The sequence below is a fragment of the Myxine glutinosa genome, chromosome 5 (assembly GCF_964187855.1).
Source record: "Myxine glutinosa chromosome 5, kmMyxGlut1.1, whole genome shotgun sequence".
Taxonomy (NCBI): domain Eukaryota; kingdom Metazoa; phylum Chordata; class Myxini; order Myxiniformes; family Myxinidae; genus Myxine; species Myxine glutinosa.
Window position 1 is genome coordinate 204,262,077 of NC_136265.1, and position 144,179 is coordinate 204,406,255.

Below are 144,179 nucleotides of genomic sequence, written 5' to 3' on the forward strand. Positions count from 1 at the left end.
TGCCTTGTCTGAAAATAGATAGTTCCATGGGGATGGGATCGCATATCGAGAGAATTCGTAAAATAAAAAATAGAAATATAATTTGATTATGAAAATTATCACTTTTGTCAAGGGAGATGGAGAATAAAGATTTGATTTGCTGAGTTATGAGCAGCTATTCATTAATAGTAAAAATTGGAAGTAATCTTGGGATTCCATTGTGATAGAATTTATATGAGAATCAAAGCTATTTATGGATATGAGCTTCATAAAAAATGTGGGAGTACAAAATTAGCCAAATTTTGGAGAGGTCTTACACTGACTTCCCAAAGTACTCTGCTCACGGATTTTATATATATATAAACTTGAATTTTATCAGAATATAAATTGGGCTGTATGTATGGATGTGTATAAGGCATAGATGATATGGGAAAATAGTAAAGGAAATTTTGCTGGTTTGAACTATTGTGAGTTTTGAGTTCTGGAGTTCAAGCAAAGTCACTGGTTAACAGATGAGAATGGATAGTAAATAAATTCTTCGATGCTGGGTAAATTAAGTACGATATTACTAAGACTTATGAGAGCTATTGTTCTTCCTTACAGCAGTGCGAAATTATTGGGAAAAAAAATAATATATATATTAGATCCAACATAATGAATCTATAAATGAATGTCAGAGGGATAATATCCTCAATTTGTACTAATTATTTGATTGTGGGTAAAGGAATTAATTTATCATAGTGGATTGTTAACAGCAGCCTGAAAATGTCCTGAGAGTGCATCCATGTAATCAGAAATCCCAGATTTGTTTTTACAAACAACATTTTGGTAGAGGTCTTGTGTGGACGAGCACTTCCTTGGTAGATAAAAAACGGTACTGCATGCTGGCAGCCACTTTTGCGGCCAGTTAGGCCAAACAAATTGAGAGGAAATTGTAGTTAAATACGTAAGTTACACATGGCTATTTGTAAAAAGGAAATTTGTTGAGATGGGAAACATTTTTCGAAGGTTTATTAAAGTGTTATAATATGACATGTGGCAAGGCAAACTATTGGATGGGAAAATTAGATCTGGTTATAGAATAAATTTATTGACCCCTTGAAGTTAATTCTTCGAATCATTGTTTCACTGGCATTTTTTGTTCACATTGGAAATAGTTTGGTAGAGCTTTGTTTAAAACCTTTGGTTGCGGTATCTTGGAACGAAATGATAAACCATAGGAGATTGATAAGGAAAAAAAAAAAAAAAAATGGACCCAAAATAGAAAGTTGGATTCATGCCTCTCATTGCAAGCAAGCACATGGGGCTAAGGTGGACGATCCCACAGAAAATGAGGCTGCACCTAGCAGCCCAGCAGAACATTCAGTGGCAGATAAATGATAGTCGTGATTTACAGTCATTTGAATTACATTTTAACACCCCTTGCATTGATAAACATTACATTTTCAACATGTGATATTCCTACTTGGGATAGTGACATTTATTTGCCTACATGACGTACAATTACCTGCTGATATTAATACAACATGAGTGAAAAAATGTATCACAACTACACTCATGATCAGGGGATTGAGTTCAACCCCGGGAGATAGGGGGATCAGGGTAAGACAAATAATCTGATTTATGTTACATATTAAGGGATTTTCTTTATTTACCTTTTAGGAAGCTTGTTAGTTTGGTATATAATGTTGAATGTCATCGACATATAATTATGTCATAGGTATGAATATATACAAGGAGTAGCAGACTTGTTTGTTGGTTTAGTAGTTATATTGGCAATTGTTTTAGTGGTGGCTTGCTTGAAAGCCTTAGTGACGGTGTGTTTGAATAAGGTAACCAACAACACGATGATAACGCATGAAGTGACAAATGAGGAAAGAAATGTGGAACCAGAAAAGGAAGACTTTTATGGCGACATAAATACTGAGATTAAAAGATTAAATCAAGTGATGTTGCAAATAAATACAGTAGAATTAAGATAATGGCATAACGACAATGTTATGAGTTGTGTCAATTACAATATCAGTGAACTCATATCACCACGAGTGACACACTGTTAGGAAAAAAAAAAAAAAAAGGGAAAAGAAAAGTGGAGAGGAATTATGGTAATAATACATTATGCTTAATTTGTTGGTTTGGGAAAATTGTTGTTGGGAATTAGATATTCCCGTTTGTGATTGTAATCATATACAATTTATTTTCTTAGAGTAGTGCTAAAATACCTGCATGAGTTAATTTTTGAACTATATTAACCTGAAAGCAATTGTGGATGCTATTCTTAGTTTAGTAGTCAAATACATACCTGATTGAATATTATTTGTGTGACGCATATAAATGAATATAACTTTTTGAATGTTGTAAGGGAAAACAACAAATTGTTGAATGTGAAACTGTCGGAAGATATACATGATTATGCTGATTTCATGGTAAGATGTACCCTATCTGATTCAGTGTGTGGAAAGCAGATTCAGATGTGACTGAGCATAAGGATAAGACGAGATCACATTTTGAAGGGAGTGCTAACGGAATTGGGAAGAAGTTCGAGAAAGAAAATTTGTGGCTAAAAAATGAAGTTAATCGTGGCATACACCCTCTTTCTCAAAGAATGATGAAGACATTCTCCCGTGTAACTTGGAGATGGATGCTTACCTTCACCAAGGAAATTTATGTGACCATTTGCCTGGATCACACTGCAACATATGAAAGAAAGGCGATCACTTACTCTTGTTCGAAGGCTTCGAACATTCACCACATCAGAAGTTGCAGGACAACGACATTTTACCTGCAACCTCTGTGAAATGCGGGGACATATGTTATTACTTCACCAACGTCCGGGGAACCAGCATGGAGCTGCAAAAAACGGCTGTGCCCTTGTCACAACAGCTGTGCACGATTCTGCTGGTTGCTCCTGGTATGGACCATGAATGACCTGAACACCATGGTCCCAACATCATTGTGGATGCATCCGGCATCCCTGTTCCACATCTTGCTGGCCAATCAACATTACACCAACACTTGCTGCCCACTCATAATGAGGGAGGAGGCAAGTCGACTACAACTGGGCGAAGGCCTTGTTCAAGGAATCATTATGGTTCACAGCAAGAGTGGCAAGAATGCTACATGGAGAGCAGGGTCAGTCTATGACTCCGCACCGTTACCACAACAGCGAAATCCTACACGAAGTAGTGCAGGTGTTTATAAAGACAGAAGAAAATGTTTCATACCCGAATTCAAACACAAGTGATCAGCCCTTCCTTTCAAACAAAGAATCAACATTTGTTTGGAGGGAAACGTTTTTGCCAGATGTTGCAGATGCTTTAAAAACTTGAAGATGGTGAAGCAAAATTGTTGTATCTTGGTGATGGTGAAGTGTTGTTTTACAAAGATATTTGTGATGCAAATGAAATAGATTGAATTAACAATATGGAAGGAGTCAATGACCAACGAAATGTTTTGTGATCAGATTCTTGCAGGATGACGGTGTATGCCTAAGGAAATTGTATTGATGTTTACTTGTAGTGATTGATTGTTTACTTATATTGATGTTTAGATTAATGGTTAATATAAACAAAAACAAAAAGATGAGGGAATTGTGGAAGTGTAACTCAGTGTAACTCATTGGTTGGAACTGGTAACGAACCAAGGTACGAGCAGGTGGTCGTAAGAATGTCAGGAATGCATCTCGCCCTGTCGAAGCTGGGAGTCCTGTTGTGTAGCTTTAGCACGACCCCGGGCTAACACACATTCCCAAGCCCATACTATTGTCTTTCATCGGGATGCAAAGAGGATGAAGCAAATTCCCAGCAGGGAGGAGCGAGTTGGTGCCAGGAAGGCGAGCAGGATGACTGAGTAACATTGCTGCGGAGAAGGGATTACGATTTCAGCGCACAGAGGATTAACTGAAGTTTGCCCATATAAACAGAAGAGACTTTGAGTCAAGGAGCACTCATCCTCAGAAGCCCTGCCCGACGGAATGAACGCGTACCACGAGTACGGCGCTGCAGCCACGAAAGAGGGACTATGCGGATAGAGTTACCTGGTCCATTGAGTTAAACGGTAGTTATTTGGTATTGGAATGAAGTGAACAACCAGTTAATAAAGTTGTGATCTTTTGTAAACCTGTGACATCATTGGAGTCTTGAGTCTCACAACACTTCCACGACACCACCCGACGAGGCTCGTAGTTAGTGGACAAATAGAAATAGTGATGGCGAATGGTAGTTTACCATTCAATTTGGGGCAAAGGAGCAGTAGATGTATGGGGTTTGGCAGTGTGAACTAGACAGGGCAGGCTAGGATATTGTTAGGGACTTAGAAATGACCATAGGAGACTGAGAGTTAAGTAGTGACATTGATACCGGTAGAGGGGACGTAGTCAGATTAGGTGAATGATAATGACGAGGGATGTGCTTAATGTAAAGGGAAGATGGGAAAAGCACAAGTATTAGAGGGAAGTAGTTAGCTAGATGATGCTGTGTGTGTAGTAGTGTGGAGAAATTGTGTGCGAGTATGAGGATGCACTTTTGGCGCAAATGAGGAATTGGGAATGAGAATCTTTGTGGTGAGAGTGAGCAAATGAGGCATTGGTCGAGAATGGTTGTGCGTGTGAGTATGGGAAGGAACTTGGTGAAATGAGGCAATGACCTTGGTGAAATGAGGCAATGGTCTGGGATGACCGGAGAAAGTGTATGAATGGAGTATTGTGGACATGTGTAATGCTGTTGAGTGAATGCTTTGCATGGGGTGCAAGTGAATAAATGGTGTGGAATAAATGGTGTGGAGTAAATGGTGTGTGGAATGAGTGGTGTGGAGCGCATGTTGCGAAGGAGTGGATGGGGGAAGATGGACCCATTCACGAATACCCGGGGAGGGTAGTTTAAAGTTAGGTAGAGGGAGTAGGTAAATTTGTTGGATATTGACATCTGTGGTGCAGGGAGTAGCAAGTTGTTGCTTTGAGGGGTGCATAAGTGAGAGGAATGGCTGGGCGTGTGGGCTTAATTGGTAAGTATAGTTATTGGGGCACTCTGCCACTGGTAGTCTGTTGGCCAGGTGAGGCCGCAGGTAGGCTCTGGGAGCCAAGTAGAGTCAGAGTTCAGTGTAGAGTTCAGTGGGGCCCGAGGATCCTAAGAGAGGACCCGGGTAGCCCAATTCCAGAGAGGGCATTAGTGGGGTGAGAGAGCCAGGAGGGCCTTCCCCAGGTTAGGGTAGTTGTGAGGAGCTAGGCAAGCTCGGGTGGTGACTTCAGTGGCGGAGGTGCGCAGGTAAGTAGGACCTGCTGGTGGAGCCACACGACCCAGCCCCGAAATTGTGCGAAGGCACAGTATTGAAAAAATGGGGGAGTGAGACGCCAAATTGGAAGAGCATCACCAGATGGTCAATGGGAATTGGTTTTTAGAACCACATAGTGTAAAGTGGCCAATTGGATTGGCAGGGCAAGACCCCGGTAGTGTAAGGTGAGTTAATGTCAATTAGAGGATAGCTAGGATGAAAATCTCTTCGCACGATCCACATCCACTCACCAAGGTGACAGGACTCCACACCAGGTTTTGTGAACTATCTGGAATGAAAGACGCATCATGACGTGGGTGAGACATTGTGTGATATTCCATCCCTTCCTTCTTGGGAGGGATTGGAAACGAATTTGGAATTAGGGGGAGATATGGGAGACAAGACAGTAGAGACGGAATTTGTATAGTGTAAATACGGGGAGGGGCAAGGGTAGAGTAGGTTGACATGGGGGGGTGACGAACGGCTAGGGACGAGCTTTCTCCGCTCGCTCTCCCACGTCCCCTTGTGATTACGTGTACCTTTGCGCCCTTGCCCCCGCTAACCTCTGCTTTGTCTTTCCTCCCCACCCATGGACCCATTATCTTTTGTTGAGGGGAGTGTGCAGGTACCCTGAGTGTGCGGCTGCACCTTTGTGCTACACCCTGCTGCCTGTTGTCTGCACCGGTGCACCATATGGACCACACGTTCTGTAGCCTGGCACCCTTGCTGGGGCAGACAATTGCAGCAAACGTTATTTTGCTCCTGCGGACCACTGTGTTTTAAGTGGCCTCGAATTCCATGCAGTCGGACCACCTAAGATGGCCCTGCTGGCCAAAATAAAAAGCCGACACGGTTTGTGCACTTTTTATTAAATTCCTTTGGTGTGTCAGGAAAAGAAGACTGTAAGCTTTGATGATGGCACACCGAAGATGAAGTAAGAAGACGTCGCAGCCCAGCAGCCAGCCAAGCACAAGACATCATTCATAGTTTTGAAATGTGATTGTGCATTTTTTGATGGTTATGGTGCATTTTGATGATTGTGCATTTAGGTGCTTTTTGTGCATTTTATCTTTATTTTTGTGCATATGGGTGTGTGGTGTATTGGTGCAGTGCATTCTGTGTTTCCTCTTTTCAAAATTTATATTCTCTTCCCACAAAAGAAAAGGTCCTGGGTTCTAGAATTGTAAATAATTAGTAGACTTGTAAATAACATGCTCCCCACCGGCTTTATGTATAGTTTGCAAATTCTCTCTGTAATTCGGTTAATTGTGGGCGTGAGTCTGATAGTTAGTACACAACGCAATAGGTGGGACATATCTAGTGTTTAAAACTGTCGCACAAAGGGTGTTAGGTTAATGTAGAGGGAAACTACACCTAAGTGTCACACTAATTAAAAAGTAGTCCTGACCCTTGCATCAGAACCGGTCGGGCTCACTGGTGTGTGGGTCCGGCTCAGGGACGAGCTTGGCGAAGGAGGGGTGCAGTGTTGCTGTTCTGAGAAATGTACATATTGATTAATAAAGGTTAAAGGTTTTGCCCCCATAGTTAGTCCACATGCAACACGTAGGCCACTTTAGAACATTAGTTATGTCATAGTCTATGTGAGATAAGGACATTTCCAATCGTGATACCTGCATTGTGTAAAGAAATAAATAAGAGTAGGTCCCGTTCATTTTGCAGCCCACCCTCCAATCGACCTCATTGTGCACCATCCAGTCTGTGCCCCATTCCTCATTGCGCACCATCCAGTCTGCGCCCTGTTGCCCCTCGCATTGGGATGCTCAAACCAGCCAAATGCCACGTTGTAGGCCTGAAAAGGGGGAGGAGCGCGAGGTCGGGGTGTAGCCACGTCAAGCAGACGTCAAGGGCAGAGCCGGTAAGAGCCAACGACCAATCAGGGCTTGGGTGGAATGGCGTGAGGGGCGTGGGTCAAAGCGCGGCTGGCAATTTCGAGAGGGTTCGCTGGGCGGCGATATGTAAACGCGCACCCAAAGCCCTTACACAGGACTGATGAGCGAGGGGCTTTGTAAGAGGACTGGCCAGAAGGAGTATATGCGCTTTACCAAGAGGACTTAAGGATATTCGCGCTTTCCAGAGGACTTGCACAATTTGCGCGTTGCATAAGGACTCGTGAGGGAAGCCAAGCCTTGGAATTGTTGTGTGGGGGACTTATGCGCTGGTATCAAGAGGTGAAGAGGACTCTCGTGCGAAATAATTGATAAGGACTTGAGAGTATATGCGCTTTACCAAGAGGACTGTCACGTTTGGCATTGGTGAAAGGACTCGCTGGGGGGACTTTGATTGTGCAAGGGCTCGAGTACTTCGTGTGGGAAAGCGCCATTGTTGAGGACTGGTTGGGAGAGGCGCTGTTATACTGACTGATTACAAAGACTCGTTGAGGATTTGGCTTTGGGCTTGGTGGGAGCGCATATAAAGCACCGGTATTTCTATTGCGCACGTGGCCGAGACCGCCAGTACAACCGCCCAGCCAGTTCGTTTATTATGTACGCGGCTAAGCCGTGAAATAACTGCCCAGCCAAGCTCACCTTTCCCTGATAATTGTCCGATCTGCGCCAACGACACGTGGGTAGCGCCTGCCGTGCGTCCTACCATCTTCTTCGCGGTACGAGTCGGGGACCCGGAGAATGAGCTGTGGACATCATCCCTGGACCTTCAACCCCAACCTTCTACATCCCCGTGTGAGTGTGTGTGTGCGGGCCCGTTTGTCCAGGGGATAAGTTAAGACGGTTTTTAAGGCTTCACTGTGTGTACTTCTCCTTCTTCCTGTGTAAATAATTAATAAACCAATCTGTTCTTCCTTTCTTCTTAATTCAACCGTATCAGTCTTTTCTTCCATTGGGTAAGCGTGGCACGTTACAACTGCTCAGATCGGGTTTAGTACCTGTTAATGGCCCGAATTGTGGCTCGCTATCGCTCAGCGTTTCCACTAAAACCGTGGTTCGGGCGGGGTTATTTCCTTGCTTCCTGGGAGGCACTGGTAATTAGGTAATAGGAATAATTCGGCCTACCACCCTATTCAGCGCTGACCGGAAGGAACGTCATAGCCCCGGATCGCATCAGCTAGATAAAAGACAAGGGGATTAATCACCCCTTGATAAGGGGGAAGGCCGACGTTAGGAGATCCGCAACAATTGGTGTCAGGAGTGGGATTTGGAACCTGGGACAAAAATTTTTAGACCAAATTTTGGACACCAATTTTGCATATTGGCCGCAACAATTGGTGTCAGGGAAGTGGGATTGGACCCGAAGTGCGCCTAACGCACTCGAAATTATGAGCAGCCCAAATTTTGTTGACATCCAAATTAACATCGTGCCATGGCTAGTCAAGACGGTCGGATACCAGTGGGGTTAGAAGATAAGGTTGAGTTAATAACCCAGGACCCCCGGTGAGGAATGGAAGCAGAAATGGGTGCGGGAGCTGGTAAAGACAATGGCGGCGCCTCGCACGTGGTGACGAGGGCCGCGCCTGCTGCGCAAATCAGTTCTAAAGACATGCAATTATTTATGGCTGAAATGATGGCCTTTATGGTCAGGTCGGGTGAAGCCACGAAATAACTAAGTAACCAAATGAAGGAAATGGGTGGCCAGATGAAAGACGGGTTAAAAGGGTTTGGAAACAGAATAGGTGGCCAAATAAAAGAGATGGGGAAGGACATTGAGCACGAGTTGGGCAAAGAGGGCACATTGGTACGCGACGGGGTAACGTGATTTGAGAAGCGCGGGGAAAGCAAGTTAGAGCAAAGCACAGCCAGGTGGACCTAGGTATAAATCGCGATTCGGGGTATAGAAAAGCCGACAGCCGCCAAATTAGAAAATTGTATTTTATTAGCACAAGCGGTCGTCGAGCTTAATAAGGAAAAAGAAATTATCATGGAAATTGGGGTTTAGGAGATGGCAGAGGTAGTACATTAATTGAAGAAAGAAATGGAATGTACTCAAAGTCTTCATTCGCATTGTGATGTCGTGCTTTCTAACCCCAATGAGAATTTGCAGGCGCTGCTGCGGAAAAAGGGTCCCGAAGGTAAGTATGGCTGTGTATGGCGTGAAAAGGTTTAGCGCGAAAGTGTTTGGCGCGAAAAGATTTTTCGCGCGCTTGGGATCCCGACGTCACCCGGGCGCTTGTGGAATGTCCGTGGTGCGCTGTGTGAAGGTGAATGGCACGCGTGTGCAGACGGCGCCGGAGCGCGAGTATGAAACAGAGAGTGAGAATGAATGCACAACAGAGTGTATGTGTGGAGAGTGCGACACAGAGTGTGAGTTGGCCGTGGAGAGTGTGCGGGAGTGCACACCGGAGCGGGTGATTGGGTGTGCAATAGAGTGCACACCCATGGGAGTTACGAAGTATGTAACGGAGGAGTGTGCGCAAGCATGTGCGCGAGGGTGTGTGGTGATGATTGGGTGTGTGCAGGAGTGCACACCTGTGGGTGTTACAGAGTGTGTAACGGAGTGCGTAAGTGGTATGAGAGTGCCAGGGTGTGCACGAGGATGTGTACTAATGGAGTGTGAGAGCGGCGTGAGTGCGCCTGAGTGGTGTGCACCTGACTGTGGAATGGAAGAGTGTGCGCGAGAGAGTGTGATAACGGGATGCATGGGATGTACGAGAGGCGCTGGAGCGCCTCGATGTGTGAGTGTAGAATGGGTCGCGTGTGGATGTGAGAATGCGACTCGGGCATCGATGCAGACCAGGGCAGCGTTTAGGCCGACGTATAGCCGACGCGAGCTCTCGGGGCGTGGTGCACTTTGTGTGCTGCGGGGATCGTTGCCGCAGCAGCGTGCATGATTCGGGCAGGGCCCCGCCCTGTATGGTCTGTGCCGTGCCGTGGCGCAAGGGGAAAACAGCACGATTCCAGGGTAGGAAGGCCAGGTCGGACCTTCGCCCCCTGGCGGGCGCGGTGCTCCGACCGGGGGAGGTTGGGTCATCGTGCCGGAGACCGGAAGGCTCCGCGCCGAGATGGCGCCTGGAACTTCGGCCCGATTATCCCTCCTCTCCAGAATCGAAAATGCCGGATGGACCCAATCTCATATGTTCCTCCATTGAAATGTAGTAATAATCTTCACCTTCTACTTCTCCTGGTCGCATTGCTCTGGTTGTAGTACCTACAAAACGAATCATAGGGTGTTTAAAAAAAAAAAACTTACAATCTTTTCATTTTTACTATTCAAGAGTTTAGATTTATGAAAGTTCTTTCCAGAAGCAGATTTACCCACAAGATTAATAATAATTAATTGTTGTCATTTATATATGTAATTATCTTTAAAAAAAAAATACATCCTTTAATATCTCATCTTGTTTCACAACAATATATTTATATTTTCCAATCGTGTGTTTCATATAATTTTCAAATTCCTTCTTACTACATAATGTAGAACAATTATCTCTCCAAAAATTATTTGTATCTATTGAATTTAACTTAAATATAATGAAAGTATTAGCATTGTTTCTTATTGAGCGCCGAGGGAGTTGAAAATATGACTGACTAAGATAAATACAATTACAAGAAGAATGTCTCCCTCTTGTATAGTAGCTGTCCATCACTGTTTGGTTTCTCTCATTAACACAATCATCAAAGATAACAAGATTCTTTTTTGATTTATCTAAATCTTGGGGTGAAGGTATATCATCCGTATTATCACTGAGAATACAAGTTATGGGTTTTGGTTTCGGTTTTGATTTCTGTGTATCACAAAATAATTGTATTATATCTTAAATATTATAATGATTTAGTTTGTTTTGAAGTTTAAATAAACCGATAATGTCTTCCTTTTTAAGACCCACATTAAAACCCTGTGAGAGTAGTTGATACTCAGGTTGAAAACTTGACTTCGTAAAAATTATTAAATTATCATAATCTAAAAAATTAGGATAAGGAGCATCTTTAAAAGCAAACAGGTTTTTCCGCATCCGCTTGAACCAACTATTTGACATCTCAATGAATTTGGAAGATTTTTATGGTTATTCCATTTTATCTTATTTTCCCAAACTGGTAAAAAATCATTCATTTATATATTTTGAAAAAAGGAGATCTAACTTTTTTGGAGCTTTTTTAGCAACTCTATATTTTTTCCTGAGTTCAGGTTTAATTTCAAAATAATCGATTATTTTATTTATATCGTATCTTGTATTAACATTTCCATTAAAATTATTTTGAATAATAAACATCATTAAACCCTTATACATTTCCTCAATACAAATAGTCTCTTCCCTTGTAAGAAATGGTATATTATCATCATAATGCTTAACATTCATCTCTCTTATTAATCTTGTAGAGTAATTCATTTTAGCTGTAATCTTAAAATTATTATGTTCTTTTTTATATTTCTTTTCATTAATAATTAAAATTAAATCACAGAAAATACATTGTTTATATGAACCCTCATTATTAAGCCCTATTCTTTCAGAACGGTGGCAGATTTCTAAATTATCATATGGAGAGTCTGGAAATTCTAAGTCTCCTTCAGAATTTATCATATTTAAACAGTAAATTTTTACTTAAACTAAACGCAAGTTTTTTTTAGCTAATAAATACAATGTTTCAAAACACAAAAGACAAATTTCAATCAATTTCTACTTTGGTGAAAGATATAGAAAAATATGTCAAAGATGTTAAATTGAACAAAGATAAATATGGAAATTATTGGATAAAACCTATAATGGAAAATAACATAAGCCCCTCTATTTCATTTAAAGGAAGAGCTCTAATTATGCCTGGAAAGACATCTATTAAAGTATATCTAACAAAGGTTTCTCCTCTACTCCCGGCAATTTATTCAAAGCTTGAAAAAGTGATCGGACGCGATATGAGTAGGGCTTTTAAAATAAATGATAAGACCATCAACAATACACGTGGAGAAATTTGTATTTTCGTTAATAATCCAAAGTGTGTAGATCTAAGTAAAATGAATGATGTTAATATTTCTGGTGAAATGTCATTTCGTTCTATGATAATTAGAGATTATTTTAAGATAACTTTCGATATTAAAAATGTAGAGATTGAATCCATTAATGAAAGAAAGCATATTGATATCGATGGTAAGGTTTTTTCTACTAATTAAATATGTGCAGTCGCGAAGATTTTAGTGATTCATTGAGTGATAGTATTTCAATGGACTCGGAAGATTTTACTATTACATTATACTTGGATGATAGTGATGATAGTGATTCATTGAGTGATAGTATTTCAATGAACCCGGAAGATTTTACTATTTCATTGGATTCAGAAGATTTTACTATTTCATTGGGTGATAGTGATTCATTGAGTGATAGTGATACTGTGTACTCGTATGAGAGTATCTTTATTGATGATGATTTTATTGTTGAATTTTGTGATGGTAGCTTTATTGATGATGATTTTATTGTTTAATTTTGTCATGGTAGCTTTTTTGATGATGATTTTATTGTTGAATTTTGTGATGGTATTGATGATGATTTTAGTGTTGAGTTTAGTGATTAAAAAGCACTTTACTTTCAGTATACCTGTAAAAAGGTGTTTTACTTTAAGTATAGTTTCATATATAAAAAGCCTGTAAAAAGGCACTTTCTTCTAAGCACAGTTTCTTCTATAAGTGTTTTACTTTAAGCACAGTTTCATCTTTAAAAAAGCCTCTATAAAGGTGTTTTACTTTAAGTATAATTTTGCTATATAAATATGGTTTATTGCGACGTTTGCGAACAAGAATATAAACAATACAAAAGACACCTTAAAACTAACAAACACACATTTAATCTACTTCACCTACTAGCTCCTTTTCAGAAAGAAACAAAACACTGTTCTGTCTGTAATTAAAATATCCTCAAGAAAAGCTTCGAAATACATCTTAAAACAAATCTACATTTATCAAATTTCATCACAACTAAAAACGCTGATGGCGCTTTCAAAGGACATATTAAAACAAGAGTCTTTAACTTCAAACCTCCCGAACCAAAGTCTATAGTTGATGCTGTAGAAATAGTTAAACCTGCTGTTCAAACGTTGATGGAAAAAACACTAAAAGAAATGAAATCATTTAAATTCTATGTGGGAGTAAAATTAGAAATGTCAAAAGATGGAGGAGTTATAGATACACCATACATGAGAACTGAGCCATACTTTATATCATCATATCAAGATTTTAAAACAACGGGAGTCTATGATGAACTTATTAAACAAGAGCAAGATGTGGATAATTCAATCGTAGGAAGTGGATTCAATATAGGAAAAATTATTTTCATTGACATTCATATTCTTAAATCAGATCCTCGAAAAGCTTCTTCTTACATTGATTTACCTAGTGTTATCAAAAATAGAAAAGCAGTTATCAATATCAAAAATAAAGACGATAAATGTTTTCTCTGGTCTATTCTAGCACATCTACATCCACAAGATAGTCATGTTGAAAGAGTATCTCATCATAAAAAATATGAGAATACATTGAATACAAAAGATTTAAATTTTCCAATGACTTTAAATGATATTCCTAAATTTGAAAAGACGAATAATTTATCAGTTAATGTTTATGGTCTAACAGAAACAAACAACGTTCTGGTTTTACAGATTTCTGAAAATTATAAAAAAGATCAAACTCATATTAATCTTCTACATTTTAATTCAGAGGAAAATTCACATTATACATACATCAAAGATATTACAAAATTAATAAAACCACAAGTATGTAAAATAACAAATAAAATATATATTTGTATGCGCTGTCTTAACTTCTTCCATACACAAGAAAGATTAGATAAACATTCAAATTATTGTGGTGATCATAAATCAACGGTAATCAATATGCCAAAAGAAGGCTCAAAGATCACATTCAAAGATGAAAAGAAAACGATCAAACATCCATTTGTAATATATGCTGATTTTGAAAGTATTCTAGAAAAAATAGATACTGCTTCTCCAGATCCAAAACAATCATACACAAATAAATATCAAAAACATACTCGTTGTGGTTTTTGTTATTATATCAAATCATCCGTTGGTGATGAATATAACAAGGTAGAGGAGTATAGAGGCTCAAATACCCCAGAGGAGTTTGTGAAACGACTAGAAAAAGACTGTGTTCGATTAACCAAGATAATGAGAGAAACCAATAAACCAATGTCCTTGATAAGTGAAGAGAAAAGGGAATTTAGAAAAAACAATCTGTCATATTTGTGAGGAGAAAATTGGTGAAGGCCTAAAGGTTAGAGATCATTGTCATCTCACTGGTAAATATAGAGGTCCGGCTCATCAAAGTTGTGATATTAATTATAAACTCCCCTCTTTCATTCCTGTCTTTCTTCATAACAACGCTCATTATGATACGCATCTATTTATTAATGAACTTTCAAAGACATCTGGAGACATTTCAGCAATTCCAAACACGGATCAGAAATACATTTCATTCACAAAAACAATTCATACATCTCCTATAACTCATATCAGATTTCTTGATACATTTAAATTCATGGCAAGTCCATTGGCTAACTTGGTTCAAAATCTAAAAGAGTTTCCATGTCTTTCTGAGTATTTCTCAGACAAAGATTTAGTAACACAAAAGGGAATTTACCCCTATGATTATATGGACTCATTTGAGAGATTCAATGAAACACAACTTCCTTCAAAAGAAAATTTCTATAACAAATTAAATAACAGTCATATATCTGATAAAGATTATGTACATGCACAAAATGTTTGGGAAAAATACAACATCAAGAATCTTGGTGAGTATCATGATTTGTATCTCAAAACTGATGTGCTTTTATTGACTGACGTGTTTGAGGTTTTTAGATCTGTTTGTCGTGCTGGATATGGATTGGATCCTGTTCAGTATTTCACAGCGCTTGGATTGGCTTGGAGTGCGATGTTGAAAATGACAAAACAAGCTTTGGATTTGATAACCGATGTCGATATGCTTTTGATGATTGAAAAGGCTAAAAGAGGAGCAATTTCACAAGTCTGCTCAAGCAGATACGCAAGAGCAAATAACAAATATCTTCCAAATTATGATTCAACGAAAGAGAGTTCTTACTTGATGTACTATGATGCGAACAACCTGTATGGCTGGGCAATGTCTCAGGCTCTTCCTTATGGAAAACTTAGATGGGTAAAGGAAAAAGACTACAAAAAGGTTTTACAAGATGTATGTATCTCTACACAAAAAGAATTGGATGATTCAAAGGTTGGTTATTATTTTGAGGTCGATTTTAAATATCCCGAAGAACTTCATAATAAACATAAAGATCTTCCATTTACTTGTGAGAAAGAAAGTCCAAAGAAAGAATGGTTGAGTGATTTATCAACGATCGTTTGATATAGGTGAATCAACAGAAAAATTACTTACTACATTTTATGACAAGAAAAATTATGTTCTACACCCAAGAAATTTGCGACAATATTTATCAAAAGGTCTAGGAGTAGAGAAGATCCATAGGGTCCTAAAGTTCAATCAAAGTCATTGGCTAAAGGGGTACATTCATTTTAATACACAAAGAAGAACAGAGTCAAAAACAGATTTTGAGAAAGACTTTAATAAATTGATGAATAATGCGGTCTTTGGTAAGACCATGGAGAATGTGAGGAAAAGACAAAATATCAGACTCGCAACATCTTGGGAACAAGCATCAAAATTAATTAACAGACCGAGTTTTTTAAGAGCTGAGATCTTTACTGAGAACTTTTTTGCGATCCATTTGGTCAAAGAGAGTATTGAAATGGACAAACCGATTTATATTGGAACATCAATTCTTGATTTATCAAAGTCATTAATGTATGATTAATTTCACAATAACTTGAGGAAGAAATATCAAAATGATGTTAATCTACTTTATATGGATACAGATAGTTTTATTTTGAAAATTACTACTGACGATGTTTATTCAGACATGAAAGAGGACATTAATATCTATGACACAAGTAATTACAGTCCAGAGAGTGAGTTGTTCTCTTCTAAAAATAAAAAGGTGATAGGAAAGTTCAAGGATGAATTGGGAGGAAGTGTTATGAGTGAATTTGTGGGATTGAGGTCAAAGGCCTATGCTTATAAATACATTGTGAATAATGTTGAAAAGACTGATAAGAAGTTAAAAGGTGTAAAGAAAAATGTCATTAAAGAAACAATAAACTTTGAAAATTATTATAGTTGTTTAACAACAAAGAAAGAAGAGTTTAGAAAGATTAATTCAATAAGAAGTTATAAACATCAATTATATTCAGAAGAGGTGAATAAGAAAGCATTGGGGGCTTTTGATGATAAGAGGTTTATTTTAGGAAATGGATTTGATAGTCTCCCTTATGGTTATAAGTGTTAAAATATATATAAGTGATAAGTTAAAAGGGGGGGGGGGGGGGGGGGGTTTAGGGATTTTAACAGGCTACCACCACCTTTTTTACTATTATATAAATGATAGAACCAAGTATAAACCAGACTAAAGAGTGGCGGTGTAATCCACCTTGGTAAATAAATGGAAAACATAACGAATGTGAAAAACATCAAGTAAGACTTATTTAAAAGGCAACAGGTAAAAAAGTTCACAAAACAAATAAGAGAATTAATTTAAATACCGGTGAATTGGGTGAAAAAGATGGAAATATTTTTGAGTGGACGGAAAACTTTGATGGTTGTCAGGATAATATAAACTTTAATTTTAAAATGGTGTGTAGCACTGGAGGCGCTCAAACAAGAACTTTGAGGGAGGTTCATCATTTTATCTTAGCTCAGTTAAAATATCTTGATAAAGAACCAAACTCAAACATCTTCTTTGTTAATTTATTAGATGGTGATGGAAGTTGTAGGAGAATTAAATTATTTCCTACACATAAACAAATATTTGTAGGATTGTTGTTCTGAGTGGTCTACTAGACAACATTGATCATTGATATTAAGAGTAAAAGGTTGGAGTAAAGAAGGTTATCTTTTATTTAAGATAAAAGATAAAGGGTTAAAAGGTCCTTAAAGACCAAGGGGGTAGGAATAGAGGTGTTAAGGGGAAATGAAGAAAAGTGGGGGGGAGAGGAAAATTTACATGTAAGTGAATGGGGAAATGAGGGTGGTCCAGGAACAACATTTTTCCTCTACTGGCATGGCCTCACGGCCTTTCTTGACCGCCCACTGACTCTCCGCCTCTACTGGGCGGGGCCTGACTTTGAGGTCCATTAAGGCGGAATTTAGTGTCCGGGAACGTGCCTGGCTTGCAGTAGACAGTTGTTGTGGTTGAATGGAGATTTTTATGGCCGGCCTTGTCAGCAAAACGTAAAGGGAAAATTACAGAGGTAAAATCACATACTAGGGAAAACTCACCTTACTTAGTCCCGAACTAATTATCACTGCTTCACCCCTCGTGTGAAGACACATAAACAATCTTAAACTAAAGTCTCCCTACTTAAGTACAATGAGATTTCTCCTATATTTCCTAATATATATATATTTTCCGACAAGGACAACGCTTAGTCCGATCAGTTTTAAATTTCTTGAGTGTGCACTACACAGCAATTATATTAGAGAATGTAAATTTATAATGTCATTGGTCATGGGGTCTGGCAGCCATGTTGGATAAAAAAAAAGCCTTAAAAAAACAGAAGAGTTGGCTCGCATCAAGTTGACTGCGTGGTTTAAGTGTTCTATGAATACTGTCTAGTTATGCCTCCATTGACAAAGTCGCTGGAGGCATTATGTTTTCAGGTTGTCTGTCCGTCCGTCCATCCATCCATGATAGGTTTTCGTTACCATGATAACTTGAGAATGGCTGAAGGGATCTTAGTCAAAGTTGGCGCAGGTATGTATATAATGAGGTAAAGATGAACTGGTTAGATTTTGGGCTCACGAGGTCAAAGGCCAAAGGTCGGACAAAAGGTCAGACACGGATGACCAAACGAGCTTTAAAGGCATGCAATCCAATGATGACGGTATTCTTTACACGCAAGGGAAAGGAGCATGACGAACTTACCTGGACGGCTTCCACCCGACTTGTGCGAACCTGTGAAAATTAACTCAACCTGACACGGAATTTAAATGTACAAAAATACCGGCTTTATTAAAGAAATTGCTGGTAACAGAATATAACACGGCAAAATAAGATTCCTAAACGGGTTGTCCCCATACAGACTCGAATTCACACAGAGGGAAAAATAAAGGTGAAATTAAATGCTTGTTATTTTTGTGGGCACTTAGCTCCGAGCTGCTCTTGAACCTCGTAGGAGTCGTCCATGCCCCAAGCGCGCAATCCGGACACGGCACCGGCCTTGGCGGGGAAAAGGGCCTCGGCATGCCCTCGATCACTCAGCCGCGCTCGTCCTCCCGATCGTCCAGACTTCCAATGTCGCCAGCGCAAGAGTGCTACAAAATGTTCACGTGCTCGTCAATGAATTCCCCTCGTGCAGGAGCGCTATGAACTCCGACCGCTTACCGTGAAATCCCAAAGCAGAGAGAGAGAGATAGGTAATCGTGAGCGTTCACCACCAAAGGCAGAGGATGAGTGGAAGTTAAGAAAGAGAAAATGTCCCGGGAGACAACCGCTCACCACCAAACCCAGAAAACGAGAGCACGCAAATATGTCCGCCTTTCACCAACACCTCCATGACCCGAGAGAGAGAGAGAAAAAGAGAGAGAGGGGGAAACGCACCTTACCCTCTTTTCGCTGACGTCACACACAAACCAATCCCCGCGCCCCACCACTCCAGTCCATGACCATGACCAATCTTTCCCTTTGGGACGGGCCCCTTTTGCCAATCGGCAAATGTGCTGGGTATCTGTCGGGCTTGTGCTGTAATGTGCCTGAGTTCGTTTCCTGACAACCCTCATCTTATCGCAGGCCGATTTATTATAACCACAAAAGTCAGATCACAAGAGGTAGGATGGATTGGGGGATTTATTCTTATTCCCTAAGCTGCATAGCACAAGAGCCACCCTCCGTATGGCCACACGTCACACTTAATCGGAACACACGGAGCTGAATTAAGTTACAGGTTTCTTCTTCTTCATGACATACGGAGCATGGTAATCTATACACTTCTACCTGGACTGAGGTATTCATTGTCTACCCCCCACAAACGTAACAATATCATGCATATTCTGATCCTATCAATGACCTGATCTATCATGTTATATTTTTATGCATGTCCTGTTCCTTTCAATGACCTGATCTAACATGTTTTATTGTCATGCGGTCTGATCGTTTCATTCACCTGATCTAACATGGTATAATATCATGCATGTTCTGATCCTTTCAATAACCTGATCTAACATGTTATATTGTCATGCATGGTCTGATCCTTTCAATGACCTGATCTAACATGTTATATTGTCATGCATGTTCTGATCCTTTCAATGACCTCATCTAACTTGTTATAATGTCATGCATGGTCTGATCCTTTCAATGACCTAATCTAACATAAGTAATCGTAATAATAATTGGCAATAATAATAATAAGGATAATAACATGACTTCCCCCCCTCCCCCCCCCCCCCCTGCCGCTCCCGTAATGAGCGTGTGTATTAGTTATGTAGAATGATGTAAAGATGAACCGATTAGATTTTGGGGTCAAGAGGTCAAAGGTCGAAGTCTGCAATGGGTCTATAACTTGAGAATGGCTGAAGTGATCTAATTCCAACTTGGTACAGGCATGTATAATGAAGTAATGATTAACTGATTAGATTTTGGGGTCCCGAGGTCAAATGTCAGAAGTCATGTCAGGTAAAAATGTGATAACTTGTGAACAGCTGAAGGGATTTAAATTAAAACTTGGTACGGGTATGTATAGTGATATAAACATAAACTGATTAAATTTTGGGGTTAAGAGGTCAAAGGTCGAAGTCTGCAATGGGTCTATAACTTGAGAATGGCTGAAGTGATCTAATTCCAACTTGGTACAGGCATGTATAATGAAGTAATGATTAACTGATTAGATTTTGGGTCCCGAGGTCAAATGTTACAGGTCATGTCAGGTAAAGATGTGATAACTTGAGAACAGCTGAATGGATTGAAATCAAACTTGGTACAAGTATTTTAATGATGTCATAATGTGGGCGGATGCATATCTGTTGACGTCGTGACGTCGAAGTGTCGTTTTAGTTTACAAATGTTATGGGTTGTATTTATATATCATTTATTATCCTTTAAAAGGATTTTTTTTGGTGATGTTGGTTTATATATGAGAAGAAGATGGAAATGCAGTGGGGAATATATGTTGAAAAAATGCATCTCCGGACTGGGATTTGACTCAAATCTTCTTCTTGTAACGCAAAAACAGGCAGAAACTCAAGTTATGACTTATTAGCCAACACAGATTATATGTGGTTGTTTCTCATATTTAACACAAGAACGTGAAGATATTGTCGCGCGGACCCTTCGGTTAATACCAGGGCTCGTGGATGGACCAAAACGGACTTACTTGAGGCGACGACCAAACACGGATTTTACTTATGCAGTGCGGGAAGAGAAAGGGAAGTGGAAAGCTGCGGCAAAAGCACTTACCTGGAGCGTGCCGACCACGGCTTCGATCCTGCAGGGAAATTAATGAACCGAACAACCACAAGATTTCATGTACAAAAATAGAGATTTATTCACGGACCCGATACAATGAAACGCGACGGCAATCAATTAAACTAAATCCTATATTGGGATCCCACACACCAGACTCAACAACAGGACACAGGAATGAATTACTAAAATAATTGTCTCGTCGTGTAATGCAAAATGTTCCGTGGGTGCGGCCTTATCTTGTCTGTCATCTTGTATTGTCTGCCGTCCAAACATGGCTCCGTTCGGCCCCGCTTGCGCGCCACCAGGCCTCGCTCCAAGCTCCAATCGATTGCACACCACTAGGTCCGTGCACCACTCTAAGCTCCAAAGCACCGAGCATCGCTCCGAGCACCACGCAGTTGTCGAGCCAATGACCACCAGGGACCTCCCAAGACCAAGCAGGGAAGCGCAGAGCTTCTAACACACCGAGACAACCAGAAAGCACAAGGGTTCGAGCTGGACATGCAAGAGGGCCAGAGGGACGTGCTGCGCAAGAGAGAACTGCTCGATGTGCAAGACAGACATGCTGCGCAAGCAAGAAGAGCCAGATGTGCAAGACCGCAAATGTCGTTCGGCGCGCCCTCATATAACCTTGCGGCGGTGATGTCAGCCTTGGCGCGCCACCAACCAGCGCCCTCCACCGAACCTTCCAGCTTTGCGCCTCCCGCACTCGTTGGCTGAAGGTTCACGCCCACCGCGCCGACCAATCACAGGCCTGTAGTGTGGTGATAGCTCGTGGCACTCTATTTTCCTAGGCCTGCCAGAGGTGTAGCTGGCTGCGGCCCATGCGGCCTGCGGTGATGCGGCCCATGCGGCCTGCGGTGATGCGGCCCATGCGGCGGTGCCCCGAACTGGCCTCTTGCCTGTTCTCTTCCGAAGTCCTTGTCAGGGAAGGGAATTCTTTAATGTTGCGCTAAGGGCCTGTCCAAGTGTCTATGTTGGTGTGCATTGCCATAAGGGACAAAGGTTTGATTACCAGTTGTGACACACAGGGGTTTATTCTTAATCCCTACACTATCTAACACTCGAACATCATGGTATGTTCACAGGTATACATCTTAACCCAACAAACCGGACTACACATGGCACTTATTACAGGTAGATTCCCTATCGCGACAGTCAAAGCATGTTACCTATTCAGATCTACCTGACTCTAGATATTGCTTTACCCTACCGACATAACAATATTCTGTTTTACGCATGTTTGATGGAGCTGATGCAGTGGGCTATGTTGAAGTCCTGCCAACATTTCCTGACGCTAAGTTCAGGGTCGAACTCCATAGCCTCCAAGATGCGATGGAAGGTGCGGCGGGTATAAGTTTTGAAAGTGGCAACTACCCCTTGATCTTGTGGTTGGATTAGGAAGGTGGTGTTGGGTGGAAGGAAGTTGATTTCCACATTGGGATGGGCCACCTTCAGCTCCTCTGGGTGGTCTAGGGTGTTGTCCACGAGGAAGACCTTGAAGTCGAGGTCCTTTTCTGCCAGGTACCTCTCCATTTGAGGGACAAAACAGTTATGGAACCAATCCATGAATATGGCAGTTGTTACCCATGCCTTTGTGTTGGCCCTCAAAATGCGGGCAGAGTGTGTTTGTTTTTGTCATTGAGGGCATGCGTGTTCAGGGTACGGTGCCGTATCATTGGCTTCATCATGCAGTCCCGTTTGGCGTTGGCACAGAGGAGAAGAGATACCCGGCCTTTGCAGCCTTGAACCCCGATGCTGTCCTCTCTGACTTGGAGATGAAAGTTCCTGTGGGAATTTTCTCCCAGTGTTTCTTCTCGTCAGCATTTAAGAACTGCTCTTGTAGATAGCCCTTCTCTGCAATCAGCTGTGCGGGTTGAGCGGGGAAAGTTGCAGCTGCCTCATGGTCTGCTGAGGTATGCTCACCTGTGATCTTCACATTGTGGAGGTTGTAGCACTTCTTGAAGCGGTCAAACCATCCCTCATCTAGCTTGAAAGGGGCTGAGGCCACTTGTACCCGCATCGCTCATGCTTGCTTCACTCATAATAGCAGCACCACCCACATCACCAGCCGCACCACTTGTATTATCAACACCACCCTCACTAACCAGATGACCATACATGCGCTTTGCCTTTTCACAAATGATAGGTCCACTTAAAGGAACCTTTTTCTGCACATTGTCCTCAAGCCATGCATTCAATGCCTTCTCAATTTTCTCAATATGGATGTCCTTGGTCTGTGTAACGACTTTGGCACTGGGTGCTGCGCTACCTATGACACTTTCACAAATCGCCTTCTCGTTTTTCTTCATGTCCCGAACAGTGGACTCGTTCACACCATAACATCTGCTCACAGAGGCCGCACTCTCACCCCTTTCTAATTGGTTAAGCAGCTCCACTTTCTGGCTCAAGCTCAACACTTTTTCTCCCTCTTGGGAGTAGACGCATCTCCTGCATGACTCCTATGCTTAAGACCCATGGTCGATTTGAAACAATGAGCACAAAAGTTCATGAGCTCGAGGAATCACAGCAGGTCAAGACTGCGGCAGAAGAACAACGAGTAATACCCAGGACACGCTGTGCAGACTGACCCGTGCAGGGGATTGTGGGTAGGGGATTATCAGTAAGGGAATTGTAGGTAGATGGAGGAGGGGGGCAGTGTGACCATTGTTTATGGGAGATGTTTGTGCGAGATGGTGGTGGGGGGATTATGTGTGCCAACATAAACCGTGAGTATCTGGAGCACGAGGACCCGTGAAGGTAGAAACAGTTCACATTTTCTATACCTCGAATAGTTGGGTTCTGCAAAGTGCGAATCTGCGATTGTTGGGATTCTAACGCACTGATACGTGATCATCGTTTTCTGTTAGATAGTTTGTTTTTTTTCCTATAATAAACCACTGTTGCCATGTCCTTTTGTAGGTCAGAGCAAAAAATCGTTGTTTGTTCAGGATGCCCATTCATTGTACTAATTCAATCACTTCTGCAAGCCTCGACTATGTAGAGGAAAAAAACCCACTAATCCGACAGTTGAAAGGCAGGTCGGGAATCAAACCCAGATGAGACACCCGTTAAACTTCATGGAAGTCAACATAGCTCATGGCTGCCACTGTCAGTTTTTAGTGTGGAAGAAAAGACGTCCGAAGTGTCCGATTCCCAGTCAATTCTGTTTATTCAAAAAGCAACTGTATATAACCCGCTCATACTTCTTCCCACTATCCTGGTACTGTAAATCCCTCGATCAACCAGAACACAAGCATAAAAGCACAGATGATGGTGGTGAACACAACATGATGTCACCAAAAGTTAAACTTTGCTCTTCCATGAGGCTCGTTGTTGTATTAAAATAAATAAATCGAGAATTTGACTCAAGTTCATCCGGGTGATCACAAGAACCTGAATATGCAATACTGCACTTCAATCATTTTTGAGAGCTGATGAATTGGCTGGGATACCTTTCCAATGAGGGAGGTAAAAAGCTTCATACCGAAAAACTTTCAAAAATCGTGAATTTGGCAGGACATATTTGTCCAGGTATATGACATCACCACCTGATAGGTACCCAGCCCAAAACCCGAAAGTTCCAATTGTCATTATGGTGTGATTACAGGCCGCCAGGACTGCAAGGTCCTGTCCTGGGCTTGCGTTAGGGATGCCATCAGCTGCAAAGTACACATCTCCTCGTGATACGTTGATGTTTTGACGACACCACGTTACATCATCACTCGCCACCACAAACACAGAGTCAGGGTGGCGCCCGCGCATGTGCGTCATTGCCTTGATTAAGTACTGTGCATCTGCTACGACACCTTTCCATACATCTTGCATAGTCCTCACGTAGTCTCCTCTTCGTACATGCACACCTACAAAAGTCATATTAGCACCTGAGAGTTGGCTACTGCTTTTTGCTGCAACACTCCTGAGGAATGTGTCTGCTGTTTCACGAATCACCGGGCGGAATGTGAATTCCCGAAGAATTGCATCGCGGTAGCGGTCATAGAATGTCCAGGAGTTTAGATACCCTGTCAAATGAACACGCATTGGGGAGATATGTTCATACGATTCCTCCAACCAATCATGGAGCAAGAAATTGTTAAAATCCTTGTTCTCGTTCTCAGGTAACCTCGGTAGTGTCAGCTGAAAAATTTCTCCCAGTTCATTGGCTGAATTAACTGACAGATACGCTTGACGTCCATTCATTTGTGCAAGTCCATAAAGTGCTGCATATGCACCCATCTGGTTTCCAAGTCGTCCATTTGTTGATGAAATCCACACTCCAGGCAGTGGGTGCAGCATGGAGTTCTTGAAGCTCGTATTTCTACGCCATGGCACTGAAAGAAAACGTGGGATTAAAAAAGGGACCATCTGTGCAGAACTACAGTACATTACTCTTTATACTTGTTACAAAACGAATGAAGTCGGTCACCTACCCTGCTTCTCCTGGTGTCTGCCATGCTCCTGCCTGCCTCCCCATCTGCCTATGCCATCAGCCAAAGCGGCTAGAACAATGCTGCATTGACATAACACCTACCTGCTCTCAGGTCTGTCGTGCCACCTACTTGCCTGTCAGCCACTTATGCCACCGGCCAAGAAAATTCCCAGGCAGTTTGTCTTGCTGGGAAGACTGAACTGATTGCAACTGTTTTGAAAATGGGTTTGTAGAGAGTGGTGTATGATTTTGTGCTCATGTCCAGTGAATGTGATGTATGTGCTTCGTCGTTTAGGCTAGTATTGCTTTGCTTGTTTGGTGTATAAATAATGTGCCATTGAGTTTTGTGGAAAACAAAACGTTTGGTGTACTTCTCTGTGTTTAGGAATGTTAACAAAAATGTGACATGCAGGGTGTTCCAAAAATACCTGGACGACTTTGCTTTATTAATATTATATTTAGTACCACAAATGATACAACGACACCCTTTGTTTTATATGATACAGAAACTCAAAGTTTTCTTTATTTTCAGGTCTGGTGGTATAGTTTAAAAGAAAATGGCGACTCCACAGGAGAAAGCTCAGTGCGTTGAATGCTTCATCGAGACGAGATCCGACATACAAGTTCAGCGTAATTTCAAACCAAAGGAATGGAAGGAACCCACCATTGCAGACGACTATCAAAGAGTGGTACAAGAGGTTTAAGGAGACTGGAAATTGTCAGAAACACAAAAGTACCGGTCGACCAAGCACAAGTGCAGCAGACATTGAACAAGTGCGTGAATCATTTCAACAAAGTCCCAGAAAATCAATCCGACGAGCATCCAGAGAACTGGGACTACCAACCACCACTGTACACAGGATTTTGTATAAAAGATTGAAGCTTTATGTCTACAAGGTACAGATTCTGCAAAAACTCAAACCAAATGAAGGACCAAATACTAGGTGCTTGCCTTGGAAATGCTCAGCCCCATAGAGGATGATGAAGATTACCTGAAAAAGGTCATGTTCACAGACAAAGCTTGGGCCCATGTATCGGGGAAGGTCAACCAGCACAGTGAGGATCTGGGGCTCTAAAAACACCCACGTTGTCATTGATCACATACGCGACAGTCTTCTGTGAGGTGAATGTGTGGTGTGGCCTTCTGCTTGACCACTTGGTGGGTCCGTTTTTCATTGCAGAGGATACAGTGACCTCAACAAGTTACATGAACATGTTGGAAGGATTCGCCTTCCCACATATTGAAGACCTACAACCCGATATCATTTTTCAACAGGACGGCGTTCCCCCTCATTGGGGCTTAGCTTAAAATATCTCAAAAAGTTGTGGATGGATTCGGACGAGATTTGGCAGAGATGTAGCGTATGTGACAAGGACAAAATGATTAGATTTTGGTGAAGATCCGGATTGGGATCCGGCTACTAGAATTTTAAAAGTGATTCTGCACCATTGGGAGATTGGGCCAAAAACGATACATAGCAGAATATCTCAAAAAGTTGTGGACGGATTTAGACGAAATTTAGTGGAGTGGTTGGGTGTCTGACGAGGACAATTCGATTCAATGAAGATCTGAATATGGATTCGGTTACGAGAGTTATTTAATTATTTAAGTGATTCTTCACCATTGGAAGATGGCGACAAAAAATGTCATGTCAAAAACGTCAAAAACGATACATAGCAGGATATCTCAAATAGGTTGTGGATGGATTTGGACGACACTTGTTGGACCGGTTGGTTGTGACACAAGGAAGAATTGATTCAATTTTGGTGAAGATCCAGATCCGGATCCAGACAGTAGAATTTTTTAAGTGATTCTTAAAAAAATTCTGATTAGTACATGCTAATTAGTAGTAGGGATTAAGGCTAATTTTCCCCAGTGTGTGGTTCCCCCTGTTATCAATCCCTAACATTTTGAAGCATCTGCCATCCCTTAAATTACAAGCGCCGGCCCCATGGACACGAGCCACGGATGTGGCTGTCCTCATATCTGGACAAGAATTCAATCGGCGAGACATCATTCTCCAACAGCAAGATGACAAACTGATTCGTATTTCTGAAACTAATAAGGCCTATGATGCCTTGCAGTATCCTCTCATATTCTGGAAAGGTGAGGATGGATATCATTTTTTTTTTTTTTTTTTTTTGTATACAACATCGAGGCTCGTGAAAGAGCTAACATTAATCACACAAAAAGTCAAACCGACACACAAAACACAAAAACAAGGGGAGCGGCAGACAAGATGGGGAGAGAGGGGGAAGGACACAAACACAACATTTGAGAGCAGGGACATCGAGAGAACTGTGGGAGGGAGAGGGCTTGGGTGGAGGAGAGAGAGGTATAAAACATATGAACACTGCAAGGACTTCCACGAAAGAAGTTCGAATTTCAAAAAAGTGTATTCGGGGTGAATTAGCAGGGGTAGAAAAGATCAAGGTTTTGGATGGGGGAAGATAAGAGATGGTGGTGAACAACTGTTTTAAAGACCTGGAGGGAGGAGTGGGATTGAAGGGAGCGGGGGAGTTTGTTCCAGAGGTGGGAGAAAAGAGAAATGAAAGAGTGAAGGTGAGCAGAGAGCCGAGATTTTGGCAGTTTATCCATAAGAGGGTTGCTGGCAGATCTTGTGCGACCTGTAGGAATATTTGGGGAACAGAGCTCAGAGAGAGCTGGGGGAGCAAGGCCGGAGAGGAGTCGGTAGAAGACAGAAAGACCACCAACCTGCCTGCGGTGAGTAAGTGAAAGGCCCTCGGAGTTAGCTTCATCGCAGGAGATTCCAATGATTCTGAAAGCTTTGGTTTCAACAGCGTGAAGCCGAGCTAGGTGTGAGGCAGGAGCACCGGCCCAGAGGGGGGAACAGTATTCCATTGAGCTGCGGATGAAAGCCTTGCATGTGGTGAGGAGCTCAGCTGTGCCAAGGAAGGACTTCGCACGACGGAGGATGCCCAGTCGGCGACTGGCTTTGGAGGCCAGCTTGGAAATGTGGTTTTCCCAAGAAATATCATGGCAGATAGTGAGACCCAAAAGCTTGAGCGACAGAACTTCTTGGAGAGGATTGTTGAGAAGGTAGATGGGAGGGTTTTCCAGTCGGTCTTTTCGGAGAGACATAGTAAGAGTGTGAGATTTGTCAGGATTGAAAGACATGTTCCACTCGTTTGACCAGTCTATGATTTTGTCCAGGTCTGCAGAGAGTGGGGAGGCTGCAGAGTGCCGATCTGAGGGATGAGGAATGGAGCGGCAGAGAGTGGAGTCATCAGCAAAGAGATAGAGAGGATTTTCCAGAGAGTTGGAGAGATCATTGATGAAGACCAGAAAAAGCACAGGGCCCAGAACATTACCTTGGGGGACTCCAGCCAGAACAGGAAGGGGAGATGAGAGAAATCCATTCAGGGCCACACGTTGACTACGACCAGAGAGGAAGTCCGCAAGCCATGCGCGGAGATTTCCATGGATACCATAGGAGGAGAGTTTGGTGAGCAGAGCGGGGTGCCAGACCGTATCGAAGGCACGTGATATGTCAAGGGAGACAGCTCTGATTTCCTGTTTGGCATTGAGGACCTCCATCCATTGTTGAGACAGCAGAAGCAACATGTCCAAAGTAGTTTGACCTGGTCTGAATCCAAATTGATGATCGGAGATCAAGCCATTGGAGAAGAGGAAGGATTTGATATTTGAAGCAATGATGGATTCCATGACTTTGCTGATAATTGGGAGCACGCTGATTGGTCTGCAGTTGCAAGGATCTGTTTTTGCACCTTTTTGTGTAAAGCAGTAATGTTTGCTGATTTCCAAGATGCTGGCAGATGACCTTGAGCAAAAGAGAGGGTGAAAAGAACAGAGAGAGGGTGAGATTGAGCGGCAGAGCAGGATTTTAGGACCCGTGGGCTGATGCCGTCTGGTCCAGTTGCAGAATCAGAGTCGAGGTTTGACAAAAACTTCTCCACCTTCTCAGGAGAAAAGGACACAGAGCCGAGGAGCAGTTGGGTTCGACTGGGTAAGGTGGGAACAGAGAGAGAGATGGGTTTGGGACACAATATTTTGAGGCAAACACAGAGTTGAGGCATTCGGGTTTGTCACGTGTGGTGTCAACTGTGTAGCCATTTGAGGTAGGGGAGGGGATGGAGGGGGTACAAACACCAGAAACGGATTTGACCAGATGCCACCAGGATTTGGAGGAAGGAGACAGTTTTGAGAGTTCAATCTTGAGTGTGGAGAGATAGTACTTCCTGGCACTCCTGAGAGTAGACACACACTTGTTCCGAGCTTGGTGGAATTAACTGAGATTGCCTTCAGTTGGATTTGCCTTCCAAGAGGCAAAGGCAAGTTGTTTCAGGGCAACTGCCTCACCACAAGATTCTGTGTCCCATGGACGGGAGGAAGGGTAAGACAATTGAAGACGAGATGGGATAAACCTGTGCATGAGAGAGAGTAGTTTTCTTTGGAAGATTTCCCAGGAAGAATTGATGTCAGAGGCAGTCGAGATGAGAGACCAGTCCAGATGATTGATGGCTGCTTGGAGACCGTGCCAGTCGGCCTGAGTGAAATCCCAGACTCGTTGACGCTGAGGAGGCTCTCTGAGAATGGCCGGAGAGATGTCCACTTTAACAAGCACATTGTCAAAAGAACCGATTGGAGCAGAAGAAGAGCAGCAGAAATTTGCAGGGAAGTTTGTCATAACCAAGTCTAGAAGAGAGGGTACTCCGTTGACTGAGATCCGGGTTGGGAAATTGACAGATTGTGTCAGTCCCAATGAGTCACAGACCTCCTTTGCTGAGGTGCCATGGCTGGTGAGAGAGGAACCCACAACCAGCCAGCTGGCATGATGACAGTTGAAGTCGCCACATATGAGGAAGAGAGACTTTGGATGAGTTGATAGAAGTTGGTCCATGTTGTCAGACAGCGAAATGTAAATGGAGTCATTACTGTTTGGAGAACGGTAAAGAACACATATGAACAAAAGGTGGGAGTGGAGAGGAAGCCGTAGCCAGAGGTATTCCTGGGGGTGAGGTGGAGAGAGTGCAGTGCAGGGTGAGTGAGGAAGAGAGTTTTTGATAAAGATAGCAACCCCACCACCAGGACGAGGCTCCGGTCTATCATACCGGGGAGGAGGGAGTAACCAGGAAGAGATATTAAGGAATCAGAGACATATTGTAGGAGGAAAGTTTCTGTTAAGCAGATCAAGTCTGGATTGTCAGTAGCAACCTGAATGGAGAGATCAATCAGGTTTGAGCGAAAGCATTGATCGCTTTCATTCTGAACTCCAGATCAGATCAAGAGCTATCAAGGAAGTAGCAGCCATGTTTGAGGCTGTTCAAGTGAAGAGTCTCATATCTGCCGCTCAAGAACAGTTGAAGGTGTCAATTCCAAAATTGACCACTTTCTATGATGAGGTATCCGAGAGTGAGCTTTCAATAGAAATACCAAGGCTGAGAAGGCACCTGAAAGCAGCAGAGATTGATCTGGAAGAAGCCAAAGATTGGGCAACATTAGACGTTTTGACATTCATAGCTGAATGGGACTTCGTAGAATTTCTCCCAGCCCTTTCACTAAGCCTAAAATTATTTCTGACGATCTATGTGTCTGTGGCTTCATGTGAGAGGAGCTTTTCGAAGCTGAAACTTATAAAGAACTATTTGCGATCTACCATGGGACAGTCAAGGCTTTCCGATCTTGCGATATTATCAATTGAAAGTGAGTTGGCGAAAGGCATTGATTTCGATGAAGTGATTCACAAGTTCGCAGCTGTAAAGGCCAGGAAAGGAAAGTTCTGAATTAGTCGAGATGTTCACCAAGTGCTGAAATGCTTGTGTATTTGTTCCTGTTTATTTTTATGGTATTATTTCATTTATGAGTATATTTCCACATGCATTTGTCTACAAGTTCTACATTATTTGGGCCGTTATTGATTATGCAAACCTAATCCATTAATGTATTTCATGTAACAATAAAGTTTAACGTTAAAATCAACATAATTTTGATGTAGTTCTTAAACGTTTTTACCTCGAGTTCTATTGTTTTCTTACCGAATTTTCACTTTAACCACATGAAACTATGTAAATGTAAATACATTTCGGCTGTGCGTATGACATTGTAATTTAACCCTCTGGAGTCTACTGTTATTGTTATTATTATTATTATACCCTCTGGAGTCTACTCTTATTATTATTATATATGTTGGAACCCATCTGTGGATCGGTCCCATCGGCCGATGGGTCTGACCCATCTGTGGATGCACGAGAAATGACAATGCAGACCCATCGGCCGATGGGTTCTACATTATTTGCGTATCGAGTATTCTGCGGCCTAGTACTCGTAGGCTTCGGCTACCGTACCGTCTCCGACCTTGTGGTTTTGTTTTTCTTTCAGCGATTCGTCGAATGCGCTGAAATTATTTTCGTTCTCTGTTTCATCCCAGTCGTTCACCCCGTACCTCCTTGTTTAATATCTGTACTCACAAAAAAAAAAAAAACCCAAAATTTTTTCCCTTCACAGGTCTTATTCGTTTATTTGTTGTTCTTTTTGTTCGTTCGTTCTTCGTTCGCGATCACGCGATCACGTGGTTAGAAATGTATAATCTCTCCCCTGAACAACTATTTTCTCTCATATATTATAACACCCTTTTCTTCTTTTCCTACAAAAGGATGCTTTCGTCTTGCTCACCAAATCTATTCATTCCAAAAAATATATATAATACCATCTCTTACAGTTCCTCCTTTCTACATTCCCTAAACTATCCAGAACTCCACCCCTCCTCCAGTGTTCTCAAACGTATTTTTGACTCGAAGGTCTCAAACGCATTTTGCAAAAAATGTTCGTTTCCCATGAATCGTACACTTTTCAAAATCCAATCTCACCCCTCCCCTCCAAATCCTCCCCATCACCCATCCCTTTCAAATCTCCCCCCTTGCCCCTTCCCTCCCCTCCCTCCTAAACTCCCCCCACACCCCTCCCCTCCGAGACTCTCCCTCGCTCCTCCCCTCCGAGACTCCCCTCTCACCCCTCCTCCTCAAAGCATCCTCCCTGCTTCTTCCCCCTTCCAACTTTCACCTTCATCTCTCCCAACCTTCTGCCTCGCTCTTCCCCCTCCTCAAATAACACCTCACTGTGCCTCACCCAATCTCCATCAAACCTTTTGTCTGCCCCATTCTTCCCTTTCTCCAAGCTATTCTGAAATCTCTGAAATGTCTGACACACCTTCAACAGCTCTCCCTACCTCTTCCTCCTCTTCCACATCTTACCCTACCCCCCCCCCCTGTTCTGGACCCGATGCTCCCCCTTCCTCTTCATTAACGGTATGGACCTCAAACATCCGGGGCCTTCGCTCAAACTTGACTGACCTCTCCATACAGGTTGCTTCTGACAAACCAGATGTGATCTGCTTAACAGAAACTTTCCTCCTTCATGATGTCTCTGATGCCTTGGTATCTCTCCCAGGTTACTCCCTCCTCCGGTATGATAGACCTGAGCCTCGTCCTGGAGGTGGGGTTGCTATCTTTATAAAAAAAACTCTCTTCGTCACTCGCCCTACACTGCCCTCTCTCCACCTCACCCCCAGGAATACCTTTGGCTACGGCTTCCCCTTCGCTCCCACCTTTTGTTCATATGTGTGTTGTACCGTCCACCAAACAGCGATGACTCCATCTACATCTCACTGTCTGATAATATGGACCAACTTCTATCTACCCATCCCAACTCTCTCTTCCTCATATGTGGTGATTTCAATTGTCACCATGCCAGTTGGCTGGGTGTGGGTACCTCTATCACCAGCCATGGCTCTTCAGCAAAGGACTTCTGCGACTCACTGGGACTGACACAATCTGTCAATTTCCCGACCCAGATCTCAGTCAACGGAGCATCTTCTCTTCTGGATTTGGTTATGACAAACTTCCCTGAAAATGTCTGCTGCTCTTCTTCTGCTCCAATCGGCTCATCTGATCATGTGCTTGTCAAAGTGGACATCTCTCTGACCATTCTCAGAGAGCCTCCTCAGCGTCGACGAGTCTGGCATTTCACTCAGGCCAACTGGCACGGTCTTCAAGCAGCCATCAATCATCTGGACTGGTCTCCCATCTCTACCGCCTCTGACATCAACTCATCCTGGGAATTCTTTCAAAGTAAATTGCTCTCTCTCATGCACAGATTTATCCCATCTCGTCTTCAGTTGTCATACCCTTCCTCCCGTCCATGGTACACGGAATCTTGTGGTGAGGCTGTTGCCCTGAAACAACTTGCTTTCGTCTCCTGGAAAGCAAATCCAACGGAAGGAAATCTCATTTCCTTTCACAAAGCCCGAAACAAGTGTGTGTCCACCCTCAGGAGAGCCAGGAAACAATATCTCACCGTTCTCAAGACCGAACTCTCTTATCTGTCTCCCTCTTCCAAATCCTGGTGGCGTCTGGTCAAATCTGTTTCTGGTGTTTGTTCCCCCTCCATCCCCTCCCTCACCTCAAACGGCTTAACGGCTGACTCCGCATGTGAAAAAGCTGAATGCCTCAACTCTGTGTTTGCCTCTAAATCTTGTGTCCCAAACCCATCCCTCTCTGTACCCACCGTACCCAGTCGTACCCAGCTGCTCCTGGACTCTGTGTCCTTTCCTCCTGACAAGGTGGAAAAGTTTCTGTCAACCCTCGACTCTGATTCTGCAACTGGTCCTGATGGCATCAGCCCATAGGTCCTAAAATCATGTTCTTCTGCTCTTTCACTCCCTCTTTCTGTTCTCTTCACCCTCTCCTTTGCTCAAGGTCATCTGCCATCTGCTTGGAAATCAGCCAACATCACCGCTTTGCACAAAAAAGGTGCAAAAACAGATCCCAGCAACTACAGACCAATCAGCCTTCTCCCAATTATCAGCAAAGTCATGGAATCCATCATTGCTTCAGATATGAAATCTTTCCTCTTCTCCAATGGCTTGATCTCTGATCATCAATTTGGTTTCAGACCTGGTCACTCTACTCTGGACATGCTGCTTATGCTTTCTCAACAATGGATGGAGGTCCTCAACGCCAAACAGGAAATTAGAGCTGTCTCCCTTGACATTTCACGTGCCTTCGATACGGTCTGGCACCCTGCTCTGCTCACCAAACTCTCCTCCTTTGGTATCCATGGAAATCTCCACGCATGGCTGGCGGACTTCCTCTCTGGTCGTAGTCAACGTGTGGCCCTGAATGGGTTTCTCTCATCTCCTCTTCCTGTTCAGGCTGGAGTTCCCCAAGGTAGTGTTCTGGGCCCTGTGCTTTTTCTGGTCTTCATCAATGATCTCTCTGACTCTCTTGAAAATCCTCTCTATCTCTTTGCTGACGACTCTACTCTCTGTCGCTCCATTCCTCATCCCTCAGATCGGCAGTCTGCAGCCTCCTCACTCTCTGCAGACCTGGACAAAATCACAGACTGGGCAAACAAATGGAACATGTCTTTCAATCCTGATAAATCTCACACTCTTACGATGTCTCTCCGAAAAGACCGACTGGAAAACCCTCCCAGCCACTTTCTGAATAATCCTCTCCAAGAAGTTCTGTCACTCAAGCTTTTGGGTCTCAATATTTGCCATGATCTTTCCTGGGAAAACCACATTTCAAATCTGGCCTCCAAAGCCAGTCGCCGACTGGGCATCCTCCGTCGTGCGAAGTCCTTCCTTGGCACACCTGAGCTCCTCACCACATACAAGGCTTTCATCCGCAGCTCTATGGAATACTGCTCTCCCCTCTGGTCTGGTGCTCCTGCCTCACACCTAGCCCGTCTTCACGCTGTTGAAACCAAAGTGTTCAGAATCATTGGAATCTCCCGTGATGAAGCTAACTCCAAGGGCCTTTCACTCACTCACCGCAGGCAGGTTGGTGGTCTTTCCGTCTTCTACCGACTCCTCTCTGGCCTTGCCCCCCCAGCCCTCTCTGGGCTCTGTCCCCCAAATATTCCTATAGGTCGCACAAGATCTGCCTGCAACCCTCTTATGGTTAAACTGCCAAAATCAAGACTTTCTGCTCACCTTCACTCCTTCATTCCTCTTTTCTCCCGCCTCTGGAACAAACTCCCTCACTCTCTTCAATCCCACTGCACCCTCCAGGTCTTTAAAACAGCTGTTCACCACCATCTCTTATCCTCCCCCATCCAAAACCTTGATCTTTTCTACCCCCGCTAATTTCGGTCCCCTTGTGTTTTATACCTCCCCCCCCCACCCTCCCCCTCCCATGCCTCCTGCCCCCAAGCCCTCTCCCTCCCACACTTCTCCCTGCTCTCAAATGTTGTGGTTGTGTGCTTCCCCTTCTCTCCCCATCTTGTCTTCCGCTCCCTCATTTTTGTGTGTTTTGTTTGTCTGGTTGATTTGTTTGTGAAATAAATGTTAGCTCTTTCACGAGCCTCGATTCAGTATACAAAAACAAAAACAAACAAAAAAAAAATGTGTTGTTCACCTTGAAGGAATGTGTTGACAGAATGGTGCTCTTCAATCAGGTACACAGTCATTGGAATTACATGTGATAGGAATTTAACAGAGATGATTTTTAACACAAACAATACAATACGTTAAACAGAATTTACGGATACAATACCGATACAATTACGGATACAATTACGGATACAATTTACGGAATACGGATACAATACGTTAAACAGAATTTTACAGAGATGAATTATGATGCATACACATTCCTTCAAGGTGAACAACACATCCGCAGATGGCGCAGACCCATCGGCCGATGGGTCTGCATTGTCATTTCTCGTGCATCCACAGATGGGTCAGACCCATCGGCCGATGGGACCGATCCACAGATGGGTTCCAACATATATTATGCACATCGAATCCAGGAGGCGGTAATTGCGCGGTAAATTTGAATGCGGTTAGAACCGATAAATTCGGCTCGGAGACATTTCGGCGCATGCGTGAAGCTGATAGAATCGGCTCGGAGACATTTCGGCGCATGCGTGAAGCTGATAGAATCGGCTCGGAGACATTTCGGCGCATGCGTGAAGCTGATAGAATCGGCTCGGAGACATTTCGGCGCATGCGTGAAGCTGATAGAATCGGCTCGGAGACATTTCGGCGCATGCGTGAAGCTGATAGAATCGGCTCGGAGACATTTCGGCGCATGCGTGAAGCTGATAGAATCGGCTCGGAGACATTTCGGCGCATGCGTGAAGCTGATAGAATCGGCTCGGAGACATTTCGGCGCATGCGTGAAGCTGATAGAATCGGCTCGGAGACATTTCGGCGCATGCGTGAAGCTGATAGAATCGGCTCGGAGACATTTCGGCGCATGCGTGAAGCTGATAGAATCGGCTCGGAGACATTTCGGCACATGTGTGAAGCTGATAGAATCGGCTCGGAGACATTTCGGCGCATGCGTGAAGCTGATAGAATCGGCTTGGAGACATTTCGGCGCATGCGTGAAGCTGATAGAATCGGCTTGGAGACATTTCGGCGCATGCGTGAAGCTGATAGAATCGGCTTGGAGAGTTTTCGGCGCATGCGTGAAGCTGATAGAATCGGCTCGGAGACATTTCGGCGCATGCGTGAAGCTGATAGAATCGGCTCGGAGACATTTCGGCGCATGCGTGAAGCTGATAGAATCGGCTCAGAGACATTTCGGCGCATGCGTGAAGCTGATAGAATCGGCTCGGAGACATTTCGGCGCATGCGTGAAGCTGATAGAATCGGCTTGGAGACATTTCGGCGCATGCGTGAAGCTGATAGAATCGGCTTGGAGACATTTTGGCGCATGCGTGAAGCTGATAGAATCGGCTCGGAGACTCCAGAGGGTTAAAGGTGTAATTTTAATTTTGCTAGTTGTTTATGCTCACTACTATTGCCATTATATTCAGTGATATACGGGAATTACGATTTACGAGTAACATTAGTAAAAAAAAAACATTACTAAGGATTCTGTATTGTCTGGTATGGGAGGAGGTCCATGGGGGGGGGGGGGGGGAGTGACACCGTGTGTTACCGCACTGCGTGACACCAACCCTAGTGACGCCACTGCATTCACCCACCAGCATACACTACTCACAATAAGTTAGGGATATTGTGGGAGTTAGTTTTTTTAATAGGGGTCAGGGTATTGAAATCAAGAATGCTGTGTTTTTTCACACTCATTAATAACCATAGAATTAGGACCAACTGTCGTGAAAATCGAGCTCAGACACGACTTGACCTCTGGGTAGGCTTTAATATCATTTAGATCTGCAGTACTTCCTAAAAGAATACATTCAAGCAACAGGCATTAAATCAGAGCATTTCATGAGCAACAAAGGTTGAATACAGGTGCGTACAGGTAGTATGACTATAAGCGAGCTTGTGATACATATATAGCAGAATCGTTACCTTTCTATGGAAGCCCAGATGAGCTAGAGAGAGTTACATTTCGACTATGGTTGTACATCTCCTGTCCGCGCTGAAATGGCAGCCTCTTATATATAGAAGCCGCGAAGGTGTCGCGTAGCGGCCATGAGGAGAATGACATCAGTGTCGTATCTTGGATGTCGATTCCATCACACCAACAACTTTTTTCAACATAATTAATACACAAAATCAACCACACCGAAGAACCTGCCAATATCCCTAACTTGTTGTGAGTAGTGTATATATGAACCCCCTCCCCCCCCCCCACTCCCCTACTCCCCTTCCCCCCTTCCCTCCTCTCCCCCTTCCCCTTCCTCCCTCCCCCTTCCTCCCCTTCCCCCCCTTTCCCACCCTCCTCCCCTCTCCTTCCCCCCTCCCCCCTCCCCTCCCCCGCCCGCCAACGTCGGGTACTTCTGCTAGTTGCTTATAAAGGAATACTGATTCGCTTCTAAATTAGGTTTGATCTATTTTAAAAACAAGATGTTTTTCTCTTCACTCAACAAAAAACACGAATATATTGTCAGTTTTAAAGTGAGAAGTGTCGTCCTCTGTCTGTCTGCCTGTCTTTTCGTGTCGAGATCCATCCATTCCATTGCCGTTGGCTCGTCCTGCTGTAATAAATTGTTCTTATTTCGGAAGTCCACGCATCCAAAGGGAAAATGATTCAAGCATCTCTTACCTATATTCGGAGAGGATGGTAAAAATGTGAAGAAAACGTAGGTGAAACACAATGTGCTGCAGATCAGAAGCAGGGCAAGGACCCTCATCCACCCGATGACATTTCTGGTAGTTTCACCACGACCTCTCATCCTGGTTAGTTGAGTTGTCATATTCCTTCATTAAAGCTATTCACTCGTCTCTACAAACAAAAAGAAGAGAACAAGTACAGATGCATTAAAAGTACACTGCCCCCATGCCAAATAAATAAATAAATAACATATCCTCCAGCGCGCAACATTGCTGGAGCACTTTAGGCACCCGGCGATGCTGCCCTGCAGCACATGGAGCTGGAATTGGGAGAGAGCGGTGTGCACTAAATGATTGATTAATTGCCTAATAAAAATAGAGTAATCATAAAATAATTTATTTCTTAATCAATTGGCTAATAGAATACCTAAACCAGCACTGTTTGATCTGAATCTGTAAGTTTGTAAAAATTAATTAATCAATTAATCGAAAAATTTAACAAATAATCGAATAATTAATTTATCAATAAATCCAAAATACCCTTTATAGCCAAATCACTTGGTCACTGTCATGGCCAAGTACAAACTTCCTAGGCCAAAAAGTGTCTCAAATATTGCCCAGATGAGAAAGAAAAGAAATAAATAATTAATAAATTGATAATAATTAAGTAATTAATAAATTAATTGACTAATCAAAAAATTAACGACGTTATTCATAGAATACTTACCCCAAGCAGTTGACTTGGTGCGAGCCAACTCTTCTGTTTTGCAAGGGTTTTTACGGCGTAGCCCATAGGGCAAAGCCATCTAGAACAATGTTTGTGCGTCTGTATGTCCCCTCAAATGTATACCAATCAGAGCTGAGAATCTGGTCACATGACAGGGTGATGCGTTACGTCTGATGTCATTACAGCAGTACGGCGGCTGACTCTCCACACACCGCCATTTTGATTCCAATTTCGTTCAGGCCGAACATGTCGTCGAACCTGTTATATATCACAATCGCCATGCTCTACCTTCACGTTTTTCATTCAGTGTGAAACACAAACAAATTGTTAAAACCGTTTGTTAAAATGATCATCAAATATCGAAAGCATCGGCGTTACGTCTTCCCAACAAAACGGTAGTGTCCGTAGATTCAGTAAACAGCAACAGGAACGAGAATCAAGAGGTTTTCTTTATTCGGCATTTTCTCTCTTCTGCACATGCGCACCTTTCCTCCATTAGCCCCCAATCACGTGGTACCCGAAACCAACAGACACAGCAACTGCCCCCCCCCCCACTTTAAATCTTACAACAAATAGGTAGTTCATCATTAAGATCACTGCACTCGTCTGTCATAGAAACCAGATAACACAATCACATTAAACCGTTTATCATTTCAGGTGATTTCAGGTGATTTTCTTTCATTAAAGCTATTCACTCGTCTCTACAAACAAAAAGAAGAGAACAAGTACAGATGCATTAAAAGTACACTGCCCCCATGCCAAATAAATAAATAATGAAACAAATGGCCAGGAGTTTGTTCAGGTGATTTCCCAAACCAACCTACAATTAACTCAGTTTCACAAATGTTAGATTAGAGGGGTCAAAAAAACAAATTTCTCATCCAACCAGGTGGTAGGCAAATACACAGACTCAGCATTGTTCAATTAGTCTTCGCGTTTTCTTCCTTTCTCGCACCGGAAATCTTCTGGACTCGCCAACCCAATGAGGTAGTTGACCAGATGATGGGGAAGGCACGGGTTCATCTACAACCGGTTCCGGGTTCCCAAATTGATCAACCCGTGGAGAAAAAAATCGAGTCATCAAAATGCTGATCGGAAAGAACAGCTCGTTCAACAGGTGGTGTAAATGGAATATACATTTTCTGACTCCACCTCCCAACAAGACCAGTTGGAGACAAGGGTCCAGAAAGCGAGACTGGGAATTGGTCGGGGCCCCCCATTTCACCCCTGGGTTGTAAACATGAAGGGGTGGTCACATTCAGGGGACGTAGTTGTTCTTCATGTCTCTTCCACACCAACCCGTTTACTTGCACATCCTAATTTATTGGACTAATGACCCGAAATATAGTCCCAGGAACCCAGCTCAGACCTTTTCCAAAATTTCGCGCAAACACGAGTTGACCCTGCTGGAACTTTGGGACATGTCCGAGGTTCTCTTGGAACACCTTCACTTGTTGTTTGGTTTGGTTAGCTCCAAGAGCACTGAGCCTTATTCTAGGTTGTCTGTTCATTAACAGTTCTGAAGGTGATTTCCCAAACGAGGTAGGCGTGGCCCTGTATGTCAACAGGAATCTGTCCAGTTTGGATTGTACCAGCTCTCCGGTATCTCCAATTTTTTTCATTTTTTTCTGAAAAATGACCGACATAACGTTCTGCCAAACCATTCGTAGCAGGGTGTCCTGGGGCAGTCAGGGTATGTTTAATGTCATTTGTCATGAGAAACTCTTGGAACCCGGCGCTGGTAAATTTGCTGCCGTTATCAGTCACAAGGGGTTCCGGCAGACCAAAAACACGGAAAACATGTCGAAGGCTTTGAATAATGGTCATGGCCATGGTGTTCACCAAGGGAATTATTTCTAAGTACTTTGAATAAGCGTCTACCAGAACCAAAAACATTTTCCCTTTAAAAGGGCCCTCCAGGTCTAGAGGAAGTCGTTTCCAGGGACCGGCAGGCCAAGACCACGATGCGGGCTGGCTCCCCGGCGGAGCCTTTGCATTCTCCTGACACATTACACACGATTTCATGGTGCTTTCAATATCCTTGTCGATATTTGGCCACCACAGGTATCTCCTGGCCATTTGTTTCATTTTTACCATGCCTGAATGTTCAACATGTAAATCAGTGAGTAGAATCTGCTGAAGCGATGTGGGAATAACCACTGACAGTTCCACAGTACAATATCCTCTTCCACAGAAAGGTCCAGCCTTTTGTTGTGATAAGGCCAAATCACCTCCTCCGGATTCTCATTCCAACCATGTTTTGTGAAATTAAGTACCTTGCAGAGAACTGGATCCTTCTTTGTTTCAACCGCGACGATAGCGGCATTCACAATTTCATCATTTTCACCAGAAATACCTCCACAGTCACTCGTTCAGGATTTGTAGGATGACCCAGTATGGGTTTTCATGAGAGGAAATCTGCATAAACGTTTTTCTTGCCTGTAATGAACTGTATGGTGTAGTCATAAGCGGCCAACAGTAAGGACCATCTCTTTATCCTTGCTGACGCTAACTGTGACACGGGTTTGTGCTCGCTAAACAGTTACCAGAGGCTTATGATCTGTCATTAGCGTGAAATGTCTCCCCAGGAGGTATTGCCGAAACTTTGTCACTCCAAAAACTATTCCCAATGACTCCTTCTCAATCTAGGAGTATTTTTTTTCCACGTTGTTCAGAGTTCTTGATGCGTAGGCCACCGGCTCTAACTCACCCTCTGGGCTGGGTTGAAGTAGGACTGCCCCTACACCCACAGAGGATGCGTCCGCCTTAAGGACCAAGCAGGCATGAGGGTTGTAATGACGTAGTACGTGACTGGAGCATAAAGCAGCTTTAATTTTTTCAAATGAGTTACCCTCGGCCTTTCCCCATTTCCATTTCACCTCCTTTTTTAGTAGCTTGTACAAAGGAGACATGATTTCGGAAAAATCTGAAACAAAACGACGAAGGGAAATTTGCAAGGCGAAGGGAATGACTAATTCAGCCACGTTTTCGGGAACCCCTGCCTGTTGGACAGCTTCAAGCTTCTGTTTTGTCGGGAACACCCACGCAGCCGAAATAACAAATCCAACATACTCAATCTCTTCCAGCATGAGGTGGGACTTGTCATGTTTTAATGTAATTCCGTTTTCCTCCAGCCTTTTAAAAAAACCTGTGAAGGTTTTTAAAATGGTTGTCATCACTCTCTCCCATCACCAGGATATCATCAATGTATACGCAGCACCTGGGAAGGTCTTTTAGCAAATTCTCCATGGTACGTTGAAAAACTGGAACGGCTGTTTCCGCCAAATGAGAGCCATCGGTACTGATACAGGCCTCGGTGTGTATTTACCGTAGTGTACTTTCTGCTCCCAGGGGTCAACTTTAATTGGTGGTAAGCTAGGGACAAAGCAAGCTTCGTATACTTCTTCCCACCAACAAGTTTGTTTAACAGTTCTTCCAGTGTAGGTACTGGGTATTGTTCCAACTCGGAATATTTGTTTATGGTGCCAGAATAATTACCACAAATCCGCAACTGGCCATCCTGGTTTAATGACCGGCACAATGGGTGAGGCCCATTCTGAGTACCGAACTCTCAATGACCCCATCCTTTTCAAGCTTGTCCAAAGCCTGGTCAACCAACCATCATCATCTCGCGAGATCTTGTCGGCGACGGTTTTTCGAAGCTGTACATGCTCTCCATGCTTTTGAAGTTAAGTAATTGTTCACAATTGTATTTTTGTCTAAACTGTATTTATCTTTCGGTGTGTGTACCTATAGTGTGTCCCGAGGAAGATTCTCGGTGCTAATCTATCATACCTGTATGAAAAAAATCGTCGGTTATTTCGTGCCGGGTTTTTTGCGCCTAGTACATTGTTTCCTACCTTGAGGCTTCATTTTCTCTCACTGGTCGATTGTGGTCCATTTACTTTCATTCTCAGTTTTTCCCAGTCTTTTCACCCCATACTTCCTTGTTTAAAATCTAAACTAAAAAAAAACAAAAAAACAAAAACATTTCCTTCTCTGTTCTTATTCGTTGTTCTCATTCGTTTATTCGTTGTTCTTATTCGTTCGTCCTTCCTTCGACCACGTGTTTCACCCCCATTTTCCCAGATAGTTTTCACTGTTCAATTTAAAAATGTTTAATCTTTCCCCTGAAGTGCTGTATTCTGTCGTATATGATAACACCTTTTTCTTCCTCTTCTTTAAAAGGGTGCTTTCGACTTGCTCACCAAATCTATTCATTCCAAAAAAAGATTCCATCTCTCACAGTTCCTCTTTCCTTCATTCCCTAAACTCACTTGCACTCCACCTCTCCTCCTCCCCCCCCCCCCTCCAGTGTCCTTAAACGTATCTCTGACTCAACGGTCACAAGAAACTCATTTTGCAACAAATGTTTGTTTCCCATGAATCGTACACTTTCTAAAATTCAAACTCACCCCTCCCCTCCAAATCTTCCCCACACCCCTCCCCTCCTAGACTCTTCCTTGCCCCTCCCCTCCAAAACTCCCCCCTCACCCTCCCCTCCAAGTCTCCCCCATCCCTTTCAAACCCCCCCTTGCCCCTTCCCTCATAAACTCCCCCTAACCCCTCCCCTCATAAACTCCTCTCACCCCTCCCCTTCAAATCTCCCCACCCTCATTTTCCTCCATTTCCCACCTCTCACCCCTCCTCCTCAAAGTGTCCTCCCCGCTTCTTCCCCCTTCCAACTCTCATCTCCATCTCCCCCAACCTTCTGCCTCGCTCTGCCCCCCCTCAAATAACACCTCACTGTGCCTCACCCAATCACCATCAAGCCTTTTGTCCGCCCCATCCTTCCCTTTCTCATAGCTATTCTGAAATCTCTGACACACTTTCAACAGCTCTCCCTACCTCTTCTTCCTCTTCCACATCTTAACCTACCCCTCCCCCCCCCCCCCCTGTTCTGTATCCGATGCTCCCCCTTCCTCTTCATCAACGGAATGGACCTCAAACATCCAGGGCCTTCACTCAAACTTGACTGATCTCTCCATGCAGGTTGCTTCTGACCAACCAGACTTGATCTGCTTAACAGAAACTTTCCTTCTTCATGATGTCTCTGATTCCTTAATATCTCTCCCGGGTTACTCCCTCCTTCGGTATGATACACCTGAGCCTCGTCCTGGAGGTGGGGTTGCTATCTTTATCAAAAACTCTTCATCACTCGCTCTGCACTGCCCCCTCTCCACCTCACCCCCAGGAGTACCTTTGGCTACAGCTTCCCCTTCGCTCCCACCTTTTGTTCATATGTGTTCCGTACCGTCCTCCAAACAGTGATGACTCCATTTACATGTCGCTGTCTGACAACATGTACCAACTTCTATCCACTCAACCCAACTCTCTCTTCCTCTTTTGTGGTCCCTTCAACTGTCATCATGCCAGCTGGCTGGGTGTGGGTTCCTCTCTCACCAGCCATGGCACGTCAGCAAAGGACTTCTGCGACTCATTGGGACTGACACAATCTGTTAATTTCCTGACCCTGATCTCAGTCAATGGAGTATCTTCTCTTCTCGGCTTGGTTAAGACAAACTTCCCGGCAAATGTCTGCTGCTCTTCTTCTGCTCCAATCGGTTCTTCTGATCATGTGCTTCTTAAAGTGGACATCTCTCTGGCCATTCTCAGAGAGCCTCCTCAGCGTCGATGAGTCTGGCATTTCACACAGGCCAACTGGCACGGTCTGCAAGCAGCCATCAATCATCTGGACTGGTATCCCATCTCTACTGCCTCTGACATCAATTCTTCCTGGGATTTCTTCCAAAGCAAACTGCTCTCTCTCATGCACAGATTTATCCCATCTCGTCTTCAGTTGTCTTACCCTTCCTCCTGTTCATATATAATGAATGATCGTTTTAAGGCCATTTTAAGGCCATGGTACACTGAATCTTGTGGTGAGGCAGATCCCCTGAAACAACCTGCCTTTTCCTCTTGGAAGGCAAATCCAACTGAAGGCAATCTCAGTTCCTTCAACCAAGCTCGGAACAAGTGTGTGTCTACCCTCAGGAGTGCCAGGAAGGACTGTCTCTCCACACTCAAGATTGAACTCTCAAACCTGTCTCCTTCCTCCAAATCCTGGTAGCGTCTTGTCAAATCCGTTTCTGGTGTTTGTTTCCCCTCCATCCCCTCCCTTACCTCAAATGGCAACACAGTTGACACCGCATGTGACAAAGCCGAATGCCTCAACTCTGTGTTTGCCTCAAAATCTTGTGTCCCAAACCCATCTCTCTCTGTTCCCACCTTACCCAGTCGAACCCAACTGCTCCTGGACTCTGTCCTTCTCTCCTGTCAAGGTGGAGAAGTTTTCGTCAGACCTCGACTCTGATTCTGCAACTGGACCAGACGGCATCAGCCCACAGGTCCTAAAATCCTGCTCTGCCACTCTATCCCACCCTCTCTCTGTTCTTTTCACCCTCTCTTTTGCTCAGCCAGTATCTTGGAAATCAGCAAACATTACCGCTTTACACAAAAAGGTGTAAAAACAGATCCTTGCTACTACAGACCAATCAGCCTGCTCCCAATTATCAGCAAAGTCATGGAATCCATCATTGCTTCGGATATCAAATCCTTCCTCTTCTCCAATGGCTTGATCTCCGATCATCAATTTGGATTCAGACCAGGTCAGTCTGCTCTGGACATGTTGCTTCTGCTGTCTCAACCATGGATGGAGGTCCTCAATGCCAAACAGGAAATCAGAGCTGTCCCACTTGACATATCACGTGCCTTCGATACAGTCTGGCACCCAGCTCTGCTCACCAAACTCTCCTCCTGTGGTATCCATGGAAATCTCCACGCATGTCTTGCGGACTTCCTCTCTGGTCGTCGTCAACGTTTGGCCGTGAATGTATTTCTCTCATCTCCCCTTCCTGTTCTGGATGGAGTTCCCCAAGGTAGTGTTCTGGGCCCTGTGCTTTTTCCGGTCTTCATTAATGATCTCTCTGACTCTCTGGAAAATCCTCTTTATCTCTTTGCTGATGACTCCATTCCCTGCTGCTCCATTCCTCATCCCTCAGATCGGCAGTCTGCAGCCTCCTCACTCTCTGCACACCTGGACAAAATCACAGACTGGTCAAACAAGCGGCACATGTCTTTCAATCCTGACAAATCTCACACTCTAACTATGTCTCTCCGAAAAGACCGACCGGAAAACCCTCCCATCTACTTTGTCAACAATCCTCTCCAAGAAGTTCTGTCACTCAAGCTTTTGGGTCTCACTATCAGCCATGATCTTTCTTGGGAAAACCACATTTCCAAGCTGGCCTCCAAAGCCAGTCGCCGACTAGGCATTCTCCGTCGTGTGAAGTCCTTCCTTGGCACACTTGAGCTCCTCACCACATACAAGGCTTTCATCCGCAGCCCAATTGAATACTGTTCCCCCCTCTGGGCCGGTGCTCCTGCCTCACACCTAGCTCGGCTTCACGCCGTTGAAACAAAAGCTTTCAGAATCATTGGAATCTCCTGCGATGAAGCTAACTCCGAGGGCCTTTCACTCACTCACTGCAGGCAGGTTGGTGGTCTTTCTGTCTTCCACCGACTCCTCTCCGGCCTTGCTCCCCCAGCTCTCTCTGTGCTCTGTCCCCCAAATATTCCTACAGGTCGAACAAGATCTGCCAGCAACCCTCTTATGGTTAAACTGCCAAAATCTTCAATCCCACTCCTCCCTCCAGGTCTTTGAAACAGCTGTTCACCACCATCTCTTATCTTCCCCCATCCAAAACCTTGACCTTTTCTACCCCCGCTAATTCACCACAGATCCAGTTTTTTGAAATTCCAACTTCTTTCCTGGAAGTCCTTGCAGTGTCCATATGTTTTATTCTTCTCCCACCTCCCACCAAGCCCTCTCCCTCCCACAGTTCTCTCGATGTCCCTGCTCTCAAATGTTGTGTTTGTGTCCTGCCCCCTCTCTCCACATCTTGTCTCCCGCTCCCCTTATTTTGTGTTTTATGTGTCGGTTTGACTTTTTGTGTAATTCATGGTAGCTCTTTCACGAGCCTCGATCTTGTATACAAAAAAATAAATAAATACTGGATCATCGTCCTGCTCATTCAGCATTACCTGTACCCCTCTCAACCTTCCCAAGGCGTTGTTTTCAAACAACTCAGGGTATTGCCTGACGATGTCATCGGTGGTGATGGGAACTGAATAATTGAAAATATTTTCCTTGGGAAGGGAAAATTTTGAAATAATATCTCCACCCAGTAATGAAGGTCCTGCTCCATCGACCACCGCACTGTAACAAAACCACATTTCTCCCCAATTTGAACACACATTTTTCTCACCAAAGCATTTGATGACATCACCTGTGTAGCTCTTCAATAATATTGAAGTTGGTTTCAAGGTATTGATGTCACCGGACAAACGTTGAAAATGACGACTGTTTAGTTGAGTAACTGAACTTCCCGTATCAATTTCCATCGAAATCTCTGTTCCGTCGATGGAGATTTCGAGTTGGTAGTGAGGAGTCGTGTTTTTTGAAACAGATGTGGAGTTAATATGCATTAAATGCATCGTATCCAGTCCAGCTCGTCCTCTGACTCATCGCTCGAAGCTATAACATGATGGGTTTGTTTCAAAAGACGTTTTGCACTTTTGCTGTTTCCTCAAACACACCTTAACCTAATGACCCTCATGCCGGCAGTATCCGCAGATGGTACGAGGATGTTTGTATGTATCAGCCAGATGTTCCGTAGAGCCACATCTGTAGCAACGTTCTTCCTTTGGAAACGGTAGGGTCGTTTTTCCGACTGATCCTTGAAACGAGGACCACGATGCGAATTGTTTTGTTTTTTTATACTCGCTGTAAAGCCCACGGAGTCCGACACCCCTGGCTCTCCATAGTTGAATTGTTTTACTTCCTTTTCATCCGTTTCCTCAGCCGCAGCCAAAGCTTGTTCAAATGTTCTGTCCTCAGAAAGTAACTTTTTCCTGGTGGAATGGCTGTATGCACCTCCAACAAACTGGTGTTACATTCATGGGGTGGATTGTTTAATGATTGTACACTCGTGGGGTTGGGCTTTGCAATGACGAGAAGCTGTGATCGTTTGGGGGTGTATCTTATGTGAAATTCAGGACCGGCTATGAAACCAGATTTGCTCTTTTTTTCTTCCTTCCTTTTCGACTTTATTTTTATTCTTTTGTTTAAGAAAAACAAACAAAGATCTTCCTTATCGACCTTCTCCCTCCCACCGGAGCTCTACATAATTGAATAGAGAAAGAACCTCTGGGAAGAAAAAAAATAAAAGATAAGACGAGGTGGAAGAAGAGTGCGTCGGATCGGTGGAAAATGGTGAAAACGAACGCAGGATGCACGGTCCAAGTTTTGACGAGAAACTCGGCCTGTGTGAGCTTTTTGCGGCTTTGATTAATAATCTCTGAGGGCTGCCTGTTGGAGACACAGTCGGTGCCGGAGACATTGGGGTGGAGGAGGATTTTCTTGGTACACGTGCGATCGTGAGCAAAAAATGGGAGAGGAAGCAGAAGCTTTTGCTCCTCGTCAAGTTTCGTCTGAGCCGGCCGGAGGCAACGTGCGGCTTCGTGGTCTTGCAGGAACTGCTCTGGGCAAGTCGTTCATGGAGTTTGGGGGACACCCACTGAGAAAGAGCAGAGTGGAGTGGAGGCGCCACCCTCGGGACATGTGGTTGGGGTGAGGCAGCCAGGACGCCATCTGAAACAGGCCTAAATTCCCCTCCTCCCATCCTCCCCTACCCTCCCGGTTTTATTTTACTTTTCATTTTCTTTATATCTTGGCGAATATTTCTTTGTTATTTTGCTACCCTCTCCCTCTCCTTTGGGATTAGCTAGGGATACCGGGTGGGTCGTTTAATTGTCTTGTCTGTTTTTTCTTGGCACCTGTCTGTCCTTTAATTACTTGAACTTTGCCGCTGCATATCAGCGGGATTTCTTTTCGTTACGATTTAGCTTTTCCTGGGTGTTGTACCCTGTGTTTTTTTCTTGATTCTGAGTGAAGGATTTGCATTTATTCCCCTGTTTTGAATTTGCATTGCATATCTTGATTGGCATACTGTGTGCTGCATTTTGGGGGTGGGTGTAAAATTGCTTCAGCATTTCGATGGTAACTTCGCTCGGTCATTTCTGACTGCTCATATGGCACGACCCGCCCATGGCGAACGTATTGGTCTCCCGAGCACATCGATTAGCATCTCCGGTGCAATAGGCAGTACCCCGAGCCCTTCACGCAGGGGCCAGGTCGTAACAAGTGGTGTCAGGAGTGGGACGGCAGATCGTCTTAGGGAGGCAAAGAGAAAGGAGGAGAGTATTGATATGGACAAGTCCAACGTTCAATTTGAGGAAAAGGGGGAAAGGGTAACTGATTCCAGCCAGCTGGAGGGTGCTAAAACAATTTCTCCCGGCCACCCATTGGATCACAGTAGCCCAGGAACAGGCAGTGACAGCAAGTTGGTGTCGCCCATGCTGAGGGACATTGGCCAGCAGTTGAGTTCCATAATGGCCATACTGGGGGTGCAAACTGGGAAAATGGATGCTCAGAGGGCTGAGATAAATGAGAAGATGGATGTTCAGAGCACAGAAATAAGTGAAATGAATGAGAAGATAGACGTTCAGAAAGCTGAAATAAATAAGAAGATGGTTGCTCAAAGAGCTGAAATGACCGATAAGATTGATGCTCAGAGGGCTGAGGCCAAAGACATGAAAGGACAGATGACGGGACTTAAGGAGGAAATGGAAACTCATTTCCAAGTAATGGAGAAGAAGTTGGAAGGGATTAGGACAGATCAGATTAAAGAACAGAATACTTGGCATATGGAGGACATATCACAACCCGGGAATGCCTCAAAATCTGCTGTAGAGCTAAGCGGGCTTAATGCTTCCGTTACCATGGGGACGATGGCGGGTAATGCATGCAGTCGAGACATTGCATGTGGCCCTTATAATGGGGAAGAAAACTTAGAGGTATATTTAGCACAATTTGAGTGCATTGCCAGGTTGAACAGTTGGAGAGTTAGTCAAAAGGCGGCTATGCTGGTAGCGTCATTGAGAGGAAGGGCATTGGGGATACTGAATGACCGGCTATAAGACCCACTGGGCTATGATGAAGTGGTACAATGCCTCACAAGACGTTTTGGGACAGCACATCAGATCGAGTTGGTATGGGTACAGCTCACGCAGCGGAAGTGGCGACCCCCGGAAACATTCCAGAATCTGGCGGGTCACATTGAATGCTTAGTAAAGCTAGTTTACCTGGAGGTGAAGGGACAGGGATTTGAAAATCTGGCTCGTGAGTATTTCATAGCAGCCATAGGTGGGTAATTGCAATCACAAGTTCGTCTACAATGGCCTCAGGGTCTGTATCATGCGGCGGAGATTGCTTCTGAATTGCGGATCATTAATACACAGCGGTCGCCCCATACGCAACGGGCAGTAATTTGTCAGGCACATCACCCAGAAACCGAAGAGGTGGAGACTCCCAAGCGGTATGAAAGACCGGCTGACGGTATTGAAAGGTGAGAAGGTTACGCCACCAAACAGGATGTGCAGAGGCTTCATGAGGTGATACAGCAGGGTTTTGGGACCTTAGGGAAGCAACCTTGGGGGGGACCACCAGGAAACAGGGTGTTTTCTGATCCCCAGGGAAGGGTCCCCACATGCTGGGGGTGCGGAATACGGGGCCACTTGCAGTCGGAGCAGTAGCGGACTGGGTCTTAAAACCGGCCCGGGCATCCTTCACCTAGGTCGGCCCATTATTCATTTATATGACACCGCATTCAACCCCTGTCCGTCTCTTCTCCTTCTCCGTCCTTTCTGTTTGGTTATTTAATTATGTATTTTTGTCTTTTTTGTCTTTGTTTTATGTACTATGTCAAAGCGTCTTTGGGTTTCTTGAAAAGCGCTATACAAAATAAATGTATTATTATTATTATTATTATTATTATTATATGTTGCTTATCTGAGAAAATAGATGAAATGCTTGAAAAAAAATAAAAATAATAAAAATACACTAAAAATTAAATTTATTTTCAGTAACACAAGCACATGTCATGTCTAAGAGAGTAGGTGCCTGCACAGTTTGCTGCTTCTGGCAGCCACACCATCAATGATATCCTTAGTTCAAGTTTGGCCAAGATCCCTTTTTCCACAGACATCAACATGAACGCCTCAAGATGTTCTTGTGTCATTGTACTTCGCAGACGGCTTTTGATTTTCTTCAAAGCAGAGAAAGACCGTTCACATGCCACTTGTGACACAGGTAGCGTTAGCAGCAGCTTGTAGACAAGCCCAATGCGCTTGTAGGCATCAGTGAAGAGGTTCAACTTGAAGAGCACCTTGTAGCAGCAGAGAGGACAGGCTTTACATGACTTACATGTACTTGGCAGAGTCTTCCTGTCCTGTTCAGACTCACTGGCCTACTGCACTGTATAAGCATCTGCTACTGACTGTTTCAGTGTTGACCATTGTTCTCCAAGGCTTCGCAGTTCTTTTCGTAGTTGTTCCGCAGTGACACCATCATCAAATCTCAGCAAATGTTTATGCAGCTCTTCCATAGCTCCCGATGGAACTTGGTCAAGGTTCCTTGGGTGAAGAAGTGAGAGATCAGCATACAATGTTGATGTTGCTGATCTGTCAAACCGCTGCTCAATGCTGCTCACAATAGTGTCCACTATTCGGTTGTACACTTCAATGCGATACTTCTTTATTGGGTCAGAAGCTGATGTAGCCTCATATATGGACAGTTCGCCATCAATACGTTTGTGCTGTCTTTGCCGTTTTATAGGAAGGGACTCTTCCATAACAAGATTTACATCCATTTCATCCAGCTGGTCATTAACCCAATGAACAAACTTTGCTGCTGCATCATGACAAGCTTGGAAGTCATCCCGTAGCATCTGCATATTCTCTAGCAATTCATCCACCATCCGGTGCACAGTCAGCAGATCCAATTGCACAGTTTGTAGATACTTGGAGAGCGCTGTAGTGCGGGAGAATACTTGCAGATATACTTGTGCAGTCAGAATTGTTTCAAACTGCAGGAGACTGGCATTGTATCCCTTCCCCTTGGCCTTAACAGCTGCTTGGATCTGGTCAGCAACTAGTATGGCATTAAGAGTGGTGATAACTTCCATGAAAAGCACTCCAGTTGGGTTGTTGAATGAACCAAAAACCTTCTTCAAGGTGGCATCCTTTGACCACCATCTAGTTTCTCTGATAGTTCCCATTCGTTTAGTGGAGTGGAGTGTCGCACACTTCACAGTAGACACACACACTTCACAGAAGTGGAGTGTCGACTCCAGATGTTCATTCGCTGATAAGATTCCCGAAAGAATACTGCAATGTCATTCAGTAGTGAGAACAGTGATGCGCTAGTCACCACAACACTTGTAGCTTCGGTCACAACGAGATTTAACACATGCACATGGCACCAAACATGGATCTGCATTGGAGCTTCCTTTGATAGCAGAGTACTGAAGCCTTTGTAGCACCCCTGCATGTTTGCTGCACCATCAGTTGAGTTTCCAACACAGTTCTTGAGGCCAAGATTCAGTCCTAACAAGTCTTCAGAAACAAGTTGCACAAAAGCCTCGCCAGTAAATTCCTCACATTTCACCACACTCACTAATCTTTCTTGGATAGTGCCAGTGCTATCAACATATCTAAGAACAACAGAGCACTGGTCTTGTGTTGAGATGTCTTGAGTGGTATCAATTTCCACAGCAAACATGTCTGTTACTTCTTCAGAAATCCACCGACGTAGCTTATCCCGGATAACTGTGATAACAATTCACTGTAGTTTTAGACAGCAAAGTTACCAAGGAGCCTCGACCTCATGAACTCTTTGCCTTCTCATGTTGCTTCTTGCTGTTCTGGACAACGTGAGAGAGATGATCGGCTCTGCAGGAATCGTACTTCCGAAGTAGTTTTACAACCTCCAGAAATGTACCATGGTCTATCTCCTCATTGTCAAGTGTGTATGCTGCTTCTTCATTACTTCCTCTGTAGCTCAGTCCCCTCTTACCAATGAGTTTGACCACATCCACAACTCTTTCCATCACTTGTCATCTCTTTCTAACCTCATCATGATGGCTACGTGCGAGCAGGTGAGAAACGCTGGACTGTTGTCGATCGACCAGGTATGCTGTAGAGCATCTCAAATGAAAAGAAGAGCGTTCATGTTCTTCATCACGTGTATGTACATGTCGCCAGTCAGTCATTCCCTCGATGAACGTGGACCAGTCTGAGGTGCTGGAAAACGCCAAGCACACTGTGAAGAGAAGTGAAGAGAATGATTGCCATTGTTGTATGACAACCACCATCTGTTTGTACCATCTTTTCGCATGAAACACCTCTTGACCACTCGGTTGTCAGTTTTTTTATTAGGGTGGTAATTCCAAAACAGCAAACAATCTTCATCTCTACATGGTTTCTTAAAGTAGTTAATGGAGGGGTATCCCTCCTCTGCAAGTGTAGCAGCTGCAGCAGGTACATCTCTCTCAGCTGACCGCACCTGTTCGTGTTCACCAATTTGCACCAATTCTGCCGATTCAGCTGCTAATTGGTCATCTACTGATTCAGCTGCCATTTGGTCATCTACTGATTCAGCTGCCAATTGATCATCTACCAATTCAGCTGCTGATAGTCCAGCTACCGATTCAGTATCCTTATCCCCGTGTTCACTGACTTCACCAGGCCCAGTATTAGTACTCTTGAACAGATCCAAAAGGTTTCTGCACTTTGAAGCACTATCTGACAGTTTCTTCTTCTTTCTATCACATTCCTTCTCAGCACCTCCTTTGCTTCTCTTCTGGTTTGCTTTATCCATTGTTGGTTACAGATGCAGATGCTGAAAAAAAAAAAAATTAGCATCGTAAGTCAGTTCGCGACATTGTTATCAACTAGGGCATGCCCGTACTATATCTATATCTAAAATTATATCCCCCCCTCTATTTACATGAATGGTTTGGTCCATTCGCAACGACCACAGAACCCCCCCCCCCCCCTCTATTTACATGCAATGGTTTGGTCCAAAGCGAACGGTTTGGTCCATTCGATGTGATTCGATGATTCGATGTGAATGGTTTGGTCCATTCGCAACGACCACAGAACCCCCCCCCCCTCTATTTACATGAATGGTTTGGTCCATTCGCAAAGCCAAAGCGAACGACCACAGAACCCCCCCCCCTCTATTTACATGAATGGTTTGGTCCATTCGCAAAGCCAAAGCGAACGACCACAGAACCCCCCCCCCCCCCTCTATTTACATGAATGGTTTGGTCCATTCGCAACGGCAAAGCGAACGGCGAACGGCTAAATCGCCATAGCTCGGTAAGTACTTGTCCGATTAATTTCAAACCTTGAAAAGGCACATCCTCGGGTCCCCAGCAATATACCTGGCAAGTTTCAAGTATATCGGACCGGTAGTTGTCGAGAAACAGCGGTCACAGACAAACGTACAGACGTACAGACGTACAAACGTACAAACGTACAGAGATTATTGTTATCAATACTAGATCAGTCGTCAGTAAACCTATCTAAACTTACTTGGCCTATCGGCTCAAAATCCTGTTTACTGTTGACTTGGTAGTTTTTACAATGAAGGAAACACGTATCGGGAGTACATACGACATAGCGATTGTGAATGTAACAGCTCTGAGGCATCTTTCGCTTCGCATCGCAGTGACAGTGAGCACCAACATGGCGGCTGTAAGACTAAAATCTGGCTTCAAACCCCTCACCTCACAGCCCACAGCCTTCAACCAGACATATTAACATGCTCCTCCCCCTTCATTCCCGTTCTTCAAAGCAAAGCGGTAAAAATTGTTGTGTCGCCATTATATATGACGAGCAACGGCACCCGCCCTAAGGGCTGGGCTTCAATTAGGAGGCGCGATTTATTTTAACATCCGTTAAATATCACACGCAAATCATCAAAATCTAAACAGTATTTTTAGAATTTCAATAAAAAAACCACATCACTGTTCATATCGGTAAATATTGTTCCATCGTGTTTCAAATCGTGATTAGTGATATCAACTGTACGCTTTTCTTTAGGAAAAAAAATTGAATGATTTTGTACGGTACCTCTTCTTCAGCTCAGAACTTCAGGATACACGACATTGCTGATAAAAGTTCCTTTTCTCTCTTTGAAGTTCTTGGCAAACATTTTTATATTGTCACTGCTGCCAACGCGACGCCATGGCATTATTCATAACATTCATTCATTCATCTATGTGATCATTAAACATTATTCTTACGCTCATTAAACGTTCATTAAACGTCCATTAAACGATTACGAAAATAAAAACGAAAAACATTACGAAATGACGTTCACACCGTCACATAAAACACTACCGTCAACACAAGTCACAAACATCGTCACAAACGTTACGTTACGTAATTCAAACCGTGAACACATCGAATATTGGAGAGCCCATTGCGCAAACGATTTGTTTTCTCTGGTACGTGTTACTGGGCGGGTACCGTTGCTACTAATTATAATGAGGCGTCAGGGGCGACCTTTTGAACTTTTGATATTTAGCGGGGAATCCCCGGGGATGGAGGCAGAAGTTTTCCGTGAGATTTTTTTCCAGCAGTTTTCTTATCCAACCCAGCGGCCCATTTTTTACCCAGCGGTCCCAGCCCACCGGGCATTGCCCAAATGCCCTATGGCCAGTCCGCCCATGAGTCGGAGTGTAGGTGGCACGGACGGCAATGGGAGTTCGCAGGAGGAAGGGGACCGAGACTGGATGTAAATAAAACATCCATGGCAGTCACTCCGATAGGGGGGTGTTAAGCCATATCGCAGAAGGGAGATCAGAGGCCCCAAGACGAGATGGAGCTAGTCATTCGGGAAACCGGACGTAGCCGGTCATGTGGGGCGACAGCCGGCTGTGAATGGGAAAGCCTCAGTCATGGTGCTTGGTTTGAGTGGAGTTGGGGAACAGCTGCAGAATGTTGCAGTTTCTTGTACAGTAGAGGGGAAACAGATTCGAGCAATTGTGGATACGGGGGCGAATGCAACCGTTGTACATCTGGACATGCTGCGATACACAACAAAGGGATGGAAACCACTCACCCCTGGAGCAGGGTATCATCTGAAATTGGCCAATGGGGAGACAGTGCCAATACTCGGGAGTTGAATCATCAACTTGCGGTTGGCTGGGATGGAGTATAACACAAAGGTGTGGGTGGCGAAACTATGTGACCCGTGCTCGATTGGACTTGATTTCTTTGGCCGAGAATGGCTGCCAGTTGAATTTTGATTGGATGTGCTTGAAGATTGGAAAGGACATGGTTATATTTGAGGAGCAGAGAGAAAAAGATCCAAAGGATGCAATTGTAATTGCGCCTGTGTGTGTGACTGTACCGCCAAACTCAGAAATGCTGATCATCGCTCAGCGAGCTGTCGTCAGGTGTGAATCATCCCCGCTGGGTCTAGTGGAACCGATGGAAGAGCCAATGACTTACGGAATCGCAGTAGCACGAACGTTAGCAGGGTCCGAAGGAACACGGGTACCAGTACAGGTGCTAAATGCCACCAATCAGCCAAAGGTTGTGAGAGCAGGCACCCAGCCAGCTACCTGGACGTCGGGGATAGAGGCGGTAGATTGTAATGGGAGGTCCGGAGTAGAGGATCCCACAGGGCGCGACGATGGTGAGTGGCCTGAAGAACTCGCAGATCTGGAACAACGCAGTATTGCAGGACTCGGTGAGGATCAAGTCAAACAGGTCCACTGGTTAATTGCCCATAACCGAGACTTGTTCATGCTAGCGGATAAGAAGCTGGGCCGCACAAAAATGGTAAACCATCCGATTGAGACGGGGGCGGCAAGACCGATTAAGCAACCGCCAAGACGGCTACCATTTGGAAAAAGGAAAACTGCTGAGGAGGAAATTGCCAGAATGTATGCTGAGGATGTAATTTAACCCTCTGATGGAGCATGGGCATCACCAGTGGTCCTAGTGCAGAAGAAGGATGGGACAGTTCGATTTTGCACGGATTACAGGAAATTTAAAGATGTGACCAGAAAGGATTCATATCCTCTTCCTCGAATCGATTAGACATTTGATGCGTTAGCTGGATCGAAGTGGTATAGCACTTTGGACCTAAAGAGTGGCTACTGGCAGGTTGAAGTTGACCCGGCCAGTCGTGAAAAGACCGTATTTTCAGTGGGAACAGGTCTATGGCAATTCAAGGTTATGCCATTTGGTCTGTGCAAAGCTCCCGCCACGTTTGAAAGGCTTATGGACAGAGTTTTGGAAGGGTGGCATTGGAAATCCTGTCTCGTCTATCAGGATGACGTTCTAGTCCATTCATCAACATTTGACCTTGCTATTTCCCAACTGGAACAAGTTTTTTCATGCTTTCGGGAGGCGGGGTTGACATTGAACCCCGGGAAGTGCCAGCTATTTCGGGTGAGAGTCGCCTACCTGGGACACATTATCAGTCGAGAGGGTGTGTTGACCAACTTGGACAAAATCTCAGCAGTGCAAGATTGGCCTACTCCCACGAATGTACGACAGGTACGGGCCTTTCTGGGGTTATGCTCGTACAACCGACGATTTATAAAAGGCTTTGCAGACATCGCACGACCCCTACACAGGTTGACAGAAAAGAAAAACACCAAGTTTGTCTGGGCCAATGACTGTGAGGATGCGTTTAGAGCCCTAAAGGATACATTGACGGGGAGCCCCATACTGGCATTCCCTGAAAGTGAGGGAGAGTTTATCCTGGATACAGACGCGAGCCACTTGGGCCTGGGCACAGTATTTTCCCAAGAGCAGGGCGGCACAGAGAGGGTAATCTCCTACTTCAGCAGGGCTTTGTCTAAACCGGAAAGGAACTATTGTGTAACACAAAAAGAGTTGCTGGCATTGGTGACCGCGGTTGATCACTTCCGACCGTACCTCCTCGGAAAGAAAATTGAGCTTCGCACAGACCATGCGTCTCTAAGATGACTAAGGAACTTCAAGTCGCCAGAGGGTCAGGTGGCCCGCTGGTTATAAAAGTTACAGGCTTTTGATTTCAACCTTGTGCATTGCCCTGATCGGTTCCATGCCAACGCTGATGCCTTGTCTAGAAGACCGTGCACTTTTTTTTTTTTTTTTTTTTTGTATACTGAATCGAGGCTCGTGAAAGAGCTAACATTTATTTCACAAACAAATCAACCAGACAAACAAAATATACAAAAAGAGGGAGCGGAAGTACAAGATGGGGAGAGAAGGGGAAGCACACAACCACAACATTTGAGAGCAGGGAGAAGTGTGGGAGGGAGAGGGCTTGGGGGCAGGAGGCGTGGGAAGGGGAGGGGGGGGGGGGAGGTATAATACACAAGGGGCCCGAAATTAGCAGGGGTAGAAAAGATCAAGGTTTTGGATGGGGGAGGATAAGAGATGGTGGTGAACAGCTGTTTTAAAGACCTGGAGGGTGGAGTGGGATTGAAGAGAGTGAGGGAGTTTGTTCCAGAGGCGGGAGAAAAGAGGCATGAAGGAGTGAAGGTGAGCAGAAAGTCTTGATTTTGGCAGTTTAACCATAAGAGGGTTGCAGGCAGATCTTGTGCGACCTGTAGGAATATTTGGGGGACAGAGCCCAGAGAGGGCTGGGGGGGCAAGGCCAGAGAGGAGTCGGTAGAAGACGGAAAGACCACCAACCTGCCTGCGGTGAGTGAGTGAAAGGCCCTTGGAGTTAGCTTCATCGTGGGAGATTCCAATGATTCTGAACGCTTTGGTTTCAACAGCGTGAAGACGGGCTAGGTGTGAGGCAGGAGCACCAGACCAGAGGGGAGAGCAGTATTCCATAGAGCGGCGGATGAAAGCCTTGTATGTGGTGAGGAGCTCAGGTGTGTCAAGGAAGGACTTCGCATGATGGAGGATGCCCAGTCGGCGACTGGCTTTGGAGGCCAGATTTGAAATGTGGTTTTCCCAGGAAAGATCATGGCAAATAGTGAGACCCAAAAGCTTGAGTGACAGAACTTCTTGGAGAGGATTATTCAGAAAGTGGATGGGAGGGTTTTCCAGTCGGTCTTTTCGGAGAGACATCGTAAGAGTGTGAGATTTATCAGGATTGAAAGACATGTTCCATTTGTTTGCCCAGTCTGATTTTGTCCAGGTCTGCAGAGAGTGAGGAGGCTGCAGACTGCCGATCTGAGGGATGAGGCATTGAGCAAGGTTACCACTATTGTGAAAGAAAGGACAAGAGGGAGGAGGAGGAGGAGGAGGAGGAGAACAACCAGACTGATCATGTGTGTGTAATGCGTGGAAGTGTGCAACCCACAGAGTGATAATGATCTGCTGACGGACTTTGGTGGAGTACAACGAGAAGACTCTGACTTGAACATGGTCATTACCTGGAAGGAGGCAAACAGACGACCGGACTGGGAAGAGGTAGCGACTCTTACGCCAGACTTGAAAGTGTACTGGGGACAATGGGACAGTCTCGGTTTAGGTGATGGAGTACTTTACCCGAGGTGGGCAGTGGCCGCCACGAACAAGTATGTGTGGTTACTGGTAACACCACAGCGGAAGAAGTCTGAAATATTGGGGTGCTATCACAGACCAAAGGCAAGGGCCACTTTGGGGTAAATAAAACGCTAAAGAAGATCTGGCAAAAAAAATTTCGGTTCCATTGCAAAAGAGACGTGGAGGCCTGGTGGCGCAACTGTGATAAGTGTTCTGCTAAGAAGGGCCCCTTGAGGAAAGAATTAGCCCCGTTGCAATTATACAAAGTGAGCGCACCCTTGGAGAGAGTGGCCATGGATATTACAGGACCTTTTCCAGAAACCGCCCGGGGAAACCGGTACATCCTAGTCGCTATGGACTATTTTACGAAGTGGCCCGAGGCTTATGTGTTGGCAAGTGTAGATGCGAATACAGTCGCGCGGGCACTTGTGGATGGTTTCTTCACCCAGTACGGCATCCCTTCTGAGCTACATTCAGATCAGGGCAGCAATTTTGAGTGAGGTTTTTCGAGCAATGTGCAATCTTCTAGGTATACAGAAAACTCAAACCACTCCTTACCATCCTCAATCCGACAGCATGGTAGAACGTTTCAATCGAACCCTTGCTACCCAGCTGGCAATGTATGTGAATGATACTCACACCGACTGGGATGAGGGGTTACCACTGATTCCACTGTCATGCAGAACGGCGGTGAGCGAAGCCACCGGTTACACACCCGCACTCCTGATGTATGGTCGAGAACTAAGACTCCCCCCAGATTTGATTTACAGAGGACCACCCAATCAACACGTCCAGACCTGGCCCCACTCTGTCGAAGGCCTACAACGTGATATTGAACAGGCGCATCAGTTTGCTCGGGACAGGTTGCAGCGCTCCGGACAGCGCATGAAAACTAAGTACGACACACAAGCCTGAGGAAAGCAGTTTAAGGAGGGAGACCTGGTGTGGGTGAGCAACATGAGGCGGCGGAGAGGGCTCTGTCGCAAGTTTGCCGATCGTTTGCAGGGTCTGTGTCTAGTGATGAAGCAAGAAAATGACGTCATTTATCACGTGCGACAAGGACAGCGAGTTGCGCCACGCGTCCTCCACCGGAACAGGCTGAGGGAATATAATGGGGACTCCATCCCTGAGTGTGTACGATTCGGCCAAAATAAGTTGGGGAAGGGACCGAAAACCCACACTCCAAATAACTGTACCCCACCAAAGCATGACCCAGGGGATGAAATCGGTAAAAGCAATTTGGCCGGCCAAAGTGGAAGGGCCAAACGCAATATTCAGCGTCCAGCTTATCTCCGCGACTATGACTTGACTTGAGAGGATGCGCGGATAGGTTTATCGGGAGGGGTTGTTGTCCTTGTTCCCCCCTTCCCACACCTAGATTCGGCAGAAACTACTTGCAATATTCCTCATGGCGTTCCCCATCTTTGCCTCAAGCTTGGAAGAGAGAGAGAGAGGGATGCAAGTTGGTTACCTTGCTTGCTGTCGCTTGAATTCTGTAAACCATCAGGACACAACAGTTTTTTGTTGTTGTTTCTTCTTATAATTATTATTTTAACTGTGCCATGTGACTATATTGTGATGGAGGACCATGGTCCCTATGTTTTGAATTTTGTGTAAGTATATGTTCTGTGTTCTAGGACTAAACAAGGGTAGAGTAGGGACAACCGCATTTACTTCAATTAGATTATACTAGCAACGGTACCCGCCCTATATTCAATTGGAAGGCCCAAATGAAAAGGTAAAATATCAGAAATTGAAGGCTTTTTTCATTTTAAACGATTCATATAAACATCCGTGAAATCATATCACACGCAAATCATCAAAATATAAACAGTATCTTACTATAATTCACCAAATGTCCCACAGTGATCGATACACTATGATCGTGATGATCGTGATCGTGAATCGTGATCGATAATCGTGTTCACAATTGCTATGTCGTATGTACTCCCGATACGTGTTTCCTTAAGTTGAAATGGGTTAGAATTCTCTCAAGCAGGGATTCAACCCGTGTCCTTATAAAAGGTCTTTGTCCGAGGTCACCGAGTCCGATCGGTGCAGCTGTGCAGCGATCGGTGCAGCCGTTTGTGCGGCACCTGGGAAAACAACATCGTCACAATGAGAACAATGAACGTTATGTGAACGCGAATGTTATGCGGGAGTCCAAACCTGAGAATGCTGGAGACTAAAGCTGAAATTGGGAAAACTAAATAGCCTATTTTACTCCTGGAGATCCCAGGATTATCCACCCAAAATATCTTTGCGATCGGTTCAGCAGTTTTTACGGTACCTTCGAACAGACAGACAGACAGACAGATGGATATTTGGTGAATTATAGTAAGATAGTAGAGCCGGGACGGCTCTGGAAGAAGGATGGGAGCAGTGTTACATTAGTGGGGTGGATTGTTTAATGATTGTACACACGTGGGGCTGGGCTTGCAATGACGAGAAGCTGTGATCGTTTGTGGGTGTATCTTATGTGAAATTCCGGGCTGGCTGTGAAACCAGATTTGCTCTTTTTTTTTCTTCCTTCCTTTTCGACTTTATTTTTATTCTTTTGTTAAAAAAAACCAAAGATCTTCCTTATCGACCTACTCCCTCCCACCGGAGCTCTACATAATTGAATAGAGAAAGAACCTCTGGGAAGAAAAAAAAGAAAGAAGATAAGAAGAGGGGGAAGAAGATTGGGTCGGATCGGTGGAAAAAGGTGCAAACGAAAGGACGCGCGGTCCAAGTTTTGACGAGAAACTCGGCCTGTGTGAGCTTTTTGAGGGTTTGATTAATATCTCTGAGGGCTGCCTGTTGGAGACACAGTCGGTGCCGGAGAGATTGGGGTGGAGGAAGATTTTCTTGGTGCACGTGGGATCGTGAGGAAAACGTGGGAGAGGAAGCAGAAGCTTTTGCTCCTCGGCAAGTTTTGTCTGAGCCAGCTGGAGGCAAAGTGCGGCTTCAGGGTCTTGCAGAAACTGCCCTGGGCAAGTCTTCTTGCAGAACAAGTCCTGGACAAGAAACTGCCCTTCGTGGAGTTTGGGGGACACCCACTGAGAAAGAGAAGAGTGGAGTGGAGGCGCCACCCTCGGGACATGTGGTTGGGGCGAGGCAGCCAGGATGCCATCTGAAACGGGCCTGAATTCCCATCACGGTTTTATTTTACCTTTTATTTCCTTTATATCCTGGCGAATATTTCTTTGTTATTTTGCTACCCTCTCCCTCTCCTTTGGGTTTAGCTAGGGATACTGGGTGGGTCCATTTAATTGTTTTGTCTTGGCGCCTGTCTGTCCTTTAATTACTTGAACTTTGCCGCTGCATATCAGCGGGATTTCTTTTCCTTACGATTGAGCTTTTCCTGGGTGTTGTACCCTGTGTTCTTTTCTTGATTCTGAGTAAAGGATTTGCATTTATTCCCCTGTTTTGAATTTGCATTGCATATCTTGATTGACATACTGTGTGTTGAATTTTGGGGGGTAAGGGGGGTGGGGTGATGTAAAATTGTGTCAGCATTTGGATGGTAAATTCGCTCGGTCACTTCTGACTGCTCATACGGCGCGACCCGCCCATGGGGAACGTATTTGTCTCCCGAGCACATCGATTATCTCCGGAGCAATAGGCAGTACCCCGAGCCCTTCACGCAGGAGCCAGGTCGCAACACTTGTCCCGTAAAGCACGTGGGAGGTGATTTCCAAAATTACAAGTTACGGCCAAACGTTTGAGCTTGTTAGCATCGTCCGTGACATTCTGGTTTTCACTCTGGGTCGTCCGGTGAAAGCGATAAGTTTCACGATAAGTTTCGATAAGTTTCAGGTGGGAAAGGTATAAAACATATGGACACTGCAAGGACTTCCAGGAAAGAAGTTGAAATTTCGAAAAAGTGTATGTGGGATGAATTAGCAGGGGTAGAAAAGATCAAGGTTTTGGATGGGGGAAGATAAGAGATGGTGGTGAACAGCTGTTTTAAAGACCTGGAGGGAGGAGTGGGATTGAAGGGAGTGGGGGAGTTTGTTCCAGAGGTGGGAGAAAAGGGGAATGAAAGAGTGAAGGTGAGCAGACAGCCGAGATTTTGGCAGTTTAACCATAAGAGGGTTGCTGGCAGATCTGGTGTGACCTGCAGGAATATTTGGGGGACAGAGCACAGAGAGAGCTGGGGGAGCAAGGCTGGAGAGGAGTCAGTAGAAGACAGAAAGACCACCAACCTGCCTGTGGTGAGTGAGTGAAAGGCTCTCGGAGTTAGCTTCATCGCAGGAGATTCCAATGATTCTAAACGCTTTGGTTTCATCAGCGTGAAGCCGAGCTAGGTGTGAGGCTGGAGCACCGGCCCAGAGGGGGGAGCAGTATTCCATTGAGCTGCGGATGAAAGCCTTGTATGTTGTGAGGAGCTCAGGTGTGCCAAGGAAGGACTTCACACGACGGAGGATGCCCAGTCGGCGACTGGCTTTGGAGGCCAGCTTGGAAATGTGGTTTTCCCAAGAAAGATCATGGCAGATAGTGAGACCCAAAAGCTTGAGCGACAGAAATTCTTGGAGAGGATTGTTGAGAAAGTAGATGGGAGGGTTTTCCAGTCGGTCTTTTTGGAGAGACATAGTAAGAGTGTGAGATTTGTCAGGATTGAAAGACATGTTCCACTTGTTTGACCAGTCTGTGATTTTGTCCAGGTCTGCAGAGAGTGAGGAGGCTGCAGACTGCCGATCTGAGGGATGAGGAATGGAGCGGCAGAGAGTGGAGTCATCAGCAAAGAGATAGAGAGGATTTTCCAGAGAGTCAGAGAGATCATTGATGAAGACCAGAAATAGCACAGGGCCCAGAACACTACCTTGGGGAACTCCAGCCAGAACAGGCAGGGGCGATGAGAGAAATCCATTCAGGGCCACACGTTGACTACGACCAGAATGGAAGTCCGCAAGCCAAGCGTGGAGATTTCCATGGAAAACATAGGAGGAAAGTTTGGTGAGCAGAGCGGGGTGCCAGACCTTATCGAAGGCACGTGATATGTCAAGGGAGACGGCTCTGATTTCCTGTTTGGCATTGACGACCTCCATCCATTGTTGAGACAGCAGAAGCAACATGTCCAGAGTAGAATGACCTGGTCTGAATCCAAATTGATGATCGGAGATCAAGCCATTGGAGAAGAGGAAGGATTTGATATCCGAAGCAATGATTGATTCCATGACTTTGCTGATAATTGGGCTGATCTCTTTTTGCACCTTTTTTGTATAAAGCAGTAATGTTTGCAGATTTCCAAGATGCTGGCAGATGATCTTGAGCAAAAGAGAGGGTGAAAAGAACAGAGAGAGGGTGAGATGGAGCGGCAGAGCAGGATGTTAGGACCCGTAGGCTGATGCCGTTTGGTCCAGTTGCAGAATCAGAGTCGAGGTTTGACAAAAAGTTCTCCACCTTGTCAGGAGAGAAGGACACAGAGTCCAGTAGAAGTTGGGTTTGACTGGGTAAGGTGGGAACAGAGAGAGATGGGTTTGGGACACAAGATTTTGAGGCAAACACAGAGTTGAGGCATTCGGGATTGGTTCCTGATCGTGCCGAGATGAGGGGATTGGTCCCTGATCGTGCCGAGATGAGGGGATTGGACCCTGATCGGTAATCCCGTGCACGTCCCGACCTGATAAAATAATTTTGTGGTCATTGAAATATGTCAAATGACTTGGATTATTTAAACTTCGTCAATAATTGGTTCACGATTTATTGGTTCACGAGTTATCAAACAGAGTGACCACGATATTCGTCATGGATGTGTTTCTGTCTCACTGTCTGTCTGTCTGTCCGCAGCATAACTACCCGATGATATCATCCGATCTTGATGAAACTTGGGTGGGAGGTTGTTGATATCATGATCTAGTTGTGCCCTGCCTGGAGTGGGTGTATTGCGCCCATTCTGGGCGTAGCCACGCCCGAAAAAGATGTCTTTTTAGTGGGTAATCGAGTTCAAGCTACATCTTCTCCGAGGGAGTTGGTGGAATCTGACAGGAGTTTCGGTATTTGGTTCGGCCAATGTCATGTGTCTAGCCCCACGGAGCTCGATTTTTGCATTTTCGCCCCAAGGTCAACGTCACAAGGCAGGGCCGGATTTAGACATGTGGAGGCCCCCCCTGGGCAGCCTTCAGTAGTGGAGGCACACCCTACCTTAGAATACTAAAAATGTGACAAGACATAGTTTCAGTCATCCATAAAGTATATTCTTCAAGTACAAAGAAAATGAATAAAAATGTACATCTATAAACATCATGACCAATCAATATAAGAATCTAGTTCCTATGTTTCAAGCATAACGAATTTGAATAAGCAAGCAGGCACATCTTTAAACATCATGATCAATCTATAAGAATCTACGAAGTTCCTATTAGATTGCCAGGTGTTCCAATTTTTCATTTCATTTCGTGACCTGAAAATCGGGTGGGCATCAAATTGGCATGATAATATAGAAAAAATTAAGAAATAATGTTCATGACTTTTCACAAGTTGTGAAACCTCCACATTTCCTCAACCTCCACGAACATCATTTCGACGTGGTCGGACACTCAGGGACCTCTTGGTAAAAGCAAAGCACCCACAGCCCCACAACAAACAAACTAGGATCCCCGGCTTCTATAAATGCACAGCAAACAAATGTATTATTCACAAGCATTTACTAGAAGGAAACATATTTTGTAGTTCTAGCACTGGACAAAAATTCCCCATCACCTCCTATATGAACTGCAAATCTACATGGGTCATATACCTAATCACTTGCCAAAAGGGCACCAAACAACATGTTGGAAAAACTGAGAATACACTCTACACACGATTTAATAACACCCGGTCAGAAATCAATAACTTCCACACTAGTCAGGGCAAATCTCTACCTTACACGATACACTTTAATCAACCGGATCACTCGATAAATGACATTCAAATCTTTGCCATTGAATCAATCACAAATCGATCACACACCACGATTCTGAAACGTGAGTCCTTTTGGAAACACAAACTTCGGACAAAAATCCCTCATGGCATAAATTTTGATGATTAAAGCATGTTCCTACATCAACCCAATCAAATTGTTAACCGTAACCCATTCATTCATTCTTTCCTTCATTCATTCATTCATTCACCCATTCTACCTTTATATGTCATTTATATAAATATATAAATATATTATATGAATATAAATGGTACATGAATATATGCTTGTGTGTTTATGTATGTATGTATCTCTATATTTGTATATGCACGTGCATCGGAACTATAACGCAAACGGTAACTGTAAGGTGCGCTTCACTTCCGTTGAACTTGGGGCCTGTGAGTGAGATTCGGCGTGGCTCTTCCTTTTGTATGCATTTTCTACACATATCACACATCTTACAAACATATAACTATACATACTTGACTGATATACATGCCTGCTGTTTTTGTAGACTCAGAGGAGGACCTTTGTTGGTCGAAAGCTTGTCAAATTAAAGATCGAAGTCCTGAAGCTACGTCCACGTCTGATTTAATCTCCCGATTATATATATATATATATATATATATATATATATATATATATATATATATATATATATATATATATATATATGTATATATATATATATATGTATATATATATGTATATATATATATATATGTATATATATATATATATATATATATATGTATATGTATATATATATATATATATATATATGTATATGTATATGTATATATATATATATATATGTATATGTATATATATATATATATATATATATATATATATATATATATATATATATATATATATATATATATGTATGTATATATATATGTATGTATATATATATATATATATATATATATATATATATATATATATGTATGTATATATATATGTATGTATATATATATATATATATATATATATATATATTGTTGCAGATCTTTGAAGCCCGTTCCCATTACAAAGGGGAGATTAAGCCCATTTTTCTCCTTGGGTCTTCGAAACCGCGAGACCGAGTCGCCACTTCCGGGCAGACGTGGAAAAGGGTTTTGGGACAATTTCACACGTACCTTCAGTACCCACGCCGCAGCGGAAGCAGGGATCGAGTCTCGCACGAACCACGCGTGATTGAGTACACCCGAGCGGAATGCGTACCACATGACTCGGGCTGTTACCTTTCTATAGAACCCGATTAGAGCGATCTAATTCGTACCATGCGAGGCCAATGATGGAATTGACAAAACGGTCGAATCAGAAGAAATAACAGAATTTATTTACACGAGTTACAATGATTGGTAGAAGGACAGGGACACAGGGCTGAACTTAAGCAGTCTTATACTAATAACCCAGACAATGGGCCCACTTACACACACGGGGAGATGGAGGAAGAATGTTCGCGCGCCGAACGCACCAGCTTCGGTCGCTCCAGGAACAGCTCACACGGCGTGGCCCTCTGCCGGTCACAGCACGTATCCCGGCGAAGGCAGGCAGGAGGGAAAATCCTCACGGCACGTATCAGGCAAAGGCAGGCAGTAGGAAATATCGCGCGTCTGTGGCCCGGCGCGGGTCTCTCTTTACAGTGCACGATTAATACTGCGCAGAGCGTGGGGAGCAGGGCAAGTTCGTGTACAACGGGGTTATTCAGTTCATACCGTATGACTCGATACGACACAATCTCACGCGCGTTCTCAACTCCGAACTCCAACTCATCTCAAAACCCCGAACTGAACCAGGACTCACTTTCTCTCATCTCAACTCTGGTGGGGGGCTCTGAGCAGGGTTATGTCGCACCGCCCTAGCCCGACTCGAATGTTCCAAACCCCGCCTTTTGCCGCAGTGGTAAGTCACTCCCCTCGAGCCCCGATTTGCAGCTCGTGCTTACCGATGGCTCCTCCTCCGCCTTCCTTCGGCCTCGGTCGACTTGTTCAGGCCTGCCGCGTGGTATTTCGGCGCCAATACCAACCGAAAGCACCATAAGGACACCTAATTTTCATTATCCTACTCAACGCAAAACTAACACAGGAAAGGTCTACGCTTACATTTACTAAGAAATAACTGAACTTAAACGAGGCTACATGTTGTAGTGTAACTAACTAGGAGGGGAAATTAACCTTTATTACAAAACCGCAACAATATATATGCAGTCACGTGAAAAAGTAGGTACACCCCATGTAAAGTTTTGACTTTTTCAACATATTTCAACATACAGCTATTTGATCTTCATTTCAACAATATTGAGAGATAAAGGTGATATAATATAACAAATATCATGAAACATTTACATTTTGTAGTCCATTGTATAATTTAAATAAACATAAATGCAAATTTCGCATGTGGAAAAAGTAAGTACACCCCTACATTTATCACGACTTCAAATACCTAAAATTAGAATCAGGTGCACTAGCTCAGGTGCAAATGCTTAGAACATCGTTAGAGAGGATCTTGGAGGAACCTGTCTTATTTAAACCTCAGACATTTAGTTTGGTTTGCTCTTTGTTGTTGAAGTTTGCGGCGTCACCATGCCGAGATCAAAAGAGCTGTCTGAGGCCTTCATAAATAAGGTTATAGATGCCTACGAGTCTGGGAAGGGATTTTAAAAGATCTCCAAACAATTTGAAATCAATCATTCGACTGTCTGGAAGATCATCTACAAGTGGAGAAGATTCCGAACAACTGCCAACTTGTTCAGGCCAGGCCGCCCCAGCAAGTTCAGCCCGAGAGCAGACCGCAAGATGCTGAAAGAAGTCTCTAAGAACCCCAGAATGTCATCACGGGACCTACAGGTAGCTCTTGCCACTGTTGATGTCAAAGTGCACGAGTCTACCATTAGAAAGAGGCTGCACAAATTTGATCTACTTGGGAGGTGTGCCAGGAGGAACCTTTGCTGTCCAGAAAGAACATCAGGGGCAAGACTAAAGTTTGCCAATGAACACCAAGGCAAAAACCAGCACTTCTGGAACAATGTGCTCTGGACAGATGAGTCAAAGGTAGAGCTATTTGGCAACAGTACCAGAAGACATGTTTGGCGAAAACCAAAGACAGCATTTTACCACAAGAACCTGATACCAAATGTAAAGCATGGTGGTGGAAATATTATGGTTTGGGGCAGCTTTGCTGCATCAGGGCCTGGGAAGCTCACCCTCATAGAATCCACGATGAATTCTTCATTGTACCAGAGGGTGCTTGAGGATAATGTGAGGCCATCTGTGGGAAAGTTGAAGCTCAACCGAAGGTGGACCTTGCAACATGACAATGACCCTAAACATACCAGTAAATCCACCAAGGAATAGCTGAAAAAAAGAAATGGAGGATTCTGGAATGGCCAAGTCAAAGCCCGGATCTAAATTCCATCGAGATGTTGTGGGGGGATTTGAAACGAGCTGTGCAGGCAAGAAATCCCTCAAACATCGCACAGCTGAAAGAATTCTGCATGGAGGAGTGGGCAAAAATTTGGCCCAGTCGATGTCAGAGTCGAGAGTCCAATCTCCCCCCATACCATTCCTCTCCAATTCTCCCTCCTCCCCCCTCCTCCTCAAAGCTGCCTCCTCCCCACTTCGTCTCCCTTCTATCTCATACCTCCACCCCCCCCCCAACCTTCTACTTTCCTCTGCCCCCCCTCAAAGAACCCCTCACTGTGCCTCATCCCTTCACCATCAAACCTTTCATCCTCCTCATCCTTCCCTTTCTTGGAACTCTTCTGTAATCTCTGACACACTACCAACTGCTCTTCCTACCTCCCCCTCTCATCCTTCATCTTATCCTACTCCTCCCCTCCCCTGTCCTGTACCCGATGCTCCCCTCTCTCTTCATTAACGGTATGGACCTCAAACATCCGGGGCCTTCGCTCAAACCTGACCGATCTCTCCATACAGGTTGCTTCTGACAATCCAGACTTGATCTGCTTAACAGAAACTTTCCTCCTTCAAGATGTCTCTGATTCCTTAATATCTCTTCCTGGTTACTCCCTCCTCCGGTATGATAGACCTGAGCCTCGTCCTGGTGGTGGGGTGGCTATCTTTATCAAAAACTCTCTTCCTCACTCTCCTTGCACTGCCCTCTCTCCTCCTCACCCCCAGGAGTACCTCTGGCTACGGCTTCCTCTCCGCTCCCACCTTTTGTTCATATGTGTTCTGTACCGTCCTCCAAACAGTGATGACTCCATTTACATTTCACTGTCTGACAACATGGACCAACTTCTATCCACTCATCCCAACTCTCTCTTCCTCATATGTGGTGACTTCAACTGTCATCATGCCAGCTGGTTGGGTGTGGGTTCCTCTCTCACCAGTCATGGCACTTCAGCAAAGGACTTCTGTGACTCACTGGGATTGACACAATCTGTCAATTTCCCGACCCGGATCGCAGCCAATGGAGTATCTTCTCTTCTAGACTTGGTTATGACAAACTTCCCTGCTAATGTCTGCTGCTCTTCTTCTGCTCCAATCGGTTCTTCTGATCATGTGCTTGTCAAAGTGGACATCTCTCTGGCCATTCTCAGAGAGCCTCCTCAGCGTCGACGAGTCTGGCATTTCACTCAGGCCGACTGGGACGGTCTTCAAGCAGCCATCAATCGTCTGGATTGGTCTCCCATCTCCACTGCCTCTGACATCAATTCTTCCTGGGAATTCTTCCAAAGCAAACTGCTCTCTCTCATGCACAGATTTATCCCATCTCGTCTTCAGTTGTCTCACCCTTCCTCCCGTCCATGGTACACTGAATCTTGTGGTGAGGCAGTTGCCCTGAAACAACTTGCCTTTGCCTCTTGGAAGGCTAATCCAACTGAAGGCAATCTCAGTTCCTTCCACCAAGCTCGGAACAAGTGTTTGTCTACCCTCAGGAGTGCCAGGAAGCACTATCTCTCCACACTGAAACATGAACTCTCAAACCTGTCTCCTTCCTCCAAATCCTGGTGGCGTCTGGTCAAATCCGTTTCTGGTGTTTGTTCCCCCTCCATCCCCTCCCTTACCTCAAATGGCCACACAGTTGACATCGCACGTGACAAAGCCGAATGCCTCAACTCTGTGTTTGCCTCAAAATCTTTAGTCCCAAACCCATCTCTCTCTGTTCCCACCTTTCCCAGTCGAACCTAACTGCTCCTGGACTCTGTGTCCTTCTCTCCTGACAAGGTGGAGGAGTTTTTGTCTAACCTTGACTCTGATTCTGCAACTGGACCAGATGGCATCAGCCCACGTGTCCTAAAATCCTGCTCTGCCGCTCTATCTCACCATCGCTCTGTTCTTTTCACCCTCTCTTTTGCTCAAGGTCATCTGCCAGCATCCTGGAAATCAGCAAACATTACCGCTTTACACAAAAAAGGTGCAAAAACAGATCCTTGCAACTACAGACCAATCAGCCTGCTCCCAATTATCAGCAAAGTCATGGAATCCATCATTGCCTCGGATATGAAATCTTTCCTCTTCTCCAATGGCTTGATCTCTGATCATCAATTTGGTTTCAGACCAGGTCACTCTACTCTGGACATGCTGCTTCTGCTGTCTCAACAATGGATGGAGGTCCTCAATGCCAAACAGGAAATCAGAGCCGTCTCCCTTGACATATCACGTGCCTTCGATACAGTCTGGCACCGAGCTCTGCTCACCAAACTCTCCTCCTATGGTATCCATGGAAATCTCCATGCATGGCTTGCGGACTTCCTCTCTGGTCGTAGTCAACGTGTGGCCCTGAATGGATTTCTCTCATCTCCCCTTCCTGTTCAGGCTGGAGTTCCCCAAGGCAGTGTTCTGGGCCCTGTGCTTTTTCTGGTCTTTATCAATGATCTCTCCGACTCTCTGGAAAATCCTCTCTATCTCTTTGCTGATGACTCCACTCTCTGCCGCTCCATTCCTCTTCCCTCAGATCGGCAGTCTGCAGCCTCCTCACTCTCTGAAGACTTGGACAAAATCACAGACTGGTCAAACAAGTGGACCATGTCTTTCAATCCTGACAAATCTCACACTCTTACTATGTCTCCTCCGAAAAGATCGACTGGACAACCCTCCCATCTACTTTCTCAACAATCCTCTCCAAGAAGTTCTGTCGCTCAAGCTTTTGGGTCTCACTATCTGCCATGATCTTTCTTGGGAAAACCACATTTCCAAGCTGGCCTCTAAAGCCAGTCGCCGACTGGGCATCCTCCGTCGTGCGAAGTCCTTCCTCGGCACACCTGAGCTCCTCACCACATACAAGGCTTTCATCCACAGCTCAATGGAATACTATTCTCCCCTATGGGCCGGTGCTCCTGCCTCACACCTAGCTCGGCTTCACGCTGTTGAAACCAAAGCTTTCAGAATCATTGGAATCTCCTGCGATGAAGCTATCTCTGAGGGCCTTTCACTCACTCACCGCAGGCAGGTAGGTGGTCTTTCTGTCTTCTTCCGACTCCTCTCCGGCCTTGCACCCCCAGCTCTCTCTGTGCTCTGTCCCCCAAATATTCCTACAGGTCACACAAGATCTGCCAGCAACCCTCTGATTGTTAAACTGCCGAAATCTCGGCTGTCTGCTCACCTTCACTCTTTCATTCCTCTTTTCTCCCGCCTCTGGAACAAACTCCCTCACTCCCTTCAATCCCACTCCTCCCTCCAGGTCTTTAAAACAGCTGTTCACCACCATCTCTTATCTTCCTCCATCCAAAACCTTGATCTTTTCTACCCCCATTAATTCACCCCAGATCCACCTTGTTTGAAATTCCAACTTCTTTCCTGGAAGTCCTGGCAGTGTCCATATATTTTATACCTCTCCCACCCCCCCCCCTTCCCATGCCCCCTCCCTTCCCATGCCCCCCCCCCCAAAGCCCTCTCCCTCTCACATATCTCTCGATGTCTCCATGTCTCTCGGTCCCTGCTCTCAAATGTTGTGTTTGTGTCCTTCCCCCTCTCTCCCCATCTTGTCTACCGCTCCCTATGTTATATGTTTTATGTGTCGGTTTGTCTTTCTGTGTGATTAATGTTCGCTCTTTCACGAGCCTCGATCTTGTATTAAAAAAAAGAAAAGAAAAAAAAAGAGACTGGTAGACAGTTATAAGAAACGCCTACTTGAGGTTGTTTCTGCCAAAGGGGCAATACCACCTATTAGAGCCAAGGGTGTACTTACTTTTTCCACATGCAAAATTTGCCTTTATGTTTATTTAAATTATACAATGGACTACAAAATGTAAATGTTTCATGATATTTGTTATATTATATCACCTTTATCTATCAATATTGTTGAAATCAAGATCACATAGCTTTATTTTGAAATATGTTGAAAAAGTCAAAACTTTACATGGGGTGTACTTACTTTTTGCACGTGACTGTATATATATATATATATATATATACTAGCAGAAGTACCCGGCATTGCCGGGCGGGGGAGGAGGAGGGGAGGGGGAAGAGGAGGGGAGGGGAACAGGGGGGAGGGAGGGGGAGGGGGGAAGGTGTGGAGGGGTGAGGGGAAGGGGGGGAGGGAGGGTGTGGGGTGCCCGGGGGAAGAAGGGCCCCTCCCCCCTCCCCATTCCCCTCCCCCCTTCACCTCCCCCTCTCCCCCCTCCCCTCCTCTTCCCCCCTCCTCCTCTCTCTTCCCCCTCCCCTCCTCCTCCTTTATATATATATATAATTATATATATATATGGGATTTCAATTTCATCAAGTCTCTATCCTGACGGGGGGAGCAGTGTTCCATGTTGTTGGACACCGTGGCCGATTTCCTGGCGGCTGGTTGTCTGACTTTGAGAAACTGTTGACACAATATCCCATGCTTGGCGTTAGCAAAACATTCTTTCCGAATGAGGCTTATCCTGCCCTGTCAACTTTGTATAGTTTCTCTTTGGGGAGGCAGTCTGTGTCTTTGGGAATGGATGAACACAGAATGTTGTTTTTGAGTTCCTTGGTCCTGGAGGGAAGTTTGCTAAGCCGACTATGGGTTGTGGCTTGCTAAGATGTTGGGGCTGGCTGTGGAGGACCATGATGTCACTGTGATGTTACATTTGGTGTTACTAGCTTATGCGCCAAGCCATTAATTAAATTTCCCCGCCGCCACAATGACTTACGGACGAACAGACCGGAAGCGGCCGCGCACAACGCCGGCATGATGAGCAAACAACCAACAGGCAGGCCGAGAGCCACGCCCCGGAGAACTCGTGATTGACAGGGGGGAGGGGCGAGTTGGAAGAAGGTCGCTGATTGGAGAGTAGGGAAAATGAAGGACGTGCTGCACTGATTGGCCACCGACAATGACAAGCCACATGATGACGTGGCACCGGGAGCGTGGGACGCTCGACCGGTCAGTGCGGAGGACACGAAACACTACCGACGGGTGGTGCGCTCATTGGGGGAGAAGCGCAGGGACGTGAGGAAGGCGCGAAAGGCCACAAAGAAGCGACGCACTGATTGGCAGAGGGAGGGAGCGGACGTGGGATGACGAGCGATAAAACAACTCGCCCACCGACATATGGAGTTTCTCGGTTTTGGATTCATCCTGCCCGGACCTCTCTCTCCCCTTCTCTCCCATTTGGACCTCTTCCCTTCTTGCCTTTTCGTTCCCGTTTGGACTTTCGCTTGGTGGACGTTGCAAAGACGGTGGGGCGCCGACGATCATCCTCTCCTGGTGCCTGCGTGCGAGTGCTGGGCTGTGTAGCGTGGGACGGACTGTGAAGTGAGGCCGGTGTTCATGCCAACGCCTGAGCAGTTCGTGTCAGCCGGAGCTGTGGTCGGCCGACGAGCTCAGAAGCCAACGATTCCTGACGGACACTGCATCCAGACAAAGATAAGACGCACCACACCCGAACACGATGATTGCTTTATTTATCCTCCCCATCTGTGTGTAGTCGAAGTCAGTGTGGGAACGCTCCATTAAAGGGGTTTAGTTATTTACCGGCGCGTTTCTTTGTTCTCAGAGTCCGGCAATAAACCTGCGTATTTCTTTTTTTACAGCAACTCCGTTGTTGGTTTGATTTATTGATTTTCAGGTTGAAGACGCCTGCGCGCATGAAGGTAAGTCGGCATCCTCCCCAAACCCTCCGTCTCACGTATGATCCGCCATTGATTTAGATCACGCCACAAAGTAAGCTCGATTAGTCATCCGTGGACGCTCTGTCTTAATAGAGTCGTCCACAGGACAATATATATATATATATATATATATATATACAGTAGTGACCCCTAATTCCGAACGCCCCTCATCTCGAACTACTCTAATTCCGAACCGTAAATTCGAGAAAATTTTGTCCCTAATTCCGAATGTATTTCTATAACCGAACCGCCAACATAGCGTTAGCGTCGTTCATATTTCCCGCCGCGAGCGTCGTTCATATTTCCAGTGCTGAAATTAGAGAACTGTGCTTCCATTGGTCTAAAACACAGGCCATTGTTGAAAAGTGGCACCCTAATAAAGCAGTGGTTAACAGGAGCATTAACTTGTTCAGTGACAATGTGATTGACCACTTCAGAAAAATTAAGAAAAGTCGCCAACACCAGGCAACTTTGGAGAGGTGGTTCTCTAAAGAAAGCAAGCCTAGTGAGCCCCAACCCTCTGCAAGTGGTGTTAAGAGACAACGAGAGCAAACACCAGAAGCACAGTCATCTGATGTTAGCTTGGAAGGTGCCTCACCTTCCAAGCAATAAAACCCTCTCCCTCCTTCCTCCTCTCCAGCTTCCACATGCACCATCAGAACTCTCCACTAAGGTAAATGCAGTTATTTTCATATTAGTACATTTATTTCTTGTTTTTATTATTATTATTATTTGATATTTAGGGCATTTACTCATCTTATTTTACCTTGAATCATGTGTATTTGCAGTTAACAGTGTCTTGATAATGGGTTTTTGGGGTCCAGGAACGGATTAATTCACTTTCCATTATTTCTTATGAGGAAAATAGTTTCTAATTCCGAACTTTTCCCAATCCGAACTGCCGCTGGAACGAATTAAATTCGGATTTAGAGGTCCCACTGTATATATATATATATATTGTAACGATTTTGAGAAGTGTAACGGGTTTTGAGAAGTGTAACGGGTTTTGAGAAGTGTAACGGGTTTTGAGGAGTGTAACAATTTTGGAGGAAGGGTAACGGATGTGAAGAGTATGGTTTTGGTATGGTAACATCCTGGTAATGTAAATAATGGTCGCAGCCGTCCTCCTAATTAATTTCATAGAACATACACGCAGGTCACGATATATCTTTTAAATAGTGTATTTCCTTATTCCATGTAGGCTAAGTATGTGTTTTCCACTTGATTGACTTTGCATTGTATCAAACAAAATAAGCGTAGGCCCTTCCAATTTCCCCAAAACCTCCCTTCCATTTGCCTTCCGCATTTTGGTCGGTTTTTCTCTTCAACCACCATTGGCCACGAGGTAAGGTTGGAGAAGAAAGGCGTGTCTCCACCTCGTCAGAAGAGGGCAGGAGTGAACCGGCCTTAACAGCCAATCAACACCGCGGTGAGTGACCCGGTAGGCGTGCCCTCGGAGCCGGCGGCTTAATTCTGCCGGAGGTGATAAAAGCGACTGTAAGGGACTGCTTTGAGAGATGACTGGAGATGAGCTGGAGAGGAGCAACGAGGCTGCACCAAGGAGAGGCCTTGAGAGATACGCTGGGGGATGACCTGGAAGAGGAGCGCAATCCACCGCAAGCCCTACCTACCTACCTGCCTGCAATATCCCCTGTCGTTGGAGAGACGCGCTGAACGGAGGGAGACGGCTCCACCCCAGGAAGAGGAGCAGGTGTGCCGAGCCAGCGCGTGACGGCCGCGGATACGCGACGGAGGTTTTCCCGCCAAAACCGCGAGGGGTTGAAAGCTGCTGCCTCCGACCTTGCCTTCCTCTCAAGCAATCAACCTCGAGCCATTACCTGCCTGCAATATCCACCGTGTGAGTGTGAACGTCCTGTCCTACTCGTTTGTCTTGGGGATTAAGTAAATGAAATAGAATAAGTTAACAATGCACTGTGTGACTGCTCTTTTCCATCTATTGCTGTAAATAATATTGGTCGCTCTAAAATATTGCTTGTGTGTGTATAATAAATCTGTTCTTCCTCCAAACTCTGTCTTTCTTCTCTCTTCTTCTCTTTCGGTCGCTTTAGAGGTTTCCCAATTGAATATCTGTAGCGCGATTAGTCAACGTTCGGGTGGAATCGGGTTCTAATCGGGGAGTAACTGTTCGGACGCGGTTAAATACACCACCGCTCGGTAAAATAACATCCAAAAACCGTGTCCGTAACAATTGGTGTCGAGGAGTTGGATTCGAACCTGGGACTAAATTTGTTAGGCCCAAAGTTTAAAAAAAATTTTTGGTCAAAATTACGAGCTGCCGAAATTGTGTTTTTTATAAAACCCGAATTTTGAGATCGCGCCATGGACAATCAAGGCGATCGGATGTCGGTGGGGGAAATAGACGGGGTAGAATCGACCCAGGACCTCGGGGAAATGTAAGTGGGGAAAATGGTGGAGGAGAGTAAAGAAGGTGTGGTTGAGGGGGTATCAGGTGCACAAGATGGCGTCCTCGCGCACATGGTTGTTGCGGCACCAAATTTAGTCGCGGCAGTCGAGCCCGCAGTGCCAATGGACTTTTGCCTATTTATGACGCATTTCATGGCATCTATGAAGGGCGACAGCAGGGGATTGGATGCAATGATGGCTACCCAGGGAATCGACATGAAAAAAATGAGGAGGGAAGCAAAGGACAACCCGGAGGGATATCGGGAGCAAATAAACGACAGCATAAAAAAAATGGGGGAGTTCGTAGATGGCATGGGAGGCGGGAGAGGCACATCGGTGCACGACGAGGTAAAGCGGGTCGAAAAGCGCTGGTTGAGCGAAGCGGAGGAAAGCACGGGTACAATGACGGGGGTAGAAATCGCGACACGGGGTTTAGAAAAGCCAGCGGTCGCCGAGGTTAATAAAGAAAAAGCAGTAGCGGGAATAATTAAAATTGAAGAGATGACGGAGGTAGCCCGGGAATTGCAGGGAGAAATGGATTATGTACAAGGTCTGTGTTCAAATCATGATGTGATGCTCACTAACCAAATAAAGAGTTTGCAGGTGGCAAAGGAGGGGCGGAGACGAGGTACGGAGGTGAGTGGCAATGTACATGATGTGAGGGGAGATTCAGTCGGCTTGGGGATTGGTTTGGATCCGGGTGTTCGTGAAAGGCCGTTGGTGAAGTGTGTGACAGGTCAGGTGTGCGAAAAAAGAGGTGTGCGAGAATGTCCGACCATGGGGTGTGTGAGGAAAAAGTGCACGCCGAGGAGTGAGTGTGCCGTCAGGAGTGAGCCGGTCGAAGCGCGTGTGCGAGGGGGTACATGGAAGCGCGGTGTGGTGAGTGTTACGGAGGAAGTAACGAGAGAGTGTACACCTGTGGTGAGTGTTACAGAGGAAGTAACGAGAGAGTGTACACCTGTGGTGAGTGTTACGGAGGAAGTAACGAGAGAGTGTACACCTGTGGTGAGTGTTACGGAGGAAGTAACGAGAGAGTGTACACCTGTGGTGAGTGTTACGGAGGAAGTAACGAGAGAGTGTACACCTGTGGTGAGTGTTACGGAGGATGTAACGAGAAAGTGTACGTCTGTGGTGAGTGTTACAGAGGGTGTAACGGGAGAGTGTGCGCGAGAGGTATGGTGTGTAACAGGGAGAGCGTTGGTGGAATGTACGGACGGCGTTGGAACGCCAGGTTTTGTGAGGGTGAAAGGGGTAGCGTATGCTTGTAAGCATGCAAGTAAAGCATCGATGGTAACCAGGTTAGCGGTTAGGGCGACGGATAGCCGATGCGAGCACTCGGGGCGTGGGGTGCTTTGTTGGGTGCGAGGCCCGGCGCGGATCGATGCTGCGTCGCTTCTCTTCGAAGCGTCGTTGCCGATTCGGGCTTGGCCCCGCCCCGCACGGTCGAGTCCGGGCTTTGCCGGGCGAGGCGACCGGTCCGGTTCGAGGGCGAGTGGGAGGAGGCGGAACGGTGCCCCCTCGTGGGGACGGGGTTCCGACCGGGGGAGATTGAGCCATCGGGCCCGGGACCGCAAGGTGCCGCGCCGAGATGGTGCGTGGAGCCTCGGTCCAACCAAACCACCTCCCTTGAACCGAAAGCCGGACGGATTCAACCTGCAGGCAAAAAAAAACGACCCGCGTTCATTGCTCGGCTGTACGAAGCCGGGCTGTAGATGTGAATTGGCGCACCGAGAGGATGTAATAAGTAGACGGGTGATGTGAATTGGCGCACCGAGAGGATGTAATAAGTAGACGGGTGATGGTGATAGTGATAGTAGTGATTTGAAACGAAATTTAGAAAAGTGAATAGAATTGGCAGTAAATGGAAAATTTTTGAATTGTTGGATTTGGACGAGCGAAATTGGTAGTGAGAGACCCCCGATGTGGTGGGATGGCAAATCCACCATCCCTCACAGGTGGGGGCAAATGCGCTATAGATTATGGGGTTTATGGCAGTGAAAACGAGCCAGGGAGGGCTTGGATAATTGTAGGGATCTAGAAGAGATTGACATTAGGTAACGTTAAGTTTAGTTAGTGACTGATACCTGTAGTGGGGACGCAGGTAGATTAGTGTGGATTATAATGACGTGGGAGCGCAATAGTTTAAAGGGACGACTGGGAAGCGCAAGTTTCAGAGGGGAGAAGTTAGCTGAGATGATGCCGTGTGTGTGAGGATTGAACAGGTGAGAATGGAACAGGTGTGATTGCACAGGTGTGCAACTGAACAGGTGGATGGAGCAGTGTATGAGTGAGTGATGGTGATTGTGTATTGTGATGACCAAGTGGTCCAGGAAGAAAGGAGGGTGCAGGTGGCACCAGGTGAGATTGCACAGGTGTGCAACGACAGGTGAATGGAGGGCAGGTGTATGGAATAAATGGTATGGAGTATTGGAATGGATGGTCGTGGAGTGAGTATGGTGGAAATTGTGGAGTGGAGTGGATGGTGCGAAGGTGTGAATGGGGGAAGAGTGGACCCCCATCACGGATACCCGGGGCGGGTAGTGTAAGTGTTAGGTAGAGGGTATAGGTAAATTGTAGTTGGATATTGGCATCTGTGGTGCGGGTGACAGAATGGTCTTTGGATGGGTGCATTAGTGTTGTGGAAATGGCTGGGCGTGTAGCCTGTTAGTGTGTGTAGTTGGTTTGGGCACTCCACCACTGTGAGGATGTCGGCCAGGTGAGGCCGCAGGTGGGCTCTGGGAGCCGGTAGTAGTTGTGGTGGATGGGGCCCGAGGATCCGGAGGACGGACCCGGGTAGCCCAGTGCCAGAGGGCACCAGTGGGGTGACAGATCCAAGAGGGGTCTTCCCCAGTTAGTTAGGTTAGGGTGAGGAGCAGGTAAGCTCGGGTGGCAACTACAGTGGTGGAGGTGTGCAGGTGGGTAGACCTGCTGGGAGAGCTACACGTCGCAGCCCAGAAATTGTGCGAGGGCACAGGGAGATGAATCGGGGGAGTGAGACCCCAAATTGAGAAGCACCACAGTTTGGTCAATGGGAATTGGTTTTTAAAACCACATAGAGTAAGATTGCCAATGGATTGGCAGGGAAAGACCCCGGGTAGTGTAAAGTGTGTTAAAATCATTTAGAGGATAGTTAGGATGAAGGATCTCCTCGCACCATCTGCATCCACTCACCTGAGGTGACAGGTACTCCACACCATGCCATGTTTGATTATTTTTTTACTGTGCAAATGTTTGGGTTGTGAGACGCATCATGACGTGGGTGTGACATTGTGCTTTGATGTTCCATCTCTGCCTCCTTATGAGGATTGATGATGAATTTGATGATGGCAAATTTTGAAGTAGAGGGATTGTGGTGACGAATTTGGTATAAGGGAAATATGGGGAAGACGTGACAGTAGTGACGAATTTGTAAATGGGTAGATTTTGTAAATATGGGGTAAGAGCAAGGGTAGTGTAGGTGACAGGGGGGTGACGTACGGTAGGGACGAGCTTTCTCACTTCGCCCTCCGTACGCATTTCACCTTGCATTGCCTTGTTTGACGTGTACCCTTGTGACCTTACCCCTCGCTCAATTGTCTTTCTTTTGTCTCCCACATGACCTGTGCGCCATTGGGTGCCGAGGGGAGCGTGCGTGAGGTGGCCATTGTGCGCCCGAGATTCCCAGAACCAGCATGCATTGCGTTGATGTACCACTTTATGGACCGCTGTTCTGCGGCCAAGTACCACTTGATGGACCCCAGGTTCTGGGGCAGGGCACCTCTGTTGGAGACCGGCCATAGTGGCCAGGGAATCTTGCTTGCGGACCTCGGTAAGGTGGCACCTATGCCAAACAGGTGGACCACCCTTAGTTGGCCCCTGAGGCCCTAAATAATAATAAAAAACGAACACAAGTTGTGCTTTTTATTATGTCCAAATAGGCCGCATGAAGCCAGAAGACGTCAGGAAGAACATCGGCCCAGCAGACAAGGAGAAGACCACCACCAGTTGTTTTGTTGTGTTTATTATGAACCATGGTAACCGCACCGGATGGTGTTTTTGGGTGCTTTGTGGTGTTTGGGTGCTTTTGGGTGCTTTGGTGGTATTGGTCCTGGTGCATCGATGCAATGCGTGCTGTCTCCTCCCTCCCAACAGGAATTTCTTTCTCTTGTTCCCTAAAAAGAAAAGAAAAAAACACACAGGTCCTGGGTTGCGTTGTAAATAAGAAATCACGTCATTGTAAATAATGCTCCCCACCGTAAATGTATAGTTTCAGAATAATTCCGTAATTCGGTTAGCTGTGGGCTTGAGTCTGTTAGACAGGATGCAATGCAATAGGGGGACATACTTATTTGTGTTTTAAAATTGTCACACTCAGGGTCAGGTTAATTGTAGAGGGAATTACACCTACATGTCACACTCAGTTAAGTCTAGTAGGCCCGAGGACGTGCCTGAAGAAAGGAGGGTGCAGTGTAACGATTTTGAGAAGTGTAACGGGTTTTGAGAAGTGTAACGGGTTTTGAGAAGTGTAACGGGTTTTGAGGAGTGTAACAATTTTGGAGGAAGGGTAACGGATGTGAAGAGTATGGTTTTGGTATGGTAACATCCTGGTAATGTAAATAATGGTCGCAGCCGTCCTCCTAATTAATTTCATAGAACATACACGCAGGTCACGATATATCTTTTAAATAGTGTATTTCCTTATTCCATGTAGGCTAAGTATGTGTTTTCCACTTGATTGACTTTGCATTGTATCAAACAAAATAAGCGTAGGCCCTTCCAATTTCCCCAAAACCTCCCTTCCATTTGCCTTCCGCATTTTGGTCGGTTTTTCTCTTCAACCACCATTGGCCACGAGGTAAGGTTGGAGAAGAAAGGCGTGTCTCCACCTCGTCAGAAGAGGGCAGGAGTGAACCGGCCTTAACAGCCAATCAACACCGCGGTGAGTGACCCGGTAGGCGTGCCCTCGGAGCCGGCGGCTTAATTCCGCCGGAGGTGATAAAAGCGACTGTAAGGGACTGCTTTGAGAGATGACTGGAGATGAGCTGGAGAGGAGCAACGAGGCTGCACCAAGGAGAGGCCTTGAGAGATACGCTGGGGGATGACCTGGAAGAGGAGCGCAATCCACCGCAAGCCCTACCTACCTACCTGCCTGCAATATCCCCTGTCGTTGGAGAGACGCGCTGAACGGAGGGAGACGGCTCCACCCCAGGAAGAGGAGCAGGTGTGCCGAGCCAGCGCGTGACGGCCGCGGATACGCGACGGAGGTTTTCCCGCCAAAACCGCGAGGGGTTGAAAGCTGCTGCCTCCGACCTTGCCTTCCTCTCAAGCAATCAACCTCGAGCCATTACCTGCCTGCAATATCCACCGTGTGAGTGTGAACGTCCTGTCCTACTCGTTTGTCTTGGGGATTAAGTAAATGAAATAGAATAAGTTAACAATGCACTGTGTGACTGCTCTTTTCCATCTATTGCTGTAAATAATATTGGTCGCTCTAAAATATTGCTTGTGTGTGTATAATAAATCTGTTCTTCCTCCAAACTCTGTCTTTCTTCTCTCTTCTTCTCTTTCGGTCGCTTTAGAGGTTTCCCAATTGAATATCTGTAGCGCGATTAGTCAACGTTCGGGTGGAATCGGGTTCTAATCGGGGAGTAACTGTTCGGACGCGGTTAAATACACCACCGCTCGGTAAAATAACATCCAAAAACCGTGTCCGTAACAATATATATATATATATATATATTGTTGTGGATATGAGAATGTTTTTTTTTTTGTTGTTGTTGTAGTGTAAATTGTTGTAAAGATCACCCTTTGTAAATGTCATGACCCTTGTAAATACCTCCGTAGTGTAAAGGTCAAAGGGCGTCTCGGTAGTTATTCCATGAAACACCACATTGCAGGACCCGATAATACCCCTGTTCAGTAGTTTATTTCCTTATTATGTGTCTTAGGGTAAGGCTGTGTCTCCCATTAATTTAAATACTCCATTGCACCAAGTGAAATAAGAGTAGATCCCCTTTCATTTCATTTCAATGGCCAACTGCATTTTGGGCGGTTTTCTTCAACCACCATTGGCCACGAGGCAGGGTTGGGGAAGAAAGGCGGGTCCCCACCTCGTCAGAGAGGGGAGGAGTGAGCCAGCCCCACTCGACCAACCATGAACAAGGGGTTTGGCTTGAGAGGGCGGAGAGAGAACGTTTGGGGGAGGTTCGAAAAGGTTGAGGGGAGGGGCCTATATAACCCGCGGCGGGACGCCCCCACAGGAGACAAGAGCTGGGTCGTCAGCAGATGAGCTTTTATGAGATGCGCTTTTACTGAGACAAGAGATGAGTCCAAGAGATGAGCTAAAAGGCTGAGCTGAGCACGTAGAGAGGTCCATGACAAGAGCTGAGTTGTGTGGTTTTGGTCTGAGTTGAGTTGGTCGTCAGGGGTGGTCAGTGGTTGCGTTGAGTGGTTGCGTTGAGTTGTCGGTGGAGAAAGAGTGGTTGGACCAAGAAAGAGAGAGGAGAGAACCCGTCATGCCAAACCCCCCACCAGCGCGTCGGCTCCACCAAGCAGCTCCGACCCGTGATCCCACGCACACGACAGGCTCGGTGGCATCAGCGGCCGTCGAGGTCCAGCCCGACGTCCCGTGCGGGATCAAGCTCCAGCCAGCTCCGTGCCGTCCTCCCCATCCAGCCACACACCTCCTTCCAGCCAATTCCTATCATCATTCCCCGTGTGAGTCGTCTTTGTTTGTTCTGTCCTGGGTAGATAATTAAGTCAGTATAAGCTAGTATTTTCCCTGTGTCTCTAAAAGCTTCTGTATATTATTTTCTTATCTTTCCTTCTCCTTGGTTATTTTGAGCCTGTAAATAGTAAATAAATTTAGTAGTATTTTCAACCCTTTTCTCGTCTTCTTATTCCTTTTCTTCACATCCGTCGTCTTTGTCTTTTCCCTGATTGAATAGCGGTGGCGCGATACGGCCAACGTTTGGGTAAATCGGGTGAATCGGGGAAGAACTGTTCGGCCGCGGTTATACCTCCGCTCGGTAAAAATAACATCCTAATCCGCGGACCGTAACAATTGGTAGTCAGGAGTTGGGATTCGAACCTGGGACTAAATTTATTTAGCCCAAATTTTGGACACCAATTGTGTTATTACAGTAACAAATTGGTGTCAGAAGTGTGGGATCGGACCCGAAGCGCGCTTAACGCGCTCAAAATTACAAGCTGCTGGAAATTGTTTTGTTTTTAAAGAAAAACCCGAATTTTGAAATCGCGCCATGGCTGGTCAAGGCGACGGGATGCCGGTGGGAAAGATAGACGGGGTAGAAACGACCCAGGACCTCGGGGAAATGTATGTGGATGAAAGAGAGGAGGAGAACATTGGCAATATGGTTGAGGGGGTATCAGGCGCACAAAATGGCGCTCTCGCGCACGAGGTTACGGGCGCGCAACATGGCGCCTCGCACATGGCCACGGCGACCGCGCCCGCGACCGTAGCAGCGCCGCTGGTGGTTTCGAACCTTTTTTTCCTGCAAATGGGGGCCCTTATGGACAAAATGATAAACGGAATGAGGGCCGATAGGGAAGAAAGGGAGCAGAAGGACAGAGACCGCAAGTTGGGCGAAAGGGTCCCAGGGGTGCATGACGAGGTAACGCGGGTCGAGAAGCGCTGGTTGAGCGAAGCGGAGGAAAGCACGGGTACAATGACGGGGGTAGAAATCGCGACACGGGGTTTGGAAAAGCCGGCGACCGATGAGGTAGAGGGAATTTTATTAAAGCCAACGGTCGTCGAGGTGAGTAAAGAAAAAGTGGAAGTGGGCATTGAAATTGAAGAGACCGGGGACTTAGAAAACCACTCGCGGCGGGAGGAGGTGATGGAATATGTACAAAGTCCCTGCTCAAATCATGAGGATGTGCTCACTAACCAAATAATGAGTTTGCAGGTGCGCGTGGAGAAGGGAATCCCCCAGGTGAGTCGTGCTGTGTATTGTGCGGGTAGATTTTGCAGGAGGATGTTTAACGACAAGAGAATTGTCGCGCGATTGGGATCAAGGAAGCACCCGGGCGTTGGTGAAGGGTCCCGTGTGAGTAAAAATGGCACGCGTGTGAGGAAAAAGTGTGCGTCGGTGAGTGGGTGTGTTATAAAGTGTGGGAGTGAAACCAAGTGCGAGCGAGAACGCACGTCGGGGTGTACGGAGTGTGACGCGAGGAGTGAGTTGGTGGTGGAGCGGGTGCGAGAATGCACGCTTGGAATGGTCGAGGGTGTGCGAGGAAGCACACCTGAGTTGGTGGTAGCGCGGGTGTGGGAGAGCCCATGTGAGCGCGTTAGTGGGTGGATGCCAGAGTGCACGCCCATGGTGAGTGTTACAGAGGACGTAACGGAGGAGAGGTGTGGACCGAGGTGTGCGAACGGCGAGTGTGCGTGAGAGGTGTGGTGTGTAACAGGGAGAGCGTTGGTGGAATGTACGGACGGCGTTGACGCACCGACCTCGGTGAGGGTGAAAGGGGTAGCGTACGTGTGTGAGTATGCAAGTATGCAAGTGAAGCATCGACGGTAACCGGGTTAGCGTTTAGGGCAACGGATAGCCGATGCGAGCACTCGGGGCGCGGTGTGCTTTGTTGGATGCGAGGCCCGGCGCGGATCGAAGCTGCGTCGTTTCTCTTCGAAGCGTCGTTGCCGATTCGGGCTTGGCCCCGCCCCGCACGGTCGAGTCCGGGCCTTGGCGGGCGAGGTGACCGGTACGGTTCAAGGGCGAGTGGGAGGAAGCGGAACGGTGCCCCCTCGTGGGGACGGGGTTCCGACCGGGGGAGATTGAGCCATCGGGCCTGGGACCGCAAGGTGCCGCGCCGAGATGGTGCGTGGAATCTCGGGCCGACCAAAACCACCTCCCTTGAACCGAAAGCCGGACGGATTCAACCTGCAGGCGACCAAACCACCCGCGTTCATTGCTCGGCTTTGCGAAGTCATGGTGCACCGAGGCTAGGATATAGCGGACTGTGATGATGGTGATGATACTGATAGTGTTTTGATCCGAAATTTAGAAAAGTGAATAGAATTGGCAGTAATTGGAAAATTTTTGATTTGTGGAAATTGGACGAGCAAAATTTATAGTAAGAGATGCCCCATGTGATGGGATGGCCAATCCACCATCCCTCACAGGGGGGGCAAAGGAGCACTAGTTTTATGGGGTGTATGGCAGTGAAAACTAGCCCGGGTGGGTTAGGATATATCGTGTGTAGGGATCTAGCGAAGATGACATTAGGTAACGTTAAGATTAGTTAGTGACAAGGATACCTGTAGTGGGGACGCAGGTAGATTAGTGTGGATGATAATGACGTGGTATGTGCTTAGTTTAAAGGGAAGACGGGGATCACTAAGTTAGCAGGGCAACAGGTAGTTCAGATGATGCCGTGTGAGTGTTGGAGGTGTATTTAGAAGTGTATTGTGAAAAGTGTATGGTGACCAGGTGTGATTGCACAGGTGTGCAACTGAACAGGTGTATGGAGCAGTGTTTGAGTGATGGTGATGGTGATGTGTGTTGTGTTGACCAACTGGTCCAGGAAGAGGAGGAGGGTGCAGGTGGCACCAGGTGTGAGTGCACAGGTGTGCACCAACAGTTGTGTGAAATACATGGAGTGTGGAATATATGGAGTATTGGAATGGATGGTCGTGGAGTGAGTATGGTGGAAACTAAGGAGTGGAGTGGATGGTGCGAAGGTGTGAATGGGGGAAGAGTGGACCCCCATCACGAATACCTGGGGCGGGTAGTGTAAGTGTTAGGTAGAGGGTACAGGTAAATTGTGGTTGGATATTGGCATCTGTGGTGCGGGTGAAAGAATGATGTTTGGATGGGTGCATTAGTGTTGTGGAAATGGCTGGGCGTGTAGCCTGTTAGTGTGTGTAGTTGGTTTGCGCACTCCACCACTGTGAGGATGTCGGCCAGGTGAGGCCGCAGGTGGGCTCTGGGAGCCGGTAGTTGTGGATGGGGCCCAAGGATCCGGAGGACGGACCCGGGTAGCCCAGTGCCAGAGGGCACCAAGGGGTGACAGAGCCAGGAGGGGCCTTCCCCAGTTAGATAGGTTAGGTAAGGAGCAGGTAAGCTCGGGTGGCAACTACAGTGGTGGAGGTGTGCAGGTGGGTAGACCTGCTGGGAGAGCTACACGTCACAGCCCAGAAATTGTGCAAGGGCACCGGGAGATGAATCGGGGGAGTGAGACCCCAAATTGAGAAGCACCACAGTTTGGTCAATGGGAATTGGTTTTTAGAACCCATAGTGTAAGTTGACCAATGGATTGGCAGGGAAAGACCCCGGGTAGTGTAAAGTGTGTTAAAGTCATTTAGAAGATAGTTAGGATTGAAGTCTCCTCGCACCATCTGCATCCACTCACCTGAGATGACGTACCTCCACACCATACCATGTTTTGATTATTTTTTATGTGCAAATATTTTGGATTGTGAGACGCATCATGACGTGGGTGTGACATTGTGCTTTATGTTCCATCTCTCCCTCCTTGTGAGGGTTGATGATGAATTTGAGTGATGGCAAGTTTTGGCTAGAGGGATTGTGGAGACGAATTTGGTATGGGAAATATGGGGAGACGTGACAGTAGCGACGAATTTGTAATGTGTAGATTTTGTACATATGGGGTAAGGGCAAGGGTAGTGTAGGTGACAGGGGGGTGACGTACGGTAGGGACGAGCTTTCTCACTTCGCCCTCCGTACGCATTTCGCCTTGCATTGCCTTATTGATGTGTACCCTTGTGACCTTACCCCTCGCTCATTTGTCTTCCCCCTTTTGTCTCCCACATGACCTGTGCGCCATTGGGCGCTGAGGGGAGCGTGCGTGAGTCCGCCATTGTGCGCCCGGAACTCCCAGAACCAGCTGTCTGCATCGATGCACCACATGATGGACCACATATCTGTGGCCGAGCACCACTTATGGACCCCATGGGTTGGGGCATGGCCCCTCTGCTGGAACCGGCCATGAAGGCCCGAAATCTTGCTGGCGGACCTTGCCCACACGGCACCGATGCCCCACAGGTGAACCACACGTAGTCGGCCCTGTGGGCCATAAATAAAATAAATAAAAATGGACACGTTGGGTGCATTTCGTTTTAATACAAATAGGCCGCCAGCAAAGGAAAATGACAACAACTGGAAGAAATAATAATAGCCAGCAGAGGGAGCCGAAGAGCAAGAGATCACCTGCAGGGTTAGGGGTTGTTGATTTTATTTTTATTCATGAACATTGATGAACAGTGATGACTGCACCGATTGGTGCTTGGGGGTGTATTGGTGCGTTTTTGGGTGTTTTCATGGTGCGTCGATGCAGAGCAGACTGTCTCCCCCCCCCCCAGAAAGAACAATTACAGGTCCTGGGTTACGTTTTGTAAATAAAAGTAGCGTCAATTGTAAATAATGCTCCCCACCGTCAGTGTGTAGTTTGAAGACCATTCCGCAATTCGGTTAACTGTGGGCGTAAGTCTGTTAGGCAGGGTGCAATGGAGCAGCGGGACACATTTATTTATGTTTTAAAACTGTCGCACTCAGGGTCAGGTTAAAAGTAGAGGGAACTACACCTACGTGTCACACTAAATTTAAGTTGTAGGCCCGGGACGTGTCTAAGAGGAGGAGGGTGCAGTGTTGTGGATATGAGAATGGTTTTTTTTTTTTGGTTGTTGTAGTGTAAATTGTTGTAAATATCACCCTTTGTAAATGTCATGACCCTTGTAAATACCTCCGTAGTGTAAAGGTCAAAGGGCGTCTCGGTAGTTATTCCATGAAACACCACATTGCAGGACCCGATAATACCCCTGTTCAGTAGTTTATTTCCTTATTATGTGTCTTAGGGTAAGGCTGTGTCTCCCATTAATTTAAATACTCCATTGCACCAAGTGAAATAAGAGTAGATCCCCTTTCATTTCATTTCAATGGCCAACTGCATTTTGGGCGGTTTTCTTCAACCACCATTGGCCACGAGGCAGGGTTGGGGAAGAAAGGCGGGTCCCCACCTCGTCAGAGCGGGGAGGAGTGAGCCAGCCCCACTCGACCAACCATGAACAAGGGGTTTGGCTTGAGAGGGCGGAGAGAGAACGTTTGGGGGAGGTTCGAAAAGGTTGAGGGGAGGGGCCTATATAACCCGCGGCGGGACGCCCCCACAGGAGACAAGAGCTGGGTCGTCAGCAGATGAGCTTTTACGAGATGCGCTTTTACTGAGACAAGAGATGAGTCCAAGAGATGAGCTAAAAGGCTGAGCTGAGCACGTATAGAGGTCCATGACAAGAGCTGAGTTGTGTGGTTTTGGTCAGAGCTGAGTTGGTCGTCAGGGGTGGTCAGTGGTTGCGTTGAGTGGTTGCGTTGAGTTGTCGGTGGAGAAAGAGTGGTTGGACCAAGAAAGAGAGAGGAGAGAACCCGTCACGCCAGACCCCCCACCAGCGCGTCAGCTCCACCAAGCAGCTCCGACCCGTGATCCCGCGCACACGACAGGCTCGGTGGCATCAGCGGCCGTCGAGGTCCAGCCCGACGTCCCGTGTGGGATCAAGCTCCAGCCAGCTCCGTGCCGTCCTCCCCCTCCAGCCACACACCTCCTTCCAGCCAATTCCTATCATCATTCCCCGTGTGAGTCGTCTTTGTTTGTTCTGTCCTGGGTCGATAATTAAGTCAGTATAAGCTAGTATTTTCCCTGTGTCTCTAAAAGCTTCTGTATATTATTTTCTTATCTTTCCTTCTCCTTGGTTATTTTGAGCCTGTAAATAGTAAATAAATTTAGTAGTATTTTCAGCCCTTTTCTCGTCTTCTTATTCCTTTTCTTCACATCCGTCGTCTTTGTCTTTTCCCTGATTGAATAGCGGTGGCGCGATACGGCCAACGTTTGGGTAAATCGGGTGAATCGGGGAAGAACTGTTCGGCCGCGGTTATACCTCTGCTCGGTAAAATTAACATCCTAATCCGCTTATATATATATAAGCTTGGCTCAGGTCGCTACGCTTGCCTCACCACGCGTCGTAACAGAAGAATGGGCTTGGTTTAGCCGGATCCGAATCTTCACCGAAATTGAATTGATTCTCTCTTGTCACACACACAACCTATCCAACAAGTTTCGTCCAAATCCATCCATAAATTTTTGAGATATCCTGCTATGTATAGTTTTTAACCCTATCGCACAACGGTGAAGAATCATTGTAAAAAATTCAAAACTCTTGATCCGGATCCACATTCTGATCTTGACCAAAATCAAATCAACTTGTCCTCGTCATATAGACAACTTGTCCACAAGGTTTCGTCTGAATCCGTCTGTATCCCTGAGATATCATGCTATATATCGTTTTTACCCTATCTCTCAATGGAGAAGAATCACTGAAATTTTTTTATCTGATCCGGCTTCAAATCTTCACCAAATTTGAAGGAATTCTTCCTTGTCACACACACACACACAACCTGTCCACCAAGTTTCGGCCAAATCCATCCATATCTTTTTGAGATATCCTGCTTTATGTCGGTTTTAGCCCTTTCTCTCAAGGGTGAAGAATCACTTAATAAATTAAATAATTATTATATCCGAATCCATATTCAGATCTTCACCAAAATCGAATCAATAAGACCTTGTCGGGCACACAACCTGTCCACCAAGTTTCGTCCAAATACGTCCACAACTTTTTGAGATATTTTGTTCACAAACAAACAGACAGGGGTGAAAACAACCTCCATCCACCATTGGTGGCGGAGTTAATGAGGTATTCAACCCTGAGTAAATACTTCATAGAAGCGTCTTTGGCTTCGATTACAGCTTTGAGTCTTCTTAGGTACTGTATGTCTGTATATGGCTCCATTCATTGTTCCTATCTGGTCTCCAAGGTGTCCAACTGGTTTTCTGATGGGACAGGAGTTGGCATAATTATAAATAATACATATGTCAAATGTATCTTGCTGTCCCGCTCCCATCAGGCTGATTGACAGTCGTTGTCCCGCCCACCCCTCTTGATGCTTCATTGCGAAATGTGTAAAAATGAAGTTACACCTGCTTTTCGTGTAATTGTTCCAAAGTATGACAATTTGAGGTCTCATGGACCTTCCCACTCTAAAATGCAGTCGATTCGTGTTTGAACAAGGTGCTGAGATTAACGCAATTTTGAGTTACTCTGAAAAGAAGAATTACAAACAGGTTATTTTTGTTCTGTCAATTATTTATATCAGTGAAGCTGTCCAAATGTTTAACCATTTGCTTGCTTCTCTCAGATTTGAGACAAGATGAAACTTTTTTTTTTAACGACAAAAAATATATGATTTTTAACTCTTAGATGCAGGCGTCAAAAATCCTACATAAACGCAGCCATTGGGCCTCGGAGGCCCAACGGATGTATTCGTGTAATGTTTTTTTTAATTTATATTTTTTATAGATTTTTTTTCTTTCATATCCTTTTTCAATCCAAGTCGATGCTCATGGATGTGTATTTGCTCAGAAAATGCGAATCATTGATCCTATTAGTTGGAAGAATCCCATACAAGTAATGAATCTTTTTTCTTTTTTTTCTTTTTTACAAATTTTTTTTGGTTCTTGGTTTTTCAATTTTTTTTCTCTAAAAAGTTGAGGCTCATGGACGAGTATTTGCTCAAAAAATATGATTCACTAATCTTTTTATTTGGAATGTATATGTCCGCAACTGTCAAAAAACCTACACCAATGCAGCCATTGGGCCTCGGAGGCCACACAAATGTTCCCACTAACCTGAATGAAATTTATATATTTTTGTCACTGAATTATTTGCAACCAGGTTATAGGAGCATAAAATGAGGCTCATATCAAGAAAATAATGATATAGCATAGTAGTACAACAACATATATGCGGGGCCTCGAGGCCCCAGGCCTGCATTCTTGTCAGATTTCCAGGTTTTAAGTGAAGAATGAAGATTTCCCCCCGAGCCTGAATGATTTTTTTTTTTTAATGTCACTGAATTTTGTGTAACAACATCAAATTGGTGAAAATGAGGCTCATTCCAAAAATATATATATTGTACAGCATAGTTTTTGCAACAAAAATAACCGTGTGGGCCTCTGAGGCCCAATCACTGCATCCAAGGGTTAAATGAACATTTTGAAAAAAATGACGCAGCACACAAAGGGTTAATAAGTGTTATTTGATGCGAAATCCTCCACAGACTGACTGGTCGGTACTTTCATAAGTTAACGAGTTTGCATCTTGGTAGATTTTCTTTTGTGAAGAATTGTGTCATCCCTACATCTGATTTGTTGATTTGTAATACTCAGTTCCAGAAAGAGGATAATAAGCTTGTTACGTACATGTCAGGTGGGTCGACGACAACCGTTGACTACATGCTGGTGTGTAGGCGAGATAGGGGGCACCTCCGTGACACAAATGTGATCCCGGGGGAGGAGGCTGTTTCACAGCACCACTTGGTTGTCTGCGACATAAGGGTGAAAGGTGCGAGGAGAACTCGGCGGGTGAAGTACCAACTGAGAATGAAGGTGTGGAGGTTGAAAGAGGTGACAGTGAGGGAAGCATTAAAAGAGAGGCTGAGTATGGTGGAGGATGATGTGGTTGAGCTTGAAAGTGGTTGGATGTCAATGAAAGATAATCTGTTGGGAGCCTTTGGTGAGGTATGTGGATGGACAAAAGGACCACCGAGGCACTCGGAAACATGGTGGTGGGATGATTAAGTTGGAAAGAAGATTGACGAGAAGAGGAAGAAGTTCAAGGCGTGGCAGAAGGCGAAGGGTATGGGGGCAGAAAAGGCAGAGCATGAAAGTTATAAGGCAGCCAAGAAGGCTGCATAGAAAGAGGTAGCAAAGGCACAGGAGGCATGTAGGAAAATGTTCGGAGAACGCTTGGATTCGGAAAAGGGTCAGAGAGCGGTATTCAGGATTGCAAAGCAGAAGCGAAAGAGAGGTGTGATGTGATGGGGGTGAGTTGCTTGAAGGATGAAGTGGGACAAATCGTTGTGGACCCAGATGGAATTAAAGGAAGATGGAAGAGATATATGGAAATACTGTTGATTGCAGAGAATGAATGGGATGGCAACATAGAGAGTAACCCAGTTTTCGGACCGGCAGAGAAGATAACCGAGAAGGAAGTTGAGGAAGCAATAAAAGCAATGAAGAGTAGAAAAGCGGGAGGGTCGACGGGAGTTGTGGGAGATATGTTGAAGGCAGCGGGAAATTGGGGTGTGAAGAGAATGACAGAGATCTGTAATCTGGTGGTGAAAGAAGGCCGCATTCCAGTGGATTGGGAACTGAGTGCCCTCGTCCCTCTATACAAGGGGAAAGGTGACCCTCTGGAGTGTGGCTCGTATCGAGCGATAAAGTTATTGAAGCATGGAATGAAGGTATTGGGAAGGGTGTTGGAGAGGAGGATAAGGAAGAAAGTGAAGATTGACGAAATGCAGTTTGGATTTATGCCAGGAAGAGGAACGACAGATGCACTTTTCATTGTGAGGCAGTTGCAGGAGAAGTATATGGAGAAGAGGAAGAAGTTGTTTCTTGGGTTTGTTGATCTGGAGAAAGCATTCGATAGGGTTCCACATGAAGTAGTGACATGGGAATTGAGGAAGTTAGGAGTGGAGGAATGGTTGATCAGAGCAGTGATGGTCCCCTTGTGTTTTATACCTCTCCCCCCCCCCCCCCTCCCCTTCCCACACCTCCTGCCCCCAAGCCCTCTCCCTCCCACACTTCTCCCTGCTCTCAAATGTTGTGGTTGTGTGCTTCCCCTTCTCTCCCCATCTTGTCTTCTGCTCCCTCTTTTTGTATATTTTGTTTGGTTGATTTGTTTGTGAAATAAATGTTAGCTCTTTCACGAGCCTCGATTCAGTATACAAAAAAAGAAGAAAAAAAAAAAATGTACAAAAGAGCGCGCATAGCTGTAAGGACGAAGGACGGGAACAGTGGTGAGTTTGAGGTGAAGGTGGGAGTGCATCAGGGGTCGGTACTAAGTCCACTACTATTTGTAGCTGTGATGGAGGTGCTGGCTCAGAATGTAAAGGAGGGTTTGCCGTGGGAGTTGTTGTATGCAGATGATCTGGTGTTGATTGCAGAAAGTATGGATGGACTGAAGGAGAAGATGAACAAGTGGAAGGAGTGTATGGAGACAAAAGGTCTGAAGGTGAATATCGGAAAAACGAAGGTGATGGCAAGTGGTAAAGCATGTGGTGAGGTGGAAAAAACTGGGACGTGGCCGTGTGCTGTGTGCAGGAAGGGTGTTGGAGTGAATTCCATTCAATGAACAATGTGCGCTGAGTGGGTTCATCAAAAATGTAGTGGTTTGAGAGGGTCATTAACCAGTGTGGCAGCTACATTCAAGTGTAAGGTGTGCACAGAGGGAGCTGCAGATGGAGGAAATGTTGAGTTGGATCTTGGAGACGGCGTGAAGCTGGAAGGTGTGAAAACATTTTGTTACCTTGGAGACATGCTGAATGGAGAATGTCGATCAGACTCGGCAACGGTTGCTCGAGTGAGATGTGCATGGAAGAAGTTTCGGGAACTGAGTGGCGTGCTGACGAGGAGGGGAGTGTCATTGAAGCTGAAGGGAAAGGTGCATGCTGCATGTGTGAGAAGTGTTATGATTTATGGGAGTGAGACATGGGTATTGAACGTAGAGCAGCAACGAAGGCTGGAAAGGGTGGAAATGCGAATGGTTCGGTGGATGTGTGGAGTATCGTTGAGAGAGAGGAAGACAAATGATGAATTGCGAAAGATGATGGGAATAGAGCCTGTGATGGATGCTGTGAAGAGAAACAGGTTGAGATGGTTTGGTCATGTGTTGAGGAAGGATGAAAGTGACTGGTTGAAAAGAGTGATGGGAATGAATATAGAAGGAAGTAGAGGACGGGGAAGGCCGAGAAAGACTTGGCTGAAGGTGGTCGAAGAAGAAATGCGGGCAAGGGGGTTAACAAGGGGAGATGCCGAAAATAGGGCAAAATGGAGAACATTGTCATGGGGACCGCAAGGCTAACCCCCGCTCTTGCAGGGAAAATGGCCTTAAAATGCCTGTAAAATGCCTACATCACTCGTCTTCCGACTTCCTGATATATCATCAATTCAATTTGAAGTTTGATATCAGATTTAAAATTGGTAACTATTTATGCGATTTTATCAAATTCATGAAAATGACAAAAAACATAATCATCTTCTCATAGCCACTTCGAAATAAATTTCCAGATATAGACTGCCAGGTGTTCCAATTTTTCATTTCATTTCGTGACCTGAAAATCGGGTGGGCATCAAATTGGCATGATAATATAGAAAAAATTAAGAAATAATGTTCATGACTTTTCACAAGTCAGATTCTGGTACGTTAGTCTGTAATATAATGTTGAAATTTATAATTTTATTTCCAAAATCTCCGTTTAGCCTCGAATGCATTTCGATGTATTGACCAATGAGGATCGCGCTTATTCGCGCTACGAACGATGTCTGGGCGTCCGGCTGCGAGTAAACAAAATGGCGGCCTCCAGTAGCAGCGACGGTGACGAGGGTGGGAGCAAGAAACGCTGTTATATGTGCATTTCTCCGGCCAAAAGATCAAGTTTAATACCTTTTAGTGATATAACATGGCCGCGATATTTGCAATTTGTTCTTACGTGGCAGAATTTAGAAGGTGATCAAGCTGAAATTGCGAGAAATTTCGTGAAGAACCACGCTGACGAATTCGGCGAACGTGGCAACAGTATGGTAACAATACCTGCTATAGCTATACCGCATGATGCAGCGTTTCATCAAGTGTGTTATTCACGATTTACCGATAAACAACGAGTGAGCAGGGTGCAAAGCAGCATGAAAAAGAGAGAAGAAAATGCAGCCAATACTGGTAGGTTGAATAACTTGAATAATAAATCATGACAATGCTTCAAAACTTAGTTTGATTTTTTTTTTTGTGAGGTATATGTAAAATGATTTTGTGTGTAGTCGAACGATTTTGAATTGAAGGAACTGTCCAATATTTATGCAAGGAGGTAGGGCCGAGGTGAAACAAATAAATTTTTAAAAGGACGTCTGAGGAAGGGGGGGGAGAGAGGGGGAGGGAATCTAGTCGGGCTAACCATGACTTGAGGTCTAGACATTTTTAACTCACATAATTTTAATGGTTTTCTTTTATGTGTATTTATTGCAGCTTCAACATGCAATGACATCAACGTCAACATTGACAAGGTGCATAAAGGCCCACAACCAGTCAAGAAACGTGCTCTACGCTCCAGCTTAGGCAAGCCCAAATGTTCAGCCAGATCCCAATATGTGTTGCCTAATATATGCATCCTTTGTCAGAAAGAGAGAACAATCAATACAGGCAAAAGGGGACGAAGAAAAGAGCCTCTAAAAAGGTGCTCAACAATTGAGGCACCAAGACTGCAGCAAGCTGCTAAAGACAACAACAATACAAACCTGCTGCTTCAAATTCAAGACCGCGATTGTGTTGCGATAGAGGTAAAATACCATGGTCGCTGCTACAAGGAGTATACCCGGTATTTAGGCAAGCTAGCAACAACACCTAATGCAGAGCAACAAGGAGACTCCAACTACTCAGAAGCATACACATTATTTTGTGCAACAGTCAAGGATCTTCTAATAGACAACAAGGAAATCTACAGACTGAAACGACTTAATGACATGTTCATGAAACAAATCAAAGCAACACACGGAATAGAATCAAACTACAAAAGTGGCTTTCTCAAGACAAGACAAGACTGATGAAAACATTTCCACAACTATGCTTTCTAACCCCGTATATGCGCTGCCAAGGACACCTTGTGTATGTTAATGACATCTCCACTGAAGTGCTGGTTGAAGAAAAGAAAGTGTTGCAAGAAACCATGCATGGTTCAGGTGATGACACAACAGAGACAGAACAAACATCCGACTCTGAACCAACCCCACCAAAGCAACCTGGGTGTACTGAGAATAACCTTAGAGAACACTACTTCACTGCGCTACAATTGAGAAATGCAATCGATGAGATCAAGCCAAATATGCCATGGCCCCCAACCTCTGAGCACCTGACAACAAATGCCGCAGAAGCAATTGTACCTGCCTGTCTCTATAACTTTATTGCATGGATGGTGGGAGTGTCAGACGAACCTGATTCTGATGAGTTTGTAAAGATAGAATCTACAATACATAGAAGAATTCTCACAATTGCACAGGACATCATATACCTCCAATCAAAGGGAAGGAAACAGATGCCCAAACATTTGTCACTTGCAATGACAGTACGTCATCTCTCAGGTTCAGCCCAATTAATCAGCCTACTGAACGGGTTTGGTTACTTCGTCTCAAACTCTGTCGTCTTAAATCATGACACTGCACTGGCTAACCAAGAACTACATCGTGGAGAGGATGCTCTTCCATCAATCATTCAGGCGGGCAAGCATGTCACACTCGTATGGGACAATAATGACTTCGGGGAGGAGACATTGTCTGGGCGTGGAACAACACACAATACCAATGGGATTATAATACAGCGACCAAGTCAATCCCATGAAGTAGTACAACCAGCACCAGTCACTACAGTTAAGAGGACGCGGGAGAAATCGATGCAGCCACCTGCAGTGAACCTTGCCACATATTATGGAGGGAAAAAAGAAGGACCCGCTCCATTCGCAACCAGCGTTCCATTGGATCGAGCAACGTACTTCCCATTACTCCAGCACCCTAAGACGATAGACCTAGCATACCACATCACCAAGTACAACATTGACGGGACTCTGCCATCTTGGACAGGATTCAACCAACTACTGTCTTGTGTTGAAGTTCCACCAAAGAGCGTGATAGGGTATCTCCCTGTCATTGATGCCACTCCGACTGAAATGAATACGGTACTAACAATACTGCAGAGAAGTGTTCAGATCGCCGACAAGTTACAGTTGGAAGCAGTCGTCATTGTCGTTGACCAAGCCATCTATTGCAAGGCACAGCTCATTAGATGGAAGAATGCACAGTTCATGAAGAGACTGGTAATTCGACTTGGGGCATTCCACACTGCAATGTCCTTTCTTGGCTGTATTGGAAAGAGATTTCGAGATGGTGGTCTCCAAGACATCCTGGTTGAGTCAGAGATTGTTGCAGTGGGGTCTGTGAATGGAGTGTTGTATGAATCCAGAGCTGTGCGGTGCCTTGAAGGACCTTGGAGAACGGTTTGACATACATCCAGACATGATGGAAGCACTGGAGACATTTGTCTACAAGTTATATGGACAGCACAATATCACTACTGTGAATGAGGCCAGGTACAACATGTTTCGTCTTGCTAGAACGTCTGAGATCACAATGCCTCCCAACCAAGATGCCCTGAGACAGCACATCAAGAGAGCCAATTACCAAGCTGGTAAGTTAATTGGTTGTTTCTTTGAATATTGAACGTCACCTGTAATTTATGTTTGGACAGGAGTACTAGTATATGGTGCAGCATGTGTTAATGAAGATGATTATTTGGAAAGTTTATTGAATTGAAAACAAAATATTGAATGTCACAACAATGCTTTGTAAATGTTCAAAATTAACAGGTCTATTTGAAAGATTAATTGAAGTAACTATCTGTACAGTTGAGTGGTTAAGATAACATGACATGTAGATGATCCAGAGATTTTTTTGCTCCACACTCAGTCAGAGCAGGATGTTTTGGATTTCGCATGTTTCTCTACACAGAATTTCCCAATAATATGATTGTTCTGTTATTAGTGTTAATGATATACCTCTGATGTTGTTTTGGAAATATGTATATCTCCATTCTTAATGTTATTGATCACTTCAATATTTCAGGAATTTACAAGAGGAGCCTGCAGCCCATCCCTGACATTGCCGACCCTAATGGCTATGGATGGATGATGGAAGAGGAACTTGCCATGGACTGGATGACACTTCCACCTGCACCAGACAGTGTGATGGAGCTTGCTAACTGCACTGGAAGCTGCAAGAAGACACGATGCAGCAACGAAACTACATGCACTTGCCGACAGAATAACATTCCGTGCACAGATTTGTGCAAGTGCGGCAGGAACGACTGCTCAAACATAACTGGCCATGTTGACTTTGATGATAAGAATGATGATAAAGACTCCAAATCTGAAGATGAGGAAGACTCTGATGCTGAAGAGGATGAAATAACTGCACTATTTGTATGATGTTTTGGACAAGTTTCAACATGACCAAGCCGAAGAGACAAATTGTGGCCATAGTTCAGCCCATCTCGAGTTTATCATGACGTGAATGCGCACTGGTTCGCTTGTACGCCGCGTAATTGTCTTTGATGGGTTAAAATATCACCCCTTACACACTTATTGGACCTATTAACAGTTTCAAAATAGCATTGGTAAACCACCATGGATCGTAGTAGCAACACCAATCACAAATATTGTACAAAAATTTAAAATTATGCAGGTTTTAAGGTCCAAAAACATGACTTTCTGATAAATGCATCAACAGCATGTTATTTTACCAAGTCGTTAAAACAACATTTTTACTACTTTTGGGGGTCTGAATTAATAAATATTGCTGTCAAGACCAATGTGAACATGACATCATATAGTTTGTGTTGTTTTTTTACTGTGTAAATGGGTATTTCAAATGTAACATACAATTGGTGTATACTGGTGTTTTGGGGCAGCGGTTCTCGGTAACGTACCACGATATCGCTTGTGAAAAAAAACAAGATGTTTTGGAGGTCATAAGGCTTCATCCCACACCCTTCTTGCCAAATCCCTAGGTTCAGGTGATGAAATCAAAAAAAAAAATAGATATCCACCCTATGGCCCTGTGTCTAAGATGGGACTCCCGGTTTAACGTTCATCCGAGGGACGTCACACACATTGATGAATTACCCTGCCTGTGAAACGCCAACATGTCGGGATTCGAACCTTGGCTCGACAGCTCAGAGGTGAGTGTACACACCTGTCAGCCATTGTACCATCGAGTAGCCCATTTAGACCATCAAAGCCTGCGTCATTATTACCAACTAATGGTTGTTTGTCCAAAATCCATGGACATGGGCGATCGTTTTTAAATGCTGATCAACGGAAGGAATCAGCACGTTGCAATTACTGCACCTGTACAAATTCCATTGTCATCCATTCATTACCTGCGCCATCGAAAGTGGATGGAGGTTATGTTTTCACCCCTGTCTGCCTGTCTACCCCTGTCTGTCTGTCTGTTTGTGTCTCTGCCTATTTGTCTGTCTGTCTGTGAACAAAATATCTCAAAACGTCATGGACGGATTCGGACCCAACTTGGTGGATCGATTGAGTGTGTGACAAGAACGAATCGATTCGATTTTGGTTCAGGTCCGAATCCAGATCCGGCCTATAAGTGGAATACAAAACGTAAAGTGTTGAGCCTGGCAGAGGTGTGCGCTCTCCATACCGAGTGCCGTTCTAGTTACCTATCAAAATGCACCTTGATGCATGACCGTGACGTCGGGCGACCTTGATGACCCAGAAAACGGTAATAGTCACGGAAAAACTCACAGTAAAATGGGAACGTTTGCATGTCCATATATACCACACGTACTACCTACCATAGATGCACTTTTTAAGTCTTTGGTATGACTTGGTCGGGATTCCAACGGCCGACATCCCACCCATAGAGTAGACGCTCGAACCATTACACCACCGAGTCAGGTACGAGTTGCTCTCGGTATTCTAAACGATTTTACAATTACGATTCAGCAGGTCACAAGGCCAAAAGCTTTTGTCTATAATTAATAATTTCTGTTGTATTTACGAATGCTAATTGTTAATCAGACGTCTTGACTTCAAATTAAATCTTACAAATCCTCACCTGTATTACGTGAAGCAAGCGGAAGGTACGCCGGTACTCCAGGTTTCATGACAACAGGTGTTGCCGTATATAAATGTCACGTCACAAGCAAACGTTTCATCGAAAATGGGCGTAGTTTAATGATATCGGTAAAGGGAGTTCATCCTTTGTTTACCTGCTGTTGGTTCTTGCATTGGTCACAATCAGGGAGCGAAACATTCAGTGAGTGAAACATTCAGTGAGTGAAACATTCAGTGAGTGAAACATTGTTGTTGTTTTTTGTTGTTGTTTTTTTTTTTTTTTTTTTTTTTTTTTGTATGCTGAATCGAGGCTCGTGAAAGAGCTAACATTTATTTCACAAACAAATCAACCAGACAAACAAAATATATAAAAAGAGGGCGCGGAAGACAAGATGGGGAGAGAAGGGGAAGCACACAAACACAACATTTGAGAGTAGGGAGATGTGTGGGAGGGAGAGGGCTTGGGGGGCTCAGGTACATCCCATTCCCTTTGATCATCCTTGAGATGTCTCTACAACTTGACTGGAGTCCACCTGTGGCCAATTCAATTGATTGGCCATGATTTATAAAGAAACACACCTTTCTGTACAAGGTCCCACAGTTGACATTGTATGTCAGTGATGTTCATGTGACAAAGGCTAAGAGGTGATCTGATCATCTCTCCGTCTTCACAGCGGAACTCTTTGCTATCGTATTTGCTCTGGAATGGCAAATCGAATTCAACCCTCTCAGTGCCGTGATCTTTTCTGATTCCCTCTCTGCACTTAAGGTTCTGGAGTCTCTAAAGGAGGGATGCAGATTTGACCTGGTGCTCGAAGTACTGCACCTGATCAACATTGCTAGTTGGAGCGGATCTGTGGTCAATCTGTGCTGGATCCCCGCTCATGTGGTGCTGGATCCCCGCCGCTCATGTGGTGCTGGATCCCGCCGCTCGTGGTGCTGGATCCCCGCCGCTCATGTGGTGCTGGATCCCCGCCGCTCATGTGGTGCTGGATCCCCGCCGCTCATGTGGTGCTGGATCCCCGCTCATGTGGTGCTGGATCCCCGCTCATGTGGTGCTGGATCCCCGCTCATGTGGTTCTGGATCCCCGCCGCTCATGTGGTGCTGGATCCCCGCTCATGTGGTGCTGGATCCCCGCTCATGTGGTGCTGGATCCCCGCTCATGTGCTGCTGGATCCCCGCCGCTCATGTGGTGCTGGATCCCCGCTCATGTGGTGCTGGATCCCCGCTCATGTGGTGCTGGATCCCCGCTCATGTGGTGCTGGATCCCCGCCGCTCATGTGGTGCTGGATCCCCGCTCATGTGGTGCTGGATCCCCGCTCATGTGGTGCTGGATCCCCGCTCATGTGGTGCTGGATCCCCGCTCCTGTGGTCCTGGATCCCCGCTACTGTGGTGCTGGATCCCCGCTACTGTGGTGCTGGATCCCCACTCATGTGGTGGTGGATCCCCGCTCATGTGGTGCTGGATCCCCGCTCATGTGGTGCTGGATCCCCGCTCATGTGGTGCTGGATCCCCGCTCATGTGGGCATCGGAGGGATCGAGGCCCTCGATCTTGAAGCCACGTGTGCGATCACATCCGAATGTGTCCCCCAAATCCCTTTGGGACCGTCTGAAATTGTGAATGTGGTCATGGTGAACCCCGACGTGACCCCCCCCTACTTTTCAGCTACCCCAGTTGTCCCGCAGAGACCGGGTGGCTCTCTCCAGGCTTAGACTTGGGCACTGTCGCCTTAATTCGTATCTTCACGTGATAGGGTGTAACCCTTCCGGGACTTGCGCCTCCTGGAGGGAACCCGAAGATTTATCCCACGTATTTCTGGGATGCCGCCAATACGAAGGACCGAGGTTGCTCCTTTTTAAAATTGTTGGAGAGGAGGGGTCGGTGGGTCTGACCTGCCCGTCATTTTTGGTTAATTAAACCAGAAGCATCCTCGTTTGTGCAAGGCGATCCGAAACTTTTTGAAAGCGTGTGGGAGACCTATATAGTTATATTATGGATGTCCCATCGGCGTCCATTTCAATATATTAAAGCGCGATGCTACGCGCGCTAATGCTTACGCAAGGAGCAAGCGGACAACGCGGTTCATAAAAGAGTCTTTATTCAAAGTACTCAAACTGCAGCACTAAGCTGCTCAGGGCTGCGCGCCCCGTGTATATCGTGAGGTCACGCCTCTCTCCCTGGCGTGGCCCATCCCCACTTGGTGTGCGGGGTGATGTCACCACGTCAGTGCTTTCGTGTCCGCCACACGCGCCCCCCCAGAATCCCCGCGCACCTGAAGGGTCAGTTTGCGGGGCAAACGGATAACCCGGCCGAAGCGCCCCCTGGCGACTGGCGGCGTCTGGGATGCAGGGATGCCATCTGGGATGCCTCCGGCTGCAGGACCGGGGGGCGGCGGGGCTGGGCGGTGCCGGGGGTCCGCCCGCAGGGGGGCGGCCCCGGCGCGGGGGTCGGGCCACTGGTGGTGGATGGTCCACGTCGAGGTGGGCTGGCTTCAGGCGGTCTACAGAAGCGCGGTCAGGAGTACCGCCGATGTCCAGGGTGAAGTGCTTCACCCCGGTCTCCAGCACGCGGAAAGGCCCGTCGTACGGGGGCCGCAGTGGTGTCCGGTGGGCATCGTGGCAGACAAAGACGTACTCCGCCGTGCGAAGCTCCGGGGCGACGTGCATTGGTGGGTGCCCGTGGCATGCCGTTGGCACCGGGGCGAACCTCTGGGCGGTCTCTTGCAGAGCGGAGCGCTGCTGTGCCACGGACCATGGTGCCGTGGAGTCGGGGAGGAACTCGCCCGGCACCCGCAGCGGTTGCCCGAAGACCAACTCTGCCGCGGATGCGCGCAGGTCCTCCTTGGGCGCCGTCCGGAGGCCCAGCAGGACCCAGGGGAGCCTGCCGACCCAGCCGCCGTCGCGGAGGGAGGCCCGGAGCGCGGCCTTCAATGAGCGGTGAAATCGCTCACACAGGCCGTTAGCCTGGGGGTGGTAGGCCGTGGTTCGGTGCAGCCGGACCCCGAGCCCCTGCGCGACCGCCCCCCAGAGCTCCGAGGTGAACTGGGGGCCGCGGTCGAACGAGATGTCTGAGGGGGCGCCGAACCGGGCGACCCAGGTGGCGATGAAAGCCTGCGCGACATCCGCCGCCATCGTCGACGCCAATGGCACGGCCTCCGGCCACCGGGTGGTGCGGTCCACCATGGTGAGGACGTGCGTGAAACCCCGCGAGGGGGGCAGAGGTCCCACCAGGTCCACGTGGACGTGGTCAAACCGGCGTTCCGGCACCGTGAACGGGGCCAATGGGGCCTGGGTGTGCCGGTGCACCTTGGCGCGCTGGCACGCGAGGCACGTTCTGGCCCAGCCGCGGACGGCCTTCCGGAGGCCATGCCAGACGAACTTGTCAGCGATCAACCTTTGGGAGGCCCTCGCGCCCGGGTGGGACAGGCCGTGGATGGCGTCAAACACCTGGCGCTGCCAGCCCGCGGGCACGATGGGGCGAGGACGCCCGAGGGAGACGTCGCACAAGAGGGCCGCGCCCACGCCGTCGAACGGCACCTCGGGGACGCGGAGGCCCTTGACGGCGGTCCGCAAGGCCTGGACGTCGGGGTCAGCGGCCTGGTCCGCTGCCATCCGGGCATAGTCGATGCCGAGGTGGACTGCGTGGGCGACGGCCCGGGAAAGGCAATCCGCCACCGGGTTGTCCTTCCCCGCGACGTGCCGGATGTCCGTCGTGTATTCGGACACGGCCGAGAGGTGACGCTGCTGCCGGGCCGACCACGGCTCGGTGACCTTGCCCATCGTGAAGATCAGCGGCTTGTGGTCGACGAAGGCCGTGAACGCACGGCCCTCAAGCAGATGGCGGAAGTGCCTGACCGCCAAGTGAAGCCCGAGCAACTCACGGTCGAAGGTACTGTAATGGCGTTCGGGCGGGCGAAGCTGCCGGCTAAAGAACGCCAGCGGTTGCCAAGCTCCACGCACCCATTGCTCATGCACCGCACCCACCGCGTAGTCCGAGGCGTCGGTGGTAAGGGTGATCGGTGCATCGGGCGCCGGGTGCGCGAGTATGGTGGCGTTAGCCAAGGCGAGCTTCGCGCCCGTGAACGCCGTGTCCATCTGCTCGGTCCAGGTAACGTCGCCTTTGCCCGGCTTACCTCGGAGAGCTTCGTGCAGGGGGTGCAGGAGCTGGGCGATACGGGGCAGGAACCGATGATAAAAGTTCACCATGCCCAGGAACTCCTGCAGCCCTCTGATCGTGCGGGGGCGCGGAAACCCCTTCACCGCCTCCACCTTGGCCAGCAGGGGGACGGCTCCGTGCTTGGTGACACGGTGCCCCAGAAAATCGATTACGGCGGCGCCGAACTGGCACTTTGCGGGGTTCACAATCAGGCCATGCTGGCCCAGGCGTTCGAAGAGCGTGCCGAGGTGGCGTAGGTGCTCTTCGCGGGACGCGCTGGCGATGAGGATATCGTCCAGGTAGACGTAGACAAAATCCAAGTCGCGCAGGACGCTGTCCAACAGTCGCTGGAACGCCTGAGCCGCATTCTTCAGACCGAAGGGCATCCGCAGGAACTCGAAGAGTCCGAATGGCGTGATGACCACCGTCTTCGGGACGTCCTCTGGCCTGACGGGGACCTGATGGTAGCCGCGTATGAGGTCCACCTTCGAGAAGAAGGACATGCCCGCCAAACGGGCGGAAAAGTCCTGAATGTGGGGGACGGGGTAGCGGTCGGGAGTGGTGGCGTCATTGAGATGGCGATAGTCCCCGCACGGTCGCCATCCCCCGCCGGGCTTCGGCATGATGTGCAGCGGCGACGCCAAAGCGCTCTCTGAGCGCCGAACGATGCCGAGTCGCTCCAGGGTAGCAAACGCCGCTTTTGCCACCGCCAGCTTCGTCGGCTCGAGGCGGCGTGCCCGGGCATAGACCGGTGGCCTGACGGTGGGGATGTGATGGGCCACCCCGTGCTTGACGGCCCCCGCCGAGAAGGTGGGCCGCGTGAGGGCCGGGAAGCCGGCGAGGAGGCGGGTGAATGCGTCTGCTGCCGGAAGCGTACAGATCAACGTGGCCGGAACCGAACCGTTCGGCAAGCCGCTTGGCAAGCCGCTCGTTGAGCTGCTCGACGAGCTGGGCAGCGCACAAGCGAGCGAGCTGAACGTCTCGGCCTGGACAAGACGTCTGCGCTTTATGTCGACCTGGAGCCCATTAGCGCACAGGAAGTCCGCGCCAAGCAGTGCCATGGGCACGTCGGCGGTGACGAACATCCATCGGAAAACCTGCCCTCCGAACCGCAGAGAGATGCAGCGTTTTCCGTACGTACGGATGGGCGTCCCGTTCGCGGCAAGCAGCGCGGGGCCCCCGCCCGCGGCGTGCTTGTGTGACGTGCTGGCGGGAACGACACTCACCTGCGCTCCCGTGTCGCACAGGTAACAGCGCCCAGATAAGGTGTCCGTTATGAACAGCAGGCTGCTCGAACGGCCGGCGCTCATCGCCACTATTGAGCGCCGGCCCGGGCGTTTCCCGACCTGTTGAAGGAGCATGGTGGATGACATTGCCGAGCCTCGTGGCCAAACTTGGCGTGGAACCAGCACCAGGTGGTGGAGCTGGAGGAGTGTGGCTGGCTCCGCCAGGCCGGTGGAGTTGGCGGTTTTCGCCGCGGCGGTGGGCGGGGCGTGGCGGCGGTCACGAGGGGCGTATCAGCATGCTGCGTATGCTGTGTAAGCTGATGCTGTGGATCAGCATCATCAGCAGCATCAGCAGCATCAGCCTCGAGGTCCGTGACGGCCGCGCCGACTCTCGCCCGCGTATCCGAAGCCTCGAAGTACCTGTCCGCCTCGGCTGCCAATGCTCGGGGTTCCGTTAGCCCGGTCCCGGCCAACGCGAGGCGAACCTGCGCTGGAAGTTGGCGATGGAAAAGCGCCCGGAATAGAGAACCGGGGGCTTCGTCGCCCAACAGTGACAGCATATGGTCCATTCGGACCGACGGGCGCGTGTCGCCGAGCTCGGGGAGATCCAGGAGGCGGTCGGCCCGTGCGTCGTCCGTGAGGCCGAACGTGGCTAGGAGTAGCCGCTTGAGTGCCTCGTACTTGTGGCCGTCCGGTGGGTGGCGAAGGACGGACACAACTCGAGCGGCCGTGCCGGGCCCGAGGGAGGCGATGACGTGGCAGTAGCGCATGTCGTCGTTGGTGAGGCGCCGAAGCTGAAATTGGGCTTCGGCTTGAACGAAACAGACTTCGGCCTGGGCCTCCCAAAATTCGGGAAGTTTAATCGCCATTGCCTTGTCGTTTGCCATTGCAATGGCGTCGTGTTCGGAAGGATCGCTATGGCAGATCCAACATCGAGGTCACCATATAAAGCGCGATGCTGCGCGCGCTAATGCTTACGCAAGGAGCAAGCGGACAACGCGGTTCATAAAAGAGTCTTTATTCAAAGTACTCAAACTGCAGCACTAAGCTGCTCAGGGCTGCGCACCCCGTGTATATCGTGAGGCCACGCCTCTCTCCCTGGCGTGGCCCATCCCCACTTGGTGTGCGGGGTGATGTCACCACGTCAGTGCTTTCGTGTCCGCCACAATATTCTTTTTTTTGCAAGACGGGTGATGTTCACGCGCGTGGCGTGTATAGAGCCTCACAGCTCTGAAAACGCCATGAAAACTAAAAGAAGAAGAAGAAGATTGAATGTCAGAGAAGAAACTCCACCATGAAGTCCATCGAACTCCAAGATAGAATTGTAAGGAGGCATAGATCTGGCGAAGGTTATAAAACAATTTCTAGAGTGTTGAAAGTTCTCAAGAGCACATGTGAGCTCCATCATCAGGAAATGGAAAGAATATGGAATTAGCCTGACTCTTCCGAGAGCTGGCCGACCGACCAAATAGAGCAACTGGGAAAGAACCTTGGTCAGGAAGGTGACCAAGAACCCTATGACCACTGTGATTGAACTGCAGAGTTCCTTGTCTGAGATGGGAGAACCTGCCAGAAGGACAAGTCTCTGCAGCACTTCACTAATCTAAGCTTTATGGGAGAGTGGCCAGACGGAAACCACTCCTGAGAAAAAGGCACATGGCAGCACACCTGGAAACCGAACACAGCTCATCACACATCTCCCATCATCCCTACCGTGAAGCATGGTGGTGGCAGCATCATGCTATGGGGATGCTATTCAGTGGTGGACTGGGCATCCTCCATCATGTGAAATCATTATTTTGCATACTAAGTCTAGGCTCGTGTAAGAGCAAACACATTGAACATGAAAACATGCACAGACACATAAAATATAAGATAAAGGGAGCAGGAGACAAGATGGGGAGAGAGAGGGAAGCGCACAAGCACAACAACAGAAGAGAGCAGGGACGTCGGTGGATCTGTGGAAGGGGGAGGGCTGGGGGAGGAGGGAGGGGTACACGGTACAAAGCAAAGCAACACGTCGAGGAATTTCAGGAAAGAAGTTGGGATTTCAAAAAAGTGGATCTGGGGTGAATTAACGGGGGTAGAAAATATCAAGGTTTTGGATGGGGGAAGATAAGAGATGGTGGTGAACAGCTGTTTTAAAGACCTGGAGGGAGGAGTGGGATTGAAGAGAGCGAGGGAGTTTGTTCCAGAGGTGGGAGAAAAGTGGAATGAAGGAGTGAAGGTGAGCAGAGAGTCTTGATTTTGGCAGTTTAACCATAAGAGGGTTGCTGGCAGATATTGTGCGTCCTGCAGGAATATTTGGGGCACAGAGCACAGAGAGAGCTGGGGGAGCAAGGCCATAGAGGAGTCGGTAAAAGACAGAAAGACCACCAAACCTGCCTGCGGTGAGTAAGTGAAAGGCCCTCGGAATCAGCTTCATCAGGGAGATTCCAATGATTCCGAAAGCTTTTGGTTTCAACAGCGTGAAGACGAGCTAGGTGAGAGGAAGGATAGACTGACAAACAAGATTCTGTGGTCTGATGAAACCAAGATAGAACTGTTTGGCCTCAATTCTAAGCATCATGTCTGGAGGAAACAAGGCACCGCTCATCACCTGACCAATAACATCCTGACGGTGAAGCATGGTGGTGGCAGCATTATGCTGTGGGGGTGTTTTTCAGCAGCACGGACTGGGGGACTGGTCAGGGTTGAGGGAACAATGAACGGAGCAAAGTACAGAGATATCCTTAATGAAAACCTGAAACAGAGCGCTCAGGACCTCAGACTGGGCCGAAGGTTCACCTTCCAACAGGATAATGACCCTAAGCACACAGCCAAGACAACGCAGGAGTGGCTTAGGGACAACTCTGTGAAGGTCCTTGAGTGGCCCAGCCAGAGCCCTGACTTGAACCCAATCGAACATCTCTGGAGAGACCTGAAAATGGCTGTCCACCAACGGTCCCCATCCAACCTGTGCCCATCCAGCGAGGCAAAAAGAGAGATCAGAGCCAAGGAGGACAGGGCAGCAGAGAGCGTTTCTCGTTCAGAGTCCTGGGCTAGAGAGAGTGGGGGCAGAGAGTCCTTGCGAGACCGACGCAGCACCAATTCTCTCCAGTCCCCGCGGCACGCAACTCACCGGGGGCTCGCGTACGCTACTCGTCCCGCTAAGCTCTACCCCGGTCGGTGTCGAAGCCCAGGCCGCGTCCTCACACCTCGCGACCCACTCCACACTCGCACACCCAGGCGCACACGCGCCCCCCACACACACTCCGTTATCGCACACTCTGGGGCACGCTCTTCTCTTATACACTCAGTCATCGCACATGCCGGTGCACACTCTTCTTTTACACACTCCGGTGTGCACTCTCTTGCACTCCGGTGCACACTCTCTTTCCACACACTCCGGTGTGCACTCTTTCTCACACTCCAGTGCACACTCCCGCTCCTCGCACTCCGGTACGCACTCTCTCTCCACACACTCCATACCACTACTACTCGTACACCGCATAATGGGCCCTTCGCGAACGCCCGGGTCTCGCCTCTCTCCCAAGCTCGCCGAGCACCCGTTCACACCAAACACATTCCCGCCATTTTTACTCACCTTGGGGCTCTCCTTCTCCTGCTTCTCCACCAGCACCTGCAAACTTTTTATTGGGTTAGCAAGCACGGCATCACGGTGCGAACACAGACCTTGCACACATTCCATCACCTCCTCCCACGATTCATTCCCTGTCTCTCCTGTCTCTTCAACCCCAATTATCTGTTCTAACTCGACAATCGTCGGCGCCCCCAAAATTTTCTCTTCCAATTCAACCTTCGTCGGCGCCCCCAAAATTTTCTCTTCCAATTCGACGATCTTCGGCTTCTCTACCTCCCCCGTTCCTACTCTCATTGCCCCAGTCAGTTTGGTCGTGCTCCACTTTAACCCGCTCTCCATGCGTTCCTCGTACCACTTCACCTCGTCGCGTACCACAGCGACCTCCTTGCTCATCCTACGCCCAATCTCCTCCCCCATGGTGTCCATCCGATTAGCCATTCGACCACCCATTTTGTTCATTTCCCTGGTGGATTTCTCACTCATCTTTTCCATGTATGCCGTGATTTGAGTCATGAATAATTGCATATCAAAACCCGCCTGCACAGCTGGCTCGGCTTCCGCCGCCACGTGCGAGGTGCCGCCATTTTCCTCACCTACTGCCACACTCTCTTCAGCTTCCACCACTACCAACTCTTCCTGCTGGTCCTGGGCCATTAGTTCTTCTTCATTTCTTACACCCACCGGCATTTGGTCGTCTTGACCAGCCATTGCACGTACTCACGTAAATTTGGTTTTAAAACTAAATTTCGTACGCTCGTAATTTCGAGTACGTGAAGCGCACTCCAGGTCCAAAAATCCCACTCCTGACACCAATTTGTTGCGGATCTCGAGCCCATCGATGTACTGAGGAGGGATTAAGCCCTTCTCCCCCTCGATCTTCGAGTCCACGAGGCCGCTACCAACTTTACACTCGTGGGGGCGGATTGCTGAGCAATTCCAGCTGCCAAACCCGCAGCGAGCGCGTGGAAGGGTTTCCGGTCAAATACCCGAGTACCTTCGATACACATGCTGCCGTGACGACGGGGGCTGGACCTCACACGAGTCACGCTGGTCTGATATGCCCAAGCGGTTTGCGTGTCACGTAACTCGTGCCGTTAACTACTATGAACCCCATCGAGCGGTTTTATCTCGTGCAATGCGAGGCCAATGGTGAAAAGACATGAACGGCCAAGTTAGAAACAACACAGGTTTATTAACAAATGTACAACGGTGAGAGAAAAGAGACACAGGAGAGAAACTTAACCGTTCTTACTTAGGTCCCAGACAAGGGCCCTCTGACTCACTCGGGGAAAGGTAGGAAGGAGAGGACGCGCTCAAAGCGTGGCCGCTCAGTGCAGTTCGCCCCGAACGGCTCGTTGGGCGTCTCCCCTCGAGGATGTTCGCAGCAGGGATGTCGGCTTCAGCCGTGCACGTACGGGAATCTCCGCAGCGTGTCCCGAAGTCGGCGAGGCAACCGCGCACGTGCAGGGAGATAGTTGGAGTACAGGGCCACGAGAGAGATCATCCTGCGAGCGCATTTCCCAAGAGAGCGAGGGCAAAAGAGAGATCAGAGCCAGGGAGGACAGGGCAGCAGAGAGCGTTTCTTGTTCAGAGTCCTGGGCTAGAGAGAGCGGGGCAGGGAGCGCTGAGAGCTTCAGAATCCCAGGACAGAGAGAGAGACTGGGGGTCCGGGCCAGGTTTTATAGCCCCCCCCCCCCCGGAGTCCCACCAGAATGTTCCAAGGGCCTCCACTGGCCACCAGGGGTCACGTGTCGTGATAGCCCCTCATCAGTCACTCCCCATAGTTCTTATTGGCTGCCTGCTGCTGGCCACTCCCCTTTAGCTCCATTGGCTGTTTGCTACTTGCCAGCCACTCCCTCCGGCTCCTCCCTCGGGCCTCCTCGACTAGTGCTAGGCCCAGCACATGGCATTCCAGGCCCAATGAGGCCTACCCTTAATTACCTGCCTCAACGCATACTAACACTGGGAAGGAGACTATACTTAACATTTAATAAGAAATAACTGGCTAAAGCGAGGCGACATGTTGTGGTGCAACTAAAAAGGGGGGTTGCTTTTATTTCCAAAACCACAACAATATATATGTATTTTTTTCCTCAATTTTCATCCGATTGACTTGAAATTTGAAAAGAATTTTCATATCAGCTAACTGAATTCAACCATCAACTATGTTTGAGATCAGCGTAAGCCAAATGGTCAACATCGGCCAAAGGTGAACAACAATTTCAAATTTCAAAAATCCTCAATTTCCATCCGATTCACTTGAAATTTGAATAGGATTTTCATATCAGCAAACTGAATTCAACCACCAACTATTTTTGAGATCAACATAGGTCACAAGGTCAACATAGGCCAAAGGTCAACCATTTTTTCAAATTTCTAAAATCCTCAATTTTCTTCTGATTGACTCGAAATTTGAATAGGATTTTCATATCAGCTAACTGAATTCAACTACCAACTATTTTGTGATCAAAATATAGGATTTTATCACCTGGGGTTTGCACAAGCCAGATCAATATATGGGATCAATATGTAGGATCACAAGGTCACCATAGGCCAAAGGTCAACCACTTTTCTAAAAATTTTAAAATCATGAATTTTCATCCGATTGACTTGAAATTTGAATAGGATTTTCATATCTACTACTACTACTTGTATATACATAATGTTGATCAGACAATCACAAACAAAACACCAAAAATAAACCAGAGCACCAAAGAACAAAGTTACTTTGTCAGATTTGCCCAAACAGCTCTATCAGCTGCGACGGATTTCAGCTTGTCCGTATGCGGCCCAGTGTCGCTGCAGACAATATTAATCAACGTCAGGTTCGGCCGACCAACTCTCCTTTCTGATAGCTTCCAAAGCAGGACGCTTTTTGCTGCTTCTTCTTCGTGCCGGAGGACATGACCCGCCAATCTCAAACGTCTCTTCCTCACAACATCAAAAATTTTGGGCAAATTACCAAATAGTTCAATGTTTGTGACGTGGCCTTGCCAACGGATGTTGAGTATTTTATGGAGGAGCTTGGTGTCGTTGCCATCGATTTTACGTGTCATGCTACTAGTCAGCGTACACGACTCACACCCATACAGTAAGATTGTTTCAACTGTAGCTTTACATAGCCGGATTTTGGTGCTTCGTTGCAGCGGGGCGCACCATACTTTCTCAAGCTTGTTTGCTGCTGCCCACAACTGTCCAATGTGGCAGCTGACGTCATAGGCAGTGTTCGTGTATGAGCCAAGGTATTTGAAATCTTGAACTATCCCGAGCACTTCATCATTTGCTGCCCTGAGAGTTCGTTGTTCATTCGGTCGACGAAGTATGTGCATGTACTTTGTTTTTGAGGCGTTGATAAGAAGACCGACTTTTCTGGCTATATCTTCGATTCTTTATAGGATGTGCTGTGCATCTTGTCGTGAATCAGCAGATACAGCGATGTCATCAGCATAGTCGAGGTCAGATAGTTTCTGAGCAGGGTGTCTTCTGCTCATGCGGCGTTGCAGTGTGACACCATCTTCCTCCGTCAATGCGGTTCGCATCGCATAGTCGAGCACCATAATGAACTAGATGGTATTCATAGAATACTTACCCTGCGCCGTCAACTTGGTGTGAGCCAACTCTTCTGTTTTTGAACGTTACTTTTTTTTTGATCCAATATGGCTGCCAAACCACGTGAGCGATGACATCATAAATTTATATTCTCTAAATAATTGTTGAGTAGATCATGCTCAATACATTTCAAACTGAGCAGACTAAGCATTGTGCCTGTCGAATTATGACGTCATAATTATGGCACCAATTACGTCATCGTTAACAACGCCTATTCCCCATATGGAGTTATTTACAATGAGCCACGTTTCAATTTTTTCCATGGAGCGGTTTTGGAGATATGGTGGTGCACCGTTTTTCGTTTTTTCCAAGATGGCGCCTGTACCACGTGAGCTATGACGTCATAATATTCACTAAAATAGCCTACAGGAGGAGGCCCTCCTATGGTGAAAATTTCATGTCAATCGACCAACAGTTGCCGAGAATATGAATTTCTAAAATGCAGACACGGCACACACTTTACTTTACTGAAATGCAGACCCGTTCGTATGTAACTGAATGCTCAACCCCGCTTTTCGCTTCGTGAGCGCAGTACAAGCAGCATGTTAGCCCCAATATGCAGGAAAGGTAAAAAAATTGCAACAGAATTGATTCTTGCACAATGCATTTCTATAAGGTCTCTGTATAAACATACTGGCTCCCCATCCCCCAGAGAATCCAGTACAAAATCCTCCTCTTGACATACAAAGCCCTCCATAACCTGGCCCCATCCTACCTGGCTGACCTCCTCTCCAGACACACTCCCACCCGCAACCTCCGCTCTGCTGGTACCAACCTCCTGACCCCCCCCCCCGCCCCCCATCCGGACCAAATTCAGATCCTGGGGGGACAGGGCCTTCTCCATCGCTGCTCCCGCCCTCTGGAACTCACTACCTCACACCATCAGAGACTCCTCCTCACTCACCACATTCAAAACATCACTAAAGACCCACCTGTTCAACACTGCATTCAACATTCAACCCACAGCATTTAACCCCTGACTATCTCTTCTCCTTCTCCCTCCTTTTGCTTTAAATATTTCCCTATTGATTCTTGTCTTTTTGCAATTGTTGTTTTCATGTATTGTTATGCATTATGTTTTCCACTCTGTCAAAGCACCTTTGGGCTACTTGAAAAGCGCTATACAAAATAAATGAATTATTATTATTATTATTATTATTATTAAAAGTCTGGAAAGATCCAGCCGGGGGAAATAAGGAAAAAACAAAATGGCTGCCAAATGGACATAAATAATAGAAAAACCATAATAGCAACATATCTTTCCCCTGTTTAATGAGTAGGACTGCATATTTTAGATCTGCAGCGGATCAGAGTCCAATTCTGAAAGGCAATACCTTTGTGTGAGCATTTTCCTTTTTTGAAAATGGCCGCCAAATTTATAAATGGCTGCCGAATGTGACCATTATGGCCCGTGTTTTCCACATATCGTACACTGACTAATTGAGTGCCCAGTTTTATCAGTGTTCGACGTATGTTTCTATAATATATTTGTGTGTTTTGTACTGGCATCACACTAGAATCTGTTCTTGATCGAGGATGGAGGTTCTCGATATTCTTGATTCTTCTGCTTGCAGACGTATTCAACCTTACACTGCCAAACCTGTCTCGACCTGCACGAAACGTCAATGAAGTAGATCGTGAACGACAAGAACATTGCAGAACCCAGTCAAATGCAGAGGAATTGTTAGGTGCTGATGAGACAATGCATCATGATCAGTCAGCAGAAGACATGTTAGTAGTGCAGGAACCTCCAGAAGCAGAATCAAGTCTCAGAGAAAACTTCACTGAGGAGGGATGAACAACAGGCTTTGTGAATGAATCTTGTGAACCAGAAGTAAGTTCCACAGACAACTGTTCTGATGAAGCAATGTCATTGTTTGTGAAGTAAATGTCAGCTCTTTCACGAGCCTTGATTCAGTATACAAAAAAAAACTACCCCCGCTAATCTCACCCCAACTCCACTTTTTTGAAATACCAACTTCTGTCCTGGAAGTCCTTGGTGTCCTTGTGTTTTATACTTCTCCCACCCCCCCCCCTTCCCACGCCTCCTCCCCCCAAGCCCTCTACCTCCCACACATCTCCCTGCTCTTAAATGTTGTGTGCCCTCAAGTGTTTGTGTGCTTCCCCTTCTCTTGTCTTCCGCTCCCTCTTTTTATATATTTTGTTTGTCTGAACTTTTAATATATTTTGAGAGTGAAAGTGCGCAGTTGTATTAATCGCACTGTGAAAGACAGCCGTGCCGGGCCAGAGACGCGCGAATATTTCCTTCCGCCTGCCTGCTTTGCCAATACACGCGCCGCGAGGATCCTTCCCGCCTGCCTGCCTGTCGTCGCCGGGGAACGTGCGGTGACCGCCAGAGGGCCATGCCGGGTGAGCTGTGCCTGGACGACCAAAGCCGGCACGTTCAGCGCATGACAATTCCTCCTTCATCCCCCTGTGAGTGTGAATGGGCCCATTGTCTGGGCGGATAAGTTAAGACTGTTATAAGACTGCCCTGTGTCTCTGCTCCTTCTACCAGTGTACATTGTAAATAATAATAATTAAACCTGTTATTTCTTTGATTCGATCGCTTTTGTCTCTCCATCATTGACTAAGCATGGTACGAATTATATCGCTCTGATCGGGCTCCAATACCAAGGTAACTGCACGGACCACGTGGTACGCAATCCGCTCGGGCGTACTCAAATTACGCGTGGTTCGTGCGAGACTTGATCCCCGCGTCCGCGGTGGCGTGGGTACCTAGGTACGTGCGAAAAGTGTCCCGAAACCCTGTCCCGCGTCTGACCGGAAGTGGCGACTCAAGTCTCACGGTTGCGAAGACCCAAGGAGAACAAGGGGCTTAATCTCCCCTTGGTAAGGGAACGGGGTCGTGCAAAACCGTAAATATATATACAGTCACGTGAAAAAGTAAGTACACCCCATGTAAAGTTTTGACTTTTTCAACATATTTCAACATACAGCTATTTGATCTTCATTTCAGCAATATTGATAGATAAAGGTGATATAATATAACAAATATCATGAAACATTTACATTTTGCAGTCCATTGTATAATTTTAAATAAACATAAATGCAAATTTCGCATGTGGAAAAAGTAAGTACACCCTTGGCTCTAATAGGTGGTATTGCCCCCCTTTGGCAGAAACAACCTCAAATAAGCATTTCTTATAACTGTCTACCAGTCTCTGACATCAACTGGGAGAAATTTTTGCCCACTCCTCCATGCAGAATTCTTTCAGCTGTGCGATGTTTGAGGGGTTTCTTGCATGCACAGCTCGTTTCAAATCCCCCCACAACATCTCGATGGGATTAGCTCCGGTCTTTGACTTGGCCATTCCAGAACCCTCCATTTCTTTCTTTTCAGCCATGCCTTGGTGGATTTACTGGTATGTTTAGGGTCATTGTCATGTTGCAAGGTCCACCTTTCGGTTGAGCTTCAACTTTCCGACAGATGGCCTCACATTATCCTCAAGCACCCTCTGGTACAATGAAGAATTCATCGTGGATTCTATGAGGGTGAGCTTCCCAGGCCCTGATGCAGCAAAGCTGCCCCAAACCATAATATTTCCACCACCATGCTTTACAGTTGGTATCAGGTTCTTGTGGTCAAATGCTGTCTTTGGTTTTTGCCAAAAATGTCTTCTGGTACTGTGGCCAAATAGCTCTACCTTTGACTCATCTGTCCAGAGCACATTGTTCCAGAAGTGCCGGTCTTTGCTTAGGTGTTCATTGGCAAACTTTAGTCTTGCCCTGATGTTCTTTCTGGACAGCAAATGTTTCCTCATGGCACACCTCCCATGTAGATCAAATTTGTGCAGCCTCTTTCTAATGGTAGACTCGTGCACTTTGACATCAACGGTGGCAAGAGCTACCTGTAGGTCCCGTGATGACATTATGGGGTTCTTAGAGACTTCTTTCAGCAGCTTGCGGTCTGCTATCGGGCTGAACTTTCTGGGGCGGCCTGGCCTGAACAAGTTGGCAGTTGTTTGGAAGCTTCTCCACTTGTAGATGATCTTCCGGACAGTCGAATGATTGATTTCCAATTGTTTGGAGATCTTTTTAAATCCATTCGCAGACTTGTAGGCATCTATAACCTTCTTTCTGAAGGCCTCAGAGAGCTCTTTTGATCGAGGCATGGTGACGCCGCACACTTCAACAACAAAGAGCAAACCAAACTAAATGTCTGAGGTTTAAATAAGACAGGTTCCTCTAAGATCCTCTCTGATGATGTTCTAATCATTTGCACCTGGGCTGGTGCACCTGATTCTAATTTTAGGTATTTGAAGTAGTGATAAATGTAGGGGTGTACTTACTTTTTCCACATGCTAAATTTGCATTTATGTTTATTGAAATTATACAATCGACTACAAAATGTAAATGTTTCATGATATTTGTTATATTATATCACCTTTATCTATCAATATTGTTGAAATACCAACCAAATACCAAATACCAATACCAATGGCTTGATCTCTGATCATCAATTTGGTTTCAGACCAGGTCACTCGACTCTGGAAATGCTGCTTCTGCTGTCTCAACAATGGATGGAGGTCCTCAATGCCAAACAGGAAATCAGAGCTGTCTCCCTTGACATATCACGTGCCTTCGATACGGTCTGGCACCCAGCTCTGCTCACCAAACTCTCCTCCTATGGTATCCATGGAAATCTCCATGCATGGCTTGCGGACTTCCTCTCTGGTCGTAGTCAACGTGTGGCCCTGAATGGATTTCTCTCATCTCCCCTTCCTGTTCAGGCTGGAGTTCCCCAAGGCAGTGTGCTGGGCCCTGTGCTTTTTCTGGTCTTTATCAATGATCTCTCCGACTCTCTGGAAAATCCTCTCTATCTCTTAGCTGATGACTCCACTCTCTGCCGCTCCATTCCTCTTCCCTCAGATCGGCAGTCTGCAGCCTCCTCACTCTCTGAAGACCTGGACAAAATCACAGACTGGTCAAACAAGTGGAACATGTCTTTCAATCCTGACAAATCTCACACTCTTACTATGTCTCTCCGAAAAGATCGACTGTACAACCCTCCCATCTACTTTCTCAACAATCCTCTCCAAGAAGTTCTGTCGCTCAAGCTTTTGGGTCTCACTATCTGCCATGATCTTTCTTGGGAAAACCACATTTCCAAGCTGGCCTCCAAAGCCAGTCGCCGACTGGGCATCCTCCGTCGTGCGAAGTCCTTCCTCGGCACACCTGAGCTCCTCACCACATACAAGGCTTTCATCCGCAGCTCAATGGAATACTGTTCTCCCCTATGGGCTGGTGCTCCTGCCTCACACCTAGCTCGGCTTCACGCTGTTGAATCCAAAGCTTTCAGAATCATTGGAATCTCCCGCGATGAAGCTATCTCTGAGGGCCTTTCACTCACTCACCGCAGGCAGGTAGGTGGTCTTTCTGTCTTCTACCGACTCCTCTCCGGCCTTGCTCCCCCAGCTCTCTCTGTGCTCTGTCCCCCAAATATTCCTACAGGTCGCACAAGATCTGCCAGCAACCCTCTTATGGTTAAACTGCCGAAATCTCGGCTCTCTGCTCACCTTCACTCTTTCATTCCTCTTTTCTCTCGCCTCTGGAACAAACTCCCACACTCCCTTCAATCCCACTCCTCCCTCCAGGTCTTTAAAACAGCTGTTCACCACCATCTCTTATCTTCCCCCATCCAAAATCTTGATCTTTTCTACCCCCACTAATTCACCCCAGATCCACCTTGTTTGAAATTCCAACTTCTTTCCTGGAAGTCCTGGCAGTGTCCATATGTTTTATACATCTCCCACCCCCCCCCCTTCCCATACCTCCCCCCAAAGCCCTCTCCCTCCCACAGATCTCTCGATGTCTCTTGGTCCCTGCTCTCAAATGTTGTGTTTGTGTCCTTCCCCCTCTCTCCCCATCTTGTCTACCGCTCCCGATGTTATTTGTTTTATGTGTCGGTTTGTCTGTTTGTCTTTCTGTGTGATTAATGTTCGCTCTTTCACGAGCCTCGATCTTGTATACCAAAAAAAAAAAAAAAAAAAAAAAAAAAATGAACATCAAATAGCTGTATGTTGAAATATGTTGAAAATTCAAAACTTTACATGGGGTGTACTTACTTTTTCACGTGACTGTGTATATATATAAAGGTGGGCGCGATTCGGAAAATTTTAAGCCCGCTTACCGCTTATCCGCTTCAGCGGCCGAAAATCTTAGTCCGCTTACCGGTTATCCGCTTATCCGCTTCGACTCGATTTTTTAAAAGCGCTTCGACGTTTTTAAAGCGATTTTTGACGTTTCTAAAGGGAATTTAATGCTTTTTAAGCCTAAATAGCCATTTCTAACAACTACAAAGACAAACAAAGCTTTTAAGATCAAAAATATACATTTTTATTTAAATAAAATTTATTCAAAATTTATTGAAATAAAGTTTTCCACTCGACTCTACTCTACTCTACAGTTAATTTAAATATAATTTTAATATATGCAAGTTACATTAAAGAAAAATCAATTTGCCCGTCCTTTCTTTGACAAGAGAGTCTACTAGTTAACAGACTAGCAGTCTGTTGACTAGTCCTCGTCTTCCTCCTCCACCTCGTGGGCCTTCTTGAGGATTTGGAGGTTGCCTTTCATGAAGACGAGGGCCTCGAAGTTCGGTGCAGCCAGGGCCGACCTCTTAGGCCTGAGGATGTCCGACCCGTAGCTGAACACGCGCTCGACCGAGGCAGAGCTCGGGAGCGGCGTGTTATGCCTGAGAAATAGAGTTACCCAAGCATCACGGAACTCGAGCGGGAAGAGATTGGGCGAGAGCCCCGGGTTCCCCCTCAGCGGCTTCCTCGACCAGTTGTTGACCTCTTCCCTGATCTTCTCCTCGAGGTTCTCCTCCTGCTGCCCCTCCTCCATGGCGAACAGGTAGTCCGTACTGCTCGAGCCGGGCTGGGGTCCCTGCTGGGGGGCAGGGTCCAGGTGCTCGTCAGGCAGGACGAGGGCGAGCATGTCCCTGATGAGCTTGTCCCTCACCAGGTCGCAGATGGCGTCGTTGTTCTGCCTCCTGCAGATGGCCCTGACCGTGGCGAGCTTGTGCTGGGGGTGCAGCGCCGTGGCCATCAAAAGGTCATGTCCACGAAGAGGTGGCTGAACCTGAAGTAAAAGAAAAGTTATAAAACAAATGTCAAATAATTTCAGATTTGTAAATTGAAAAATTAAATGTCATTCAACTGATTTTAATTCATTTCAAATGAATCATTAGACCGGCAAGGATTTTTTAATCATTTAATAATAATATAATATAAGAAGAAAGAAGCACTTATTAATTTTCAACTCGTTGCGATAAAATATCATAATAATATAAGAACTAACCTGCCGTCACGTTGATCTCAGCCGACTCGATCGAGTCCAGCGACATCCTGCTCTCGCTGCGCGCGAGCTGAGGGGTCAGGGCGCAGATCTCCTGACTGTCCTCCACGTCCCCCATCATGTTGACCGCCGGGTTGTGGATGTCGCTGTGCTGGGACTGCTGGTTTGCGTCGCTCGTGTGCCTGTCGCTGGCACTGCCACTGGGCTGGAGAGTCAGAAATCTCTCCATCTTGACATTATTGCCGCTCTAGCGTCCAATAAAATATTCAGTTTTCACTTATTATTCGCTTAAATAAATATTCACAATTCTAGAGTAACGGCTCAGGCTAACAGCTGATTTGGCGAATCGCGATGCGAGTTAATTTTTCGGTAGTCCGCTTACGCTTATCCGCTTCGGTTTCCGGGGGTTGTTCCGATTCGCTTATCCGCTTCGAAAACGTTAGTCCACTGCAGCGGATAAGCGGATAAGCGGACTTTCGAAGCAGACCGCCCACCTTTGTATATATATATTGTTACGGGTCGCGGACAAGATGTTACCTTGGGCCGAGCGGATGGTCAACCGCGACCGTTACAGGATCCCCGATTAGCCCGACTCCCCCAACGTTGACCAATCGCGCCACAGGTATTCAATCGGGAAACCTCTAAAGCGACCGAATGTAAAGAGGAAGAGAGAAGAAGACAGAGTACGGAGGAATAACAGGATTTATTATACACACAAGCAAAAAGAAGGAGCGATTAAAGTTATTTACAAGCAATGGATGGAAGAAGCAGTCACACAGTGAATCGTTAGCTTATCTATGCAGTTTACTTAACCCCAGGACAACGATTAGGACAGACGACGTTCACACTTACACGGGGGAAATTGCAGGCAGGAATGGTGGAGGTGGGTTGCTGGAGAGGGAGGCAGGGTCAGGTCCCTGCAACCGGCAGGGCTGGAGGTAGCAGCTCCCAATTCTTCGTGTTTTTGGCGGGAAAACCCTCGGTCGCATCGACGCTGCTGATGCTGTGGACGTCACGCGCTGGCTCGGTCACACCTGCTCCTCTCCTTCTGGTGGAGCCGTCTCCCTCCTCTCAGCACGTCTCTCAAAAGCTTGTTTCATCTCCAAGTACCTCTCCTTTTTGGTTTGGAGCGTCTCTCATCTCTCATCTCACAGCTCACAGCTCATCTCACAGCTCATCTCTCCTCTCATCTGCCGAAGCAGTCCCTTCCAGTCGCTTTTATTACTCGGGTCGGAATCAAGCCGCCGGCTGCGAGGGCACGCCTACCGGGTCGCTCACCACGGTGCTGGTTGGCTGTTAGGGTTGTCCGATTCCCCCTTTGATCATGACGACGTGCCACGCCCGTGAGTTGGCGGCTCTTACGTCACTCTTCTCCGAGATTAGCACATGGGCAATGGCGGCTTGCGGGATTGAACACCACTCGCACCGCTTTTGAAAGGAACTTTGGAGAGCGGAGATGATTGGGGAAATTGAAAGGGGCCTACGCTTATTTCGTTTGATACAATGCAGAGTCAATCTAGTGGGAAACACATATGTAGCCTACATAGAATAAGGAAATAAGCTATTTAAAAAGATATATCGTAGCCTGTCTGTAGGTTCATGGAATTAACTAGGGGGACGTCTTTCGATCTTATTTACTCTACGAGGGTCAGTTAAAACACAGCAAACCAGTTCTCACATTCTTTAAACTTTCCAAATTCGTTACACTGCACCCTCCTTTCTTCAGGGCCGTCCCCGGGCCTACAACTTTAATTTAGTGTGACCCGTAGGTGTAGTTCCCTCTACTTTTAACCTGACCCTGAGTGTGACAATTTTTAAACACAAATAAGTATGTCCCCCTATTGCATTGCACCCTGTCTAACAGACTCAAGCCCACAGCTAACCGAATTACGGAATTGTTCTCAAACTATACATTTACGGTGGGGAGCATTATTTACAGTGACGTTATTTCTTATTTACAACGCAACCCAGGACCTGTGTTTTTTTTTCTTTTTAGGGAACAAGAAAAAGAAATTCCTGTTGGGAGGGAGGAGACAGCACGCATTGCATCGATGCACCAGTACCAATACCACCAAAGCACCCAAAAGCACCAAAAGCACCACTCGGTGCACAGTCACCACTGTTCATAATAAACACAACAAAACAACTGGTGGTGGTCTTCTCTTTTTCTGCTGGGCCGATGTTCTTCCTGACGTCTTCTGGCTTCATGCGGCCTACTTGGAAATAATAAAAAGCACAACTTGTGTTCATTTTTATTTAGGGCCTCAGGGGCCAACTAAGGGTGGTCCACCTGTTTGGCATAGGTGCCACCTTACCGAGGTCCGCAAGCAAGATTCCCTGGCCACTATGGCCGGTCTCCAACAGAGGTGCCCTGCCCCAGAACCTGGGGTCCATCAAGTGGTACTTGGCCGCAGAACAGCGGTCCATAAAGTGGTACATCAACGCAATGCATGCTGGTTCTGAGAATCTCGTGCGCACAATGGCCACCTCACGCACGCTCCCCTCGGCGCCCAATGGCGCACAGGTCCTCAAGTGGGAGACAAATGGGGGGAAGACAAATGAGCGAGGGGTAAGGTCACAAGGGTACACGTCAATAAAGGCAATGCAGGGTGAAGTGCGTACGGAGAGCGAAGTGAGAAAAACTCGTCCCTACCGTACGTCACCCCCCCCCCTGTCACCTACACTACCCTTGCCCTTACCCCATATTTACAACAATTTACACCTTTACAAATTCGTCACTACGTCTCATCTTCCCCATCTTTCCCTTCTACACCAAATTCGTCTCCAATCCCTCTACTTCAAAATTTGCCATCACCCAATTCATCATCAATCCTCATAAGGAGGAAGAGATGGAACATCAAGCACAATGTCACACCCACGTCATGATGCGTCTCACAATTCAAAACATTTGCACATAAAAAATAATCAAAACATGGCATGGTGTGGAGTACCTGTCACCTCAGGTGAGTGGATGCAGATGGTGCGAGGAGATCCTTCTTCCTAACTATCCTCTAAATGACTTTAACACACTTTACACTACCCGGGGTCTCTCCCTGCCAATCCATTGGCCACTTACACTATGGGTTCTAAAAACCAAATTCCCATTGACCAAACTGTGGTGCTTCTCAATTTGGGGTCTCACTCCCCCGATTCATCTCCCGGTGCCCTTGCACAATTTCTGGGCTGTGACGTGTAGCTCTCCCAGCAGGTCTACCCACCTGCACACCTCCACCACTGCAGTTGCCTCCCGAGCTTACCTGCTCCTCACCCTCACCTATCTAACTGGGGAAGGCCCCTCCTGGCTCTGTCACCCCTTGGTGCCCTCTGGCACTGGGCTACCCGGGTCCGTCCTCCGGATCCTCGGGCCCCATCCACAACTACCGGCTCCCAGAGCCCACCTGCGGCCTCACCTGGCCGACATCCTCACAGTGGTGGAGTGCCCAAACCAACTACACACACTAACAGGCTTAACGCCCAGCCATTTCCACAACACTAATGCACCCATCCAAATACCATTCTCTCAACCGCACCACAGATGCCAATATCCAACCACAATTTACCTGTACCCTCTACCTAACACTTACACTACCGGCCCCGGGTATTCGTGATGGGGTCCACTCTTCCCCCATTCACACCTTCGCACCATCCACTCCACTCCATTGTTTCCACCATGCTCACTCCACGACCATCCATTCCAATACGCCATATATCCCATACCATTTATTCCACACAACCACATACACCTGTTGTTGCACACCTGTGCACTCACACCTGGTGCCACCTGCACCCTCCTCCTCTTCCTGGACCATTCGGTCAGCACAATACACATCACCATCACCATCACTCAAACACTGCTCCACACACCTGTTCAGTTGCACACCTGTGCAATCACACCTGTTCAATCACACCTGTTCAATCCTCACACACACGGCATCATCTCAGCTAACTACTCCCCTCTGAAACTTGCGCTTCCCAGTCGCCCCTTTAAACTATTGCGCTCCCACGTCATTATCATCCACACTAAACTACCTGCGTCCCCACTACAGGTATCCTTGTCACTAACTAATCTTAACGTTACCTAATGTCATCTTCTAGGGCCCTACACACAATATCCTAACCCACCCGGGCTAGTTTTCACTGCCATACACCCCATAAGCTGGTGCTCCTTTGCCCCCCCTTCTGTGGGGGATGGTGGATTGCCCATCCCACCACATCGGGGAGGTCCCACTATCAATTTTGCTCACCTAATTTCAGCCAATCAAAAATTTTGCCAATCGTCTGCCAATCACTGTACCATTACCAATCATCACTCTGCCAATCCTTTGCCAATCATTAAATTTTGCCTTTTTCTAATTTTGGGTCCAAAACACTAACCTCATTACCCGTCTACTTATTAGATCCTCTCGGTGCGCCAATTCACTTCGAAAGCTCGGCTTCGTACAGCCGAGCAATGAATGCGGGTTCTTTGGTGCCGGCGGCTGGATGCGTCCGGCACTCGGTGCAGGGACGGGGGCTTACCCGTGCCGAGATCCCACGCACCACCTCGGCGCGGAGCCATCCAATTGCCCGATCTCGACCTGCCAGAACGTCTCCACAAAAGGGGGTCGCCATGACGACCCTCCCTATCGGGATGCCCGCTCCGCCTAGTGGAGCACGGACGCGGCCGTTTGAAACGCGGCCCAGCGTGGATCACGTACGGCGGTCCTTTCGAACCCGCCGTGCTTCGGACCCCCGCTGGTTCTCGCGGCACGCGAAGCCCGGCACGCACCGAGGGCCCGATTCAGCTATAAGTCGCTCTAACCGCTAACCCGGTTACCGTCGATGCCTCACCTGCATGCTTACACGCATACGCTACCCCTTTCTTGCTCATACATCCAGCCGTCCCCATGCTCCTCGTACCTTTCCTTACACACCTCGGTACACTCATTCCGCTCACAGACTTGGTCACACACCTGACCACCGAACACCTTGGCACACATTCGTCGCTCGCACACCTCACCAACACACCTCTTCGCGCCCCCTTCTCGGTCACCTCCTCTGTGACAATCACAGGTGTGCTCTCACTCGCACACCCAACCACGTGCCTCACGACCAACTCAAGTGTGCATTCCCACACATGCTCTACCATTCCAGGTGTGCATCCTGCCATGGCAGGTGTACATCCTCGCTCACCTGTCACAACGAACTCACGCTCCGTGCCACTCTCACTACTCTCACTTCCACTCTCGGTCGCGCACTCACCCTTACTCTCGACAGCGCACTCTTTCCTCATGCACCTGTCCGTTACACACCTTTCTCGCGCATCCTCTTGCGCACACTCTTTCGTTACTTCCTCCGTAACACTTACCACACCGCGCTTCCATGTACCCCCTCGCACTTCGACCAACTCACTCTTGACGGCACACTCTCCCGTTACATCCTCTGTAACACTCCTCACTACGCGCTTCCATGTGCTCCCTCGCACACGCGCTACGACCGACTCACTCTCGACAGCACACTCACTCCTTGGCGTGCACTTTTCCCTCACACACCCCATGGTCGGACATTCTCGCACACCTCGTTTTTCGCACACCAGACCTGTCGCACACTTCACCAACGGCCTCTCACGAACACCCGGGTCCACATCAACCCCCAAGCCGACTGAAGCTTTCCTCACATCATGTACATTTCCGATTATATCGCCACTCACCTTGGCACCTCGTCGTCGCACCTCTTCTGCCACCTGCAAACTTTTTATTTGGTTAGTGAGCAGCACATCATGAGTTGAGCACCGACCTTGTACATATTCCATTACTTCCTCCTTTATCTCCCTCTTAGTTTCTGCCCGTCCCTTCTTAATTTCACTCACCTCTTCTTCCACTTCCTCTAATTTTTGCTTCACCTCTTTTATTTCCCGGTGCGTCTCCTCAAGTTCGTCATCTAAGGCTACCGTGACCGTCTCTATGTGCATCCTCACCTGCCGGTCCTTTGTCTCCATTACCTCTGTCACCTCGTCCAACCTCATTGTCAGTCCCTCACGTACTATCTGACATTGTCTCTGTGTCGCTATTAAGTCATTTTTAATTTCTTTTTGTGTCGCCTTTAACCCTCCTAGTACTGCAGTGTTCCTTTGAACCTGCTCCACTAACTCCGTCTGTCCCTCTGTCAGCTGTTCCACCTCCTCCGTCAGATCTTCTATTCCCCCTTGTAACCTCACCGTTCCATTTCTCACCTCTTTCTCTATACGCTTCTCACCTCGCTTTACCTCCTCGCGTAGCCCCGAAACCTCATCACCTACACCTCGTCGTATCTCCTCTTTCATCTCCTCCCTCTCTTTTGTAGATGCTACCCTCCTATGGGCCGGTGCTCCTGCCTCACACCTAGCTCGGCTTCACGCTGTTGAAACCAAAGCTTTCAGAATTATTGGAATCTCCCGCGATGAAGCTATCTCTGAGGGCCTTTCACTCACTCACCGCAGGCAGGTAGGTGGTCTTTCTGTCTTCTACCGACTCCTCTCCAGCCTTGCACCCCCAGCTCTCTCTGTGCTCTGTCCCCCAAATATTCCTACAGGTCGCACAAGATCTGCCAGCAACCCTCTGATGGTTAAATTGCCGAAATCTCGGCTCTCCGCTCACCTTCACTCTTTCATTCCTCTTTTCTCCCGCCTCTGGAACAAACTCCCTCACTCCCTTGAATCCCACTCCTCCCTCCAGGTCTTTAAAACAGCTGTTCACCACCATCTCTTATCTTCCCCCATCCAAAACCTTGATCTTTTCTACCCCCGCTAATTCACCCCAGATCCACCTTGTTTGAAATTCCAACTTCTTTCCTGGAAGTCCTGGCAGTGTCCATATGTTTTATACCTCTCCCACTGCCCCCTTCCCACGCCCCCCCCCCCCCAAAGCCCTCGCCCTCTCTCAGATCTCTCGATGTCTCCATGTCTCTCGGTCCCTGCTCTCAAATGTTGTGTTTGTGTCCTTCCCCCTCTCTCCCCATCTTGTCTACCGCTCCCTATGTTATATGTTTTATGTGTCGGTTTGTCTTTCTGTGTGATTAATGTTCGCTCTTTCACGAGCCTCGATCTTGTATACAAAAAAAAAAAAAAAAAAAAAAAATCTGTCCCAATTCATCCCTCTGAGCATCCAGTTTACTTTCTAACCCGATTTTCACCTCCTCTATTTGGTTCCCCATCTGTTCGATTTCCCGGGCGGATTGCTCCCCTATCTCCCGCAATTTGTCTTCCATCCTATTTTCTAACCCCATTAACCCATTTTTCACCCCCTGTAACTGATTCTCCTGGGCAGCCATTCTATTTTCCACCCCCGTTAACCCCTTCTTTACCTCTTTTATCCCGTTGTCTAACCCCTCAAATTTAGCTTCTAGCCGTTCCCCCATTTCTCCCATTTTTCCCCCCAATCGCTCACTATTAGCCTTTGCTTCGTCCCTCATTTTGTCCATAAGGGCCCCGATTTGTACGCTAAGGGAAATGCTACCATGTTTAGACAGCGAACTCCGTCCCCGGGCACCGGCACCTACTCCCGGAAGTTTGAGAGATCAGCAGTGCCGGGCACGGTAGGACACCCGCGGAGCCCCGGCGGACCGGGGACGCGCGAGCCTACGCGTTAGCGTGCTACGGCGGAATCAACGGCTTCGGCCATGGCCGGGCCTATAATCGGCCCGGTCGCCCGGAAATGAACTGGTTCGACGCCCGCGCTAGAGAGGTCGCGGGTGACTGAGATGTATTAACAAATTAGTTAATTAATTTGAGACGTCCGATTTCTAGTGTTTGGAAATTTGGAAGAGCTTGACCCTAGCCTTTCCCTTGCGAGGGCAAGGAGGAACTTAACACTTGACACTTAAGCTTAGTTTGAAGTACACTCTGCCAGTGCCCACGGCGGGTGACACCGTCACAATTTCGGTCTTCGAGGCCGGCCGATAGGCAAAGTGTGACCGGAAGGGACGAGGTTCTCCTGACCACGTGGCCCTTGACTTGGTTTGTCCGCACAATGTAGGCGCTTTCAGGATGAACTTTAGCCGGGGAGCGTTTGGGCGCCCCGGTCTGATACTGCCGCCCACGCGCAGAACAACTTGTGAGTGCACGTGGGTCCCGGCGGTCCCACTGGCCTAGCGCTACCATGTTTAGACAGCGACCTGCGTCCCCGGGCACCACGTCTGACTCTCTTATTCAGGGAGCATGGCGACGTGGGCACGGTAGGACACCCGCGGAGCCCCGGCGGACCGGGGACGCGCGAGCCTACGCGTTAGCGTGCTACGGCGGGATCAACGGCTTCGGCCACGGCCCAGCCGATACTCGGCCCGGTCGCCCGGAAATGAACTGGTTCGACACCCGCGCTAGAGAGGTCGCGGGCGACTGAGATGTATTAACAAATTAGTTAATTAATTTGAGACGTCCGATTTCTAGTGTTTGGAAATTTGGAAGAGCTTGACCCTAGCCTTTCCCTTGTGAGGGCAAGGAGGAACTTAACACTTGACACTTAAGCTTAGTTGGAAGTACACCCTGCCAGCGCTCCCGGTGGGATGGCAGGGCAACCAGAAGGGACGAGGTTCTCCTGACCACGTGGCCCTCGATCTGGGAAGCGAGAGGCGTTCCATTAGTGGACGCGCCCCTCACGCCCGACTTTTGGGCGGCCCCGGCAGGCCGTTTGTTTTGACGTTCCGTGACAGGCCCCGCACCCCCACCTCTGGGCCGACCGGGCGACCAGAATGAATCCCGGTGTCCCGATCCGAACTTTCAGAGCGGGCCGGCTAGGGAGTGCCAAGCACCCCGTACCTGCACTTTCCGTCCCTGCGGTCCCAAATACCGGAACCACCCGAATACCACTTTATTCGACAAAATGAGGTGCGGCCTACAGCCTTAGAAAACCAACCCTATATAAGTCAATACCTCCAACGACACAGGCGCGCATTCGTGCCGCGTGACGTGGTGACGTCATCGCGCTTTCACCTTAAAAGATTTATTTGATATAAATTGATATTTTGATATAAGCCTTAGAAAACCAACCCTATAGAAGTCAAATGGTCCAATAAAGGGTGATGGGAGGGTGATGGGAGGGTGATGGCAGGGTGATGGGAGGGTGATGGCAGGGTGATGGGAGGGTGATGGCAGGGTGATGGGAGGGTGATGGCAGGGTGATGGCATTTTATTTTCACCACTTCAAATCGACCGAATTTCACCAAATAAGATACCACACTCGCTGCACTGATGTCATTTTTACGGCAAAAGTGAAAACAGATTTTAATTTGGAAATAAAACGAAAGCGTGCACAATGGAATCATTCGTGCCGCGTGACACGGTGACGTCATCGCGTTTCCACCTTAAAAGACTTATTTGATATAAGTTAATCTTTTGATATAAGCCTTAGAAAACCAACCCTATAGAAGTCAGTACCTCCAACGACACAGGCGCGCATTCGTGCCGCGTGACGTGGTGACGTCATCACACTTTCACCTCAAAAGACCCATTTGATATAAGTTAATATTCTGATATAAGCCTTAGAAAACCAACCCTATATAAGTCAATACCTCCAACGATACAGGTGCGCATTCGTGCCGCGTGACGTGGTGACGTCATCGCGCTTTCACCTCAAAAGATTTATTTGATATAAGTTAATATGTTGAATAACTCGGTCAATATCAGTCCGAATTTCGCCAAATAAAGGTTCCCGTTATCCACAGATACCCCTGTATCCTCCTAGAGGCGAAGTCAGGATGAATTTCGCAAAAATTAAGTCCTTCGGCAACGAAAATTTAGCATGGAGTTTTCCTATGTAAATTTACCCTGAAGTAATTTTACCGAAAATCCTGGAGATTTCGCGGGGCCAGTTTCTGTCGAGTGTTAAGACGTACTAGCGACTGCGAAATCCGGAATCAGATTTAAAATCCGAGCCTCCGTTAGCTCTAAGGGCCCCCCAAAACAAATCGCATATATTCCTAATGAAAAAATTTCGAAGCTCCTAAATCCCGAATCTCAGACCATCCGATGTCAATCCATATATCCACACCTCGCTACGAACGTTATGCATCTAATGATAAGCATGAGAACCATCAAAAAATATTTTAAAACCACTTTATTGGACAAAATGAGGTGCGGCCTAGCATCTAGTCGAGACCAAGTCACCCAGGCCGACCACCCATTCCGACCCCAAATTCCTCATCGACGATAACTAAACAATATATTATATGAATCGCACCGTACATACCTCCTTCTAGATCTTGTTCTTGTCTTGATATACTCACTCAGGTTCACCCTATCACGACTGAGTCCTCTCAGCTTTTCCAAATGGCGTCCGCTCCGCCTCGTGTCCAGTCCAACTCCGAGCTCTTCTTCTTCGAAAGACCTTCGACACTCATGGCGGGGGCGTGATGACGTCACTGCGCTTCAGTCTTAGAAAACTAAGGGCGTGATGACGTCACTGCGCTTCAGTCTTAGAAAAATAATTTTTATATAAGTTAATATTTTCAATAACTCCTAGAGGCGAAGTCTTAGAGAATTTCGCAATAAGAAATAGAGTCCTTCGGCGACGGAAATTTAACCCGGTGTTTTCCTATGTAACTTTACCCTGAGGTAATTTTACCAAAAATCCCCGAAATTTCACGGGTCCAGCCCTATTGAGTGCCTGCGGCCTCTCAAGTCCCTTCACAGAGTCGGGCTAGAGTCAAGCTCAAAAGGGTTTTCTTTCCCCACTGATTCCGCCAAGCCCGTTCCCTTGGCTGTGGGTTCGCTGGATAGTAGATAGGGACAGTGAGGATCTCGTTCATCCATTCATGCGCGTCACTGTTTAGATGACGAAATGAATGAGTTCATTCATTTTCGCTGCATGATTTTTCAGGTGACACCGTCACAATTTCGGTCTTCGAGGCTGGCCGATAGGCACAGTGTGACCGGAAGGGATGAGGTTCTCCTGACCACGTGGCCCTTGACTTGGTTTGTCCGCACAATGTTGACGGCGAGATTGGCGAGATCACGGCGAGGTCACGTCTTTTCGAAGCTGCTCCATGCGCTCACGCTTTCGAAGCTAAGTGATATTTCTCAATCGTGTTTTTGTCGAGACTGTATCTATCTTTCGGTGTATGTACCTATAGCGTATCTTTTGGAAAATTTTCGGTGCTAATTTTTCGTACATGTATACACAATCGTCGGTTAATGGTATCGAGTATTCTGCGGCCTAGTACTCGTAGGCTTGGACTACCGTACCGTCTCCGACCTTGTGGTTTGTTTTTCTCTCAGCGATTCGTCGAATGCGCTGAAATTATTTTCGTTCACTGTTTCGTCCCAGTCGTTCACCCCGTACCTCCTTGTTTAATATCTGTACTCACAAAAAAAAAAAAAAAAAAAAAAAATTCCTTCCCAGGTCTTATTCGTTTATTTGTTCTTTTTGTTCGTTCGTTCTTCGTTCGCGATCACGCGGTTAGAAATGTATAATCTCTCCCCTGAACAACTATTTTCTCTCATATATTATAACACCCTTTTCTTCTTTTCCGACAAAAGGATGCTTTCGTCTTGCTCACCAAATCTATTCATTCCAAAAAATATATATAATACCATCTCTTACAGTTCCTCCTTTCTACATTCCCTAAACTATCCAGAACTCCATCCCTCCTCCAGTGTCCTCAAACGTATTTTTGACTCGAAGGTCTCGAACTCATTTTGCAAAAAATGTTCGTTTCCCATGAATCGTACACTTTTCCAAATCCAATCTCACCCCTCCCCTCCAAATCCTCCCCATCACCCATCCCTTTCAAATCTCCCCCCTTGCCCCTTCCCTCCCCTCCCTCCTAAACTCCCCCCACACCCCTCCCCTCTGAGACTCTCCCTCGCTCCTCCCCTCCTAGACTCCCCTCTCACCCCTCCTCCTCAAAGCATCCTCCCTGCTTCTTCCTCCTTCCAACTTTCACCTTCATCTCCCCAAACCTTCTGCCTTGCTCTTCCCCCTCCTCCAATAACACCTCACTGTGCCTCACCCAATCTCCATCAAACCTTTTGTCCGCCCCATTCTTCCCTTTCTCCAAGCTATTCTGAAATCTCTGACACACCTTCAACAGCTCTCCCTACCTCTTCCTCCTCTTCCACATCTTACCCTACCCCTCCCCACCCCTGTTCTGGACCCGATGCTCCCCCTTCCTCTTCATTAACGGTATGGACCTCAAACATCCGGGGCCTTCGCTCAAACTTGACTGACCTCTCCATACAGGTTGCTTCTGACAAACCAGATGTGATCTGCTTAACAGAAACTTTCCTCCTTCATGATGTCTCTGATGCCTTGGTATCTCTCCCAGGTTACTCCCTCCTCCAGTATGATAGACCTGAGCCTCGTCCTGGAGGTGGGGTTGCTATCTTTATAAAAAACTCTCTTCCTCACTCGCCCTCCACTGCCCTCTCTCCACCTCACCCCCAGGAATACCTTTGGCTACGGCTTCCCCTTCGCTCCCACCTTTTGTTCATATGTGTGTTGTACCATCCACCAATCAGCGATGACTCCATCTACATCTCACTGTCTGATAATATGGACCAACTTCTATCTACCCATCCCAACTCTCTCTTCCTCATATGTGGTGATTTCAATTGTCACCATGCCAGTTGGCTGGGTGTGGGTACCTCTCTCACCAGCCATGGCTCTTCAGCAAAGGACTTCTGCGACTCACTGGGACTGACACAATCTGTCAATTTCCCGACCCGGATCTCAGTCAACGGCGCATCTTCTCTTCTGGATTTGGTTATGACAAACTTCCCTGAAAATGTCTGCTGCTCTTCTTCTGCTCCAATCGGCTCATCTGATCATGTGCTTGTCAAAGTGGACATCTCTCTGACCATTCTCAGAGAGCCTCCTCAGCGTCGACGAGTCTGGCATTTCACTCAGGCCAACTGGCACGGTCTTCAAGCAGCCATCAATCATCTGGACTGGTCTCCCATCTCTACCGCCTCTGACATCAACTCATCCTGGGAATTCTTTCAAAGTAAATTGCTCTCTCTCATGCACAGATTTATACCATCTCGTCTTCAGTTGTCATACCCTTCCTCCCGTCCATGGTACACGGAATCTTGTGGTGAGGCTGTTGCCCTGAAACAACTTGCTTTCGTCTCCTGGAAAGCAAATCCAACGGAAGGAAATCTCATTTCCTTTCACAAAGCCCGAAACAAGTGTGTGTCCACCCTCAGGAGAGCCAGGAAACAATATCTCACCATTCTCAAGACCGAACTCTCTTATCTGTCTCCCTCTTCCAAATCCTGGTGGCATCTGGTCAAATCTGTTTCTGGTGTTTGTTCCCCCTCCATCCCCTCCCTCACCTCAAACGGCTTAACGGCTGACTCCGCACGTGAAAAAGCTGAATGCCTCAACTCTGTGTTTGCCTCTAAATCTTGTGTCCCAAACCCATCCCTCTCTGTACCCACCGTACCCAGTCGTACCCAGCTGCTCCTGGACTCTGTGTCCTTTCCTCCTGACAAGGTGGAAAAGTTTCTGTCAACCCTCGACTCTGATTCTGCAACTGGTCCTGACGGCATCAGCCCACGGGTCCTAAAATCATGTTCTTCTGCACTTTCACTCCCTCTTTCTGTTCTCTTCACCCTCTCTTTTGCTCAAGGTCATCTGCCATCTGCTTGGAAATCAGCCAACATCACCGCTTTGCACAAAAAAGGTGCAAAAACAGATCCCAGCAACTACAGACCAATCAGCCTTCTCCCAATTATCAGCAAAGTCATTGAATCCATCATTGCTTCAGATATTAAATCTTTCCTCTTCTCCAATGGCTTGATCTCTGATCATCAATTTGGTTTCAGACCTGGTCACTCTACTCTGGACATGCTGCTTCTGCTTTCTCAACAATGGATGGAGGTCCTCAATGCCAAACAGGAAATTAGAGCTGTCTCCCTTGACATTTCACGTGCCTTCGATACGGTCTGGCACCCTGCTCTGCTCTCCAAACTCTCCTCCTTTGGTATCCATGGAAATCTCCACGCATGGCTGGCGGACTTCCTCTCTGGTCGTAGTCAACGTGTGGCCCTGAATGGGTTTCTCTCATCTCCTCTTCCTGTTCAGGCTGGAGTTCCCCAAGGTAGTGTTCTGGGCCCTGTGCTTTTTCTGGTCTTCATCAATTATCTCTCTGACTCTCTTGAAAATCCTCTCTATCTCTTTGCTGACGACTCTACTCTCTGTCGCTCCATTCCTCATTCCTCAGATCGGCAGTCTGCAGCCTCCTCACTCTCTGCAGACCTGGAAAAAATCACAGACTGGTCAAACAAGTGGAACATGTCTTTCAATCCTGACAAATCTCACACTCTTACAATGTCTCTCCGAAAGGACCGACTGGACAACCCTCCCATCTACTTTCTCAACAATCCTCTCCAAGAAGTTCTGTCGCTCAAGCTTTTGGGTCTCACTATCTGCCATGATCTTTCTTGGGAAAACCACATTTCCAAGCTGGCCTCCAAAGCCAGTCGCCGACTGGGCATCCTCCGTCGTGCGAAGTCCTTCCTTGGCACACCTGAGCTCCTCACCACATACAAGGCTTTCATCCGCAGCTCAATGGAATACTGTTCCCCCCTCTGGGCTGGTGCTCCTGCCTCACACCTTGCTCGGCTTCACGCTGTTGAGGCCAAAGCTTTCAGAATCGTTGGAATCTCCTGCGATGTAGTCAACGCCGAGGGCCTTTCACTCACTCACCGCAGGCAGGTTGGTGGTCTTTCTGTCTTCTACCGACTCCTCTCCGGCCTTGCTCCCCCAGCTCTCTCTGTGCTCTGTCCCCCCAATATTCCTTCAGGTCGCACAAGATCTGCCTGCAACCCTCTTCTGGTTAAACTGCCAAAGTCTAGGCTTTCTGCTCACCTTCACTCTTTCATTCCCCTTTTCTCCCGCCTCTGGAACAAACTCCCCCACTCCCTTCAATCCCACTCCTCCCTCCAGGTCTTTAAAACAGCTGTTCACCACCATCTCTTATCTTCCCCCATCGAAAACCTTGATCTTTTCTACCCCCGGTAATTCACCCCAGAGTCCTTGCAGTGTTCATATGTTTTAATCCTCTCCCACCTCCCCCCAAGTCCTCCCGATGTCCCTGCTCTCAAATGTTGTGTTTGTGTCCTTCCCCCTCTCTTTTGTGTCCTTCCCCCTCTCTCCCCATCTTGTCTACCGCTCCCCTTGTTTTTTGTGTTTTGTGTGTCGGTTTGTCTTTTTGTGTGATTAATGTTAGCTCTTTCACGAGCCTCGATCTTGTATACAAAACAAACAAAAAAAAAACAAATAAAAAAAAATGTGGGCGCTTTCAGGATGAACTTTAGCCGGGGAGCGTTTGGGCGCCCCAGTCTGATACTGCCGCCCACGCGCAGAACAACTTGTGAGTGCACGTGGGTCCCGGCGGTCCCACTGGCCTAGCGCTACCATGTTTAGACAGCGAACTCCGTCCCCGGGCACCGGCACCTACTCCCGGAAGTTTGAGAGATCAGCAGTGCCGGGCACGGTAGGACACCCGCGGAGCCCCGGCGGACCGGGGACGCGCGAGCCTACGCGTTAGCGTGCTACGGCGGAATCAACGGCTTCGGCCACGGCCGAGCCGATACTCGGCCCAGTCGCCCGGAAATGAACTGGTTCGACGCCCGCGCTAGAGAGGTCGCGGGCGACTGAGATGTATTAACAAATGATTAATTAATTTGAGACGTCCGATTTCTAGTGTTTGGAAATTTGGAAGAGCTTGACCCTAGCCTTTCCCTTGTGAGGGCAAGGAGGAACTTAACACTTGACACTTAAGCTTAGTTTGAAGTACACCCTGCCAGCGCCCACGGCGGGACGGCAGGGCAACCAGAAGGGACGAGGTTCTCCTGACCACGTGGCCCTCGATCTGGGAAGCGAGAGGCGTTCCATTAGTGGACGCGCCCCTCACGCCCGATTTTTGGGCGGCCCCGGCAGGCCGTTTGTTTTGACGTTCCGTGACAGGCCCCGCACCCCCACCTCCGGGCCGACCGGGCGACCGGAATGAATCCCGGTGTCCCGATCCGAACCTTCAGAGCGGGCCGGCTGGGGAGTGCCAAGCACCCCGTACCTGCACTTTCCGTCCCTGCGGTCCCAAATACCGGAACCACCCGAATACCACTTTATTTTGACAAAATGAGGTGCGGCCTACAGCCTTAGAAAACCAGCCCTATATAAGTCAATACCTCCAACGATACAGGCGCGCATTCGTGCCACGTGACTTGGTGACGTCATCGCGCTTTCACCTTAAAAGACTTATTTGATATAAGTTAATATCTTGATATAAGCCTTGGAAAACCAACCCTATAGAAGTCAAATGGTCCAATAAAGGGTGATGGGAGGGTGATGGGAGGGTGATGGGAGGGTGATGGGAGGGTGATGGCAGGGTGATGGGAGGGTGATGGCAGGGTGATGGGGGAGGGTGATGGGGGAGGGTGATGGGGCCTCCCTATAGAAGTCAGTACCTCCAACGACACAGGCGCGCATTCGTGCCGCGTGACGTGGTGACGTCATCACACTTTCACCTCAAAAGACCCATTTGATATAAGTTAATATTCTGATATAAGCCTTAGAAAACCAACCCTATATAATTCAATACCTCCAACGATACAGGTGCGCATTCGTGCCGCGTGACGTGGTGACGTCATCGCGCTTTCACCTTAAAAGACTTATTTGATATAAGTTAATATTTTTTTTATAACATAAATTATAATATAAATTATATAAATTATAACATTTATATATAATATAAATTATAACAAATATAAATTATATATATAATTATATATAAATTAATTATATAAATTATAAATTATATAAATTATATAAATTATATAAATTATAACAAATATAAATTATAACATTTTTCGGGTGACACCGTCACAATTTCGGTCTTTGAGGCCGGCCGATAGGCAAAGTGTGACCGGAAGGGACGAGGTTCTCCTGACCACATGGCCCTTGACTTGGTTTGTCCGCACAATGTGGGCGCTTTCAGGATGAACTTTAGCCGGGGAGCGTTTGGGCGCCCTAGTCTGATACTGCCGCCCACGCGCAGAACAACTTGTGAGTGCACATGGGTCCCGGCGGTCCCACTGGACTAGCGCTACCATGTTTAGACAGCGAACTCCGTCCCCGGGCACCGGCACCTACTCCCGGAAGTTTGAGAGATCAGCAGTGCCGGGCACGGTAGGATACCCGCGGAGCCCCGGCGGACCGGGGACGCGCGAGCCTACGCGTTAGCGTGCTACGGCGGAATCAACGGCTTCGGCCACGGCCGGGCCGATACTCGGCCCGGTCGCCCGGAAATGAACTGGTTCGACGCCCGCGCTAGAGAGGTCGCGGGCGACTGAGATGTATTAACAAATAATTAATTAATTTGAGACGTCCGATTTCTAGTGTTTGGAAATTTGGAAGAGCTTGACCCTAGCCTTTCCCTTGCGAGGGCAAGGAGGAACTTAACACTTAACACTTAAGCTTAGTTTGAAGTACACCCTGCCAGCACTCCCGGTGGGACGGCAGGGCAACCAGAAGGGACGAGGTTCTCCTGACCACGTGGCCCTCGATCTGGGAAGCGAGAGGCGTTCCATTAGTGGACGCGCCCCTCACGCCCGACTTTTGGGCGGCCCCGGCAGGCCGTTTGTTTTGACGTTCCGTGACAGGCCCCGCACCCCCACCTCCGGGCCGACCGGGCGACCGGAATGAATCCCGGTGTCCCGATCCGAACCTTCAGAGCGGGCCGGCTGGGGAGTGCCAAGCACCCCGTACCTGCACTTTCCGTCCCTGCGGTCCCAAATACCGGAACCACCCAAATACCACTTTATTCGACAAAATGAGGTGCGGCCTACAGCCTTAGAAAACCAACCCTATATAAGTCAATACCTCCAACGAGAGGGTGGTGGGAGGGTGATGGCAGGGTGATGGGAGGGTGATGGGAGGGTGATGGGAGGGTGATGGCAGGGTGATGGCAGGGTGATGGGGGAGGGTGATGGGGCAGGGTGATGGGGCAGGGTGATGAGAGGGTGATGGGAGGGTGATGGGAGGGTGATGGGGGAGGGTGCAGGGTGATGGGAGGGTGATGGGAGGGTGATGGGAGGGTGATGGGAGGGTGATGGCTGGGTGATGGGGGAGGGTGATGTGGCAGGGTGATGGGGCAGGGTGATGAGAGGGTGATGGGAGGGTGATGGGAGGGTGATGGGGGAGGGTGATGGGAGGGTGCAATAATCCGGTGCAATAATCGAAAACCGATTCAAAATGGCCCCTCGCTACGATTTTCCACAATCACATTTTATTTTCACAACTTCCAATCGACCGAATTTCACCAAATAAGATACCACATTCGATGCACTGATGTCATTTTTACGGCAAAAGTGAAAACAGATTTTAATTTGGAAATAAAACGAAAGCGTGCACAATGGACCCATTCGTGCCGCGTGACGTGGTGACGTCATCGCGCTTTCATCTTAAAAGACATTTGATATAAGTTAATATTTTGATATAAGCCTTAGAAAACCAACCCTATAGAAGTCAATACCTCCAACGACACAGGTGCGCATTCGTGCCGCGTGACGTGGTGACATCATCGCGCTTTCATCTTAAAAGACATTTGATATAAGTTAATATTTTGATATAAGCCTTAGAAAACCAACCCTATAGAAGTCAGTACCTCCAACGACACAGGCGCGCATTCGTGCCGCGTGACGTGGTGACGTCATCACACTTTCACCTCAAAAGACCCATTTGATATAAGTTAATATTTTGATATAAGCCTTAGAAAACCAACCCTATAAAAGTCAATACCTCCAACGATACAGGTGCGCATTCGTGCCGCGTGACGTGGTGACGTCATCGCGCTTTCACCTCAAAAGATTTATTTGATATAAGTTAATATTTTGAATAACTCGGTCAATACCAGTCCGAATTTCGCCAAATAAAGGTTCCCGTTATCCACAGATACCCCTGTATCCTCCTAGAGGCGAAGTCAGGATGAATTTCGCAAAAAATAAAGTCCTTCGGCAACGAAAATTTAGCATGGGGTTTTCCTATGTAAATTTACCCTGAAGTAATTTTACCGAAAATCCTGGAAATTTCGCGGGGCCAGTTTCTGTCTAGTGTTAAGACGTACTAGCGACTGCGAAATCCGGAATCAGAATTAAAATCCGAGCCTCCGTTAGCTCTAAGGGCCCCCCAAAACAAATCGCATATATTCCTAATGAAAAAACTTCGAAGCTCCTAAATCCCGAATCTCAGGCCATCCGATGTCAATCCATATATCCACACCTCGCTACGAACGTTATGCATCTAATGATAAGCATAAGAACAATCAAAAAATATTTTAAAACCACTTTATTGGACAAAATGAGGTGCGCCTAGCATCTAGTCGAGACCAAGTCACCCAGGCCGACCACCCATTCCGACCCCAAATTCCTCATCGACGATAACTAAACAATATATTATGACTCGCACCGTACATACCTCCTTCAAGATCTTGTTCTTGTCTTGATATACTCACTCAGACTCACCCTATCACGACTGAGTCCTCTCAGCTCTTCCAAATGGCGTCCGCTCCGCCTCGTGTCCAGTCCAACTCCGAGCTCTTCTTCTTCGAAATACCTTTGACACTCGTGGCGGGGGCGTGATGACGTCACTGCGCTTCAGTTTAGAAAACTAAGGGCGTGATGACGTCACTGCGCTTCAGTCTTAGAAAACTAATTTTTATATAAGTTAATATTTTCAATAACTCCTAGAGGCGAAGTCGGGATGAATTTCGTAATAAAAAGAAAGTCCTTCGGCGACGGAAATTTAACCCGGCGTTTTCCTATGTAACTTTACCCTGAGGTAATTTTACCAAAAATGCCCGAAATTTCACGGGTCCAGCCCTATTGAGTGCCTGCGGCCACTCAAGTCCCCACACAGAGTCGGGCTAGAGTCAAGCTCAAAAGGGTTTTCTTTCCCCACTGATTCCGCCAAGCCCGTTCCCTTGGCTGTGGGTTCACTGGATAGTAGATAGGGACAGTGAGGATCTCGTTCATCCATTCAGGCGCGTCACTGTTTAGATGACGAAATGAATGAGTTCATTCATTTTCGCTGCATGATTTTTCGGGTGACACCGTCACAATTTCGGTCTTCGAGGCCGGCCGATACGCACAGTGTGACCGGAAGGGACGAGGTTCTCCTGACCACGTGGCCCTTGACTTGGTTTGTCCGCACAATGTGGGCGCTTTCAGGATGAACTTTAGCCGGGGAGCGTTTGGGCGCCCCGGTCTGATACTGCCGCCCACGCGCAGAACAACTTGTGAGTGCACGTGGGTCCCGGCGGTCCCATTGGCCAAGCGCTACCATGTTTAGACAGCGACCTCCGTCCCCGGGCACCACGTCTGACTCTCTTATTCAGGGAGCATGGCGACGTGGGCACGGTAGGACACCCACGGAGCCCCGGCGGACCGGGGACGCGCGAGCCTACGCGTTAGCGTGCTACGGCGGAATCAACGGCTTCGGCCACGGCCGAGCCGATACTCGGCCCGGTCGCCCGGAAATGAACTGGTTCGACGCCCGCGCTAGAGAGGTCGCGGGCGACTGAGATGTATTAACAAATTAGTTAATTAATTTGAGACGTCCGATTTCTAGTGTTTGGAAATTTGGAAGAGCTTGACCCTAGCCTTTCCCTTGCGAGGGCAAGGAGGAACTTAACACTTGACACTTAAGCTTAGTTTGAAGCACACCCTGCCAGCGCTCCCGGTGGGACGGCAGGGCAACCAGAAGGGACGAGGTTCTCCTGACCACGTGGCCCTCGATCTGGGAAGCGAGAGGCGTTCCATTAGTGGACGCGCCCCTCACGCCCGACTTTTGGGCGGCCCCGGCAGGCCGTTTGTTTTGACGTTCCGTGACAGGCCCCGCACCCCCACCTCCGGGCCGACCGGGCGACCGGAATGAATCCCGGTGTCCCGATCCGAACCTTCAGAGCGGGCCGGCTGGGGAGTGCCAAGCACCCCGTACCTGCACTTTCCGTCCCTGCGGTCCCAAATACCGGAACCACCCGAATACCACTTTATTTGACAAAATGAGGTGCGGCCTACAGCCTTAGAAAACCAACCCTATATAAGTCAATACCTCCAACGAGAGGGTGGTGGGAGGGTGATGGCAGGGTGATGGGAGGGTGATGGGAGGGTGATGGCAGGGTGATGGCAGGGTGATGGGGGAGGGTGATGGGGCAGGGTGATGGGGCAGGGTGATGAGAGGGTGATGGGAGGGTGATGGGAGGGTGATGGGGGAGTGTGCAGGGTGATGGGAGGGTGATGGGAGGGTGATGGGAGGGTGATGGCAGGGTGATGGCAGGGTGATGGGGGAGGGTGATGGGGGAGGGTGATGGGGCAGGGTGATGGGGCAGGGTGATGAGAGGGTGATGGGAGGGTGATGGGAGGGTGATGGGGGAGGGTGATGGGAGGGTGCAATAATCCGGTGCAATAATCGAAAACCGATTCAAAATGGCCCCTCGCTACGATTTTCCACGATCACATTTTATTTTCACAACTTCCAATCGACCGAATTTCACCAAATAAGATACCACATTCGATGCACTTATGTCATTTTTACGGCAAAAGTGAAAACAGATTTTAATTTGGAAATAAAACGAAAGCGTGCACAATGGACCCATTCATGCCGCGTGACGTGGTGACGTCATCGCACTTTCATCTTAAAAGACATTTGATATAAGTTAATATTTTGATATAAGCCTTAGAAAACCAACCCTATAGAAGTCAATACCTCCAACGACACAGGTGCGTATTCGTGCCGCGTGACGTGGTGACGTCATCGCACTTTCATCTTAAAAGACATTTGATATTAGTTAATATTTTGATATAAGCCTTAGAAAACCAACCCTATAGAAGTCAGTACCTCCAACGACACAGGCGCGCATTCGTGCCGCGTGACGTGGTGACGTCATCACACTTTCACCTCAAAAGACCCATTTGATATAAGTTAATATTCTGATATAAGCCTTAGAAAACCAACCCTATATAAGTCAATACCTCCAACGATACAGGTGCGCATTCGTGCCGCGTGACGTGGTGACGTCATCGCGCTTTCACCTCAAAAGATTTATTTGATATAAGTTAATATTTTGAATAACTCGGTCAATATCAGTCCGAATTTCGCCAAATAAAGGTTCCCATTATCCACAGATACCTCTGTATCCTCCTAGAGGCGAAGTCAGGATGAATTTCGCAAAAAATAAAGTCCTTCGGCAACGAAAATTTAACATGGGGCTTTCCTATGTAACTTTACCTCAAGGTAATTCCACCAAAAATCCCCGAAATTTTGTGGGTCCCGTTCTATTGAGTGTTAAGCTAATCTAGCGACTGCAAAATCTGAAAACAGAATTAAGATCCGAGTCCCCGTTCACTCTCGAGGGCCTCCAAGAGCAAATCGCATATATTCCTAATGAAAAAACCCCGGAGTTCCTAAATCCCAAATCCCATGCCATCCGATGTCAATCCATATATCTATACCTCACTACGAACGTTATGCATCTAATGATAAGCATTAAAACCATCAAAAAATATTTTGTGACCACTTTATTTAACAAAATGAGGTGCGGCCTAGCATCTAGTCGAGACCAAGTCACCCAGGCCGACCACCCATTCCGACCCCAAATTCCTCATCGACGATAACTAAACAATATATTATATGAATCGCACCGTACATACCTCCTTCTAGATCTTGTTCTTGTCTTGATATACTCACTCAGGCTCACCCTATAACGACTGAGTCCTCTCAGCTCTTCCAAATGGCGTCCGCTCCGCCTCGTGTCCAGTCCAACTCCGAGCTCTTCTTCTTCGAAAGACCTTCGACACTCATGGCGGGGGCGTGATGACGTCACTGCGCTTCAGTCTTAGAAAACTAATTTTTATATA

General features: G+C 47.0%; 2 protein-coding genes across 3 annotated transcripts; one reads left to right on the forward strand and one right to left on the reverse strand.

The window, feature by feature from the left end:
* Positions 1-23,837: 23,837 nt before the first annotated feature.
* LOC137426524 (galactoside alpha-(1,2)-fucosyltransferase 2-like) lies at positions 23,838-101,525 on the reverse strand. Of its 2 annotated transcripts, none has more exons than XM_078779388.1 (3): positions 101,409-101,525; positions 38,148-38,327; positions 23,838-25,041 (listed from the first exon to the last, which is right to left on the reverse strand). In XM_078779388.1, exons 2-3 carry the CDS (start codon positions 38,296-38,298, stop codon positions 24,128-24,130), a joined length of 1,065 nt encoding a protein of 354 aa, XP_078635514.1. In that variant the 5' UTR covers positions 38,299-38,327; positions 101,409-101,525; the 3' UTR covers positions 23,838-24,127. The 2 variants fall into 2 exon arrangements, with proteins under 2 accessions (XP_078635514.1, XP_078635513.1); XM_078779387.1 differs by lacking the exon at positions 101,409-101,525 and adding an exon at positions 67,626-67,734.
* LOC137411638 (uncharacterized) lies at positions 97,664-100,151 on the forward strand. The gene is made up of 2 exons (XM_068096947.2): positions 97,664-98,961; positions 99,396-100,151. The coding sequence occupies exons 1-2, from the start codon at positions 98,715-98,717 to the stop codon at positions 99,755-99,757; spliced, it is 609 nt and encodes a 202-aa protein (XP_067953048.2). The 5' UTR covers positions 97,664-98,714; the 3' UTR covers positions 99,758-100,151.
* Positions 101,526-144,179: the final 42,654 nt, after the last annotated feature.

Bases quoted from the DNA above. Each gene is read 5' to 3' on its own strand.
- LOC137426524 (XM_078779388.1), bottom strand. From the start codon at position 38,298: ATGACAACTCAACTAACCAGGATGAGAGGTCGTGGTGAAACTACCAGA. The intron at 25,042-38,147 runs GTAAGAGATGCT...GTTTTCTTTCAG, and splicing joins ACCATCCTCTCCGAATATAG to TGCCATGGCGTAGAAATACG.
- LOC137411638 (XM_068096947.2), top strand. From the start codon at position 98,715: ATGGAGTGTTGTATGAATCCAGAGCTGTGCGGTGCCTTGAAGGACCTT. The intron at 98,962-99,395 runs GTAAGTTAATTG...TCAATATTTCAG, and splicing joins GAGAGCCAATTACCAAGCTG to GAATTTACAAGAGGAGCCTG.